At 43.6% G+C, this 144,179-nt stretch overlaps 1 pseudogene; it reads right to left on the reverse strand.

Moving 5' to 3' along the window:
• Positions 1 to 84,602: 84,602 nt before the first annotated feature.
• Positions 84,603 to 84,720, reverse strand: LOC124616997 (annotated as a pseudogene).
• Positions 84,721 to 144,179: the final 59,459 nt, after the last annotated feature.

Here is a 144,179-nt window from a genome sequence, read left to right on the forward strand (position 1 = left end):
CGCTGGACTGACTGACTTACACTGAGGATAAGAGAAAATTTGAGCACCTGCATCCTGTATGTATGGCATCATCTTATGCCGCCGCTACAACAGTTCTGGCACCATCAGATAAACAAACCCCAGTCACCTCTCAGAGCCAGAAAACTAAACCTGCCCCATTGATGTTTGGGGGGGGGGGGGCGGCGGAAATTCCCTCCCTGTTGCTCCTGCACCACCTACTTCAGGTACAACACTCCCCCCACTCCCCCCAACCATCTCTAGGAAGGGGTCCCTTGGGTCACTCCCCTCCCAGGTGTCTGCTAGTGAGAAAGATGACAAAAGATGACACTTTCCAGTGGCTGAAGAGATCAAAGGCAGCTGGTCATAGGGCTTCACGCTCATCCACAGTCCTGGAGAGTGAGCCAGTGGAGTCCTCCCAGCAGGGGAAACCCAAGGAGCAGCGTGAGAAATCCAAAAAGAAGACGGGGTGGAGACAATGGCGTCCACTGAGGACCTAGATCTCGCCAGACCCTCGGACACAATGGATACAGACTTATCAGGCAAAAAGTCGGTGGCAGCAGGTGACCCTGAGGCGTGAACTGCTAGCTCCACGCTGCTGCAGCTCTACAGAGCCCTTGTTCAATCCCGCATTGACTATGGGAGTGTGATTTATGGTTCGGTGGCGCCCTGAGCATTGCGTTTGCTCGACCCATTGCACCACTGCGGAGTTCGATTAGCGACAGGAGCTTTTGGGACGAGTCTGGTGACAGGCGTACTGGTGGAGGCTGGAGTCCCTCTATTGAAGATCAGACTTGCACAACTGCTCGCCAGTTAGGTTGCACATATTCATAGCACACCTGAACATTCTAATTACCGTCTTCTTTTCCCAACCATGGCAGTTCACCTCCTGCGTAGGCGTTCCAGGTCAGGGCTAACGATTGCGGTTCGCGTGCGATCGCTTCTATCTGAATTGGAGTCCTTCCCTCTCCTCGAGGTCCATCATGTACACCTCTGTGGTGTAACTGTAGGCCGAAGCTTCGCCTGGACCTTCGTTAACCCTGCGGCTCTCCGCTGCCACGTCCTCTCGATACTTGAAGTGTTCCGGGGCTGTGAAGCGTTTTACACCGACGGCTCGATGGCTGATGGTCACGTCGGCTTCGCGTACATGGAGGACATATTGAACAATACTCCTTGCCCGATGGCTGCAGTGTTTTCACGGCAGAGCTGGTGGCTATATCTGATGCTCTCGAGCACATTCATTCATGCTCTGGGCAGTCGTTTCTTCAGTTTACTGACTCCTTGAGCAGCCTACAAGCTACAAACAGTGCTACCCTCGCCATCCTTTTGTGACGTCCATCCAGGAGTCCATCTATGCCCTGGACCCTTCCCGTCGTTCAGTGGTGTTTGTGTGGACTCCAGGACATGTCGGCGTCCCAGGCAACGAACTTGCCGACAGGCTGGCGAAACAGGCTATGCGGAAACCGCTTCTGGAGATGTGCATCTCTGGACCTGACCTGCGTTCTGACTTAGGCCGCAGAGTTTTTCGGCTTTGGGAGACGGAATGGCATAACAGTACACACAACAAACTGCATGTCGTTAAGGAGACTTGGAATGTGTGGAAGTCTTCCATGCGGGCCTCTCGCAGGGACTATGTGGTTCTCTGCCGGCTCCGCGTTGACCACGCTTGGGCGACCCACGGCTACCCCCTTTGCCATGAAGACCTGCCTCAGTGTCGGTGCAGCGCCCGGTTGACAGTGTCCCATATCCTGGTGCACTGTCCCACTTTGACTGCCCAGCGACGAAATCTTGGGTTACCGGACTCGTTTCCGCTCATTTTATATGACAACGCCTCGTTTGCTTATTTAGTTTTACGTTTTATTCGTGAGGGTGGGTTTTATCACTTGATCTAAGTTTTAGCGCATGTCCTTTGTCCCTCTGTGCCTAGTACTTTAAGGGTGGAGGTTTTAATGTGTTGCACAGTGGCTGGCTTTCCTTTTTTATTTTCGTGGTCGGCCAGCCACTGTAATCTGTTTTCTTGATTTACTCTCTTCTGTTTCTAGCGTATCTGTTGTTTTCTGGTCCTCTTTTGTTCCTTGTAGTGTTCGTTGACTTTACTTCGTTCTTGTGGTTTTTCCTTTCTTTTCGTTTTGTGTTGTATGTCTCGTCTTTTTTAGTCTCACACTAGTGGCATTGTTTTATTAGGAACAAGGAACCGATGACCTCATAGTTTGGTCCATCCCCCCCTCCCCCTTTTAAACCAACCAAGCAACCAACCAACAGCCAGTTGAAGGTGGACCCACAGTGTAGTGTGGTACGAAGCGGGTGCATATCGACATTTTTTACTCATCTGTGCCTCCATTTCCCACAACGTCTGGTGAACTGTAACGCCGCATTGCAACATCAGGCAATGCGATGAATTCAGATGCGCTCTTGAAACGATCGTTATCTGCGTTTATATTCCTTAACCCGTCTTTCGGTGTGTGGCGGAGGGCACTTTGTGTACCACTGTCACCCCTCCCTCCATTTCCTGTTCCAGTCTTGAATGATGCACTGCAAGAGCTGTTTAGCTTGAATCTCTCTAAATTTACCTACATTGTCTTTTCGCTAAATACACTTAGAAGGAATCAATATGTTGACTAACCCTTGCTGGAAAGTCCCTCGCGGGATTTTAAACGTGAAGCGCTACTCATCTCTCGTTGCGTCTACCATTGGTTGAGCATCTGTCATACTCTCGCTTACTGAACTAATAAAACGCGCTGCTCTTCTTCAGATCTTCTCTCTTTCCTCTATTTGTCTATTCAGATACGGGTCCCAGATTGACAACCGATATTGAAGTATCTATCGAACTAGTATTTTGTAAGGTACGCCCTCCATGGGTGGACTACACTTCCTGAGGGCCTTCCAGTGAATGTCAGTGTGAGACACGGTTTTTCTGTGATTAGTTTTACGTGGTCATTTCACTTCAACCTCCTTGTGTCCCCATATATTCAGATATTTGATTGATATAACTGCAATCGTATAACTACATGGAAGTAGTTGTTTCCCACTATTTAAGTGCACTACGTTAAATTTATTTACATCGAGATCAGCTGACAGACCCCGTATCGACCCTCTACAGGTCCTCCTGCACTCCGCTCCACGTCCCTATCACTGCGACTTCCTGTGTACAACAGCACCATCGGTGAATAGGCTTTTGGAACTTCCGACGTCATCCACAACGTACGTTATTGTGAAAAGCAGCTTTACTACAATTCTCGCTTGGGTTACACCCCAACTAACTTTTATTTCTGAAGATTAATCTCCATTAAAAATTACGTTCCGTGTTCAATTTGCGAGGAATTCTCCAATCCAGTCGCAAAGATCATCTTCATACGCACGCAGCTTATTTTTCGGTGCCAGTGATGAACTGTATGTGACGAGTTTGACTGCATAAACGTTGATCCTAATTGTAATGATAAGGACCCCGAGGTTGTTTTGCATGCATATACCATTCTAAAATAGAATGGTTTGTTTGAAAATAAGAACTCCGTAGTCCTATGTTTAACTTTAAATTTTAACTGTCAAGTCGTACATTGTATATCATATCAGTCGTGTTACAAGCATCTATGTCTATGTGGGTACTCTGCAAGTCACACCTAAATGCCTAACAAAGGCATAATGTTAACCTAGCAGATATATAGCTTCTGAAGTAAAATTTAAAATATAATAAGCGAGGATGATGACACAGAGGTTCACAAAATTTATCCACATGCGACAGGACAGCGATGTACATCCCAGTCCGCCCATCCAGACTTGGGCTATTGATTTCCCAAATCGTAAAGGCAGTTGTCGAAATGATTCCCACGAAAGGCCACGGCAGATTTCTTTCCTCATGTCACCCGTCTCCGGCATTCTTTATGTCGACAGGACGTTAAACTCCAAGCTTCCTTCCTGTCCTTATGTCAGCAGTTATTAACACGTTAAAAGCTTTTAACAGCTGTGGCTCACAGACGTGTCACGTTCATTGCGCTGAGATGAATATTTCACCAGGAGCATTGCACGGTGTGGAGAGGGCAGGAGTAAATGTTCGTAGCTATTTGTGTTTGGACGCATAGCCAGTATCTTCAGGCTCCAGGAGGCTCCATTTGTACAGGTAATTCGGTGCATCTCTCCATCCGAGAAGTGGCTTGTTCCTTGAATACTGCTTCATTGCCTAACAACTATGATTGGTGAAGCAGGTGTTGTTCAGGGGCAGACAGCTTACTCCAAGTACGAGTGATGCCCAGAAAGTAATGCTCCGCATTTTTTTTTCTCTCGGCCAAAAAGAATGCTACGAATGCGAAACGTTAACATGTATTATTTGAAGTCTCCTGGGTAAGCGCACAAGGTTTTCGTCACTTCCGACGGATAGCGTAGCTGCAGAACAGTTTCAAAATGGCGTCTGTAGGTGATGTACGTTACAAGCAATGTGCCGTCATTGAATTTCTCACTGCAGAGAAAGAAACCATGGAGAATATTCACAAACGTTTCTACAATGTCTATGGAGCATCTGCTGTCGACAGAAGTACAGTTAGTCACTGGGCACTGAAGGTGAGGTCATCAGAAGGCGCTTAGGCGGAGCTCCACGATTTGCAGAGGTCGGGGAGAAAACACCTGACATGTTGCAGCGGGCTGACGTTGCAGCGAGCTGACGTTGTCATTTGCGAGGACAGACGCATTACGACTCGGCAGTTGGCGCTGCATATGTCAATCAGCAAAGGGAGCTTGGATCCTATTTTCTGCTCTCTTGGATGTTCAAAAGTGTGTGCAAGATGAGTCCGACGATGTCTAACGGTGGATCACAAATCGCACGGAAAAACATGTCTTCTTTTGTTGCAACGTTTTGAAGCTGAGGGGGGAGGCCTTCTTGTCCTAGACTGTGACAGGTGATGAAATCTCCGATCACCCGAAAAAAAAGACAGCTAATGGAATGGCGTCGCTCCCACTCCCCACAGAAGAAAAATTTCAAAGCAACTGCTTCCGCCGGTAAGGTCATTATCGCCGTTTCCTGGGACTGTGAAGATGTGATTATCATTGATATGATGCGAAGAGGCGGTACCATAAATTCTGAAGCATATGCCAACACAGTAACAAAACTCGAGACGCGCTTCCGACGACTTCAGTGACATACCAACCCAGGAGATGTTTTGCCGCAACACTATTACGCTTGGACCCCATACAACTCTTGAAAACTGCTGAACACATCGCAAAACAGGGTTGTACAGTGTTACCTCATCCACACTACAGCCCTGACCTAGCCCCCTCGGACTTCACTTGTTTGGGCCATTAAAGGATGCCATTTGTGGAAGACATTTTGAGGAAGATGAGGTGATTCACACAGTTGAAACGTCCCCTTAGAAAAATTATACATGACTGTGCTTAAACTGACACGCAATATTTTTTTGCGCAGCGCCATCTGACTTTCAATAATCCCTGCAAAAGAATGGCCCTGACTAACATTAACCTATACCTTTCATGAATTCTTACCACACAACAATCTTCGTTACTCGAACTACTGCAATACAGCGAGCGCAACTACTGCCAGCTAAATAAAAGATTCAAACTACGGAAGGCACTAACTACTGATAGGCATAGATAGCAAATTAAAGATTTTAATAGAGTACAAACAATGTATTTACCTTAAAAGTGTTGAAAAATCATAATATACATAGCAGTTCATGACATCCATTCTTACAAATGTACTGTTTCTGATAGACACACGTCCAGATCATCCGCTCTCAAAATTCCGCCATTTCTCTGCCCAACACAACAATAGCAAACAACAATGAAGACCAGCCACAGACTGCACACAGCACAGCCAGTGATTTTCATACGGGGCGCTACGTGGCGTTACCAATAGAAACCTAAACAGCCTGCTTACACAGTGAATCACTGGCCCCGCCCAAAGGACAAGGATTGGTGCCGACAGGGCATCCACGCCCTTGTTTCGCACTGGAGGAAGGTCGTAGAACGGGATGGATATAACATAGAAAAATAGGGTGTGCAGGTAAAACACTACTATTTCGTGTGTGTAATTCTCATTATGTTCAATGAAAAATTGTTGAAGACAAAAATGCGGTGCATTACCTTCTGGTCAACCCCCGTAGTATACCAAAGTGCGTACGAGTCTAATGGGCCTATTGTTCTTGTTATATAAGCAAGCCGGTCGTTTTGTCTACCCTCCTTAGTAAACAACCGGCCAGTTGTATTTTTAAGATACATAAACATAATTTATGACCCTAATATGGACAAATCGGTCATACATACTCTTATGTTATATTTAAATAAGTGCTGATTTGATCATGTATAAATGGTTTTTGAAAGCCTGCGACTGTAGAAACAATAGGTTTGTTTTTAAATAAATAAATCTTCTGCGGCCAGCCACGATTTTTCTTTATTTTACTTTCCGCGCGACGCGTTTCGAGAAATAATTCCCATTTTCAAGTGCGTTTTTTGTGTGTATTAAGCCATTTCTTTTGATGTTGTCAGTGTATATGTGTGTGTGTGTGTGTGTGTGTGTGTGTGTGTGTGTGTGTGTGTGTGAGTGTGTCTGCTTCATTTAGTTGACTTTTACTGTAATGCATAAGAAACATGCGATTTGTTTTTTAGTTGGGTATCAATTCTTTTTGTGAAGTTGTGTTGTCTTCAGTCTTGAGACTGGTTTGATGCAGCTCTCCATGCTACTCTGTCCTGTGCAAGCTTCTTCATCTCCCAGTACTTACTGCAACCTACATCCTTCTGAATCTGCTTAGTGTATTCATCTCTTGGTCTCCCTCTACAATTTTTACCCTCCACGCTGCCCTCCAATGCTAAATTTGTGATCCCTTGATGCCTCAAAACATGTCCTACCAACCGATCCCTTCTTCTTGTCAAGTTGTGCCACAAACTCCTCTTCTCCCCAATTCTATTCAATACCTCCTCATTAGTTATGTGATCTACCCATCTAATCTTCAGCATTCTTCTGTAGCACCACATTTCGAAAGCTTCTATTGTCTTCTTGTCCAAACTATTTATCGCCCGTGTTCCACTTCCATACATGGCTGCACTCCATACAAATACTTTCAGAAACGACTTCCTGACACTTAAATCTATACTCGATGTTAACAAATTTCTCTTCTTCAGAAACGCTTTCCTTGCCATTGCCAGTCTACATTTTATATCCTCTCTACTTCGACCATCATCAGTTATTTTGCTCCCCAAATAGCAAAACTCCTTTACTACTTTAAGTGTCTCATTTCCTAATCTAATTCCCTCAGCATCACCCGATTTAATTCGACTACATTCCATTATCCTCGTTTTGCTTTTGTTGTTCATCTTATATCCTCCTTTCAAGACACTGTCCATTCCGTTCAACAGCTCTTCCAAGTCCTTTGCTGTCTCTGACAGAATTACAATGTCATCGGCGAACCTCAACGTTTTTATTTCTTCTCCATGGACTTTAATGCCTACTCCGAATTTTTCTTTTGTTTCCTTTACTGCTTGCTCCATATACAGATTGAATAACATCGGGAAGAGGCTACAACCCTGTCTCACTCCCTTCCCAACCACTGCTTCCCTTTCATGTCCCTCGACCGTTTAACAGCCATCTGGTTTCTGTACAAATTGTAAATAGCTTTTAGCTCCCTGTATTTGACCCCTGCAACCTTTAGATTTGAAAGAGAGTATTCCAGTCAACATTGTCAAAAGCTTTCTCTAAGTCTAGAAATGCCAGAAATGTAGGTTTGCCTTTCTTTAATCTATTTTCTAAGATAAGTCGTAGGGTCAGTATTGCCTCATGGGTTGCAGTATTTCTACTGAATCCAAACTGATCTTCCCCGACGTCGGCTTCTACTAGTTTTTCCATTCGTCTGTAAAGAATTCGCGTTAGTATTTTGCAGCTATGGCTTATTAAACTGATAGTTGGGTAATTTTCACATCTGTCAACACCTGCTTTCTTTGGAATTGTAATTATTATATTCTTCTTGACGTCTGAGAGTATTTCGCCTGTCTCATACATCTTGCTCACCAGATGGTAAAGTTTTGTCAGGACTGGCTCTCCCAAGGCCGTCAGTAGTTCCAATGGAATGTTGTCTACTCCGGGGGCCTTGTTTCGACTGAGGTCTTTCAGTGCTCTGTCAAACTCTTCACGCAGTATCGTATCTCCCATTTCATCTTCATCTACATCCTCTTCCATTTCCATAATATTGTCCTCAAGTACATCACCCTTGTATAGACCCTCTATATACTCCTTCCACCTTTCTGCTTTCCCTTCTTTGCTTAGAACTGGGTTTCCATCTGAGCTCTCGATGTTCATACAAGTGGTTCTCTTATCTCTGAAGTTCCCTTTAATTTTCCTGTAGGCAGTATCTATCTCACCCCTAGTGACATAAGCCTCTACATCCTTACATTTGTCCTCTAGCCATCCCTGCTTAGCCATTCTACACTTCCTGTTGATCTTATTTTTGAGACGTTTGTATTCCTTTTTGCCTGCTTCATTTACTGCATTTTTATATTTTCTCCTTTCATCAATTAAATTCAATATTTCTTCTGTTACCCAAGGATTTCTACTAGCCCTCGTCGTTTTACCTACTTGATCCTCTGCTGCTTTCACTACTTCATCACTCAGAGCTACCCATTCTTCTTCTACGGTATTTCTTTCCTCCATTCCTGTCAATTGTTCCCTTATGCTCTCCCTGAAACACTCTACAACCTCTGGTTTAGTCAGTTTATCAAGGTCCCATCTCCTTAAATTCCCACCTTTTTGCAGTTTCTTCAGTTTTAATCTACAGTTCATAAGCAGTAGATTGTGGTCAGAGTCCACATCTGCCCTTGGAAATGTGTTACAATTTAAAACCTGTTTCCTAAATCTCTGTCTTACCATTATATAATCTATCTGATACCTTCTAGTATCTCCAGGATTCTTCCATGTATACAACCTTCTTTTATGATTCTTGAACCAAGTGTTAGCTATGATTAAGTTGGGCTCTGTGCAAAAGTCTACCAGGTGGCTTTCTCTTTCATTTCTTAGCCCTAATCCATATTCACCTACTACGTTTCCTTCTCTCCCTTTTCCTACTGACGAATTCCAGTCACCCATGACTATTAAATTTTCGTCTCCCTTCACCACCTGAATAATTTCTTTTATCTCATCATACATTTCATCAATTTCTTCATCATCTGCAGAGCTAGTTGGCATATAAACTTGTACTACTTTAGTAGGCATGGGCTTCATGTCTATCTTGGCCACAATAATGCGTTCACTATGCTGTTGGTAGTAGCTTACCCGCACTCTGATTTCTTTATTCATTATTAAACCTACTCCTGCATTACCCCTATTTAATTTTGTATTTATAACCCTGTATTCAAGTGACCAAAAGTCTTGTTCCTCCTGCCACCGAACTTCACTAATTCCCGCTATATCTAACTTCAACGTATCCATTTCCCTTTTTAAATTTTCTAACCTACCTGCCCGATTAAGGGATCTGACATTCCACGCTCCGATTCGTAGAACGCCAGTTTTCTTTCTCCTGATAACGACGTCCTCTTGAGTAGTCCCCGCCCGGAGATCCGAATGGGGGACTATTTTACCTCCGGAATATTTTACCGAAGAGGACACCATCATCATTTAACCATACAGTAAAGTTGCATGCCCTCGGGAAAAATTACGGCTGTAGTTTCCCCTTGCTTTCAGCCGTTCGCAGTACCAGCACAGTAAGGCCGTTTTGGTTAGTGTTGCAAGGCCAGATCAGCCAATCATCCAGACTGTTGCCCTGCAACTACTGAAAAGGCTGCTGCCCCTCTTCAGGAACCACAAGTTTGTCTGGCCTCTCAACAGATACCCCTCCGTTGTGGTTGCACCTACGGTACGGCCATCTGTATCGCTGAGGCACGCAAGCCTCCCCACCATCGGCAAGGTCCGTGGTTCATGGGGGTAGGTTTGTGAAGTTAGTGGCTAAAATTTAGAAGAATTTGTACTTAGAGTTTTCTAATGGTCCATTTGTGCAGAGTCTCACGCACACTTAACATCACACACAACTTGTTGTACACTTTACACATCGAAAATATCTTACATAAACAAAACAGTTACAAAGATCTTCTTACAGGTAGTCCACAGATATAACATTATAGGTCTCCACAGATTAAGATATGCTTTTGTACAGAGGTTATTTATCTTAACAATTTGGCACATACGTTACTTATACTGATTTTACAATTGTGCTTATTTCAATGTTTTACTATTTTTAGTTAAGTGTATTATCGAAGCATTTGAAGAAATTCACTGATTCACTTTCAAGTTTTTCATTTAATATTTTATCTTCATATTTTCTGTAATGTGAATATATCTCCATTTCTTCAGCAAATCCATTTTATGTCCTTTATTTAGTCGGTGGAGTCTTGTAGTTATTAAGTCGTTTCCCCACCCACTTCGAAATAGTTTTGGCTTATCCCACCACTTACTGCGGTTTGGTAACCACCTTCACGACATGGACTCGTCATTCGTACTATGCAGACTGGTCGAACACATTGTTTAAAACTCGCTGCAACTTACAAATTACAGGTATTGAAATATTAAAGGCAATTTGCCACAAACACAGCAGAAGGCATCAGACGCCAGGAATGGCTGTAAATAAGGTTTTAAGGGTTACTGCTAAAATACAAATTCCAAAGTAGAATTTGAAGGCAAATGACCAGAATCACGGCTGAAGGCCTTACACGCCAGGAACGGCAATAATATAAAAAAATTAGAAACCTGTAGTAAAACAGCAAGTACAATAGCAAAGGTTAATTTAAAAAACAAGCAACTGATCACCAAACGCGTAAAATAAGATGATGGTAAACTTTGTAACACAACCCTTAGTATCCATTGAACACTACACTGCTAGATTTATTACAGAAGGCTAACAGAACTTTTAACTAGATATATATTACCTTTAATATAGGCATTACAAGGTATTGTAATAAATAAGACAATAATAAAACACAAGGACCAGTACATAAGTTCCTTAAAGGGTATTGAGGCAGATTATACCCGCAGAAGGCGTGGGCTGAAGGAGCGTTACACTGAACTACTGGCCATCAGACCTCCTTTTAGAACACACGTCTTACAAGAACCAAGGAGCCACGGTCGGTGCTCCAGGAATCGACCTCTGAGATGGTCCGGCAACAAACACTTTCGCGAACGATGAGATAGGCAGCCAAGGGTTGCATTCACTTCACAAGATGGTAACTCAGACTAGTGGCAGCAGTGTAACGAATGACTAATGATAATCTTGCTGAAGCTACCTGACGTCCGATAAACCAAATGCAACGATGGAACAATACACCAAAGCTGGAACCAGCGGTCTGCACAATGTCCCCAGAATACTGTGTTTACAGCGCCCGGTATGAGAAAGGAACCACTACCACCAGATAAGAAGAATCACCAACCGGCCTACAATCATGAAAGCTGTCAAAACTACACGCCTCACCGGACAGCAGCGGCAAGGCTAGGAAACGTACACTACCCCCAGGGCAGGTAACTGTGGCGTTAGCGGGAAGAAAAATTACCGCTGGTTGAACTTAAATTGTAACAAGTTGAACGCAGTATATAGTAATAAGAAGTCGAGGAAAGCTGATCAGATCCGCCTTACCCAAGCACTTCATTCGCTGCTCTTCGCCTCGGCGACACTACGAGCAGCAACACGAACTCAAGTCACCGGAGAATTGCGAGATATCACAATGGTGGAGCTTTCTCTACTTGAATTGAAATGCACCCATCTTAAAGCTTGCTGGATCCGGTTTACGACGAAGTCGTGCACCCTCGTGACCACAGCCCTTGCATCCGGCAGTCCATAATACGTGCCGCCAGCGGTCCTGGCGTTTTCTGGTTCTGTGCGGACCTGGCTCCTCCTGAGTCCCCAACCGAATTGGCCCATTCACACGGCCCGGAAAAACGATGACGTCGCCACAAAGATAGGGCGCCACTAGCAGACAGGCAACGCTAGCGAAACCGAGTGGCGCCAGTCAACACGAGAAGAAGACAAACAACCGCAACCATGCCAACTAAACAATACCGTCTGGCATCCAACAAAGGGCGGAAACCTACAAACAGCACCAACGTGAGCCGTAGCACAGCTCAACCGTCACATTCGAATGTAAGTATTATTAATCCAACGATCTATATCACTGCTCATTATTATTCATAAGGTGTCTTCTCATTTATTATTATTATTATTATTATTATTATTATTTCTTTCTTGCCTCGGACGTTATGTCTGGTTAAAAATGGAAGGTGACGCGGACCTTGATCAAGCGTGACTTCCTTTTAACTGTACGGTATATGTTACATTGCATTTAGGAACTTTCGGGTAACTGAACAAATGTCAATAATTACAGATTTCTGTAGTTGTATATATAAGTTCGGATGGAGCCGTATTGCATTGATGTACTGGTGGATATTGTGTGGTATGACTCGTGTAGTTGATAGTATAATTGGTATAATGTCAACTTTATCCTGATGCCACATGTCCTTGACTTCCTCAGCCAGTTGGATGTATTTTTCAATTTTTTCTCCAGTTTTCTTGTGTATATTTGTTGTATTGGGTATGGATATTTCGATTAGTTGTGTTAATTTCTTCTTTTTATTGGTGACTATGATGTCAGGTTTGTTATGTGGTGTTGTTTTATCTGTTATCATGGTTCTATTCCAGTATAATTTGTATTCATCGTTCTCCAGTACATTTTGTGGTGCATACTTGTATGTGGGAACATGTTGTTTTATAAGTTTATGTTGTAAGGCAAGCTGTTGATATATTATTTTTGCTACATTGTCATGTCTTCTGGGGTATTCTGTATTTGCTAGTATTGTACATCCACTTGTGATGTGATCTACTGTTTCTATTTGTTGTTTGCAAAGTCTGCATTTATCTGTTGTGGTATTGGGATCTTTAATAATATGCTTGCTGTAGTATCTGGTGTTTATTGTTTGATCCTGTATTGCAATCATGAATCCTTCCGTCTCACTGTATATATTGCCTTTTCTTAGCCATGTGTTGGATGCGTCTTGATCGATGTGTGGCTGTGTTAGATGATACGGGTGCTTGCCATGTAGTGTTTTCTTTTTCCAATTTACTTTCTTTGTATGTGTTGATGTTATGTGATCTAAAGGATTGTAGAAGTGGTTATGAAATTGCAGTGGTGTAGCCGATGTATTTATATGAGTGATTGCTTTGTGTATTTTGCTAGTTTCTGCTCGTTCTAGAAAGAATTTTCTTAAAATGTCTACCTGTCCATAATGTAGGTTTTTTTTATGTCGATAAATCCCCTTCCTCCTTCCTTCCTGCTTAATGTGAATCTTTCTGTTGCTGAATGTATGTGATGTATTCTATATTTGTGGCATTGTGATCGTGTAAGTGTATTGAGTGCTTCTAGGTCTGTGTTACTCCATTTCACTACTCCAAATGAGTAGGTCAATATTGGTATAGCATAAGTATTTATAGCTTTTGTCTTGTTTCTTGCTGTCAGTTCTGTTTTCAGTATTTTTGTTAGTCTTTGTCTATATTTTTCTTTTAGTTCTTCTATAATATTTGTATTATCTATTCCTATTTTTTGTCTGTATCCTAGATATTTATAGGCATCTGTTTTTTCCATCGCTTCTATGCAGTCGCTGTGGTTATCCAATATGTATTCTTCCTGTTTAGTGTGTTTTCCCTTGAATATGCTATTTTTCTTACATTTGTCTGTTCCAAAAGCCATATTTATATCATTGCTGAATACTTCTGTTATCTTTAGTAATTGGTTGAGTTGTTGATTTGTTGCTGCCAGTAGTTTTAGATCATCCATGTATAGCAAAGGTGTGATTTGTGTGGGTATGTTGCAGTAATATTGGAGCCATAATTTGTATTATTTAGCATGTTGGATAGTGGGCCCAGAGCAAGGCAGAACCAGAAAGTACTTAATGAGTCTCCTTGGTATATTCCACGCTTAATCTGTATTGGCTGTGATGTGATATTATTTGAATTTGTTTGGATATTAAGTGTGGTTTTTCAATTTTTCATTACTATGTTTAGGAACTGTATCAGTTTAGGATCTACGTTGTATGTTTCCAGTATTTGTAGTAAGCATGAGTGGGGTACACTATCAAAAGCTTTTTGGTAATCAATGTATGCATAGTGTAGCGACCTTTGTTTAGTTTTAGCTTGATATGTCACCTCTGCATCTATTATCAGTTGCTCTTTACATCCTCGTGCTCCTTTGCAACAGCCTTTTTGTTCTTCATTTATAATTTTGTTCTGTGTTGTATGTGTCATTAATTTCTGTGTAATGACTGAAGTTAATATTTTGTATATTGTTGGTAGGCATGTTATGGGCGATATTTTGCTGGGTTTGCTGTGTCTGCTTGATCTTTAGGTTTCAGATAAGTTATTCCATGTGCAAGTGTATCAGGGAATGTGTATGGGTCTGCAATGTAACTGTTAAATAATTCAGTTAGATGTGCATGTGTCGAGGTGAACTTCTTTAGCCAGAAATTTGCTATTTTATCTTTTCCAGGGGCTTTCAAATTTTGAGTAGAATTAATTGCTTGGGTGACTTCATGTTGCAAAATTATCACTTCAGGCATTTGTGGTATCATCTTGTATGTATCTGTTTCTGCTTGTATCCACCGTGTATGCCTGTTATGCTGTACCGGGTTTGACCATATGTTGCTCCAGAAGTGTTCCATGTCTGTTATGTTCGGTGGATTGTCTATTTTAATGTGTGTGTTATCTATTGTCTGGTAAAATTTCTTTTGGTTTGTGTTGAATGTTTGGTTTTGTTTCCTTCTATTTTCACTTTCTTTGTATCTTCTAAGTCGTTTGGCCAATGCTTGTAATTTCTTCTTCTTTTCATCTAATTGCTCTATCACTTCTTGTTGTGAGATTTTACCTAACCTTTTTCGTTTTTTTTCTGACATTTCATTTCTTATAAATTGTGTTAGCTGTCCGATGTCCTTTCTCAGTTTTTCTATTCTGATCTGTAGCCTGTGTTGCCATGCTGGTTTTGTGGGTTTCTTCCGTGTGTTGGTTGGTTCTGATCTCTGCCTAGTGTGTATATTTAGTGTAGTGAGTGCTCCTATATAAACCAGTAGTTGTAACTCTTCCATAGCTGTGTTTTCATTTATTTTGTTATGTATGATTGTGTTGATAGTTTTTATTGTTGTTTCGACTTGTGGGTTATTTGCCGGTCTATGCAAGAACGGTCTAATGTCTGTATTGTGTCTTTGTATTCTATATATGTCAGCTGAAATTTTTCTTCTATATCTAACGTGTGTCACTTCGTGTTCTATTTGTGCTTGTTCTGGTGGCTGTCTTAAGATTTCGTTTTCCTCTGATTGTTTAATTGGTGCGTGTTGTTCTTTGTTTGTTTGCTCTGGGATGTTTGAGTCCATTACTGTATTTTCTTCTTCTGATTGCACATTATTTTGTTCCAGTATTTGTTGTACTTGTTGTTTGACGTTTCCTAATTCTGACTGGGGTATCCTGTTATTTTTTATTACTACGCGGATCTGATCAGCTAGTCGTTGTTCTGTTAAAAATTTTAATTCTGGGTATCTGGTAATAAATGTTGTGTATACTTGTGATCTGTATCCAGTTGTGTTGGTTCCTAGGTTTGTTGCTTGGTAATAACAGAACATGAGGTGTCGATTAACTTCATCTGACCATCTCATCCTCTGTCTTTGTTTTCCTTCTAGGGTGGTTGCAGGAAGCATAGCCTGCAAAACACCTCTATTTGGATTTAAATCATTTTCCAGTTGGCTAGCAGTGTCGTTACCATTGTGGGCGGGCATAAGGTTCAAGCGTCGTCCCCGACCATGACGGCGCTTGTCTGAGGCATCTTTAGTTCTGTCCTGAACCAACTAATCACACTAAAACGGGGGTTAGCCCTATTAGTGGTTTGTTCTTTTCGTCGCCTTTTACGACTGGCAGAACATACCGGAGGCCTATTCTTTTCCCGGGCCTCCACGGGGATTATTATTATTATTATTATTATTATTTCTCCTACAGTGCAACGATCCCTGATAACGCTGTCGAACAACAACTGTTCCATTGCCACCGCCACCACACAGTAGCGCACCAACAGCTTACCTGGTGTATCGCTCAGAAACATCAGCAGGAAACACAAGAACTGTTTCTGGATTCTGAATTCCAGCTATCGTCGTCGTCGTCGGTGCCATATGTCTGTAATATGGAATTTAAACTTGTTGTTAAAGGCCTGACCTCTAATCATGAGTTCAAAGCAGACTATGATTGGTATGTCTTATCTCAGAATTCTGCCAAAATAACTGTTCAACGCTCAAACGTCTTAGGTGTTACTGGAATGCCGTACAGCATCTACTGGGGACTAGTCAAGAACAGTGAAAATATGCCTTAGTGAGAACACCGCACAGTGCAATCACTTTCAGGAATGAACGTAGAGAAACTTAACGTGTCCTACCTCAACCAACCAGTATGTGCTGTGTATGAACGTCTCGGGTGGTGGGAGTCATGTATTTTAAAACTTAACCACTACGTTGAAACCGTGATTAAAGGAAATGCCTACAATAACACATTTAATAATACGTTTAGGGTGTACGTTACAGAGAATAACATTACTTTAACAGTTGAGCTATAACACAGTACAGCTTGTTGAGTAGTGTTGACAGTCATAACGGAAATTCAAAGTCCGGGAACAGATCTCGTATATCCTGCTGCTGTTGCTGCTCCGATATATCAGGTAGAGTGCTGCTGCTCTGGTGGTGATTTAGACAAAGGAAATTCAAAGTCTGGGATCAGTTGCTGCTCCATTGCATCATCAGCGCCACGTTACACTGTGGGAGGAACAACAATAGATGAAAAGACACATAATGAATAATAATGACCAATGATAGAGATCGATGGTTTAAGAATTCTTGCATTGGAATGACATTCTTCTTCTCTTCCTGTTATTCTGTATGTGGGCGATGGCTGATCTCTACTGCTGCTTCTGAAGCTTCATGGTAGTCACAGACACACAGGGCACGAACGACGATTCCTTCTTGTGATGATGTCTACCATATCCCGAGGAATGTTGCGGGTAAATCTCAACTATTTTGGAGTGAAAGGGAAGTCGTATTAGTAATTAAGCCCACCCAACTGGACTAGAAGAGTGGTGGAGGAGGCAAGTGGCCTTTTTTTGGATCACAAATTATGTCCAATTAGATCAGACTAAGAGCGTCTGGTCACGAATCAGACATAAGCTTAGATAACTTGAAAGCACAAGTGAGCAATTCGTTTAAATAAGGAGGCTAAGACAAGTGGCCGGTTTGTTTACATAAGGAGAACAAGAAGACAATTGGGCTCGTGCCCGCTCTGTTATATCGCCACTCCCTCCCTTGCAAGCTGCCTCATGCACTCTAATTGTTGGAGAGACGGTACAACTTAGGTTAACTTCTCGAAATTTGGATTGATAATGGGCGACCAGTTATCAATCTGCAGCTCCGTCTGAAAGAACAGTAGCTTATTTTAGTGGCCCCCAGTAATATAGTTAGTGCAGGAACACAGTTCCATAGCAAGAGTCTTATCAGTTGGTTGGTTCCCCAAGTCGTGATAGTTAATAAGTACGTTGATATCATCTTTGGCATTTGCCTTGACTTGCCTTGCCTAAACAGCTCTCGAGATAATTTTAATATCGGGACCGCGTCTTAATATATTCCGTTTGCCGCGAACCCTCATTCTTAAACACATTTGCACATTTATATGGGCTTACCGGAAATATTGCAACATACCAGTGTATCTAGACAAAGACCTATTAGGGACGATATTAAGTACAGTGCTACTGAACACCACCCTCGTCACCATTTTGCTGAGAAACCCAATCTGTCATACCTCTATGTAAAATTCGCTACTAGTTTCCGTTTTCTGTTAATTGATTGACATTCTACGTCAAAATAATTCAATAGAAACTACGTGGATTAATAAAACGTAACAAAATCTAGTTACCCACGACACAGGATGGACATGACATAAAACAGAACAAAACTGAAATATATCACATTTACGCACTCATTCCTATATAGCAAACAGCACATGTAACTTCAGCTATTGCAACAGAATTCTGTCTCCTGCACTATGTTACTGTGCGGGTGCTGAAGACCTTGCTGTTGTGCGCCCAGAAAAACCACCTACTATTACTCTGTGTCCTGCAGGGTTCCTACAGCTGTCGCTGCGTCCCGCATATCTGTCGCCATCGATTTCTTTCTTTCCATGTTTTCTCGTCTTCTTCTGCTTCTTCTTATTTTCTCCTCTTTTGCTCATGGCCGTCTATATTCCATCCATCCAGGCATTCTTCGTTCTCCTCTCCCTCCACTTCCTCCCACTCCCTGAAGATGCTACATCAATATCTGTTTTTGGCCACCTGCCATCTGTATTCGCATTGTGTACTCATACCAGACGAGCCGCTGTTCTTCTATTTTGTCTGTGATGCTTTTTTGAGTCTGGCTCATTTCCCTAATCGTTGCATTTGTTACATGGTCTCTACAAGATATTCTACACGATCTTTTGAGGTAGTAAATTTCCATAACTCTTACTTCGTCTTAATTTCTTTTCAGTAACCTCCCAGTACTCGAAAATCCATTTCCACAACTCTTTTTTTTTATTTTTTGCAGTAAGCTCCCAGTATTCGAAATCACAAGTCGCTATAGGCCCTACAAAACTTCCGTAGAGTACGTTCTTTACGTTACAACGTATCATAGAAGACCTTAACAGGAAATTAACTTCTAGACTCCTGCTTTCCCGTGGGCTATACGTTGCTATATTTCTCAATTACTTGTTCCGTCGTCCGCTATGACGGTATCCAAATATGTAACTTTTTAGTATCCAAATATTTAACTTTTTACACGCCGTGGTGTGTTGGCCATCTGTTGTTTTTCCTATATTTTCACTACTCGATAGGTATTCAGTCTTTCGAAAATTTAATTTCAATCCCCACTGGTCAGTACTACCTGATAACGTCCGAAGAACAAGGTGTACCAATATTGATCCTTTGTTATCTGAATGCTCATTTTTACACATTTGCTGCTTCACAGGTCTAAGGCTTTTTGGGTGTCTATTTTAAACAGTGCAGGAGATAAGCAGCTTGCAACAGAACTCAATATGAAAATACTTCGCATGAGCTTTAGTTAACAGTTGTCCATTGTCCATTGTATAGTGTGGCAGTTATCTGTTTTACCAAAAATGAGTAAATAAAAGCCTGCATAATGGTTGCGCAAAACTGAGAAGTTTATTTTGAAATGAGATGGAACAAAAATTAATCTGACTGAATTTGTTCATCTTGCCGAAAAATCTCCCCCACCCCCCTCCCTTTTTTTGAAGTCTTGCAAACAGCGGGCACAGTATGACAGCAGAGTTTAAACACGCAAAAATTAAGTTCAGGGCACTGTATTTCGTGTCTCTTAAACGTTAGGGATACCTTACAATATCAGGAAATGGAGAAAGTGTCTCAACTATTTCCAGAATAAAAAAAAAAAAATTTATACGAATCTTGTAACTGTCGAGATTGTAAACAGTATACAACATTAAATTTGACAATTATTTTCGGTTGTTTACACAATCATCATCAGACCACTCTCGGTAAAAACATTGTCAACGTATACGATGCGGTCTAATTTTACTGTGTATGTCGACACAGTGTTTTCACCGTGACTGATCTCAGGATGGTTGTGTGAATAATCGGAAACAGTTATCAAATTTTAGTATGTTGTTTGCGATGTACAAAATTGAAATGTTTTATATGATTTTTTAAAATTTTTCTTTTAAAAGTTCTAAGAAGACCGTCTGAAGCGATATCACCTCGGCCGTAGAGAAAATGTTAGCAGCCGTCACCTCTCGTAAATAGGAATAGGGTGACTCGTGGGTATTCATCTCATTCAGTCTTGTTTCTGAAGGGTACTTCAGTTAAGGCAAACCATTGCGGGCGGAACTTGCACCATCCGCAGCTAAATTCTCCCAATGGCACACGTCTATTTTGCGCAGGCTTATACTGCCGTTCTCCACATTTGACAACAAAACCATAACTAACGACGCACACCTAACAGTTATATTGACATTGTTTATGTATGGAATGGGTGTTTCGGATTACAGACTAGTTGATAAACGTTTAAACTATGTACTCGCATACAGCCAGTAAGTATTCATCGCCGGCCGCGGTGGCCGTGCGGTTCTGGCGCTGCAGTCCGGAACCGCGGGACTGCTACGGTCGCAGGTTCGAATCCTGCCTCGGGCATGGATGTGTGTGATGTCCTTAGGTTAGTTAGGTTTAAGTAGTTCTAAGTTCTAGGGGACTTATGACCTAATATGTTGAGTCCCATAGCGCTCTTAGCCATTTGAACCATTTGAGGTATCCATCGAATACCGATATCTAATACCATATTTCACATAGCTTTATGAAAGGTGGTAAAGCTGGCAGTAGCTTATGTAGGTGTCTGATGCCATCTTGGGAATAATTTCTCCTCGTGTCAGTATTGGCCAGTGGCTGTTGTTGTTGTTAATACAGACCAAACTAGGCACCGTCTTTTCAGGTCCTTCATCTGGACGGAGGAAACCGTATCATCACGGAGAGCTCATCGAGAAATCCGGACGTGTATATTGTCCTGATGGACGGACAGGTTCCCTCAATAACCATTGCGGCTCTGGGCATTGCTGCTGCTGTCGACGCTGCTTCGCAGACGACTACGACTTGTCCCAAGGCAGAATCTGGCATTATCACTGAACGAACTTTGTGTCAGTCATAGATCCCATTGTTCCTTTCGCTACTCACTGCTGGGTGAGGTGAAGAGAGGCGCGGTGAGGCGACCACGCTCTTCCTCGTAGCCCAGCTTCCAGCAGACAATGCCTCATCGTCTCGGCTGAAATTCAGTGGGCAGCGTCAGTCCTTATTTTCTGTGCGTTTGATCCCCAGCTGTCTGACCAGAACGAATAACAGGAACACGTTCCTTGCTCCTCCAGAAAAAAATTCGGTATATATGACCTAGTAGATAGGGTCGGAAATTCCATGCGGCTTTTCGCGGATGGTGCTGTAGTATACAGAGAAGTTGCAGCATTAGAAAATTGCAGCGAAATGCAGGAAGGTATGCAGCGGATAGGCACTTGGTGCAGGGAGTGGCAACTGACCCTTAACATAGACAAATGTATTGTATTGCGAATACATAGACAGAAGGATCTTTTATTGTATGATTATTTGATAGCGCAACAAACACTTCTGTAAAATATCTAGGAGTATGCGTACGGAACGATTTGAAGTGGAATGATCATATAAAATTAATTGTTGGTAAGGCAGGTACCAGGTTGAGATTCATTGGGAGAGTCCTTAGAAAATGTAGTCCATCAACAAAGGAGGTGGCTTACAAAACACTCGTTCGACCTATACTTGAGTATTGCTCATCAGTGTGGGATCCGTACCAGATCGGTCTGACGGAGGAGATAGAGAAGATCCAAAGAAGAGCGGCGGGCGCGTTTCGTCACAGGGTTATTTGGTAACCGTGATAGCGTTACGGAGATGTTTAGCAAACTCAAGTGGCAGACTCTGCAAGAGAGGCGCTCTGCATCGCGGTGTAGCTTGCTCGCCAGGTTTCGAGAGGGTGCGTTTCTGGATGAGGTATCGAATATATTGCTTCCCCCTACTTATACCTCCCGGGGAGGTCACGAATGTAAAATTAGAGAGATTAGAGCGCGCACGGAGGCTTTCCGGCAGTCGTTCTTCCCGCGAACCATACGCAACTGGAACAGGAAATGGAGGTAATGCAGTGGCACATAAAGTGACCTCCTCCACAAACCTTTGGGTTGCTTGCGGAGTATAAATGTAGATGTAGACTGGAAAACCCTCCGGAATAACACTTCAGTGGAAGTAATCTCCCGATTGTCTACGATACTAAAGCATCGATATCCATTTAATTGTAACTGTGTCCGTTGACGCAGTCCAAGCAACGATCTCTAACTGAGATCGCAAAATTTTCTTGACATCTCTTTAGAAAACCTTTTAAATTAGCAGTCTGCAAGTTCCTCGGATGTAGTGTGGGGGTAGACACACATGACTTCGTGTACACGACTTCCCTTCCTTGGAGTAAATGAAGTCCGTGGATCAGGAAAAGCATCCTGCTACAGAAAATCCTGTGTGACGGTCATATATGGCCTGTTCCGCAGGCTGGAAAACACTGAAGAAAATATGATCAAGGAGTAAGTTTAGGTGCGATATTCAAGGCAAGGAATGTTAAGGTGAAACTGGAATATGTCGTCAATATCTGGTAAGTCGTAATAGCGCCTATTAAAAGCTCACAAGTAAAAATGTTCCGCATTATGAAATATTACTGTATCTCATTACTACCTAGCAGAACACCCCGGAGAGCATTAAAGATAAACACCAGGCCTAATTGTTCAATTGTAAAGTGACCTGTTTCCAAATTGCATACAAAAATAACCACTATTTCAGTATACATATAATTCGAAAACGATGCTTTGCTGATTAACATTGTTCTTATGTGAGAAACAATATAAATGTAAAAATAATACTGTAACTAATCGAAAGAAATAGAGCATATGGTCAGGATGTACCAGTAAACTTATCATTATAAAATTAATACAACAAATTAAATAGAACATATAAATAAAGCACATTAATTGAATTTCCGATATATGTTAGCACTAAAATTCATGCACCAGTTGATTTGTTATAAACAAATTTAGAAATGTAATTGTTACCTGTAACATAAGTAGTCATAAAATGTTACATTAACTCGTAACTATGTTGAAAATAGGTTCACCTTGTTCAGCACTGAGATTGTAAATGTTTAGCAATGTGTATCTCATATTAGGTTTAACTTTTAATTGTGATTTTACATAAAATTGTAATTTTCATTGTAGGTAATTAACAAAAGTACAAATAGAGGTTACGCAGTCGCCTTGGGGTACTCGTTTTTTGGCTAGGGTTGCGAGCAAATGTATTGTAGGCTCACTCGTTTGTTAATTGTTGTGAACTCTGTGTCGTTTGATGTCAACTTTGGGTACATGCGATGTAACCTGTATAGTTCACCAGGCTCGGACACCAGAGCTCTGGGAAGATATTGGTATTAAAACTGCACAGCGACGAGACATGAATCCAGGAATTTTACAAAACACCGAGAACTAAACAACTCTAAATGTTGGTAGAACTGACGTGAAAACAACAGCGCATACTGGGCGTTTCACTCAAAACATTTGCAACGCGGAGGTGGGAAAATATAAACATCTCAATCACTAGCTTAGAGGTTAGTTAAGGTAAACTACTTGTTTCATGTTTTCTGTTTTTATAGTTACCACATTTGGACCACGGGATCAACCACGCCGTTGTGTACACAGATAGTTCGTCAAACAACAGATACTGAAGAGTTGCATGTGATCAGAAACTTCATGTACTAATTTATCTTCCGGAAGGCAGTCTTACTTATTACTTCATAAATTCTGGAGAAAGTATATTCTACTTAGGAGGGTTAATGTTTCATGAAATTTGAGGGGACAAAAGATGTTACCTGCAGGATATTTGCTATGATGTGCATGTTGAGATGAATATGGAAATACCGGTACAACATGTTACAATAATCGCACTTAACACTAAACTTCCTGCAAAATAATTTAGCGTTTAGTCGCAGCAGCGCAGGTCATTCGGTGTCGTCTACTTACTTCAGATTGTCGAGAAGGCCTTTCCGCTCACAAATGAGAGAAGAACGAGTTATAAATGGGGCAGAAAACTGAAGTAATGACGAATAAATCTTGAAATCTATCCTGTATACACCACGTTAAAATGTAAGCTGATTTTGTTGTTTTCAATAAACTATATGTTTATAATGTCTAGCATATTTACTTTTATGTAACTAATGCGTGATTACTGGTCGTTATTAAAGGGAATGATTATTGTTGTTATGGCGTCATGAAATGTGGATGGTGGATAAAAATATGTTGATTGTGCCAGTTCGCTTATAAGCAGCTCATAAATATTTCACAGAAATTTCGTCGCTTCTTACTACGTAACACGTATTTCTATTGCTTCGATACGAACCGAGAGTTACAGCACCCTTTAAATATCGTAAAAACACTCACCATGATGTGTCTCATCACCATGAAATTCCGTCTCAAGTGAATCATTAGCGTTATTTATACGACAATGGACTGTTTTGCAAATTATATGACAGATAAAAACTATTCGAAATCTACGGAAATAATAAGAGAAAATGATCAGCAAAAGAATGTTCGCGAGAAAGTTAGTTTACGGCCTATATGGAGGTGATTCTGCGACAAAAAATGTGTGTAACAAAAAGTGCAAAAAGTGCTTCACAGGCGTTTTCGGTATGTAACTCTGAAGGGTACACAATTCCAAGACTGCGTTTATCTTAGTCACTTACTTCCTCGAAGAGATACAGAAAAAATATTTAAGTACTTGCTCCCCTAATTATGATCTCAGGCAATTCACTATTACCGTTTTACTTATTGTTCGTCGCTTTCGTCTTTGTTTCGCTTACCTTAAAGCCAAGTTTATCGCTAACATTTACCGTCGATTCTATTCTTTGAATACTTATGTACGTTAGTTCAGAATAGCTACGTCGTATGAGGCCCTCGCCATTTCTAGCTGTTCTCCCTGTCTATTCATTCCTCTTATTTGACACGAAAGTTAAATAAAATTTCTCCTAATATGCAGCACATCCTTGCGCCCTTCTTAGCAAGAGTTTGTCTTTAATGATTCAGTTTTGTTAACTTTACTCGACGTTTGTAAGTGTAGTAAATTATTCATCACGCTGTGTACTTCAGTCCCACATTGATACGAATCACGACGTACGATTCCACTTCGCACTTCATACGCTTTTCTTTAAGTCAACAAATATTAAGCCGATACTCTATTCTTTAATCTTATTTTATTATTCAGATGTACTTTTTAAAAGTACGCGGGTGTACTGAAAAGTAAAGTTTCCCAATTTTTTTATGTGGAAACTCTTAAAGCGAAGGTTATCTACATTGTATATGTTTGTTCTTCATTTCTACATATGTGCAACCCTCTGCCGCTGGAGGGCACAAGCGCTGCCACATCTGCAACGATTACGACGCTGTGAGTTCACTGCCATGTATCATCCCCCGTACAGTCCCGACTTGGTCCCATCCGATTTTCGGCTGGTTCGGAAACTTAAAGAATACATTCCATGACTTCACTCAGATAGTGACGATTCGGTGCAAGCAGAAGTGAGATTGGAGCCCCGTTAGCGAAGTCAAACAATTCACAGTGACGGTATCAACAACGTAGTCTCTCGTTGGGAGAAATGTGTTCGTCGACAGGATGTCTTACGTTGAGAAATAAATATGCAGACATGATTGACGAAGCTGGAGAATTTTTGTTTTATTTAAACAGCTTTGAGTTTCCGCAGCAAAAATTCGGAGCTATTACTTATCAACACGTCCTTGTATAAAACATCTCTTCTACTCTCGACAGGTGTGATTCAATTGCCTGATTTATTTACTGTTTCCTTTGCATGTATTACGATAAGTTTTACTGTATGCGCCGTCAGTTTTTCTTAAAACTGTTTCTCAGATTACTTAAAGTATCTTTTACCCATTCTGGAAAGAAAGTAAAGTTTCAGACTTAATATTTGATCGACAATTAGGTCATTAAATACGGAGCACGTATTGGGCTTGGTAAGGAAAGGTGAGGAAAGCGACCGTTTCTCATTCATAGTAACCATCCCGCAATTTGCATCAGGTGATCAAGGGAAATCACGTTATACCTAAATACTGATGGCCGTAAACTGATTTGAACCGCGGTTCTCCGGAATCCCAGCCCAATGCGTCAGCCACACCTCCGCCCCCGTCAGTCTTGGGTGTCACGATGTTGCTTCTCTGCAGTGCGTGTTTATCTCAGGCTCGAGTTGAGTTTTATTTCATGAGAATCTCCTTGTGCAGAAGTATTTGTAGTACCTATGTAACAAGCACGTCGCAGTCGTTAACGGATGAAATACTAATTTGTATTTGATTTTGGAGAACGGTGAAGCAATTAGTAGTTACATATGGTGCTAGCTTTAGTGTCAAGAATTCATTTGAAGGTTTACTGTCGAAGTAAATAAACATTCATTAAAAAGATACAATATTTCATCAGATAGAATTAGCCACTTTCTGTATTGTTCTAACCCATTATACGGTTAAATACAGTATAAAAGCTAGCAGGATAGAAAGAAGCGAAACTCAAATAACGGTAACTGCATGTTCTAAAAGTAAATGTAATCACGTCCTTGTGTCCCACAACATTGTGTGTGGAACGTAGTAACACCACCACTACGATGTGAGCAGAGAGGTATCCAGGGCAGCCCCTTGCGATGAGCAAGGACGTCTCTCCCCTGGTACGACGGCGGCCTGTTTACAGACGACGCTTGTTTGTCGCGGTACGTAATCACTTGTTTGTGGAACGTGACTCCTCGGTAGCAGCCCCGCCCACTCCGTTCCGAAGCAATCACACGCACCGGCAAATTTTTCAGGAGAAAGATTAAAACTAATGGCAAAAGTATTTGTAACGTAATTTGTAATTTAATCGGGCTTATGAGGGTACAAATGCGCAAGAAGCTTCGTGATCTTCGAGGAAATACTGAGGAGGTGAAATTCGAGGAAGGAGAAGCCTGTGAATATTCCACAGCATTGCATAAAAAAAAAAATCACCACCCTTATCTGAAGTGGTAATAGTCTTTCATGACATCGCAAATACAGCCGGCCAACTTCTCCGAAGTCGGATAAATACTGTGCAGGCTATCATGCGGCATGTAGTACATTCTGTACCACAACTATTCAATTATTTCTCTTCCTTTTACCCCACTCTCGCGAATGAAAACTATTGATACTGCTCTCTGAACATCCGAATGTCGCAGGCTTTATCGTCGCGGTCAAAAATGGTTGAAATGGCTCTGAGCACTATGGGACTTAACATATATGGTCATCAGTCCCCTAAAACTTAGAACTACTTAGACCTAACTAACCTAAGGACATCACACAACACTCAGTCATTACGAGGCAGAGAAAATCCCTGACCCAGCCGGGAATCGAACCCGGGAACCCGGGCGTGGGAAGCGAGAACGCTACCGCACGACCACGAGCTGCGGACTATCGTCGCGGTCATTACGCGATATACGAATTACAGAAAGTAATCGTTTTCATGATCCGTGATAGAATATTTTGAGAGTAAAGATGTACGCTCTGCACAGCACGTTTCTTGTAGCGTCTCGCTTTGTAGTAGCATTTTTGTGACTCACTCGCATTTTTGTGACTCACTCGTCTGTGACGCTGTAATCAGTGATTTTTTAAGCTCTCTCTCTCTCTCTCTCTCTCTCTCTCTCTCTCTCTCTCTCTCTCTCTCTCTCTCTCTCTCTCTCCCCCCCCCCCTCTCTCTCTCTCTCTCTCTCCCTCTCTCTCTCTCTCTCTCTCTCCCCCCCCCCTCTCTCTCTCTCTCTCTCCCCCCCCCCTCTCCCCCTCCCCTCTCTCTCTCTCTCTCTCTCTCTCTCTCTCTCTCTCTCTCTCTCTCTCTCCCCCCTCTCCCCCCCCCCCCCCCTCTCTCTCTCTCTCTCTCTCTCTCTCTCTCTCTCTCTCTCTCTCTCTCTCCCCCCCCTCCTTCCCCTCTCCTCACCCCTCACCTCACCTCTCCCCCTTTCCCCATCCTCCCCTCCCCCTAACTGGTACGAGTCCGGAGTGATTACCTGTACACAAATATTGATGTAACGATGGATTTGAGTATTCCTTCGTGAGGGAATAGACTTCCTTAAAAGTCTTACGATAAATTTGTCCGGCATCAACCTTGATCACGACAACGATCGCGTGGTCGTTCCAAGTTAAACCGCTCTTACGTAATGGTTGCATCTCATTCCAGTGTTTGCTTGCGTACATCAGTTGATACTTGGCGTATATGTCGGCCTACGGTCATTATTTTACATTTATTTATGTTGGAAGTCAGTTGACAGTTCTCGTATCTAGCACAGCATTCTGAAATAAGCTAGGTGATGCCTTCTTTGAAAAGAACTGCATTAAGGGGCATATATACATCCCATACCCACAGTGTTAAATTTGCATTATTGATAACCCATTACCTCAAAACCTTTGACAGAGAGAGATCTGAAAATTTGGGGAAGTGTAGTTTCACCACTTTTCTGAGTTACCGGCCAAGAATCATAACATACAGACAACTAACTAGTTATCATTTTTTAAAATTTATGTTCAGTTTTTTAAATCCAGTTTTGCTTGTGTATATAAAAAACCATTGTAGTAGAAATGTTTTGGTAGCTCCGCAGCAGCAGTATACTAACAGGTAACACAGTGTGAAATTAAGCGTACTTATCTGTAAGAGTTCCTGAGATAAACGGTCAAATACTAAAAAAAAGTCTTTTTCAGAAAGTGAAGTTTAAACGTTTCATTTGATATTGACTGGTATATGGAGGCATGCCAGGTGCTAGAAAAGCCAGGCCCATAATCAGCATTATCTAGATCCTGTTCTCGATAATCCTGCAAACCTAAAAGCTGCTTACTTTTACTGTCTCTTGCTTTTCCTCTGCTGCTCACTGGGCTTTCATGGTTCTAAGTCGATCCGCCCACTGCAATGCTTGATATCATTCTAAGGGCCAAAAGACTGCAAGCCTTGCAGTGGGTGGATCGACTTCGATCGCCTCTTTCTTCAGAATTCATTGAGCAGTTATTGCACACCTCCTTCCGCTTAATTCAGTGCCGATTGCTTAGCAAACAGCAAGGATTCGATTGCTTTTTGAGTTTGCTACGCAACTCTCAGATTTCTCGGAAATTTACGAAAATAAATCTCTCACAACATCTACTGTAATAAACTTTAAATATCTATAAATTTATATAGTGTGGCAGATACCTGCAGGACAAATTTAAATAAACTGAAAACGCAATTCTTTTTGACGGTGTGTGCTTTTCTGCTTGATAAAAATGTGGCACATTTCTAGACTTTTCTTTGATTCGTGTTTCCGTTGACTGCTGTACTGGAGAAATGGTTACAAAAAAAACTGAGTAAATGTATCATCTTCATGACGAGAAACAAAGCTTTGAAATTCCTACCAGCCTTAATCCTGCACTGCAATCTCTGCATCTTGTAGCGTTCCTTGTCCCCCGTCGCCACAAAAATGCTACCGATGGAGACTCGTAACACCTTTCCACGCTCCGAATAACATCTGGCGGGATACAGTCCCTACTAATAAGCTCCGCACTGTCAAGGAGACTACGGCTTCATTGCGATTCTCCTCCTGATCCTCCAGAAATGAATCCACCGTCCTGTGTCGCTCCTGCATCCGTTATAACCCATAGTTTCGTTTTAGATAATGGACCACAAACAGTACCTCAAATCCTGGTGGAACGAACACCTCTTCCTCGCTCATCACGCCAATCATGGTCTTCAGAATTCCTTGCCTGACGGATGACATACAGACTGAAACTTCCTGGCAGGTTAAAACTATGTGCCGGACCGAGACTCGAACTCGGGACCTTTGCCTTTCGCAGGCAAGTGCTCCACCATCTGAGCTACCAAAGCACGACTCACGCCCCATCGTCACAGCTTTGCTTCTACCAATACCTCGTCTCCTATCGGCACACAGTTTTAATCTGCCAGGAAGTTTCATATCAGCGCACACTCCCATGTAGAATGAAAATCTCATTCTGGTGACATACAGACTGTTTAACTAGTTCTTCGTTTCCTCCAAAAAATTGGTTTTCATTCTCAGATATATCGCTTTAAACTGTTTCGGTGGCTGGAGTGCTGGGGTAGCGGTGTCTCCTCCGCTAGCCGCCTTGTTCATCGTTCTTTTACTGTTTGAACTGCTTTTTTCTACCGCACCATATTTTACATTTTTACGAATAACACTCTTATAAAAACAGGGACTTAAGAAATCCTTTTCCTTGGTGCTAGTCATGGCTGCTGTCGAAAGAACAGCTAAACAGGTCTTTATGCTTCCTCCTCCTCCTAGAGAGTGGGTGCAGTTCCCATCTTTGATTATAATGGATCACAAGTGGGACGGCAGTGGGAGGAACAGAGAGAGCCGCGGGGACACCCACCTACTGACCTCATTACTTCTCTCACCTTATTTTCCTCCTGTCGTTCCAGTTGATGTTCATGGTGTTTTTAGCATTCTCACTTTTGCTATTTCGTATCTCCCGCAGAGAAGGCAACGTTTATTTCGTTACTGACATTGTTGGGCGTCAGATATGGATGCAGTCTCTCGCCCTCGTATGAATCTTAGTAGAGCCCTCGTTCGCTCTCTGATTTACGTACAGCACCGAACCATATTATTTTTCCTCTCTTTAAATCATTCGTCATCTCCAGCACCACTAGGCCCCTATTTCTTCCAGTTCCTGTATTCTACGTTATCACAAACTACGACAGTTTGACAGAATTCTTGCCTGATTCCAGTAACGTCAGTTGGAGTATCTTTTGGCCGAAGGCTTCATGAAGTCGCTGTTCAATGCCAGCCAACAAGCCAACTAGAGCTTTACTTTGACTTTTTACCATTTTATTACGAATACTGCCTCCATTAATGGCTGAGAACCACTGTTTACAACTAGTGTGTAGTTTCTGTTCAAAATCAGGGCAGGACATTGGAACTAAAAGCAAATTGTGGATCATAAAATGAAAAACAGGGTGCTTGTGAGGGTATAGTGCACTGAAGAAACAGGGATTTAGGTGTCTTCCAATCAATCCTCATGAACTTCGCTGCAGAACTGCACGCCAAGCGCTTGAATATGTTCTATGGCATTTTAACCTTAGTCATACTTCGGCGTGTTCACCACTGAAGTGTCAAGTGGTAGGTTAATTCTGTCTGTGCTGGACTTCGCGAATGAAAAAAACGTTACCTTGTGAGCACTGATAGCTTTTGGAGCACAACGTACGAGCCATTTAGATTTGTGTTTTTATTTTGTCTTTGTTTTTCTAAACTGGCGTCTGGACAGTGTTCACCAGCCCGGATAGCCGTGCGTGTTAAAGCTCCGACCCTGGACCGAATTCGGCTGGCCAGCCTGGATGTAGTTCAAAAATGGTTCAAATGGCTCTGAGCACTATGGGACTTAACATCTATGGTCATCAGTCCCCTAGAACTTAGAACTACTTAAACCTAACTAACCTAAGGACATCACAAACATCAATGCCCGACGCAGGATTCGAACCTGCGACCGTAGTGGTCGCGTGGTTCCAGACTGAAGCGCCTAGAACCGCTCGGCCACATCGGTCGGCCACCTGGATGTAGTTTCCAGGCAGTTTCCCCCACATCTGAATAGCTGAATACAGTGTTGATAACCAAGTCCCTCGTCAGTTGACAATTAGCAAAGATTTAGAAAACGTTCGCACTCTTTCAGATGGATAACTCTACACACCAACATTTGGAATACATACATTCCGTCCCCAGGGGTAACGGGGCGGTGATAGTAGGCCATCCGGTCACCTCTTAAACTAACCGTGCCATGTCCAACACACTTTATGCTGACCCTGCGTAGAAGCAGGACAAAGGTAGGAGGAGGAGGAGGAGGAGGAGGCGTTCGGGCATAATTCATCAGAATAGTTCTCAATAAATGTAGCTGAAATTCAGTAGTTCCTACAAAGTAAAAATAAATGCGATCAGCCGGCCGTGGTGGCCGAGCGGTTCTAGGCGCTACAGCCTGGAACCGCGAGACCACTACGGTCGCAGGTTCGAATCCTCCCTCGGGCATGGATGTGTTTGTTGTCCTTAGGTTAGTTAGGTTTAAGTAGTTCTAAGTTCTAGGGGACTGATGACCTCAGATCTTAAGTCCCATAGTGCTCAGAGCCAGTAGTAAATGCAATCAGAGGTCACTGCACAATTCTCTCAGGGCAATACGTTCGGTATAGTGTTAAGACAACGACGTACCGCAACGGCAAATTCTAAAACCAGACATATGTCTGAGGCGGCCATCTCTCTACCGAGTAGTGACACGCACGGAGTCCGCAGATGTTTGCTGTGTTTGGGGTGGCAGATAGTAGTACAATTATCGAATCTTCATGGTACCGATCAAGCTACGAAGGATAGTCACGAAGCTTTAGTTATCACAGACAAGAAATAAGGTTAAGTGATGAATATTTTGTATGTTTGCGGGTGCATATCTGCGGACCCGGTACACATTGACATCCTCGTGATGTAGTACCGCAGCAAGCCGGCATAGGCGCTATAACAAAATGTCGCAACTTGTCTGGATGTCGTTAGTGCGTCACACAATTTTGTTGTGGGTCCTCTAGCGCAGAGCTACGGCTCTGACGGTAGTGTGGCGCAGCTTTTGTTGTGTACCAGATCCGCAGACATGTATCAGCAGACTTAACGTTATTTTTCCTCGGTCATCATTAAAGCTTTATTACTACCCTTTATACTTTTTCTTGTCCGCTGATATGATTTAAATCACGTACAAAAATTTTCGCGGCTGGACATCAAAGGCGCTTTGGTGCTAGTCGCTGCCAGGTACATAGTTGCTAGGGGTACCGTACGGGCGAGAAGACAGTACCCGAATGTATTACTAGAAGGCGAAAAGCAATCTGGGTATTACTGTAAACTGAGAAAAGACTTATTGTATTAGTAACAATTATTATAGAAGATAACGATTAGAATTTTAGAAATGAACTTTTTAGTTTTAAAAAATTAAAAAGTTGAACTAATACAATAAGTCCGGAAATAATGTTTTTTTCCTCGGTGGACGATTAAAAACATAGTTAAAAGCCGAGCGGTCTTAGGCACCTTGTCACGGTTCGCGCGGCTGCCCCCGACGGAGGTTCGAGTCCTCCCTCGGGCATGGGTGTGTGTGTGTGTGTGTGTGTGTGTGTGTGTGTGTGTTGCCCTTAGCGTAAGTTAGTTTAACTTCGATGAAGTAGTGTGTAAGCCTAGGAACCGATGATCTCAGCAGTTTGGTCCCACAACACAGTGCCACAAATTTCAATTTTCGTAGTTAAAACTCATATATATATATACAAGGAGTCCGGAAATGTTTTTCCCTCGGCGAATCATTGAAAACATAGTTGAAGCTCATTTATAGTTCCAAAAAAAATATTTCCTTTATTCAGCGTTGCCCAACAAGCCACCATCAGGAAGACCATTTACTTTTATTATCGAATTAGCACAACACACAGAAAATCCACCCACGGCAAAAGCGTTTATATCAGAAAATGCTATTCGACCATACTGATAACCCATCACCTCCCCTATTGAATTTCCGAAGCCGACAGTACCTACTTGAGTTTCTTTGATTTCACGACAATGTGACATTAACGATTCGGTACGCCCTCAATGTACTACATGAAACGTATTTTACCCAAATAGATTAGTCTCACTGTTTTTACTGGAAATGAATTGTGCAGTGTGTACTTACTGCTGAGACGAAGGATTATCACGCTTTCCTGCACCACTTACCCGGAGAGGGTCATGGACCTCGTAAGTCAGCAGACTAAGACCTGAGCTCCACGCTGTCGGGCCTCTGGAGGCCTCGCGAAGTTTCCCAACTTGAGGCAGCGGCCGCTGTGCGACGGTAGGACGGGCCCCCCGGGGTCCCAGCCGCCGGGCCTCGTCTCTGAGAGAGGTCAGACATCTCTGGCGTCCAGCACATTCAGTGAGTGAGCAGGTACTGAGGAAGAGGACGCAGGGATCGCCTGCAGGCCCACATACAAAGATCGTTGCGAATGGGCGTACAGATGCACCGCCACATGTCTCGTACTACTTCATTTCTTCATAGTTTGATTTCAACACTATAAACGTCTCGGGTGTTGACGTGCCGGTTCATCTGTACAGCAGTAACCACAGCCCCGATTCTTCAAAGAATTGATCTCCCATCAATAAAATAGTTTCAAACGTCTGATTACTTTCCAGATGAGTTAACGTGTTAATCTAGTTTTTCACGCACCTTAGTGTTCATGACGACATATCTCATACGCTGTGTGTCATATAGTGATACAATTTTGAAGGTACGTTCAGTGTTCTATGTGGATGTTATCTGCAAAACGTGTTGCGAATAGAAGAAGTAGTAAATTAAAACCTCATGCCAGATGACTAGGTTATAGTGCATGAATGGGGAATAGTAGTAAGCGATAAACTTTCTCCCTTCATTATTTTTGGTGTTTGGCGCTTGTCAGGAAGAATAGACTTGTAAAAGATGTGGAATTAAGAGTACAGTTTGTTGCAAGTCGCTAAGTGCTCTAATTATCAAACACTTGGTAATCTACGCGCTGTGAGTTATGCTGCCTCAAGACACGTGTACAGTTTCTACATCTACGTCATTACTCTGCTATTCCCAATAAAGTGCCTGGCAGAGGGTTCAGTGAACCACCTTCAAGCTGTTTCTCTACCGTTTCACTCTCGAACGGGGCGCGGGAAAAAACGAGCACTTAAATTTTTCTATGTGAGCCCTCATGTGTGTTAATTTATTGTGATGATCATTTCTCCCTACGTAGGTTCGTGCCAACAGAATGTTTTCGCACTCGGAGGAGAAAATTGGTGGTTTAAATTTCATGAGAACATCCCGTCCCAACGAAAAACGCCTTTCTTTTAATGATTGCCATTCCAACTAACGCATCATGACTCTGTGGCACTATCCTCCCCTATTTCGCGATAATACAAAACGAACCGCCCTTCTTTGAACTTTTTCAATGTCATCCGTCAGTCCCACCTGATACGGATCTCACACCCCACAGCAGTACTCCAGAACAATACTCCAGAATAGGGCGGACAAGCGTGGTGTAAGCAGTCTCTTTAGTAGACTCATTGCACCTTCTAAATGTTCTGCCAATGAATCAGAGCCTTTGGTTTGCACTACCCACAACATTATTTATGTGATCATTCCAGTTTAGGTTACTTGTAATTGTAATCCCTAAGTATGTAGTTGAATTTACTGCCTTCAGATTTGTGTGACTTACCGCTTAATCGAAATTTAGCGGATTTCTTTTAGTACTCATGTGAATAGCTTCACACTTTTCTTTATTCTGGGTCAATTGCCACTACATATATCTCACCTAAATCATTTTGCAATTCGTTTTGGTCATACATGACAGTAGATAACAGCATCATCTGCAAACAATCTAATAGGGCTACTCAGATTATCTCCTATGGCGTTAATACAGATCAGGAAGGATAGAGGGTCCATAACATTTCCTTGGGAAACGCCGGATATCACTTTTGTTTTACTCGATGACATTGCGTCCATTACTACGAACTGTGACCTTTCTGACAGGAAATCAAGAATCCAGTTGCACAGCTGAGGCGATATTCCATAGGCACGCAGTTTGGTTAGAAGACGCTAGTGAGAACAGTGTCGAAAGCCTTGTGGAAATCTAAAAAAATGGATCAGTTTGACATCCCCTGTCGAAAGCATTCATTACTTCATGAGTATAAAGAGATAGTTGTGTTTAGCAAGAACGATATTTTCTGAATCCGATCTGACTATTTGTCAACAAATGCTTTTTTACGAGGTACTTCATAATGTTCGAACACAGTATATATTCCAAACCCCCACTGCAAATCGACGTTAGTGATATGGGCCTTTAATGCAATGGATTACTCCTACTTCCCTTTTTGGGTATTTTTCATTCTTTAGATACGGATCTTTCTGTGAGCGAGCGGTTGTATGTAATTGCTAAATATGGAGCTATTGTACCAGCATACTCTGAAAGGAACCTGACTGGTACACGATCTGGACCGGAGGCCTTGCCTTTATTAAGTGATTTAAGCCGCTTTGCTACACCGAGGATATCTACTTCTATGTTTTGGCAGTTGTTCTTGATTGGAATTCAGGAGTTTCGGAAAACCGTGTTTAATAACACTGTTTTAGTGGTACTGCCATCAGTGACTTCACCGTTGTTATCGCGCAGTGAAGGCATTAACTGCGTCTTGCCGCTGGTGTGCTTTATGTATGAACAGAATCTCTATGCGTTCTCTGCCATATTCCGAAACAGAGTTTCGCTGTGGAATACTTGACTGTCTTAAACATAAGATTATACTACTGAATGAGTAGTGTGTGACAGCATTTTAAATGCTGAAAATCAAATTATGTGGAATACTGAAAATGAAATGTTTTATTCCCCCGGAAGCCGTTGTTTATTTTTATTTACTTTGTTTATTTTTATTTACTTTGTTTATTTGTTAGGTAATCTGTAAATGGGATTAGTGACCGGTTCAGTCGTTTAATACTGTTGATTAGTAACACAGCGCCACAGCGCGATAGCAAACCGTCAGAGCCGTTCGTAGTCTAGAACAACTACACACATTTTTGTGTGAACTAATTAAATATCACATACATTGGTATGGTAAGCAGGACAGTTCCGCACTGATCAAAAAGTGATGCAGCTTATCGTTATTGCTTTTCATTTCTGACTTCGCAGATGCTCTGAAGATAGTGAAAGGAAATTCCAGAACGGCAATAAAACAGCACGGGGAACAGATACCCGTGATAAAGCTGGCAGACGACGTAGCCCCCCGAAAAGAGTGCTCAGCATACTTGGCACAGAAAGTAGCTTAACGACTAACTTAGAAAACACGAAGATGTTGAAGAAAGTAACCTGTTGTTTTTACGCCGAAATCGGTGTCTGCGTATTAGTGGAAAATGTGAAATAATTAATGGAGGAAAATTATACGGTATGGGCGAATCAAGGAAGATATGCATCTGAGTGAGTTAGAGTCTCGGCCTGGCACACAGTTGTAACCTGCCAGGAAGATTGGTATCAGCGCACACTCCGCTGCGGAGTGGAAATTTCATTCTGGAATCATTCTAGTGAGTTCATACTCATTGTTAATTTTTATGAATAATTCTGTTCAGATTTCATAATGCATTTTCATTTATTATAAAGTTTTTCTTACTGTCCTGGCAGTATATTTCTTAAATTTCGTGCGTGTTTTTCTATTCAAGAGGTGTAATCTCTAGGTTTGTGACAGTAAGTGTAAGTCTGTACCGCAGAGGTCGCTCATTTTTTTAAGGCAAGTGTCCTCTTCAGCCTAGTAAGCCAGGCAATCAGGTTTCAGCTGTCAACAATGTAAGCACAAATTCAGGAATTCTGTAGCACAGTTTTCATGGCTTCTGAAGAGGCAGCTACACAGCTTTTTAAGGCATCCATTGCTGACACATCATGTGGATAGCTAATTGCATACATAGGTTCTATGTGCTTTTATAGTTTCCTTTTTCAGTTAGTCTATGTGCGGACGCAGGAGGAGTCTGCCACAGTTCGCCGGCCGCTGTGGCTGAGCGGTTCTAGGCGCTTCAGTCCGGGACCGCGCTGCTGCTGCTACGGTCGCTGGTTCGAATCCTGCCTCGGCCATGGATGTGTGTGATGTCCTTAGGTTAGTTAGGTTTAAGTAGTTCTAAGTGTAGGGGACTGATGACCTAAGATGGTAAGTCCAATAGTGCTTAGCGCCATTTGAACCATTTGTGGCCACAGTTCGCGAACAGCTGAATCGATTTGTCTCGCCAGAGACGGGGAGGAGTCTTGCCTGCGGCTGTCGAGCGTGCATGGTGAAGTCACCTGCAAGTTATTGCAGCAGCGACACAGGTCGCAAGGGTTCTGTGGTCATTCGCAGTTGATACAGGCGGAAGAGGTGCAGGCTGCTGCCGTCGCGTGCGGAGTCAACGCGGAGCTCCTAATTTGCAGCATCGTTCCCAGAGTCGACCGGCGTCCTTTGGTTTGGAGGAGTGTGGAGAAAGCCAAAGGCTTCGTCGACTTTGTGACAGCCACCACCACCACCACCACCACCACCACCACCACAACAACAACAACAACAACAACAACAACAACAACGGGACAGACCTGGAATGTTGTAAACGATTTTTCCGATTACTACGGGGGAGTTCAGTTAGACTACCACTACTGTGATGTACGTTAGCAATGAGCTGCGCCTCGTCCCTGTAGAAGTGATGGGAATGTTGCTCGTGTTGCCGCCGTGGCATTGTTTTGGCGCCGTCCCGGCGGCTGGCGCGCTCCCAGCAGCAGCTGGCAAGGCGGGAGGCGGCGGCCGCCTGTGACGCACGGCGCGCGCTATTACGGCGAGGGCCTAACCGCTGCGGACAAGGCGCGCACCGCTCTCTGCCGTCTCTCGCTACTACATTAAGAAGCTTAATAGATACACGGCCTACTTCCCGTCATGTGTCAAAACACATCACACTACACATCGACACAGCACCACACTCTCAAGAGGGCAGAGACCGCAGCTCGTGGTCTAGTGGCTGGCCTTGCTGCGTCTGGATGACGGGGCCCCGGGTTCGATTCCCGGCCGGGTTGGGATTATCTCTGCCCGGGGACTAGGTGTTTGTGTTACCCTCATTATTTCATCATCATTAGTGACAGTGGCTAGATTGGACTGTGAAAAAAACTGGACTGTGTAAAAATGACTTTGTACGGGCGCTGATGGCCGCGCAGTTGAGCGCCCCACAAACCAATCATCAACACCAAGAGGGCAGAGGCTTATTTGGGTAAAGATCTACTTGATATTATAGCTGATCGTAAAAGGAAAGTTGGATAAATTTTAAGATTGTGTGAAATGTCCGTAAAAATTAAGGAGTTTCTAATGTGTTATCAAAATAGCTGGCTCACCCCTGTTTTTTGTAAGTCATCAGCTACGTTTTTTTAAGTAGCTTGTTGTATTATACGTGACCAAAAACAGTTTTAGAAAGATTAGCGACGAGCGATGTTACGAAATACATAAGGGGTGACAGAAAAAAGGTCCTCTCAGTGTCCGCTGACACTGTTGTTGTCTGTAAGAAGGTATCGTCGCTGTATGATACTAGAACAACATAAACTTCTCAGACCTTGGCAGACTGGTGTAGGTTACGTTTCTGGATGCTTAAACGACCTCCATCAAAACATTGCATTCGCTGTGGAACTAGAACACAGTGGTGTCTTCTTTTCTTGGATATCCTAATGAGGTGAAAGGCTGTTGATACCATACCACATGTAGTTAGTAGGAAGACGGTCTCCGACAAACGAGCTGTCCATCATCCATCTCAGAGGCATAGATACTCTGCTAATCGCCCTGATCAGTATCAGTAGGCCGCGCGTCATCTGCGTCAACGAAAGTACCCCAGTAGAACCGCGACACCCGAACAAAGTGTTCCGTCGAAATTGGTGCAATGAAGCCAAAATTAGAAGTGTGGCCAAGAATAAATGCAACAAAACCCCAAGAAGAAGAAGGAAGGAGAAGAAGAAGAAGAAGAAGAAGAAGCAGAGAAGCGTCTGTTTCCTTCGGAACGTGGAGCCACTCTCAGCCAAGATTGCGAGGCTGCTTGGATAATGTGACATGAAGACCTACTTTCCGTCGCTGCCAAAGAGAATAAATGTTTGTGGCCCTGCAAAGAACCCAACTGAGACTTTACTTACTACCCCTTGCGAATGTGACCGCCAATACATGGGGCAAACGCAGCGCTCCGAGGAATACATCAGGTGAATATCGCTGGGATGCAAACGGAAACCATCGTTGACATAGCACTGCCTAACTGAAGCACATGCGTTTGAGAACACTAAGTTGCTATGCCTAGTCAGCGGTTATTGGAAAAACGTAACGTAATCTTTAGAAATAAAAGTCCATTAGACTGTAGTCTGTAGAGGCAAAGGTCTTCAGAAAAGTTCGTCGTGAAACAATGCGTTAACGGGACTACGCCGAGAGCTGACGACGGGGAATATGTACCTCTGCCGTGTGCCATGTTACTCGGAATTTTCCCGAACGGGGTTCAGTGTCCGAGGCGCGAGCGTTGCCTTGTGCAAACAGCTGCTTCTGCTAGGTTTTCCGAGTCGTCAGTTTATTCGCTGCTGGCGCTGTAGATACGACATTGGCCCTTGAATTTGGCATGTTCCGACCCAGAACCGACTCTTCCTTTAGTACAGGATTCCAGCTTTACCCTAAACACTGCAGGGATAAATATGTATTTTACCATCAAACGTTTTTACCGAGCCATGGAAAACCTTTAATAAAAGTCATATGTGCTTCTAGATCTCCCTTGGATTCATGTGTGGAGAAGTGTTGTTTAGAAATCCTCAACTGCTAATGTGTTTCATGGCTTTTGCGTCTTACATGATTCACCGTTACAGTTTATAGTTACAACGTCGTCGTACTTCCAAATTGCGTAATCGACGCTACTCTAGTTTCTATTTGTGTACTGAATTCCGTTGCACACAATGTAAGTCAATAACGTGGGACGTCACACTAAAAGAAAGAATCTCAACAATTTAGATTCTCGTTACAAATTTCGTGCACTGTGTCAGTTCGGACTCGAACCGAAATTTGTACCACCCACTATGGCGGTTGAATTATTGTATCACGTCTCAAAGGAGGGCGGAGGCTTTTCTGAATTATTCAGGGCGCTATAGCACGCCCTGTGCGTGAGGTATCGGCCCGGCGGGCTCTCAGTTAACAGGTCTGCCTCGCCGTGCCGGCGCCTTGACAGCCAAGTTTGGCTGCGCTTCCTTGTTAGCGAGGCGGGACGGCTGTAATGCGATACGGCGCTCCCCGCGGAACCGGCAAAGTATGCGAGCGGAGGTGGCGGTGGCGGCGGCGGCGGCAGCCACCAGCTAGCAGCCACCCAGCTGCTCCCAGCCACCTACCTTGTTAGCGCGCTCCTGGCGGCGGCTGCTACCAGGGCCGCGCCTGCGACTCCCTAATTAGGCTACCCTCGACACGGACATGTTATGCGGGCTAGCCTCCCGGCCTCACTGCGCGCTAATTCTGGGGTGTTGCTGACCGCGCGAGCTGATTGACCAACCCGTGCATCTGCTGCAGTTGCATTTACATTTTACAGCGCGCAAATCTCTGTAAATGCCACATACGACAGAATTCATGACACCTACTTGGGGGAAACACTCTTGGAAAACATAGATTCCGTTTCCAAAACGTTGTCCAGAGAGGGCCCTAAAATAGCTGTCTGCTGCTAAAATAAAAATTTTCATTTAATTCAGAAAGTTTCCGAGTCACGAATTTCCTCAAATGGAAGTAGAATGAGGGTGCAACATAGGACGGTATAGGCTGTAGACATTCTAAGCACCTGTACTTTAAAAAAATTTCCGTTGTTTACCTACTTATCTGCACAGATAATTTGTCCACAGAAAAGATAATATGTGTATTAAATTTTCTATACGTGTTTAGTGTAGCGTTCATCTTTGCCTACTTAACCCAGAAAACTTGGGTTGTATTCGACAGTTGTTGTTCTACCTTTCATTGTTGTTGTTGTTGTTGTTGTTATTGTGGTCTTCAGTCCTGAGACTGGTTTGATGCAGCTCTCCATGCTACTTTATCCTGTGCAAGTTTCTTCATCTCCCAGTACCTACTGCAGCCTACATCCTTCTGAATCTGCTTAGTGTATTCATCTCTTGGTCTCCCTTTACGAATTTTACCCTCCACGCTGCCCTCCAATACTAAATTGGTGATCCCTCGATGTCTCAGAACATGTCCTACCAACCGATCCCTTCTTCTGGTCAAGTTGTGCCACAAGCTCCTCTTCTCCCCAATTCTATTCAATACCACCTCATTAGTTATGTGATCTACCCATCTAATCTTCAGAATTCTTCTGCAGCAGCACATTTCGAAAGCTTCTATTCTCTTCTTGTCCAAACTACACTCCTGGAAATGGAAAAAAGAACACATTGACACCGGTGTGTCAGACCCACCATACTTGCTCCGGACACTGCGAGAGGGCTATACAAGCAATGATCACACGCACGGCACAGCGGACACACCAGGAACCGCGGTGTTGGCCGTCGAATGGCGCTAGCTGCGCAGCATTTGTGCACCGCCGCCGTCAGTGTCAGCCAGTTTGCCGTGGCATACGGAGCTCCATCGCAGTCTTTATCACTGGTAGCATGCCGCGACAGCGTTGACGTGAACCGTATGTGCAGTTGACGAACTTTGAGCGAGGGCGTATAGTGGGCATGCGGGAGGCCGGGTGGACGTACCGCCGAATTGCTCAACACGTGGGGCGTGAGGTCTCCACAGTACATCGATGTTGTCGCCAGTGGTCGGCGGAAGGTGCATGTGCCCGTCGACCTGGGACCGGACCGCAGCGACGCACGGATGCACGCCAAGACCGTAGGATCCTACGCAGTGCCGTAGGGGACCGCACCGCCACTTCCCAGCAAATTAGGGACACTGTTGCTCCTGGGGTATCGGCGAGGACCATTCGCAACCGTCTCCATGAAGCTGGGCTACGGTCCCGCACACCGTTAGGCCGTCTTCCGCTCACGCCCCAACATCGTGCAGCCCGCCTCCAGTGGTGTCGCGACAGGCGTGAATGGAGGGACGAATGGAGACGTGTCGTCTTCAGCGATGAGAGTCGCTTCTGCCTTGGTGCCAATGATGGTCGTATGCGTGTTTGGCACCGTGCAGGTGAGCGCCACAATCAGGACTGCATACGACCGAGGCACACAGGGCCAACACCCGGCATCATGGTGTGGGGAGCGATCTCCTACACTGGCCGTACACCACTGGTGATCGTCGAGGGGACACTGAATAGTGCACGGTACATCCAAACCGTCATCGAACCCATCGTTCTACCATTCCTAGACCGGCAAGGGAACTTGCTGTTCCAACAGGACAATGCACGTCCGCATGTATCCCGTGCCACCCAACGTGCTCTAGAAGGTGTAAGTCAACTACCCTGGCCAGCAAGATCTCCGGATCTGTCCCCCATTGAGCATGTTTGGGACTGGATGAAGCGTCGTCTCACGCGGTCTGCACGTCCAGCACGAACGCTGGTCCAACTGAGGCGCCAGGTGGAAATGGCATGGCAAGCCGATCCACAGGACTGCATCCAGCATCTCTACGATCGTCTCCATGGGAGAATAGCAGCCTGCATTGCTGCGAAAGGTGGATATACACTGTACTAGTGCCGACATTGTGCATGCTCTGTTGCCTGTGTCTATGTGCCTGTGGTTCTGTCAGTGTGATCATGTGATGTATCTGACCCCAGGAATGTGTCAATAAAGTTTCCCTTCCTGGGACAATGAATTCAAGGTGTTCTTATTTCAATTTCCAGGAGTGTATTTATCGTCCACGTTTCACTTCCATACATGGCTACACTCCATACAAATACTTTCAGAAACGACTTCCTCGCACTTAAATCTGTACTCGATGTTAACGAATTTCTCCCTCAGAAACGCTTTCCTTGCCATTGCCAGTCCACCTTTCATAAGGAAATGAATAAGAAGAATGCCTTTTGTATCCCTGGACTACCAGCTTCTAAACATAGCACAGTGTTTTACGATAACGAGGTCAGCATCCCCGCAAAGACATCGTTTAAATTTTGTGATTGTTACAATTTCGCTTAGATTATACTAACATATTACGACGGATGCAGCATGTCTCTTACCGATGTTAGTTGCCATGCTGTGAAGAACTGCAGCTCCAGAAGGGAAGTTATTTACTAGCCGGCCGGTACTGGAAGCATTTATGATCTTAGATGAGTTGGAATCAGAGTTGGTGCAGGTATGTGAACGATTTGATGACAGTGTATTTTTTTCCGACAACACAACGTTATCACGTGTCGAATAGTTTTGAGTGTTTTAGAGAGAAAGAAATGCCACTTCCGAGCTGCATAGCTATAGAAGATATTGGAAAGGAATTTGCGTAGTAAAGGAGGAAATTTTTGACTGTGAGTTACTTAAAAACGATATTGAGAAAGGGGTGGAATGAAATTAAAGTAGAATACTTTTACAGTGTAATTCAATCAATAGCAGTGAGAATATATTCGATGATAAAGCGGGGTGGATGTTGAATAAAATACTAGATACTGTGTGAAACATTCCTTGTATATATATTTTTTAAGTTTACTCCGGACACTGCAATAATGTCATCAGAATTTCTTCCGATGAAATAGGGTGTTTTTTTTTGCTTTCACGGCCGGCTGTGACATGACGAGTGTGAACACACTTGTATATTTTAACAAGAGCGTGGATAACGGGTTCATACCATGTTTAGAGTACGAGTAAATGACTGTAACTGTATTTGTTACATAAAAATCTTCGTCTACAATGATCAACTGATTCCAGCGTCTGTGGCCGTTATCAGGTGATTAGTGTGCACAGTTACATTACAAAAAAACCGCATAAAATCCAAATTATTTTCGCAACAGTGCAGAAATGTGTTGGCTGTTGGCACGTAATATGATACTAATTTTGAAGTAAAAAAAAATGTATTTTTCGTGTCAACGAGATATCCATACAGGTGCTGCCGAGGTGGCGACCAGGCCGCAACTCCGTCTCACATTCAGTCCATTTCGTATCGGACTGCAGAACTGCTCCAACGTATGAAAGCCATGTGACGAGCTGCAGAAGCGAGCAGCTAATAACATACTGCTCTCTGTTCTTTATGAGCGCTACCTTGGCGCTACCAACATTTGGAGAGAGCTACCATTTATGAAGAGCTCTTGGTTCCCCAGCCACGTGGCAGTGTTGAAATAACAAGACATTTCGCGTGTATGACGCTCATCACCTTCTGGCGAAGTGGCACGGATGTTTCGATATTTATATGTGAGGGCAACCTCCACCTTTCTGATCCTAGTGCACCCGGTATAGTTTGCATCGGTGGGGTCGGGGGGGTGTCGCAGAAGCTGAGTTCGAATTTCTGTGTGGCCGAAATTTGTTCGCCTTCCGTGTTGTGCTGGCCACTGCTGAGCGTATTTTCGGCGTATTTCTGAAGGTTCCTTTGCGTTTCACCGATAGCCACTGGCTCGGCAAATCAACTTCGTCTTTACAAAATTACGTATGTGCCTGAATGAAAACCCGTCCCAGCTGAGTATGTCATTGGCACGGCAGTGTTATGTTGCCCGCCGGGCGTGAGCCATCGCCGAGAAACTGACAACGTCCTACTGATGCACTTTTAGACGGCACAGCTGGGCTTAGGCGTACCAGACCACGCTGCCTCTGCTGGTCAGCTAACCGCAGACCACAGCCTGGCCGCCCACCGAACAGTTTTCCGAGTTTGACTCTGGCCGACGCCTTCGTCTGCCGCGAAGCTACGAGACGCCTCTGGCTGCGCCTTGCTTCAGCAGATTGGCGACCAGTGCTCCGGTCGTTGCCGCCGAGGAGTCAGCATCCGCCGTTTAGGCACTGAACGGGTAATCATCCGCCGCCCAGGTTTGTACGATCACCGCAGTCCTTTTGCTACGTCTTATGCACGGCGCTGGAGTATTATGGCGCAATGCCAGGCCGCGCTCGGAACCTGAGAACGCACTGGCAACTGTTTAAGCCTAAGAGAATAATAAGGAATTCTTATATTCACCGAAGTACTCCGGAATAATGTCACGCGTTTGAAATTTGCAAAACAAGAGGATACATGTAGGAGGAATGCCACAGGAGGTCATTCAGACGAAGGTGAATGGACATCTCTAAAGGGGCAATCGTGATTGCTCAATAGACAAACATTAATGTAAGGAAGAAACATTGGGTGACAGAAGAAATACTTCAGTTGATCGACGAAAGAAGCTAGTACAAAAATATTCAGGGAAACACTGTAATATAAATCACTTAGGATTTAAAAAGGAAGTGCTGGGCATCCAAGGCGAAAAGGTTGCAGAATAAATGCGAAGAAATGGAAAAAGAAACGGAGGATTGACTCAACATTTACAGTGCGCATCGAGAGCGTAATGTCCACATACCTGTTATCAATATAAACCCGTCCAGGCAATAGTAGCGCTGCCTGATAAGGAATGACTGGCAGGCAGCAGCACCCACGGCTCATGTAGTATCAGTGATCGTGCTGTCTGTATGTAGAATGGGGAGGGCGCGCGATCTGTCTGAATTTGACGGAGTGCAGATTGTGATGGCCCGGAGGCTCGGCACGAGAATTTCGGAAACTGGAATGACTTCTCAGGTGTTCCACGAGTGCTGTGATGGGTGTCTTTAACACGCAGCGCACGCAAGGTGAAACCACGTCCAGACGTTGTGGGGTTGGTGTCGCACGTCGCAGGCTGGGCATACTGGTATAACAGGACAGGCGGCGTTGTGGTGGAACTAACGTCAGACTTTAATGCTGGACAGACTACAAATGTTTCTCAGCACACAGGGCACCGATTACTCTTAACGATGGGCCTCCGCAGCCGATGACTCTTGCTTGTGCCATTGTTAACACCCCGATATTCGGCAACTACCACTGAAATGGGCATGTGACATTCGGTACTGGACGTTGGCACAGTGGCAGAACGTTGCGTGATCCGATGAATTCCATTACCTTCTTCATCTTGACAGTGGGAGGGTGCGAATCTATCGTCTTCCAGGGGAACAACTTCTTGACACCAGTACCGCGGGAAGGAGACAAGCTGGCGGCGGCTCCATTATGCTCTGGGGAACATTCACGTGGGCATCCATGGGTCCAGTGGAGCTCGTGCAAGACACTATCACGGCCAAGGACTATAGTACATTCGTTGCCGACCACTTGCACCCATTCATGACGATCATGTTTCCCGACGGCAAAGGCACTTTGCAACAAGGTAATGCTCTGTCACAAGGACAGGAACGTGACGACGTAGTTCAAGGAAAACAGTGGCGAGTTCCAATTGATGTGGTGTCACCCCAACGCGCCACATCTGAACCTGATTGACACATTTGGGATGTGGATGAACGTGCCGTCAGAGCTCATACCCCCTCTCCCCGGAATTTACGGGAATTTGGTGTCCTGTGTGTGCAGATGAAGTGCCAAATCCCTCCAGTGACTTGCTAAGGTCTTATTGGTTCCATACTGAATCAAGCGTCGCCGCTGTCACCCGTGCCAAAGGTGAACATACCGGCTATTAGGTCGGTGGTCATAATGTTCTGGCTAATGAGTGCAGAAAAGTCAAAGCACCCTTCGGTGAAATTAACGGCAAGGATGGCAACATTAAGAATCCAATGGGAGAGGAGAGAGCGAATAGTTGGAACGAGCGCATTCATGGCCTCTTCGAGAGGGTGGAGCTGTCTGATAGAAGAAGAAATTGCAGCCGATGTGGAAGAGAGAGTGCCGCAGATTACTAGAGTCAGCATTTAAAAGAGCTTTGGACGACTTAAGATCAAATAAGGCAGAAGGTACAGATAACATTCGATCGAAGTTTCTGAAATCATTTCCGGGAGTGGCAACAGAATGACTATTCGCGTTGGTGTGTAAAATGTATGAGACTGGCGAGAACTATCAGACTAACGGAAAAATCATTATTCATAAATTCCAAGGATATCAAGAGACGACAAATGTAAGAATTATCGCACAGTCAGATTAACATTTGATGCATCCAACTTACTGACAGTAATAATATAGCGAAGTTTGGGAAAGAAAATTGAAGATGTGTTAGAGCACGATGAGTTTGGCTTCAGGAAAGATAAAGGCAAAAGACATGCAGTTGTGACGTTGCTGTTGCTAAGGAAAGGAAGACTAAAGAAAAATCGAGACACTATCATTGGATTTGTCGACCTGGAAAATTTGTTCGACAGTGTAAAATGGTGGAAGACGTCCGAAATTCTAAGAAAAATTGGAGTAAGCTATAGTGAGAGACGGGTAATAAGCAATATGTACTAGAACCAAGAAGGAACAATAATACCGGAAGACCGAGAGATAAGTGCTTGGATTAAAAAGGTTGTAACACAAGGGCGTTGTTTCTCGCCCTACTATTCGATCAGTGCATCGAAGATGCAATGATGGAAGTAAACGAAATGTTTAAGAATGGGGTTAAAATTGAGAATGAAAGGATACCAACGATAAGAATCGCTGATGACATTGCTACCCTAACTGAAGGTGAAGAAGAATTACAGGATGTGTTAAACGGAATAAACAGCGTATTGAGGACAGAATATGGACTGAGGGTAAACCGAAGAAAGACGAAAGTAATGAGAAGTAGCAGGAATGAGAATAGTGAGGGACATAATATCAGATTTGGGTATCACGAAGTAGATGAAACTAAGAATTTTTGCTACCTTGGGAGCAAAATAACCCATGACGGACGAACCAAAGAGAACATAAAAAGCAGACTAGTACAAGCAAAGACAGTGTTTCTGACCAAGAGAAGTCTGCTGGTATCAAACACAGATCTTAATTTGAGGAGGAAATTTCTGAAAATGTACGTTTTCAGTGCAGCATTTTATGGTAGTGAATAATGGACAGTGGAGAAACCTGGACAGAAAGAAATCGAAGTGTTCCAGATGTGGTGCTTTTGAAGAAATCGGCTCTAAGAGACATAGTTTGTGATATTTTGACCTTGAAATTATCGGAATATTTGACGTGGAAAAACGTAGTGAATTTTGATTATTTTAGACTCAAAAGATCCCATTTCTCTACTGAAATTACCGAACTGACCTCTATGAGCACTTGATTTCATAGTCAAAAGTATATGTAGTACTTTGTAAATAGCGGAACAGGCTGTGTTGTGATCAGTTCTAACTACGAAAAAAAAAAATACATTCGGTCCTGAATATGCTGTGTTATCAATATCTATAGACTGTGAAAATAATGCTCGTTGTCAGACAGCTGTCAAATTTTTTAGTTGCCAGAGTTTCCGTTGCTTGCATCAATAGCGAGCGAGAAGGCTTGCTACTATTGGTCAGTTCTCGAAAACCACTGGTGGACGCCATACATCACGCAAACTACTGCACGTCGCAGCAAAACACGTAAATGTGCCTGATAAAAACACTCCACACCTAGCGCACTCCTGCAGGAAAAGTGACATAAGTCAAGAAACGGCAATTTTTAGTTTTTCGCAGAAGATTGAATGCGATGTACCTCAACGTGCACGAAAAATATAATGGAATTTGCTGCCAATAATAATACCTGAAATTTAAAGTAAGCTTGTACTAATTCTCATTATAAGCATTATGGAATTAATCCTTTAAGTCGAGTTGTTACTGTTCTTGCCTGAGTACGATGTAAAAAAGCACACTCTTCCAAAAGGCAAATAAAAACATATGCAATAACAGCTACAATAACATAAAACAGAATGACGAAGGTGGTTAAGAGCAATGACTACTTGTAATGGTAGAATCAACAATGTCAACACTGATTGCGAAAACTCTTCACCGAAACTACAATTATTTGTAGAAAGAGCAGTAGTGGCCAAAAGTTCATTACAAAAAGAAAAGAAAACTACAACAGAAGCTGGTAAGCTACATTTAAAGTCTTTAGTAAGCGGCTAAGAGAGCAAGAGCTTTGCGTTGAGTTTGTCCATGATCGGTCCGTCGAGCGTCGACGATGGTTAGTCGGTGACAGCGTAATTGAAGCAGCGCACTTAGTAATATCGGATAATATTTTCCTCCTTTGATGACAAAATGTCCGAACGTAATTGTTCAAGTGTAGATCTAAGGTCGTTTGTGTACGACTACAACGTTCTTGACATACACGATTCTGTTTTTAACACCCCATACAGCTGAACACAGTTAAAAAGGGTTTAAAATTCATTTAACTCGCTGATCGTGAAGCTACAAGTCGGTCACTTTATGTCATGCCTGTCACAGTCACGTACACAAAATTCTAGCGAGTCAGTTTTACACAAAGAAAACCAGTTTAAATGTTTCCCCAGCGACATTTAACGTTTGTAGCGCGCAAATAAAATAAGGTTCTTAATGTACATTAGCTGGTACAACTCGGACAGGTGCAAGCTGTTTCGTTCTAATGACGTCAATTATCGACTACCCGCGGGTGCATTGCCACTGCTGTTTCTAGCACTCTGCGAAGCTGGCAATATTCAAACAGTCTAACATTTTCTTTCACATCGTTCGAATTAACATCTAGTTCAAATCATACGCGAAACATAAGAACTCCGCAGTAAATTTTGCGCGACGTTCCAGTAGCGCGTTACACATCATACACATACTGATACACACTCTGGTCGACTGCAGCTGTCGATATCGCTCTCGAATAACTGTTCGTATATTACATTTAGTAATCACAAGCATTCAATACCCAGTCAACTCTTAAATCCACTGAATAAACAACTGATTCACGCTCATAGCGAACAATCAACTTCTGTTTAATCCGCTTAATCATGCCACTGGCATGAACAATAATGCGAGGTCTGTATCACAATACACACCGCCACAAACCCACTTGCCATAAATAAAAACAGACAGTATCCAATGTTTCACCAATAACCTGCAGTTAAATCAGTTAAAATGACCCTGAGTTTAAATTTTGCATGTGGTCCAAGCAGCAGACTTTATCATTTCTCTGAGGAAGTACGATGTTCTCAAACTCGCAGTACATATCGACCACTAGTTGCAACACAAATGGCCGGAATCTTCCCGCCCCCCCCCCCCCCTCACCAACCATGCATTCGTCGCTACTTGTTCCTCATTTAAGAGAGAAATGTGCTTTAATCAGAACATGCGTGCATGAAACCGTGTGACTTAAGTGAATGTGGATAGTCTGTCGTTGCGCTGCTGTGTTTGACCCTTCACACACAAGGAGAGGCACCCGTAAGGCCTTTACGAAACATGTGCGATTCCATTCACACCTGTCTCCTCACTGGACGTCTCTACTTCCGTGTGGGGCAAGCGCAGTCGCGCAGCAACTAGCCATAAACCACACAGGTGCAAACGCGCCTTAAGCGTGATTGTACGAATCTGGAGCACCTGCCATCTGCCGACAGTAAATAAAATTAACACGCGAATATCTTAATACGGACTGTGTAAAGAACAATATGTAAAATAAATGGCGATCGTAAGTGTAAATTACAGTGCATACCCTAAGAAGGCGTCCCTGCTAGGCTTTTTATTTAGTGTGATCCACTGCAACACATTTTAAAATGTGTCTAATTTTTGTAACTAACTCAAATTTTGCTCGCCGTCCAACCGTGAAGGAGGTGAACGACAGAAGCAGACTGTTGAAGAAGGAAATATATCAAAATGGTTCTTGTTTTGATTATATTTAACTGAAAATCACAGACCCACGTAAGGAGCACTAACAAGGGCACCTCCCCATCGCACCCCTCTCAGATTTAGTTATAAGTTGGCACAGTGGATAGGCCTTGAAAAACTGAACACAGATCAATCGAGAAAACAGGGAGAAGTTGTGTGGAACTATGAAAAAAATAAGCAAAATATACAAACTGAGTAGTCCGTGATCAAGATAGGCAACATCAATGATAGTATGAGCTCAGGAGCGCCGTTGTCCCGTGGTTAGCGTGAGCAGCTGCGGAACGAGAGGTCCTTGGTTCAAATCTTCCCTCGAGTGAGAAGTTTTCTTTCTTTATTTTCGCAAAGTTATGATCTGTCCGTTCGTTCATTGACGTCTCTGTCCACTGTAATAAGTTTAGTGTCTGTGTTTTGCGACCGCACCGCAAAACTGTGCGATTAGTAGACGAAAGAACGTGCCTCTCCAATGGGAACCGAAAACATTTGATCGCAAGGTCATACGTCAACCGATTCCTCTACAGGAAAACACGTCTGATATATTCTATACGACACTGGTGACGGGCATGTGCGTCACGTGACAGGAATATGTTGTCGACCCACCTAACTTGTACACTTAGCGAATGGGTAAAAAGATTGTTCTACCTTGCCCGATTTAGGTTTTCTTTTGGATGTGATAATCACTCCCAAAAAAGTGATGAAAACATAAGAGTTTGCCACATAAACTGCAACAAATGAATGCAACAGTTTCACAGTCGCACAGTTTTCCCTGTGTTCTGTCATATGTTTTTAACGTTTCCAAATTTTTCCTCGTGTACACCGTCAAATCCTGCATATGTTCAAGCAAATCTGAACATGTCCTGGAATTTTGGAGAGCGAAGTTGATTATGTGTGAGCGCCTGAACTTTGATAATTGTCTGAAAATAAAAAATTAAACTTATCACTCGAGGGATGACTTGAACCAAGGACCTTTCGTTCCGCAGCTGCTCACGCTAACCACGGGACCACGGCGCTCCTTAGCTCATATAGTCCTTGATGTGGCATATCTTGCACATGGTCTACTCAGTTTGTATATTTTGCTTATTTTATTCATAGTTCCACACAACTTCTTCCTGTTTTCTCGATTGATCTGTGTTCAGTTTTTCAAGGCCTATCCACTGTGCCAACTTATAACTAAATCTGAGGGGGGTGCGATGGGGAGGTTCCCTTGTAAGTTAATTCACATCTCTACATCTATATGAATCCCCTATCAAGTTTACAATAACCTGCTATTCCTTACTAGCTGTCAGCAGTTACATTTGTGGCATTAAAAATAATCGTTTGAGTGATAAATTTTCGAACGGTTTGCTGTACTAAGTCCATGTCTCCACAATGATTTATTTGGCATGTGGGCGAGGTTATGTGGGACAAATAATAATCTAGGATAGGCAGCCGCCCCTTCGACCCTATTTTCCGCCACCTCTTATTGCATCTTATTGCATACACTTCAGTGCTCTGGCCCAGGGTAGCTCATTTCATTCGGCAAAAACGTTACAGATACCTAGAACAGAAACTCTCAAATTTTGAGCATAATATAATAGATCAGATATCGACACCACACTATGTTAAATCTGCTCAACTGTTTTTGAACAGTTACACCAAAGACGTGATAGTATTTTAGAGAGCTGCGTTGCAAAATGGGACTTCAAGAAGAGAGAGACTGAACAGAGAAAGAGAATAATGGTCGCAGTGGAGTGCGCCGAGTGCGAGAGAAACCCCCAGACCATTAGTGGCGTCATGTGAGATGAAAAGTCGCACTCGTTATTCATCGTCAGGATCCGTGCGGTCTCACTGCGTGCTGCGCTCTCCGCCTTCAAAGGTCGCCGACTTTTGGCCAAGTTCTTAAAAACCTCAAGAAGTCACACTTTTCGGTGAGAGCTAATAGCGAAAGTTTTTTTTCTCCTTTCCTTTTTTTGATGGGTGCGGTTAGCAGCTCAGGAATCAATCCCTGATTCATAGAGTGAAGAGAGTGGCTGCCACAAATAAATGGTACGGATTTTCGTATTTAAGGAGAATTGACGCAAAAGAGGTGACGAACACATTAGGATCTCGTATAAGCGAAATTGAGAGTGTGACCTCATTTAATTATTTGCATGTACCATGTATCATAAATGTAACCTCTCACATTGGAACAAATTAGTTTTACGTTTATAACAGTTACTCTCAGTGAAATATGCGACATGTTGACCATTACATTTACATGATTCCCTAAAGCAAAGTTTTTTTACACAGCTATCGTGCTTACGTATGTCCAGACCGCGCCCCCCCCCCCCCCCTCCTCTCTCTCTCTCTCTCTCTCTCTCTCTCTCTCTCTCTCTCTCTCTCTGTGTGTGTGTGTGTGTGTGTGTGTGTGTGTGTGTGTGTGTGCGTGTGTGTGTGTGTGTGTGTAGGTGAGCACGCGACACACACACACAAACACAGAGAGACAGACAGATAGAGAGAGAGAGAGAGAGAGAGAGAGAGAGAGAGAGAGAGAGAGAGAGAGAGAGAGAGAATTGTACCCATTAAAAAAGACCTTCGTCGCTATGGAGTCCTGTAGATGGTGTAGAACTGGTACGAGCTGCCTTCAATAAGCAATACTAAACTTTTTTTTTCTCGGCCAGTTTCGGTGGTATGCGTTGTGGGAGACGGTAGAATATTTCCGCTTCAGCCACCGATATGTGGCGGCGCTATGCGTAACCTTCGGTATGGTGTCTGAAACGGAGGTGCGTTCCAAGTAGAAAGCTATTATTAAGTTTCTTTTGGCGGAGAATGCCTATTGACAGCGCTTGCAGAATGTCTGCGGTGACCTGGCACTGAACAAAAGCAGAATGAGTTGTTGGGCAATGCTTCTGCCGTCGTAGAAACAAGGTCGCGGCGCAAACCAATCCGATCCAAAGCGATCGCAGTGAAACACCTCGCTGCTCAATCGGGCGTCTCTGTTGGTAATGCTGACGCACTCGTCCACCATTTGGGATACTCAGAGGTGTGTGCCTGCTGATTTCTTCACCGCCTACCAGAAGACCATAAAGAACAATTCCAACTGTTTGGCGCAGCGCTCCACGGAAAGTAGTACATGGGCGACTGGGAGTTTATTAATGAGTTCGAGTCTCGGTCGGGCACACAGTTTTAATCTGCCAGGAAGTTTCGTATCAGCACACACTCCGCTGCAGAGTGAAAATCTCATTCTGGAATGCAGCAAGATGTTGGCTTTGGGATAGACTAGTAAAGTGGTAGCATGCGGGCATAAAGGTTCTTCCAGTAAGGTGGCGTAAAGCCGTCACATTGAACGGAGATTAAATTGAAAAATAGGATCTTCTACATCTGCATCTACATCCATACTCTGCAAGCCACCTGACGGTGTGTGGCGGAGGGTATCCTGAGTACTTCTATCGGTTCTCCCTTCTGTTCCAGTCTCGTATTGTTCGTGGAAAGAAGGATTGTCGGTATGCTTCTGTGTGGGCTCTCTCTGATTTTATCCTCATGGTCTCTTCGCGAGATATACGTAGGAGGGAGCAAGATACTGCTTGACTCCTCGGTGAAGGTATGTTCTCGAAACTTCAACAAAAGCCCGTACCGAGCTACTGAGAGGGAGGAGGAGGAGATCAGTGTTTAACGTCCCGTCGACAACGAGGTCATTAGAGAGGGAGCGCAAGCTCGGGTGAGGGAAGGATGGGGAAGGAAATCGGCCGTGCCCTTTCAAAGGAACCATTCCGGCATTTGCCTGAAGCGATTTTAGGGAAATCACGGAAAACCTAAATCAGGATGGCCGGAGACGGGATTGAACCGTCGTCCTCCCGAATGTGAGTCCAGTATGCTAACCACTGCGCCACCCCGCTCGGTCGAGCTACTGAGCCTCTCTCCTGCAGAGTCTTCCCCTGGAGTTTATCTATCATCTCCGTAACGCTTTCGCGGTTACTAAATGATCCTGTAACGAAGCGCGCTGCTCTCCGTTGGATCTTCTCTCTCTCTTCTATCAACCCTATCTGGTACGGATCCCACACTGCTGAGCAGTATTCAAGCAGTGGGCGAACAAGGGTACTGTAACCTACTTCCTTTGTTTTCGGATTGCATTTCCTTATGATTCTTCCAATGAATCTTAGTCTGGCATCTGCTTTACCGACGATCAACTTTATATGATCATTCCATTTTAAATCACTCCTAATGCGTACTGCCAGATAATTTATGGAATTAACTGCTTCCAGTTGCTGACCTGCTATTTTGTAGTTAAATGATAAGGGATCTATCTTTCTATGTATTCACAGCACATTACACTTGTCTACATTGAGATTCAATTGCCATTCCCTGCACCATGCGTCAATTCGCTGCAGATCCTCCTGTATTTCAGTACAATTATCCATTGTTACAACCTCTCGATACACCACAGCATCATCTGCAAAAAGCCACAGTGAACTTCCAATGTCATCCACCAGGTCATTTATGTATATTGTGAATAGCAACGGTCCTATGACACTCCCCTGCGGCACACCTGAAGTCACCCTTCCTTCGGAAGACTTCTCTCCATTGAGAATGACATGCTGCGTTCTGTTATCTAGGAACTCCTCCATCCAATCACACAATTGGTCTGATAGTCCATATGCTCTTACTTTGTTCTTTAAACGACTGTGGGGAACTGTATCGAACGCCTTGCGGAAGTCAAGAAACACGGCATCTACCTGGGAACCCGTGTCTATGGCCCTCTGAGTCTCGTGGACGAATAGCCCGAGCTGGGTTTCACACGACCGTCTTTTTCGAAACCCATGCTGATTCCTCCAGAGTAGATTTCTAGTCTCCAGAAAAGTCATTATACTCGAACATAATACGTGTTCCAAAATTCTACAACTGATTGACGTTAGAGATATAGGTCTATAGTTCTGCACATCTGTTCGACGTCCCTTCTTGAAAACGGGGATGACCTGTGCCCTTTTCCAATCCTTTGGAACGCTACGCTCTTCTAGAGACCTACGGTACACCGCTGCAAGAAGGTGGGCAAGTTCCTTCGCGTACTCTGTGTAAAATCGAACTGGTATCCCATCAGGTCCAGCGGCCTTTCCTCTTTTGAGCGATTTTAATTGTTTCTGTATCCCTCTGTCGTCTATTTCGATATCTACCATTTTGTCATCTGTGCGACAATCTAGAGAAGGAACAACAGTGCAGTCTTCCTCTGTGAAACAGCTTTGGAACAAGACATCAAGTATTTCGGCCTTTAGTTTGTCATCCTCTGTTTCAGTACCATTTTGGTCACAGTGTGTCTGGACATTTTGTTTTGATCCACCTACCGCTTTGACATAAGACCAAAATTTCTTAGGATTTTCTGCCAAGTCAGTACATGGAACTTTACTTTCGAATTCATTGAACGCCTCTCGCGGTGAGAGACGGTGAGAAGTAACCTGTTAGTGAATTCCATTTAACATTCGTTCTAAATAGAAAAGTATTCAGCTGAAAGAGACTTAACCTGTGACCAGTTCATAATTTTGCAGTGAACTACATTTACAATTCTATGTCAGTTACGAAAATGTTTGAAAAGTAATACTGAACCTATGTCCAATTTATGATTGTTCAGTGAATATTAATAGTAATGTTATAAAGACCATTCAGTTTGAATAAGCCCTGAAAGTAATAGTGTGTAGTGTTATAAGGTTACATTTATGCAAATAGTTTGGTCTGATCTGGTAGCTCCGACCTTAACGTGAAGATACTGTATTCAGGTGCCAGAGTTCATTGCAGCCGCGTGTGGCAAAGTATAGGTTGTATTTGTCTGTTAAAGTTACTCATACTTATTTTCTTGAACAAGAATGTCAATGATTCTCTTGCCTAATTAGGCTGGCGATCGTTTTCTTTACTCTTTGAACTGTGTAGATTGGTAAAATATTGTTTTTTTACTGTTTAAATATTTACGTCTTTCTGACTTTCACTTCCGATAAGCCACCTCCGTTAGGTACAACACGTTCAACATAACAAAATTGCTCTCAGAAGCTAACACTGCTCTATTGCTTTATACCATAATTGCTTTAACAAGATGGTTTAGTTTCACGACCTGCCTCCAACTTTAAGGTTATGGTATAGCATTAGCGGACGGAAGTGTTGAACAGGAGTATTTGTTCTGTTGGGGCATAGTACGCAATAAACCAACTTTAGTATTTTATTGCACATGCTACGTAAATCCGTTTAGCAGTGTTATAAGTGCACGGACGGCCCAGTTCGTTTAACCCGCGACGTGTGGAGGCTGTAGTTGAGGCTGAAGGCGATTTTGTGACACTTTTGGGGTGTTCTTTGTACCGCGTCTTGGGCTCATTCATTCATCTTGACGTTATTATGAACCAGAATGTTGATTACTATATTCTAGGTGACCAGATGTTACCTTTCTTCTAAACGTGAGTATGCTGTGAACAGCTCCGTCTTCAAAGTGAAACGTCCCCTTTTTGAAGAATTATACAAGACTGTGCTTTAACTGACACACAATATTTTTTAGCGCAACGCAATCTGACTTTCAATAATCCCTACAAAAGAATGGCCCTGTCTAATATTAACCTATACGTTTCACAAATCACTTACCTCACAAAAATCTTGGTTACTCGAACTACTGCAATACAGCGACCGCCACTACTGCCAGCTAAATAAAAGATTCAAACTAAGGAAGGCACTAACTACTGATAGGCATAGTTAGCAAATGAAAGATTTTAATAGAGAACAAACATTGTATTTACCTTAATAGTCATATTATATGTAGCAGTTCATGACAGTCTTACAAATTTCAAAACTCCGCCATCTCTCTCCCCACATTCATCACTGCTGGCGGCTCACCTCCAACTGCGCAACGCTACGCGCTGTTAACATCCAGCTGCCGCTGCCCAACACTACAATGGCAGACAACAATGCAAACTAGCCACAGACTGCACACAGCACAGCCAGTGATTTTCATACAGAGCGCTACGTAACGTTGCCAATAAGAAAACATAAACAGCCTACTTACAAAAGATAACAGCTATTTTCACAGGGGTGTTCGCATACGATTTTACTTTGACGATGATTCAAGTGCCGTATCGTATCCCCAATGGCCCACTAAATCTCCAGGTGTTAATTCCATAGCAAATGTGTGGAATTATTTGGAACAGCGGGTGGAATGTGGCAGCTAACGTGTTCGCGATTCGGATTCTCTACGACATCTAATCAACGGTGAGTCGCTTCAGCTAGATATACGGGAAGGAACTTCCGATCTGAGGCCATTATCAAGGCCAGTGGTGGTGTTATGCGGCATTAGCGTGGCGTCACACGAAGATGACTGATTTATGTCCGGACGTTAGGTGACGTCTGCTAATCGGTGGGGGGGGGGGGGGGCATTTAAGAGGGCAGGGCAATGAATATCTCGTGCCACCTTTTAAATCCACAGGATATACCTCATTATAAAATGGAATATATTAAAGTGCCAACCAGTCTTCATGACCCCTCTGAAACGAGCGCATCACACATGTCCATGCCCGGAATTCCCTTATTGAAACCTGTGCGGCACAAGTGTCAGATTTCGTATGGTGAGTTCTCTCTCTTGCGCCGGTCGAAATCACTGCGTGCCAGTTCAAAATAAATTTGTATCAAAACTTCTACAATGGGTATGTTAAGCGGCATGTCGAGAAGTCGAAACGCACGTGCGAGCAGGAATTTAATCGCTTGTGGAAGGAAGCTAAGCCGAAGTTCTCCGACGAGAATTCTCTAGTTGTTTTTGTTGTTGTTGTTGTTGTTGTTGTTGCTGACGTTGTTGTCGTTGTCCACGTTGTTGTCGTTGTCGTCTTCAATCCAGAGACTGGTTTGATGCAGGTCTTCATTCTACTCTATCGTATGCAAGCTAGCTTCACCTCCAAGCAACTGCTGCAACCTACATCCTTCTGAATCTGCTTAGTGTATTCATCTCATGGTTCCCCCCTACGATTTTTACCCTCCACGCTGCCCTCCAGTACTAAATTGGTGATCCCTTGATGCCTCAGAACATGCCCTATCAACCGATCCCTTCTTCTGGTCATGTTGTGCCACAAACTCCTCCCCAATTCTATTCAGTACCTCCTCATTGGTTACGTGATCTATACATCTAATCTTCAGCATTCGTCTGTAGCACCACATTTAAAAAGCCTCTATTCTCTTCTTTTCTAAACTATTTACCGTCCATGTTTCATTTCCATACATGGCTACATTCCATACAAATACTTTCAGAAGAGACTTCCTGAAGCTTACATCTACACTCGATGTTAACAAACTTCTCTCCTTCATAAACTATTTCCTTGCCATCCCCACTCTACATTTTATATCCTCTCTAGTTCGACAATCATCAGTTATTTTGCTTACCAAATAGTTAAACTCATCTACTACTGTAAGTGTCTCACTTCCTAATCTAATTCCCTCAGCATCACTTGATTTAATTCGACTACATTCCATTGTCGTCGTTTTGTTTTTGTTGATGTTCATCGTACATCCTCCTTTCAAGACACTGTCCATTCCGTTCAACTGCTCTTCCAGGTCCTTTGCTGTTCAAATGGTTCTGAGCACTATGGGACTTACCATCTTAGGTCATCAGTCCCCTAGAACTTAGAACTACTTAAACCTAACTAACCTAAGAACATCACACACATCCATGCCCGAGGCAGGATTCGAACCTGCGACCGTAGCAGTCGCACGGTTCCGGACTGAGCGCCTAGAACCGCGAGACCACCGTGGCCGGCCTCCTTTGCTGTCTCTGACAGAATTACAGTGTCATCGGCAAACCTCAAGATTTTTCTTTCTTCTCCCCGGATTTTAATTCCTACTCCAAATTTATCTTTTGTTTCCTTTACTGCTTGCTCAATATACAGATTGAATAACATTGGGGATAGGCTACAACCGTATCTCACTCCCTCCCCAACCACCGCTTCCCTTTTATGTCCCTCGACTCTTATAACTGCCGTCTGGTTTCTGTACAAATTCTAAATAGCATTTCGCTCCCTGTTTTTGACCCATGCCGCCTTCAGAATTTGAAATAGATTATTCCAGTCAACATAGTCAAAAGATTTCTCTAAGTTTTCAAATGCTAGAAACGTATGTTTGCCTTTCCTTAATCTATCTTCTAACTTAGCCTTAGGGTCAGTATTCCTCATGTGTTCCAACAATTCTACTGAATCCAAACTAATCCTCCCCGATTTCGGCTTCTACTAGTTTTCCATTCGTTTGTAAAGAATTCGTGTTAGTTTTTTGTGACCGTGACTTATTAAACTGATAGGTCAGTAAGTTTCACACCTGTCAACACCTTTATTTGGGATTGGAATTACTATCTTTTTCTTGACGTCTGAGGGAATTTCGCCTGTCTCATACATCTTGGTCACCAGATGGTAGAGTTTTGTTAGGACTGGCTCTCCTAAGGCTGTCAGTAGTTCTAATGGAATTTTGTCTACTCCCGGGGCCTTGTTTCCATTTGGGTCTTTCAGTTGCTCTGTCAAACTCTTCACACAGTATCATATCTCCCATTTCATCTTCCTCTACGTCCTCTTCCATTTCCATAATATTGCCCTCCCGTACATCACCCTTGTACAGATCCTCTGTGTGCTCATTCCAGCTTTCTGCTTTCCATTCTTTGCTTAAAACTGGTTTACCACCTGAACTCTTGATATTCATACAAGTGGTTCTTTTTTCTCCAAAGATCTCTTTAATTTTCTTGTAGCCAGTATCTATCTTACCCCTAGTGAGTTAAGCCTCTACATCGTTACATTTGTCCTCTAGCCATCCCTGCTTAGCCATTTTCCACTTCTGTCGATCTCTATTTTGAGTCGTTTGTATTCCTTTTTGCCTGCTTTATTTACTGCATTTTTTTTTCATTTCATCAATTAAATTCAATATGTCTTACGTTACCCAAGGATTTCTACTAGCCCTCGTCTTTTTACCTACTTGATCCTCTGCTGCCTTCACTATCTCTCAAGGCTACCCATTCTTCTTCTACTGTATTTCTTTCTATTATTCTTTTCAATCGTTCACTAATGCTCTTTCTGAAACTCCTATTTCTTATTCATTATTAAACCCACTCCTGCATTCTCCTAGTGATCACATAAATAAGGACATTCAAAAGATACGTAATCATACAGTAAAAGTAAGGTTCAGCCAATGTTATTTTTCGTCTGCAAAGTAAGTAAAGGTTGAATGACGTTTAATGTATATAACTTAATACACCGATAAAAGATCAATTCCTTAGGGACCCATCAAAACAGTTAATACTATTTTCGTGGAGCCGTAGTGTCTGTCTGTCCCGTCCAAATATTATCGAGGGTTGGCATGTTTCAAAAAGTGGTTGAAATGGCTCTGAGCACTATGGGACTTAAGATCTGAGGTCATCAGTCCCCTAGAATCTAACTAACCTAAGGTCATCACACACATCCATGCCCGAGGCAGGATTCGAATCTGCGACCGGAGCTGTCGCGCGGTTCCATACTGAAGCGCCTAGAACGGCTCGGCCACTCCGGCCGGCGCCCGAGGCAGGATTAGAACCTGCAACCGTAGCAGCAGCGCGTTTCCGGACTGAAGTGCCTAGAACCGCTCAGCCACAATGGCCGGCTTGGCATGTTTGAAAACAGGGTTTTCAATCACATGTTAAAAACACAATACATATTCTCAATTAAATGTAGTTTTAATAAAGTGAATTAATCAGTGTTTAAAACTAATTTTAAAATTATTTGTACGTACTTTCAATCTACTGCGGGTAAACCTCCCGCGAGGTGGTGCTGCTCCCAATTTTGAAGAAAATTCCTCACCTAATTAATGGACGTCCCCTTTGTGAATGAGACTGGCGAAATGTCATGTAGATGCCATTTTCATCTACAGTATCTGGTATTTCCGTAACTTCAGAACGTAAGATCCCGGACGTTTAAGAAGACATGTAACATACGACATAAAGTTCAGATTTTAATTAGTAAATGGATATGACGTAAAGTTTTTGATTATCACCTCGAAAAAATAAAGTTACGTGATTATTTTTTGGTTTGTATTTAATTACGAGTCTGCAATCCTGGTACACACCGACAGCCCCGCGCCGCAGCACCGTAGCAAGTTGGTAGGAGAGGCAAACAAAGTGGAGCAGGGTGCGGTAATTGATTTTTCAGCAGCAGCGGAAATGCTATGGGCTACTTCAGATGACTTCTTTAGCCGTGTGGAGCAGCCTGCCTCAGTTGCAGTAGGTCCACCGTTGCTGAAAATGAGTGTATGGGCCGCATCACATTGTTTTGGTTCGTGTGGCAGCATGCAGTGGTACTGTGGCGAGGGGGTTTCAGCATGGGCCACGACCGCAGACACGTACGCGCAAATAAACAACAAATTAATTACATAATATTCTATTCCATTTATTATTTGTAACAGCGTGACCTGGCCTCGTGCAGTAGAGAATTGCATTTATTGTGTTTTGTAGGGAAGCGAAAAAGTTGCTCTCAACGACTTGTAGGATCAATTTAAGTCTTGCAACGTCGCGGTTGTTGTGTACTGCACCTACAGAAATAATGTTCACTCACCTAGCGTTGAGTTGTTCTTCTGGAGTCCGGCCTTTACGCCTGCCCTGTTAAAAACGAATAATATGTCTGTATTGGAGAAGCCGTAGCGGAGTAAATAACGTTACACGAGTCTAAGGGGTACAAAAAAATGTTTTGTCAGCGTCAGGTTGTGTGTGTGTGTGTATGTGTGTGTGTGTGTGTGTGTGTGTGTGTGTGTGTGTTGTCAGCGTCAGGTTGTGTGTGTGTGTGTGTGTGTGTGTGTGTGTGTGTGTGTGTGTGTGTGTGTGTGAAAACTTCAATATGTTGTAACTTGTTTGATACAAAACACCAAATCTATGCTAATGTGAACTACAATTTTAGCACACTCACACGTAATCGCAGTCACTCATCGAAGCCAGTTTATAAAATTAAGTGAACCCGTTACCAAAAGGACCACCAAACTGATCGTCTGTGACAGAATCCATATTACGCTATACGATCACTTCGACTGTTTAGTTTGCGGCCACGGTTTTTATAACATGCCACACGGATTTTGGTTATTCAGAAGTTATAGTTTACATACACTACTGACCATTAAAATTACTACACCAAGAAGAAATGCAGATGATAAACGGGTATTCATTGGACAAATATATTATACTAGAACTGCGATGTGATTACATTTTCACACAGTTTGGGTGCATAGATCCTGAGAAATCAGTACCCAGAACAACCACCTTTGGCCGTAATAACGGCCATGATACGCCTGGGCATTGAGTCAAACAGAGCTTGGATGGCGTGTACAGGTACAGCTGCCCATGCAGCACAATACCACAGTTCATCAAGAGTAGTGACTGGCGTATTGTGACGAGCCAGTTGCTCGGCCACCATTGACCGGACGTCTTCAATTGGTGAGAGATCTGGAGAACGTGCTGGCCAGGGCGGCAGTCGAACATTTTCTGTATCCCGAAAGGCCCGTACAGGACCTGCAACATACGGGTTTCGCAGGGATCGAATGAAGGGTAGAGCCACAGGTCGTGACACATCTGAAATATAACGTCCACTGTTCAAAGTGCCGTCAATGCGAACAAGAGGTGACCGAGACGTGTAACCAATGGCACCCCAACCATCACGCCGGGTGTTAAGCCAGTATGGCAATGACAAATACACGCTTCCAATGTGCGTTCACCGTGATGTCGCCAAACACGGATGCGACCATCATGATGCTGTAACCAGAACCTGAATTCATCCGAAAAAATGTTTTGCCATTCGTGCACGCAGGTTCGTCGTTGAGTACATCATCGCAGGCGCTCCTGTCTGTGATGCAGCGTCAAGGGTAACCGCAGCCATGGTCTCCGAGCTCATAGTCTATACTGCTGCAAACGTCGTCGAACTGTTCGTCCACATGGTTGTTGTCTTACAAACGTCCCCATCTGTTGTCTCAGGGATCGAGACGTGTCTGCACGATCCGTTACATCCATGCGGATAAAATGCCTGTCATCTCGACTGCTAGTGATACGAGGCCGTTGGGATCCAGCACGGCGTTCCGTATTACCCTCCTGAACCCACCGATTCTATATTCTGCTAATAGTCATCGGATCTCGACCAACGCGAGCAGCAATGTCGCGATACGATAAACCGCAATCGCGATAGGCTACAATCCGACCTTTATTAGAGTCAGAAACGTGATGGTACGCATTTCTCCTCCTTACACGAGGCATCACAACAACGTTTCACCAGGCAACGCCGGTCAACTGCTGTTTATGTATGAGAAATCGGTTGGAAACTTTCCTTACGTCAACACGTTGCGGGTGTCGTCACCGGCGCCAACCTTGTGTGAATGCTCTGAAAAGCTATTCATTTGCATATCACACTATCTTCTTCCTGTCGGTCAAATTTCGCGTCTGTTTCACGTCATCTTCGTGGTGTAGCAATTTCAACTGCCAGTAGTGTATTAAAATCGGAATTTCACATGTTCGTTTTCCTCATACATTCGTATCCACTTGGCCGCACTCCATGGTCGAGTTTTAATCATTATTCTGCAACATCATCGCAGCTGTTTAGGGCTCCTTACATCCGATTCCGTACATGATGATGGCTGAGCTCCGAATACACTCTTTAGATTCCACAAAGCAATTCCTTAACCTACGAAATACGCGCGAACGTGCTGTCCTCTGACTGGCCGTTTCACACAATAGCCAACACGATATTAATATTAGACTGCGAGATCTTGTGGCTTTTACACGTGACCGGTCACAACTTAATAGCTTTTAAGAAGGATTTACTAAATGAAAAAATTTAGGAAGTCTAGAAATATCAAAGTAACTCCCTCTTTAAATTAAAGAATTACCGTAAAATGTTTCTTGTTTTCCCAGTCTCATAAACTGGCTAACTGTACCTTACAAAATTACCCTGAGAGTATAATTCACTTTCTCTGTACAATAACAGATCTCAAGATCTCACACTGACATATACTCACTTAACTGACGTTGCAGTATTCGTTTAATATCTTACATTTTATTGATATCTTCAGACACATTAATAAACAATTTGGAAATAATCAATGACAGTCGTAGTAATCACAATAACGACAGTTTTGCTTCCAAAATGTTTTAACTATCTGATAATTTCATAGTCCGTAAGAAGCTGACATCTCTCGTAGCTAACATGAGCGTGATATGAAGCGCTACGTCTCAGTCTTAGAGGCTATTTAATCGAGTATTCATTTCAATTTTTTAAAAATAAGTTATTCGCCTTTGCTGACAGTACACCCGTTGTTAAGCTAATCGATTTTTGATGCTTGTGTTAAAGAAGTTTCTAGAGGTTTAAATTGCAAAGGTAAATTCTGTAAGTGTTTACCTGTCAGCGGTGATCGCCCAGTTCTATAATTTTGCATCTTTATATGTATGCAATTAGCCGGGCTTATTTGTTTTGCAGATGGTATTCAGAACTTACCAGGTTTCCGTGCCTTAGACTTCTGGGGCTGAAGACATCTTAAGTTTGGCTATTGGGAGTATATAACCGCAGTTTCTTTAAGCTGTGGCTGTGTAAGTCTACTGGCGAAAGCTCTGAGAAGTAGAACATCCAGTTACGTTTTTGGTGATTTCTTTCATGTTTGCTGGAACGTGGTTCTGCAGTGTGGCGGTATACGTTCTCAGTCGATGTTCCAGGTATCTCTGCTGATCTTCCCGGTCTGCACTGAGGGCTGCCGTCTCTGCTTCGATTTAGTTCAGATAGAGAACTGTGAACAGACAAGAGCTTCAGTGTTTTCCACAGCTCTCAATCCGTTTTCATGCTCTTCTGCGTTTCACTTGCCGTTAGCAGCCGCTTGTCTTACGTTTCGTTTCCCGTATACGCGATTAGATCGCTCGATGCGAAGTAAATGTGTGTGGATACGAGCGAGACGAGAAAGACGCTGCACTCTGCCGTCATAAAGACTGCACCTGCTGTAATAACCTGCCTGTGTTGGATCGATACCTGTTCAAACAGGCAGCTTCCAATTAACGTCGTGTGCGCTGGAGGCCCCTCTCCAATTATCGTGATGACGCTGAGGTCCATCAGAGGACAGGCAACAGTGGGCCGGTCAAACGTACGCGCCTCTGTGTGTGTGTGTGTGTGTGTGTGTGTGTGTGTGTGTGTGTGTGTGGGGGGGGGGGGGGGGGGGGGGTCGTGCGCGCACGTTCACACCTTCCCCTCCGGCGGACGTCGCTGGCGCCACGACACCGCTAATGTGATTGTCTCTCGTCTCCTCCGGTCCCAGCCCAGGTTACCGCGTGTGTGGGCGGTTAGGAGGTGGAGGGAGAAGTAGGGGGTGTGGGGCACGAGGTTTGCTGTGAAGCCGCAGCAAATGCCCGGCACCTCCCGGCTGAGGTCTCCGCTCATCGGACTAGAGGTACGGGGCGTCCGGGCAGCTTCGCTTGCACTTCAAGGGAAGTCGCAAAACGGCAGTAATAAATCGCAACAGAAAGGTACATTTTTTCCATGTTAAAGCTTCAAAATTTCAGCGAATACGTTATAGCTCTCAAAGCTTTCTGGAAGTGTAAGAATGTGGGGCTTCTCTTGAACAAAACTTGAAGAGGAAAGACGTAAAAACAGAACATAAAAAGACGAGAAATGAAACTATGGCAGCATTAAATATATTTTGAAAAGCGCTTCGGACTTCGTTACTTTGGCATAACGTGCCTGCACTGAGACGTTAGAATTTTCTCCTATACTGTTGGAGACATACCAACAAAATTTACGATGACTGATTTACAGTGTGCATTTCTGTAGAAATTTTTTGGTACCTTTGAAATTATTACGTCGAAATTTTCTGTTGCATACATTTTAGTAATCTGAAACCACTATTCAAAGACTGTAGTACGCTAAGTTCCACTATATTTGAGAAACTGTGCCTCACAGCTTCATAGGTTTTGAAATACAGACATGCTCATGAGTTATAACTATTATTAACATTTCTTTTACTTTGCATTTTCGAATAATAGTATCCCAATGAAAAAAGACTTTAGCCGCCCCCCCCCCCCCCTTGCAGTGGAAAATTCACTTAGTCAGATAATATTGTGTTAACCGTTTGACTTGTATTAAGGATAACTCGTACCTGCTCTCAGTTGCATGCTTTCGTTAAAGTCTTGCACTGCACATACACGTGCTGCTGCACGGGGTAACCGCGCGATCTTAGGCTTCTTGTCGCGGTTCGCGCGGCTGCCCCCCCAACCCACCCCCACCCACCCTGGTCGGACGTTCGAGTCCTCCCTCAGGCATGGGTGGGTGTGGGTGTGTTGTCCTTAGTGTAAGTTAGGTAAGTTAGATTAATTAGTAAGTCTAGGGACCGATGACCTTAGCAGTTTGGTCCCATAGTCCTTACCACAAATTTCCATACACGTGCGTCGGCGTCCTTACTGGGTGCTAAAAATATTTGTTTCTGAATTATTCATTTTACCAATTTTTTATTAGAAACGAAAACAATAAATGAACTGTGTTTGCAGTGTTATCGAAAAAAATTTCATTTCCGCGTAATCGTAAAAACACCTTTCACAATATGAAACATTCGTAAAAAGACATAGGCATAATGTACAAATGTATAGGTATAGCCGGCCGTGGTGACCGAGCGGTTGTAGGCGCTACAGTCTGGAGCCGCGCGAACGCTACGTTCGCAGGTTCGAAACCTGCCTCGGGCATGGATGTGTGTGATGTTCTTAGGTTAGTTAGGTTTAAGTAGTTCTAACTTCTAGGAGATTGATGACCTGAGATGTTAAGTCCAGTTAAGTCTCATAGTGCTCAGAGCCATTTGAACCATTTTTTGTATAGGTATAGTATCGAATTCAAGAAATGTGATCCAGAACAGTTTCTGTACGCTGAACGCAGCCGTATAGCGTGTTTACAACGCGATTTTGAAAACACATCTGTCGCAACACCTGCTCATTGCTCTGTAGGTGGCTATTGGGTCAGCCTACAGCAACTTGCGCTTCGCAGTTGAAAGCTGTCGAAACCGCTTCCAAATGTCAGGGCTTTCCGTAATTTGGCTTGACTGTTTACAATAAATGTTCTTGGTAGTTAAGAATAAATTTACTGAAACTCCATGGATGATACGGCCATTTTTCACATATCTGCGTGTTTATGACGTCATATCTCTTGAACTATGTTTAGTTCAATGATCTATTTGTGTAGGTACCTTCAGCGGGTGTGTGAATACTGCCTGTAAAATATATTGTGAGTACAGTTAGTAGCACAGAAGTAATACCTTTAAACGGCGTGAATGAGTCAGCAGTTTTTCACCCATCTCTTTATGACGTCATATCTACTGAAGTATGTTAGGTAGGCGATTCTTAGCCCCATAGCGATTGTTGCCTGACAGTAAGGAAGTTTCCTCCAAGTATGGTTGAAAACGGTCCAGTGGTTTATGAGGAAATATGGAACACGCGCTCGCGTGCGCGTACACACACACACACTCTCTCTCTCTCTCTCTCTCTCTCTCTAGTATTACAAAAACTTTTAATAGAGCATGTTCTAAATAAACAAAACAAGTATCAAAATAAACAAAATAAGTATCAGTTGTACCTACAGTGTAATATTACTTATTTGCAAACAAAACACAACCATACAAAATTAACATTGTGCGTCAAAATACTGACTACGAACAGGTAATTTGTTGGCACTGCAAAACACACTGTTCTTCTGTTTCAAAATCACATGAATGGCCTTGTTCCTTCACATCTCTAATTACACTGGAGCACGTGCGCTATTACTAGCGCTAGAGGTTAGAAACAGATTCTGTCCACTACATTCCGGTGTCTGATGATATACCCCATCTATCCCTGATAATCAACAATATTAATCCGCTAGCATAAAATACTGCGGGGTGTAACACAGCAACAACTAGTTTCAACTTCACTTCAATCTACATTTACTGAACACTAACGTGTTGTTTCATCCTGCATGCGCTGTAGATGGACAACTATACGCCACGTCTCTTCTAACCTTCGCACTAGATCGTGAGACCGTGTTCCCTGGTCGCGCTGAATAAGCCCCGTTCCATTGAGGCTGCGCTGGTAGGGCGGGACGGCCTAATAACTAAAGCCGTCTTCATTCCAAAAGGAATAATACATACATATATATGAAATTGGTACATAGGTCAGTACCTCACCAGTACCCCCGCCGGAGTGGAGGCTTACAGTGTGCGACACACCTCAAATGTATATATTACAAGGAAACATAAACTAAAGAAATTAACAAAACAAGACACATCGGGCGCTGTGCCGTCATTCGCTCAAAGACTCTGAACGACGCACAGCACGACGTCAGCATCCTGAACGAGGTGGTGGAGAACTCCCGCACCTTGAAGCCCAGCCTCAGGAAGTCTCTTGCAAACTGTGGGGAACATGCTCCCCTCCAATTCAGAGCGGCTGGTCAATATGTGACGCTCTGGACGTCAGGACGCAGGTCGAGGACGGCACGCCTGATGGGCGTCGTGTTGTACTTGGCCACTTTCTGCTGGTGACACCAGTGGAGCCGAAGGTGGTCGCCGACTATCTGGGCGTCGACTGTGCGGTCCTGGCCGTCTTTGACCGCGACGATGTCAAGCTGCGGAGTCCTTCCGGTGTTCGAAGGTGGGGCTCCACCGAGACGTCTAAGCCACTTTGCGCGAGTCCACGAGCGAGGTACTTCGCAACAGCGTCATGATGCTTCACGCGCGACCCGTGCGTTTGTCCGCAAGCCTGGATGACGCGGAAGGTGGTCTCGACGGCCCTGCATCCCGCGCCGTGTCGATCGTCAGCTGCGTGCCCGCGACTGCGTCGCACCGTGGAGGACGAGGCGTTGATGCGGGCGCGGGTGGCACTGACGAAGTCGCGCCTAGAGACGAGAACACTAGTGTTGGCGACCCATTGGTGCTGCCCCCGGATGGCGGCAGACTCGGAGAGGGCTGCGCCGTCGAAGGCGACGTGCAGGCGACCCGCCCACATGACCCCGAACTGCTCTGACGCCATAAGGACATGGCCTTCCCACGTCAAGTGCCGCGCCGTGACCTCGCGCTGTACCTGGCGCAGGCCAGCGTCGTCCGCAGCTGGCCCCATCTTCTGCAGCGTCAGGAGTCGGACCCGCCGTAGGGTGGGGCCCATCCAGTGGGCAGATGGAATGCCGAGGCCCCGTGGGCTACAGGAGGACGGAAGTAACCCAATGGGGTGTCTGCTGGGAGGCGGAACCATCTACTGACAGCTGCTCGTAACCCGATGCCTGTGGCGTTCAGGGCACCGATACCGGTGCAACTGAGGGACAGCCCGTGATACAGGCCCAGCAGCAGCACGTGGACTAGGGCGTACAGGCGCTGTTGCTGTTGCTGTTTCTGTTTCAGGGGAGCCCAGGTGATGATGTCCAACTGCTCTTGCAGGTGGCGACGAGGATGAAACAGGCACCGAGAAACGCAGCTCGAGGGAGCAGAATGTCTCACCCACGTGTAGGGGTGGCATGGTGGCGTTGCCGGATTTGAACGTGATGGAGTCGTCCACCTTCACCTTCTTCTCGCGGCTGGAGGCCACTAAGGCGAGGGTGAAACACTTTCGCGCGTTGATGTGCAGCCCCAGATGGGCGGCGGCTGTCGTAGTTGCGTCGATGACGAACTGCAGGCCCCTCTTCGTCGATACAAACAGCAGGACATCATCAGCGAAGGCCGCAGCGTTGACCCTGCGACCTAAAATCTGGGCTCCTACGTGGGAAAGCAGGGTGTTCAGCGTAATATCTATGGCCATGTTGAAAAAGAGAGGAGGGAGACGGTCCCCTTGACGGATGCCCCTTCACAGCTGCACGGCCATGCTCACGCCTCCGCCGCCGTTGCCGCCGCCCACTATCACAGTAGTGTTGCCTCTGAAGCAGCTCTCAACGTAGCAAATTTGGTTAGAAGACCATGCACTTTTCGCACGGAGCTTAGGGCAGCATGGTCTAGCAGGTCGAACGCCTTAGACACGTCGAGAGATGCAACAAAGACAGATCGGCTGGAGCGGACTGCGTCGACGAGAACCTGGTGCAACATGTTCGTGTTTTCCAGCATCCCATCTCGAGGGATGAAGGCCCGCTGACGTTCGTCCACATCACACAGACACATCAGGTGTAAGCCAGAACCTGACGGCAGGTCCTCGCCAGCACTGAGCATACGGTGTTGGGACGAAAGCCAGTGGGGGATGCTTGTGCAGCCATTTTGGGTAGTAAGGTGGTCCGGGCATGTAGGAGGCAAGGAGGGAGTGCTCGCGCAAGGAGGAGGAGATTCATGATCTTCACCACCACATCACGCGGCAGGCGTCGTAGCTTAGCAGGAGTTACGCCGCCTGGGCCTGGTGCAGAGCTCCTGGGCGGCAAGGAATTGGCGACCTCTTGTACTGTGACTGGCCTCCACAAGTACAGACTGCGAATATGGCAGCAGGCGGTCACTGATGGCGCCAGCAGTGGGCGGGGGTTGCTGTTGGAAGAGGTTGGCCCAGAAGTTATGCAGACTGGGAATGTCAGGTGGCGGCTGTAGCAGGGTGTCATCCTTCAGACCCCGCACGCAACGCCCCTGGGACTGCCAGAAGGCCTGCTGGGTGCGCGCGAACTCCCACCGGCGCCACTAAGATGGCGTGTACGGCATGGAACTGTGAATTACCCCTTCCTTGGAGCCAACAGCAGCATGGGCAGCCCACAGCATGCCCAAGATGGTGGCGGGTTGTGTCCCAGACCCCAAACTGATGATGCAGTTCAGGGCCGAGAAGCACTGCGCGGACGCGGGAGGCCCCGCGAGGTGCTCCCAGACGGCCGCGTCGACACCGGTCTCTGACGGCAGCGTCCCTGGTGGTGTCATGCTGTCCTCTCCCCTGTCGGTGGCGGTGATCTCGCTGGCCCGAGGCTTGACGCCGGTTCCTCCTCGTCCCTCTCCCGCAAGACGACCAGAAACTCCTGCACAGGCTGGCAGTGCACAGGCTTCCGTCTCTGGCACTTGATGGCGTCGAGTGTCCTGTCGGGAAAGACACGGAGGAGCTTCTGGTTGGCGAAGAAGGACCGACAGTCCCTCCCATGTAAGAGATTGGCCTCCACCTGGGCGAGCGAGAGGGCCGCCTCCTCAGTCCACCTCACATGTTTCCAGTCAGTGTTGACACCCAGGCTGGCTGCCACCTGGTGGTGTAGGCGGCGGTGGACCGCCAGGCCGGACTTAGTAGTGAAGGTGTGGGCACATTCAGGGCATTCGTATGCTGTGAGTCATACAGGACCCTCAGCAAGGTCGGTTGGCAGGGTAGGCGTTGGGGTAACTGGCTTGGCACCTCCAGCGAGAGGGCCAATTCCCCTGTTTTCTCTGTTACTGCCCCAGCTAGAAAAGGGTATAATGCGAGGGAGGGCTGGTAACCCCCGCTCCACCCCCACCCACCACCCCCCGCTAAGCCCCCAGTGCAGTCTTACACTCGGCGAGATTAGCTGTCCCACTTGAAGGGGGGAAGACTGCAGGTGAGGAGAGGCTAAGAGGGCTAGGCCCATGTATTGCACATCACTCACCCTGTAACTACAACCCAAAGAATGAGCTTCACAGCAGTGGCCCAGCCACGAGAAGACTGAGGTTCGGGATCCAAAGTCCAGCCATAGACGAGTCACTGCTGATCAGCTAGATAAGTGGACAGCCTCACGGCTATGACGTCCAAGTTTGAGCTACTGGCGGGGCGTTTACATCGTTAAGGGCCACCATCTCTTGTTGTTCTTACAGTCAACCATTCCCTGGTGGCCTTCTTTTAATCACACAGCATTTGGGTCCGCTGTCTTCTCCATGCAATTCTCATGAATTGCCGATGAATGTACACGCCTGATGTTACCGTTTTGCATACTAAGTCCCTTTTCACAAAAGGGCTTACGGCAAACTTCTATCATATGTCGTTATTCCCCGAACCCTACGTCCCTCTCTCACCCAACACTAATGGTAGTACCACAGGTTCTGTAGTTAATGAATGCTTTTGCTGGATTGCATTCAGCACGTCCTGTGCAGAATACTTCTGCTCTTTGATATTGTATGCCCTGCGTAAACTGCCGTCATATTCATAACTGACGGTTGCCTTTATGAGAGTAGCATAACCAGATCCTGGTTTTCGGTTGATATCATGGAATACCATCAGGTCAGGGACATATCCGTTGGAATTTCTCGAAGTGTAGGCGGGGGCTTCGATGACGTTATAGCCCTTGGTGGTGAGAGCAGTTTTGACCGTCGGTGTGACCTTTTTATGGCGATCGATCAGGTCAAAGTGTGTCAATGGACACCTTTGCGGAATATGCTGCAAAGTTTCTCACCTATTTCGACAAGGCCCTCCCGCTCTACAGTTTGTATTGGGGCCTCTGATGTACAGAGAAGGCCGATAGGCAGATGGATTGCGCCAGCACATTCTCTGCCGCTCCAAAACGCGGATGGGTCATTAATCCACTGACTGCTGGAAGTCTCTAGCCGACTGTGCTGCAGGCCCCTTCCTAACGCTGTCGAATGAAGGAATTTCCGCCAAAAACCCGCTACACCTTCTACTGTAGGAGGCGCCTGTATAGTGTGCGTCTTCACTATGTTTCTCAAGCCCGCCACCAACATTACCGCTGTACCCGTTCCCATAATTGCTGCTATTTGTCTGCCCGCACTAGCCAATAGATTTTCTAGGCGTCTTAGGTGGGACGAGCCCACTAGCAGCTGCACCGATGGCACACCAAGCCCTCCATCCCTCAAAATGGTTCAAATGGCTCTGAGCACTATGGGACTTAACTGCTGGGTCATCAGTCCCCTAGAACTTAGAACTACTTAAACCTAACTAACCTAAGCACATCACACACATCCATGCCCGAGGCAGGATTCGAACCTGCGCCCGTAGCGGCCGCGCGGTTCCAGACTGTAGCGCCTAGAACCGCTCGGCCACTCGGGCCGGCCTCCATCCCTCTGCTTGGCATCAAAGAAAGGAATGGGTGTGGTTTTTGGCAAGTGGAGTATCTGCTTCAGGAGCCCTCTAATCATTAGGCCTACATACTTTAACTTCTTTTTTGTTATGTTACGATTCTGCAACGAGTGCAGCAACCTGGGCACAAGATACGGATGCAGCACATTCAGTTTCTGCCAAGGCTTCAATGGTTCTTCGTAAGCCTCTCCAGTAACCCAGGAAATCTCGTAACAGATGCTTTGATTGCACGGTCGCCGTAGTGGTATCCTAGGTATTGTAGTTAAGAGAGTCATACTGACTCCAGCCAAGGCGCCTCGCGGAGCAGCCGTGGTTTATCCTTCCCAGTGACGTCACGGCAGGCGAGGCCCGTGGCTGGAGCGATAACTGAGAGGCTGCCCGCTGCTCCGCACAGTGGCGACCGGGGGTTGCTGCGGGAAGCGCCGGCAGCTGCCACCGTGCACTCAAAACATTCAGTCGCAGCAGCGCTCGCACGCCCTGTTCTGCGAACTTACAAAATATGTCACTCCGTTTCCTCGAATTAGCAAAATCGCAAAACCCGATACCTGTAAATACCTACGTAAGTTGTTTCTTCACTTTAGATGTGTATCTCCACACTTTTGGAGATGATATTGTTTTCTTCCACCGAGTCTATCCTGTTATTGCAGATCTTCGCAGGTTTTGGATTAACTGCCCTCTACTCAGAGGGTTGGCTGTACATGCTGACGGCTTAGATGACCGTAAAGAATCTCTTCTCAGACTTGTGTCGATACTGAACTCTCGGCAGGGATGGTTTCTGCTCTCGTTCGACATCTCAAGATTTCGAAGGAAACCTTGACATCGCTGTGAGGCACGAGCATCCATAAGAAACTACACTATAAACTGTAATGCTGCTGGTTTCACTGCATTAAAGGACTGTGCGCCTTTGTATAAAGATGTCAATGTCTAATTCCTCAGTGCTGCCCTTTGTGTATCATATCGCACTAATGTATAATACGCATCAGCAACTACACGGCTTAAAAATTTCCTAAAAACCTTGAGCGAACTTGGGGAAGAATTAATCTTACGGACACTGTCTTTGAAAAGCGGGTGTTACGTAATTTTATTTGTTGTGGTGTTTTATGTTGTGCTGGAATATTATTTGGATAAGTGTTGGTTTGTACTGTTGGCTTTCAAGTGATGTATTGTTAGCCGGCCGTTGTGGCCGAGCGGTTCTAGGCGCTTCGGTCTGGAACCGTGCGACCGCTACGGTTGCAGGATCCTGCCTCGGGCATGGATGTGTGTGAAGTCCTTAGGTCAGTTAGGTTTAAGTAGTTCTAAGTTTTAGAGGACTGATGACCTCAGATGTTGAGTCCCATAGTGCTCAGAGCTGTTTGAACTGTAATCTAAACTCCTCTTTTGCGTAATATGTTTAGTGACGAATTCTAGCTAAAGCGCTGTTAACGCTATTTAACTGCGAATTCTTGACTCTGTAAGAATTGCCATGTGATTGCAGGTTCGTTCTCCACGTCTCCAGCGTCTCTCCAAATGCACGTCGACGCAGATATCTGCAACTCTCTAGGTTTTATGAGAATGTAATTGCAGAAGAATTATTAATTTAGAGTCTGATCTATTGATCAGCCGAGATGAGCTCTTTATTTCCTCCGATACAATATGTTTATAGAGCTGTTGTCTCAAGTTAACCTTAACGAGAACAATAGTGTGGAGAACAATAGTCAGAATAATTAACATTCCAGATAAAAATGTAAGTTATATATAAATCAGAGACGATAGTATTGTTCGTATCTCTCTCCAAAATTACAGCGTCTTTGATTCCTACATACATCGCACACTGTCTAACAGTCAATTCACTAATAAAATTGTTCATATTAAATTGTGACATTACACGAGCACGAATTCTGTAGCCTGGCACATCATTCTAAGAATGCAACGGGACAAAATCGTTACTTGTTACTGAGGGCACAATTTCATGTATGATCATACTTTTAACAGCTATAGATCGAGAACATCCACCCCCCCCCCCCCCCCACACACACACACAAACTGAATGACATAAAATTATTGTATATTAATAATTTTTACTTATGGACCACAGATACTTCAATAGTTACACTCATAAGTTTGGCAATAACATTGGATCTTTGGCAAAAACATTTGAAAGTCGGTAACAGAAACCAAAACATTGCTTTAAAACAAGCGTTCAGTGCATAGTGTTGTGGAATGGGGAAAGAAACCGCAAATTGGCGTTCATAAGAAGAACAACAACACCAAAAATGCAACAGGAGCGTAATATGTAGGAAATTGTCCACGCAACCTGTAAGTACAGTTCAAAACATTGCTTCTTAATAGGAAATACCAACCACCAGAACTGTTTATAACCTATAGGCACAATGACAAAAATGTAAATAAAATAGCTAACATATGTACATTTTCCAGGCCACTGATGATGCCTTGCAGAAAATAAAGGCGAAACGCGTATGGCACTAAAATTGTGTTTTGTTCGGTTGCTGTCAGACGGTCCATAAGTAAAAATTATTAATATACCGTAACATTACACGCAACTGAGGAAGACAGGACTATAAAAGTTGAATGACATAAAATATGCAAAACATTCTCGGTTTTCTTGCCGTATCAATTCGGGATAAAATCTCGAGCTATCGACGATAGCCTCCATCGTCAGGAGCAGCTCCTCCTGACGATGACGATGGAGGCTATTGTCGATAGCTCGAGATTTTATCCCGAATTGATACGGCAAGAAAACCGAGAATGTTTCACATATCAGTGTCGTCGCGAAAGAGTGCGTTCTCTCGTATTGAATGACATAAAACTGAAACACCAGAAGGGGAGCAAGAAAAGAAATGAAACTTAATGGGTTGAGAAGGAAATTGCTGCTATTTCAGTGGTTATAATATCGAATCAAATTTACAAAGAACTCGATTGAATGAGCCCACTTACAGAATGACGCTGCACTCCAGCTGGACTAGATTCAGATACACGAATGACGGCGGTTCACGCATGTCGTGGCACAGATGGGTACTGCACTGTTGGCGATTCCAAACGTCAGCTGCGGTAGGCGCATGCGCGTCCTTTCCGCTTGAAGAAAGCTTATATCCTGCAAATTGTCGCTCTCTTGCTTACGCAGAGTTTATCACTTACCACAACCATCATCGATGACAACTCGTAACGAATTGAATAGAAATTCACTAAACAACTCGGCACGATCATGTTTAATGCTTGCATTAGCTACGGCATTCACGTTCGTGACTCGAATTATAATTCTGTTGAGAAGGGTAGCATAAATTCGTTCTATTCTCTCTTGAGGCAAACTGGCCCACAACTGTTGTAACTAGTCGTTAATATTGTAGTGGCCACTTCTGCCCCCGAATGTAGCGGGAAGAGACAGAAGGCGCCGTATTAAGACTCTTCTGAGCTTTCCAAGTGATTTATTGTTTCCAACTACAGTGCCCCTGTTCCTCTCGATCTGCGTCACTGGGTCCCGCAATGTTGAGGATACCACTTCGCTGCCTGCGAAACGGCTTGGCGCAGAATGGCTGCCTCCTGACCCGTGCAAGCACTGCTGTGTATTGGCCATGTGTGGCAGCAGAGTTGCGTCATCGTCAGGGGATGCCGGCAGTTGACTCAGCGGTCTGCGTCCCTGTCAACTCAGCGCCACTCGGTGGGGGGCCACAGGCAGCCAGCTGCGTGCTTCTCGCCGGCGTTTCTAAGATCTCAGCGACAACAAGCGCCCACGATCCAGAGTCCGAATCTGCGGCCCTTGCCTCAGGATGCCTCTGGCATGTGTTGGAAGCCAGGACGACTGCCCACGTTAGCGAACCGTGGATTGGCCCGCCACTGGCTGGCTATGGACCCCACGTTGGCCTCGGAGGGTCGAACCAGTGACCCACCATGGACTGTAACGCTGGCGCCCCACCTGCTGCTGCGTGTAGCTGGTGGTGTGACAGGCCCCGCTGTCCAGGAGAGCTGCCACACTCGAATGAATCTCTTTAGAGACCCACACCTATTTATATGTGGCTGTGCACCTCTGTTTTGTCATACGCACTGCTTTGTGTCACATTCTCATAACACGCTAGGTTGGCCAATGGGCCACTTCTGCCTGTGATTTGCAACATGCAAAACTGCTACGTATACTCTTTCAGCAATTTGACAGCCCTCTGGCCTCTATTCTACTTCTGAACTGTTGGTATGCGTAACTCACTGCAATCCGACCCTCACCTGGCTGTAACTTCTGCTCAGAATATTGCACAAAACTAACTTTCCCTATCCTAAACGGTGGTGACGCTACAATATTCTGCATATCGCCTTAGGCTCGGAGTTACATCTGATCTGGTCTCTGATATGTTGTGCCACTGACATCTAGCCACAGGGTACCTGAACATCGCGTAGGCTGCTCAGACATCTATGGACAAATATGTCCTGTTGAAAAACGGCACCATGATAACATCGAATTCGAGGTAACAATGAGGCTGCACGATGTCTGTGAAGTATGGTTCTGACTTCACAGTTTGGTTAAAGCCGTGACCTGAAGTAATACTGCCATGGCTCCCCACACCAAGACGCCAGGAGTAGCACCGCTTTCCCTCTCCGAAACATTGAAAGAATGGGACCTCTCGCCCAGTTCGCCACTGTGTTCGCCGACGATGATCGTCCAGGGTAGTGCAGTGCGGCGATTCATTTCTGAATATAGTGCGATGCCACTCATGAGCAGTCCATGGTTCCTGGTCACGGCAGCCGTTTGCGTTGCTATGCTGGTGGCAACCTACATGTATGTTGGTAATTCCCTAGCCTGGTTGCTGCAGACCTCCGACTAATGGTGCGGGATGGTACAGAATACTGCAGGGACTCAATTATTTGTTCTTCAATGGCAGATGCAGATGTGAAGGGGTACGATGTGATTGATGCACAGCGCGGCGATCCTGCCCTGTGGCTGCCACACGTGGTCTGCTGAAACCTTGACGACGGGTTGCCTGCCTGTGGTCCACCGTCGGGTCACACCCTAAAGCCCTAATCCGAATACTGCACGTTTCGACCAGCCGCCCAAATGGAGACCCACAGTAAGACCCCCTTTCAACTCTACCAGTTGCTGATAATGGTGTCTCAGATGAATACGCGGCATCTTTGTGTCCTTCAGTGATTGCTCAACATCTTGTAACACAAAGACAGCGAAACAATAACGAAGTGAAAATAAACAGTGGAATGTGATGTGCACTGCACATTATTAATCCTCTTTATCATCAAAACGGTTGTCTTCAAGGTCTATATAAGCCTACGCACAGTGCGTACTACATACTGCTGCAAATTGGCATGCAGACTTCAGCTTCCACAAATTACATCAGCCGGCACTGAACTTCACCGTTTTGGTTACAAGAAGATAACAAGGACTCTATGAAATTAAAGTCCTAAGTCTGCTCTTCATTTGCACCCTGTACCTACACTGATTATCTGGAGGTGTTTTAGTTCCCTGGCGTCTTCTATAGACGTCTCGTGGATGCCATTTGTAGATACTGATTCCACCATTGGATTCTTCTTCTCAACAGTTCGCGAGTTCGTTGCTCCCTACACTGAATGCTGCAAGGAAAAACAGCGTTGCAAAATGAAATTCCGAATTATGACTCGGCCGAAATAAAAGAACGGATATTGACTCAGGATGCCACAAATGCCTCTCCAGATTTATTCAGACAGTGCCGTAAACGGCTCGCGGACGCACAGAGCGAATAAAAGTTAATTTTGCACTTTGAAATATTTTTCTGAACACCGTAAATAAGTCTCATTGCACGCAACATGCTTTAATGTCTTCCGGTGATACCAAACGATACATTTCAGCGCCACTCAATGTTCTATTACTTACAACAGACGTCTTTACACCTTCAGTCCCGATCGCGACTCCTGCAGACGCTTAACCACCGTTTCGCGCCTGTCTCCTCCTTCTCGCTTCTGATTGGCCCATCTCAACGTTTAATGAAAGTTGACCTTACTTAAAACATCCAACTTTTGTTAGAAAAATTATTGAAGTTCATGAAATCATTAAATGATTATTCTCAGTACAAGTAAAAGCACCGGTGTGGTTGGAAGTTAAAATTTAATAATGACATGCAAAAGCAAATTGTGACCGATATGCGGCTTTGCGCCCCGTCCAAACGGTTACCCTCCACTGCTCCGAAATAGGTGGCGTCTCGTACGTTCCGTGTTCCCACACTACGTGACCATCGGGCGTCACGTGGTGTGAAGTCAGGTATCGACTACCGGCTACTGATGCGGCTTCGTTATATGCACCGCAGCCTATACTGTAATGTAGGAATAAAAGCGGGGCGCAGTGTGACACAAATGGCACAATCTGACGCTCTTCACGGCCGTTGAATACCCTACCAGGCCTGGTAACAATACTAGACACGAATAATACTAATGCGCTATAGTGGCTGTCCTACATGTCAGAGAACTGTAACTCATTTAACCTTTAACTACATTCGTGGCGTAATTTATTACACCAGGTGCCACCCTTTTCTTTACATTTCCGTTACTACTAAACATTGCCACTCCGCTTCTATGTAAACCTTATATCGGATGTGCACAGACGCGTGCTAACCAGTGACCATTGTTTCCGTAGGTACTTAGCAGTCGGAGTCGAAATCTACCCAATGAAGGTATAAAAGGTACTTTCCTTATTTGCCATCACGAATTGTTTTTCATTGTTTTAGACGGAAGGAGGGACGTCTGAAAGACGATCGAATTTTGGAGTTATTGTTACTGAAGACTGATGGCGCACTGGATACACCAGATCATTTTCTAGATATAGCGGAGTTTAGTAACAATGAAACAGAAAATCTGTTCATCAGACTGAAATAGCGGACACTGAAGACTCAGAAGAAGGGAATGTTTGCGAAGAAAACCAAGAAATAGGAAAACAGTCTGACTTTTTTATGAAATACCCGTTATAAATAAGATTAGCTAAAGGGTGCATCAATATCAGTGGAACGAATTCTAAAAAAATTTTTTTTGAGGTTTTAGGACTGAATGGACGAAGTTCCTTCCAAAAATTTTGAAGATGGTATGGCCGACGAATTTGCGTTGCAAGTCGAAGCAGGAACGGTTCACCTAAATAAATCGAAGGTGTGACGATGCCTCATATGTCCATGGCTTAAAAACACACAGATTAAAAGAGAACATAGTCTAAAGTCAGAAATACATGTGCAAAATGCATTCCGTTGACGAATAGATGTGTCTTGATTGTGTGAACGAAAATAAGTGCTTAGCTGATCTGTTCATTTACTTTCTGCCGTTTATTTAATTGGAAGACATTGTTTATTTTTTTCTTTATAATTTACTTAATTGGTCATTAACTCAAAACGTGTTTCTGAACGTTGTTGAAGTGCATTTCATTTGCTTTTAAGTTAATTCCAAAAACTCTGTTTAAGAGGCCAAAGATATTGTAAGAGCCTTAATTCTTGGTGATAATGTTTCTTTCTTAATAACAATTAATTTTTCATAAACATGAGCTTTTCTTTTATTGATTCCTTAACAGCACTTCAGAGAAACGCAGAGGTAGCCGGCCGCGGTGGTCTAGCGGTTCTAGGCGCGCAGTCCAGAACCGCGCGACTGCTACGGTCGCAGGTTCGAATCCTGCCTCGGGCATGGATGTGTGTGATGCCCTTAGGTTAGTTAGGTTTAAGTAGTTCTAAGTTCTAGGGGACTGATGACCACAGTAGTTAAGTCCCATAGTGCTCAGAGCCATTTGAACCATTTTTTTTGGAACGCAGAGGTAAATAACTTTCAGATGGTTTTTGTTTTGGGTTCGAAAGCTACCCCACATAGCTACTAACGGCAGTCTAACTAGAGAGTGTAGTCAAGAATTATTATTCCCAGCCGATGGTGTGTACATGGACAATCGCGTCGTCATCCCACCGCATCATATTTTTGTCAGAGTACATACAGCCATATTGGAGGAAATGTGTTGGCAGAAGTGTGGTATTGGAAGTAAAGCCTTCCTATTCCATTACATACTACTTAAGCGTTTGCCAAAGACTAAGAGTCTCTTTCCGTTAACTCATGTTAGGTACCCAGTTTTTGTGAGAGGACTAAAATATCAACGTTCAATTGTTTCCATAAGTCGTATAATGTCAATAAATATTCACTTCTACAATGCTCCATGAAGTAAACCCTGTCGATCAGGCCTGACAAAAATAGGTTGTATGACCTGTATCCTGCCAGCAGTCTACAATTTCTATGGACTTGTTTATCTCAGTTGTTTGCATCAGATATTTCCTATTTTTGCCATTATACAGAGTATTCGCTTCTCACCCACAATTACACACATGAATTTTCCGTAGGAACGTCTTCATAGTGTTTTGCGCTCTTACTGAGTGGTGTCACTATCAGAATAAATGATGGGTATTAGTAGTTCACGTCTGTCGATGTATTTATGAGACATCAAAGGCGTGCATAATATGTTACTTTATATGTACCTACACTGAAGAGACAAAGGAATTTGTACATCTGCCTAATATCGTGTAGGACCCCCGTGAACACGCAGAAGTGCCGCAACACGACGTGGCATGGAGGGAATTGACACCATGAATCCTGCATGTCTGTCCATAAATCCGTAAGAGTACGACGGGATGGAATTCTCAACAGCACGTTGAAATATATCCCAGATATGCTGAACAATGTTCATGTCTGGGGAGTTTGGCGGCCAGCGGAAGGGGGTAAACTCGGAAGAGTGTTTCTGGAGCCACTCTGTAGCAATTCTGGACGTGTGGGGCGTCACATTGTCTTGCTGGAATCGCCTAAGTCCGTCGGAATGCACAATGGATATGAATGGATGCAGGTGATCAGACAGGATGCTTACGTACATGTCACCTGTCAGTCGTATGTAGACATATCGGGTGTCTCATATCGCTCCAACTGCACGCTCCGGACCATTACAGAGCCTCAATCAGCTTGAACAGTCGTCTGCTGAACTGCAGGGTCCATGGATTCAGGAGGTTGTCTCCATACCCATAGACGTCCATGCGCTCGATACAATTTAAAACGAGACTCGTTCGACCAGGCCACATGTTTCCACTCATCAACAGTCCAATGTCGGCGCACGAGTGGCCTACGGCTCCGAAAGCCAATATCGATGATGTATCGTTGAATGGTTCGCACGCTGACACTTGTTGTTGGCCCAGCACTGAAATCTACTGCAATTTGCGGAATGATTGCACTTCTGTGAAGCTGAACGATTCAGACGTCGTTGGTTCCGTTCTTGCAGGATCTTTTTCCGGCCGCAGCGATGTCGGAGATTTGATGCTTTGCCGGATTCCTGATATTCACGCTACGCTTGTGTTATGGTCACACGGGAAAACCTCCACTTCACCGCTACCTCGAAGATGCTGTGACCCATCGCTCGTGCGCCGACTGTAACATCACGTTCAAACTCACTTAACTCTTGATAACCTGCCATTGTAGCAGCAGTAACCGATGTAACAACTCCGCCATACACTTGTCTTACATAGGCATTGCCGGCCGCAGCGCCGTATTCTGCCTGTTTACATATCTGTATCTGAATACGCATGCCTATACCAGTTTCTTAGGCGCTTCAATGTAGATTGTAATAACAATTTATGTGCCTTAGGCAGTTATTTAAATAACAGGAACGCCTGCGCCTCATCCGCTAAGATAACAACACGAGAACGTACGACTCACCATTAATTCTACAGTAATTTGTCCACAGTTTTCGTGAGAAAAAGTAGATCGCTTCACAGTTAATTTGTAATTCTGGCTGAGGTTTGAAAATTTCCCATTTCTATTACTAAGCAGTTACTGGCGACATGGAAGTTGAGGGGCAGCCACATGGTGATGTATTTCATAATCGTAGAAAAGGTGTTCTCAAAATGTTGTGTCTGCAATTGTTAGCGGTCGGCTAATATTTTAGCTTGTGCGGTTGCCCACTTTCTTTCGTTATGTCTGTTCGCAGCTAGAATGCACGCTCCCGTTGAGTGACAGTAATCGTTCACTTGTGTTTCAGTTCTGAACCTAATTAGTTGAGACACAACTGTTGGTAAAGAATGCAAAAAAATACCAAAAACACGTTATTGGAGTACTGTCAGTTTTCCGTATACGTTTGTAACTTTCCGTCGCAGCATAGCAGACGGAGTCCCGATACACTGCACGCATAAGACGTTGATAACTACACAGACGAAGTGCAGATTATCAGTCGCTAACAAGTACTCTTAAAGACTTCGGTACAGCTGATCGTCGGAAAATAAATAGTCTGTTGCTGAGGCTCCTGCATGACTTCATACAGAGCATTACACTCCCGTAACGTTTTTAGCAAGGGATTGCTAGAACTGATAATGTTGTGTAGGAGATTTTTAGACTTTTAGATTTTTTTAAATATGTGTTTCCATTTTCATCAGTTACAGTCAGCCATTTTGTACATATTGCTTGCCAAGTGTAAATTAGTTTTATTTCGTTCCGTAACGCTTTCGAAACACTCTTCAGGAAATAAGAACTGATATCTTGATTACGGTTGAATTTAGGACGCTTCGTTTGTAGAAGCATGTGTGTCCAAGAATCTTATAATAAAAGTGAACGTTATTAAGAAAGGAAATACGTGATATTGATTTTCAGAGAAAGAAGTTTCCCTGTATTTACCTCTTATTTTTTGTTGAAGTGGAGGCATTTATAACATCGCTGTTAAGATAAAACAGAAAAGTACGCAAGCAGGTAAAAAATGTCATAAGACTGCTAGTAGATGATGCGGTAAGTTAATACCGATATGGATGGGCATGTGGTCAGCACACCGCTCTCCCGACCGTATGTCAGTTTCCGAGGCCGGAGACGCTATCTCTCAATCAAGTAGCTGTTCAATTTGCTTCACAAGCGCTGAGTGCACCCTGTTTGCCAACAGCGCTCGGCAGACCGGATGGTCAGCCATCCGAGTGCTAGCCCAGCCCGACAGCGCTTAACTTCGGTGATCTGACGGGAACCGGTGTTGCCACTGCGGCAAGGCCGTTGGCATAACGATTTACCTGATGAATTTAAATAGATCATCTCACAACATCGTCGGGTTCTTTCATCAGAGCATACGTCTTTTCCATAGAATACGCGGTATACCCGTGGCCGTTTCATGCAGGTGCGATGAAATGTGTGGATTTCGATATTATTGACGATAGTAGGTGTATTTCTTCAGGTATGCCTTCATCTTCGATGCTAGAGATATCATGTCCATAGCACATGACCATAACTATGGTACAGATAACTAATAACAATTGAAATCCTGCTCCCAAATTAAAAAAAAAATAATAATAATTTTCGTGTGGCTCAACGGCCTGATGCCATCCTTAGAATTGTACATCTCCACTTCATCTACGAGCGTGTCGCAAGTAACGCTACTGGTGAAAGGGGGCCTGGAATCCAGCGTGGAATGTCGACCACTGGAAAATATTCACATCACTGAGAGGTGCAGACTAGGTTGAAGGTAAGTCTCGAGATGTGCTGCTTCACCACTAAACCACCAGCCCCCACCGTGTGCAGCACGACTGATACGTCAGTGAGCTCCACTGAGGGGTGACAAACCAGATCGTGATAAACTGCACGGAATGAATAATCTTTATGTAGCAGAATGTTACTGTCTGGCCAGAATCGCGTACGAAATACGGATCATTTCGAATTGCATTTTTTTCTAGTCCTAAAGATTGAGAAATACATGGCTGGATGAGCGATCATCACGCACTCGATCGGTACTCAATGACGATGGCGGCTGTCCAGCCTTATAGATCACGGCATTAAAACGTGTTACATGTTCCACATACCAGGTGACTGCCACTGAACCTCGATGTATAGAAAGCAGCGTCCTGACTGACTGGCTCATCATCGGCCAGCGCAAACTGCTGAGGACGGAAACGTGAAATTTGGAGAAAGTGGGATCTTATGCTGTAGGCATCGCTCAGTAAGCGATTTTCCGAAATTCCATCCCTGAGGGGATGAAATAGGTTATGCGGTGTGTTTTTGAAAATATGTCGCTATTAAAGCAATTTCAAAGACAGAACAACGAAAATTGCTGTCTAGTTTCTGGTTCAGAAACAAAGAAATACGTGTTTTACAATTTTAGAAATTTAATGCCTAAGGGGGTGACACAGGGGAAGAAAGTTTTTATGGAAATATTTCATTAGAAAGATATTTTCGAAGCTAAATCTATGAAAATTTTTATTTGGCTTCTCGGTAGGAAATAAAAAGTAATACGCTTCAGTGTGTTTGGTTATTTAGACCCTGAGGGGGCGAAACAGAGGACGAAAACTGTTATGAAAATATTTCATTATGAAAGCACTTTAAGCTAAATCTAAACAAAATTGTGTGTGGCTTTTCGGCTAAAAGAAAGACTTAGTTCAGTTAAAAAAAAGACTTATTTCAGTGGTTTCGAAAATACAACCTCTATGGGGGTGAAATTAGGTATGAAAATCTTCATGAAAATATTTCGTTATATTAAAATGTTGTTAAAGGTAGATCTGTGAAAATTTGTATTTAATTTCTAAAGAGATATGGGTTAGGGGATGAAAGTTTATGTGGAAATATCACCGTAAAAACTCAAAAGGCATGATTAACAAAAGCCTCTGACTCTAGCTGCCAGAATCGCTTTTTGATCACAATTACTTCCGGAGAAGACTATGCTCCTAAGGCCTTAATTAGCGTATGAAGTTACGATGATGTTTCAGTCTGTGAAAAACATATAATTTCGATTAAATGTGAACAAAAATCTATGCCGACCAGTGAAGCAGCGGTCGCAACGCAAGGGATCACGGAACAGGACATCCATTTAATTTGCCTGAACGCTTATTCACAGTTACGCGTACACTCAATATAACGGTCATAAGAAAGTCGATGTCACGTTGCGATTTAGTTATTTGAAGATGTAACTTCAATGTCTTTGCTAATTGCTGTGGAAGCTCCGTGTTGCTTTCTTGTAGCAAACGATTTATTAATTTTGTTTGGCAAGCTGTAAAGCTTTTTTCCCGTCAAATATCGTTCAGTATGTGAGTGGACCTGGTAATAAAGCGCCGATATAAAGTGAACTGTGGACAGCGGCGGCCAGTGCGTCCGTCGCAGCGGCAGATGGCGGTGCCCGCTCCCCGCTGTTCTGCGCTCGTTGAGATGTGCACTGAGCGGACAGGTTTAATTTCCGCCTGCGACAGGGATACACATCTGGCCTGATACAGATCTCATTGTCACGGGTCTCGAGCTTCCTCATCAAACCGCCCTGTCAAATCAGCAGAATCGCTATCGTTCTTTATTTCCAATATCTAACGACGAGCAATGCCGTCTGACAGAACAGTGTATACTGATGTGTGAGATAGTATCACACACGTTCGCAGCCTCATTCAGGTTAACAAAAACTACAGCCAACTCTTGTTCCTTCAGGAAGTCTGTAAACAGTCTTAATCCTTGTCTGTCGTGGACTCGGTGATAGCAAAGTTTGTACTGCCTTATATATATATATATATATATATATATATATATATATATATATATATATATATTAAAAACTCTTGACTGTTTATTCAATATAAATACAGAAAACTGCGACCAGTTTCTTGAAACGGTTAAACCGGTTTTCGAACCTTTTCAGGTTCATCTTCAGATAGTGCACAGGAGGTTACATGAGTCTTTCGTAGCGTAATCCTGGGTGCTGGCTATGTGACAAGAATATGGAATATACTTTAATGTGTGGCCTTGAATACTGTTTATATGGCGAGTGGATCAAAAATCGTAGACAACATTCCATTGGAACTACTGATGGCCCTGGGAGAGCCAGTCCTGACAAAACTCTACCATCTGGTGAGCAAGATGTATGAAACAGGCGAAATACCCTCAGACTTCAAGAAGAATATAATAATTCCAATCCCAAAGAAAGCAGGTGTTGACAGATGTGAAAATTACCGAACTATCAGTTTAATAAGTCACAGCTGCAAAATACTATCACGAATTCTTTACAGACGAATGGAAAAACTAGTAGAAGCCAACCTCGGGGAAGATCAGTTTGGATTCCGTAGAAACACTGGAACACGTGAGGCAATACTGACCTTATCTTAGAAGAAAGATTAAAGAAAGGCAAACCTACGTTTCTAGCATTTGTAGACTTAGAGAAAGCTTTTGACAATGTTGACTTGAATACTCTCTTTCAAATTCTAAAGGTGGCAGGGGTAAAATACAGGGAGCGAAAGGCTATTTACAACTGGTACAGAAACCAGATGGCAGTTATAAGAGTCGAGGGACATGAAAAGGGAAGCAGTGGTTGGGAAGGGAGTAAGACAGGGTTGTAGCCTCTCCCCGATGTTGTTCAATCTGTATACTGAGCAAGCAGTAAAGGAAACAAAAGAAAAATTCGGAGTAGGTATTAAAATCCATGGAGAAGAAATAAAAACTTTGAGGTTCGCCGATGACATTGTAATTCTGTCAGAGACAGCAAAGGACCTGGAAGAGCTGTTGAATGAAATGGACAGTGTCTTGAAAGGAGGATATAAGATGAACATCAACAAAAGCAAAACGAGGATAATGGAATGTAGTCGAATTAAATCGGGTGATGCTGAGGGAATTAGATTAGGAAATGATACACTTAAAGTAGTAAAGGAGTTTTGCTATTTGGGGAGCAAAATAACTGATGATGGTCGAAGTAGAGAGGATATAAAATGTAGACTGGCAATGGCAAGGAAATCGTTTCTGAAGAAGAGAAATTTGTTAACATCGGGTATAGATTTAAGTGTCAGGAAGTCATTTCTGAAGGTATTTGTGTGGAGTGTAGCCATGTATGGAAGTGAAACATGGACGATAAATAGTTTGGACAAGAAGAGAATAGAAGCTTTCGAAATGTGGTGCTACAGAAGAATGCTGAAGATTAGATGGGTAAATCACATAACTAATGAGGAGGTATTGAATAGGATTGGGGAGAAGTTTGTGGCACAACTTGACCAGAAGAAGGGATCGGTTGGTAGGACATGTTCTGAGGCATCAAGGGATCACCAATTTAGTACTGGAGGGCAGCGTGGAGGGTAAAAATCGTAGAGGGAGACCAAGAGATGAATACACTAAGTAGATTCAGAAGGATGTAGGTTGCAGTAGGTAGTGGGAGATAAAGAAGCTTGCACGGGATAGAGTAGCATGGAGAGCTGCATCAAACCAGTCTCAGGACTGAAGACCACAACAACTATATAATGTGTGTGTGTGTGTGTGTGTGTAAAAAATTAATGCGAATATTACTTCAGTATGACTATCTCCCTATGGATATATTTTATGCAGAATTTGTTTCTACGTGGTTTGACCGCCGTTTCTAAAGACTTTCTGTATTTGTAAGATGAAAATCATTCTATATGCTACTTTTGACAACCAAAGTATTCTGACATAAATGCTGACTCTTTGTTAGAAATCTGAAAGTTATGGTTCACTAGTATCTTAAAATTCTCACCGCTCAGCGAAAAAAATTCAGTAATACAAAAATAGACGAATTACTTAAAACGATCAATATGGCGCGCTGGTGAAACACTGGACTCTCATTCGGCAAGAATGAGGTTTAAAATCCTGTTCGGATATTCAGATTTATCTACTCGTGATTTCACGTAAATTCTTAAGAGGACACGACTCATTTCCTTCTCTATCCTTCCCAATCCGCATGTGTGTTCGTTATGTAATAACCTCGCCGTTGGCATGTTCAAACTGGAAAAATTGTGATCGAGAGTCGAACAACTCTTAAAAGTATTTACTTAACAGAACAGGAGTGCTGCTTGTAAGCAACCGTCTACAAAACGTTAAAATGGATCAGATAAGACAACACTAACATTTGTCCTTAAAACAACGGTCAGTTTCCTTTCCGGACTGAATTTTGATGCAGAAAGCTTTACTGTAGGTTTCACAACTCCTGCTTACATGGACTAATGCCGAAGGAGGCGTAAAAGAAACGTAGCAATGAATTCCACCTGATTGTTTCGGACCGTTAGCAAACGAGCCTAAAAGCTCCCCAAAATTTATATTATCGATCAGCTCAAAAATATCCTTCTAAAGTGTGAATCGCGGTTCTAACGTGGACAAAAATAATTCTTCGAACTTTTTTATATTAAATCTGTCATATCACAGAAACGGTTAAATCCCTTACAGACATCCTTACTAAAAACTTTTTAACATCGTAGTCTTTACTGTCTTGTTGAAAATACTACAGCTACAGAATTATCTTTAAAAACGATAAAAATTCTTTGTAACCAGTAACTAAAAGGTTGCTGAACATTTCTGTTTTAATACAGTTTTGTCACTAACTGAGTAGGGTTATATTTAAAGATACAGACTTGTCACCTAACATCTATTATGGCAATAGAAATGGAAATTTGGTTGTAGTAAAGCCGTGCCTTCGAATGCCAGTTTTCAATAAACTGTCTATCAGATGGACAGGAAACTTTTCTGTTCCATTTTGAAGCAGTCTGCAGCGATAAATCAGCACCTAGTCATCATACATATTACTTCCTTTTCTTTGGCTTCGTGTAACCAGTTTTCGAACAAAGTAGTTTCTTATGTACTAAGATTATTTCACGACGTTGCAGTACATTTGGCATTATCGAGCATAAAATGTGAAATATAAACAGGACTGCACATTTTGGTTCTGATACAGTGATTTAATTAAACAAGATGTGAATAGTGTGAAGGTGGCGTCGGTATCCAAAGTTGTAAGTTGTACTGATTTCGAAACTGGAGAAGAGTGCAACGAGATCATAGTTTATGATTGCAATTTTGGCTATTTGTGATTGTTTGGGATATACCTAAATCAGAAACGGGATGCTAGCATCCCTCGATGTGAAAAACGTGAACAATAATTTCCCTATAATAGAAACACTTGAAACTATTAGACGTATCCTGCTAACCCATAATGAGTACAGCAGAATGTAAAGAACTAACAGAACTTTAACAGTTCATTTCAAAATGTAGCTTCCTTTCTTTTTCTTTAAGTGACAAATTATATTATCAAAACATTGTGATGGAATAGGTTGGTATTTTAGTAGATATATTTTTGAACTATATAGAAATTAAATTTTTTCTGAAGTTTAAATAGCTAAAAGAAAAAGGTATTAAGGTATTATGAACGTTACTTCAGCGATATTTTTTAACTGATCGAAGGTGAAACTATTAAGGTTAACGCATTTCGAAGCAATAGGCACCAAGGTATCGCAGTAGCTCAGTGGCGGATACATATGAGAGGAGGAGGGGGGGGGGGGGGTCGCGGAGAGATGTTTTAGAAAATTTAATATTATGCGTCGTTTGCAAGTTAACAATGGACTAAAACTTACAGTAAAACATGGGTTGAGAAGTGCGTACGACAAATTCGGGGCCTCTGGGATGTCAGTGGCGACCACAAAGTTTCCGTTTTAGGGCATTGTTGCAGCGTATATGCAAAGTAGCGGGTATATAAACACCGACATGGCTTAGTGAGGCATTCGTGTGTTTTCAGAGTGAGTGCGCTAAATACAGAAACGTGAACAAAGTGGCGTTATTACCAAATCGCCTAAACAGAATCAACGTGTTGTTGCTTTTTCCTCGGCTTCCACAGTACAAACACCGGTAGACATGCATCGGAGAACGAAGAATGCGCATGGAGCAGCAACCTGGTGAAAATCACTGTTGAGGAATGTTGCCCCAAGTTCTGCTCTGGTCACGATTCGACCGCGTTGTTGGACCTGGGAGGCCAGCATCGACTGGGAGACTCAAGTGGCAGACACTCCAGTGCTCGTCCTATAGGCCTGATCTCTCTACATGCGAATATCACTCCTTCGGTCCCCTAAAAAACGTGTTGAAGGGTTGACGATTCCTGGCGGACGAGGAAGTGTATCAGCCAGTTATGGACTTCATCACACAGGACGACATGGTATTTCACCAAACGGATATTTTCAGTCTGGGCGTCTGTGGTTGATTGCCTCAGTGGTCATGGCAATTTTGCCTGATTGGCATACCGATTCTGAACTGTAAAGCCCTCAAATGGAAACTTTTTATCGCCCCTTATAGGATTGGTTCAAATGGCTCTGAGCACTATGCGACTTAACATCTGAGGTCATCAGTCGCCTAGAACTTAGAACTAATTAAACCTAACTAACCTAAGGACACCACACACATCCATGTCCGAGGCAGGATTCGAACCTGCCACCGTAGCGGTCGCCCGGTTCCAGACTGTGGCGCCTAGAACTGCACAGTCACTTCGGCCGGCTCCCTATAGGATTGACAGCAATAACTGTGATAAGTGCTACACCGGCGAACAGGCCTATCTTTTGATATGGGGTTTAAGGAACATTTATCACCATGAAATATAACTGAAATTTGGTTGCATTAAGCAGATATAGGCTATACTATAGGGAACATTGAGAATAGGTCGTGTTCTCAATTTGCTGGAGGTGCTTGAATTTTTTTGTAAACGAGAAGCAAGCGACAGCAAGAAGCTCAGTGGACGAAGCGATGTTGTGCGCAGTACCTACATTGCTCTACTTGACTACATCCTGCTTTAATCGTCTAACGCCTGTCTCGATGTGTGTGTCTTTTATGATCATCAGCCAGAACAGATCGCGTTGGATCTATGCATTATTTTGTTATGATGCTCGTGTCGCTGTCTTGTTCGATTGCCTCTTCTCTGTTTTTACTATGTATTTCATTGGCTGCGTGATCCCATTAATTACCTGGTACAGTTGTTTGTGATTCACCTGCAGGTTACGTTCGCCTGTGCCGCAATTAGACGGCTACGCCAACAGTGGGCACTAATGAGCCTACTCGCGCTAGTGTCAAGTTTTATCTGTGTGGTCTCTTTCTTTAGTTACGTTGTTAGCTCCTTGAGCTTGATACTTGGGAATATTATTAATGTATTTTTAAAATGATAGCATTAGTATTTCGAAATGGCTTATCATCACATAGCTGTTCACGTTTGATCATTTCAGAATACAGTGTCCATCAAAAAGAATCATCCGATTTGGCACGTCTATATTTCTGAAACTAACAAATGTGTACAACGAATTTTCTTATTTATATATACACATATATTTTTTTTTATGAACGAGAAACTTAATTGTTTTCATACCTTTTCAAAGGTGTTCAATACACAACGTATGTCAGTGCGTTACTCAAATTGTTTCTAACTGTAGAGAGCATTGTTGCGTTACAGCTTCCACAGCTGGTGTTACGCGATGCCTCACTTCATTCATTGTTGTTGGTAACAGAGGCACATAAACAGAGTCTTCTATAAACCCTCACAACAAATAATCACGTACAGCCAGGTCCCATTGAAGGGCAGTAATGTAAGGCTGAATCATTTGTTCCAGTGCGTCCGAACCATCGTTCAGTAGTCCTTTAATTTAAAAATACCCGCGCTTCCAGATGACACTGTGGCGGTGCCCCATCTTGTTGATACATGAAGTCGTTCAAATCAGTCTCCAACTGTGGGAAAAGGAAGTTTTCAAGCATATCGAAGTATGTACTTCATGTAATAGAGTTCGTGGCAAAGAAAAATGGTCCATAAACCTCTTCCCGTGAAACTACACAAAACACACAAAATTTTGGAGAGTCCCTCTCGTGTTGTACAACTTACATTTGGTTGTTCCGTATCCCATATTCTCACATCGGGGTCATGTTGAACTGTCGAGCTGCACTGCGGACTCCTTGTGAAAGTATGGCGGATGCTCTCGACGTCTGTCAGACATTCAGGGACGGCCCGGCGATTTGCCTTTACACAGGCAACTTGTTTTTCTGAATTGTTCAAATGGCTCTGAGCACTATGGGACTTCACATCTGTGGTCATCAGTCCCCTAGAACTTAGAACTACTTAAACCTAACTAACCTAAGGACATCAGGCACATCCATGCCCGAGGCAGGATTCGAACCTGCGACCGTAGCGGTCGTGCGGTTCCGGACTGAGCGCCTAGAACCGCACGGCCACACTGGCCGGCAATGAATTGTTCATGCCACCGTGTAACGCTCTGTGCTGTAGGAGGATCCACACCATACCTAGTACGAAAGTCACGCTGAACAATTGTTACTGACTCGCATTGCGCAAAACATAGAACACACAACATTTTCTATTGTCCGGACACGAGTTTTACTAGATCTGAAGTGGGCACACACTGATGCTACCTACCGAAAGTTTGCTCTTCGGAACAGTACGGTATGTTGTTTACGCACACATCTCAAAAACATAATAGTTATATCTTTTTAAATCGGATGATTCTTTTTTATACACTCTGTATAATTTCATTTGCGTTGTTAAAGTACTTCATTTTATTGCTTTAAACTTATAACCGCTTGTAATTCCAGAACAGTTCTTTCCCATTGTACGTTTTTATTCAATTTCATATTTGAATAACTGTGTATTAAGCAATATGTTTGCAGCAGCGACCGCTTAAACAGCTTACGATCTAAACATATTGTCTATGGTAACTGTAATACAGTCTGCTGTGGGCAGTATCTCCGTTCACATGACGACTCTGTCGGAAGTGTGACCTAGATCGCACCAGTCTTAGTTGTGTCGCATGCCTAGCTAATTTTGTTTGTACCTCTTGACATTGTCACTCTGGTTCCATTGTATTACATCGTGGTTTAAACAGATGTGACATCAATAGTCTGAGGATAGTCCTTGTGATCATGGATTGTAGTAAAAGAAACATCAGTACTCGTTCCTTACACTAAACTGTTTGATAAAAAGAATGCGGATTCTGATTGGTCGACATTACTATGGGGTGTGTCCACCCTTCGCTTTCACGAGGGCTTGAACAGTGTAGGGAACACTTTCAATGAGGAATGTATGTGGCAGAATGGCAGCCCAATCTTCCTCGGTAGCCTAAACGAGGGACGGTTGTGCTGGTGGATGTTGGAGACTGGAGCAAAGTCGACGTTCCAACTCATCCCACAGGCGATCCGTTCGGTCCAGGTCGGGAGTCTGGGCAGGCCTGTCCGTTTCAAAACGTTGTTCTCCACAAATCATTGTCTCACAGATGCTGCTTCACAAACCACGGTGCATTGTCATGGTGACACAACCAATTATGATCTCAAGACTGTTCCGTATGGAGTTCACACTGTTGTAATGGGCGTTCATACCCTTTCACATTTAGCGATTTCTTAAGCGCAATAAGAGACAACACCCTAAGCACGAAACACCCCCTCCCCCAGGCCGTAACACCGCCTCCTTCATACTTGGTACTACTCATGATGACGGGTAGCCGTTCACTAAACCCAGCTCAACCATCGGGTGCCAAAGGATTCATTATTGCAAATCACTCATTTCCAGTCATTCACTGCCTGTGGTTTCCCTCGTTACACTCCATCAAGTGTCGCTCAGCACTGACCACAGAAACGTTTGGCTCGCCCAGTGTCCCCCGCTCTTTTCTGCTCCCTATGCTCAGTCACTGCGCTATCCGGGTTCTTGGTGCCACTTCAGAACTCAAGCTGATTTCATGAGACATTCTACAACTAGCCCTATCCACCCCACCCCCCTACCCCTACCCCTACCCCTACCCTTATTGTAAATGTTCCTCCTTACTAGGCTGTTAATTTCTGTGACTTTAAATTCAATTAAGAAGATAAAATGTTGCTGAAGGATCGAAACGTCATATTGCCAGCACGGGAAGAAAACATATAGCTGTAAAAATTAGAGAATGGTATTGAATCTCACACTGATCTTGAGGCATAAAATATTTCTGCAACAGATTATTTCGTTACTCATACGTGTTTTCCTACAGGCCCAGAAAGCAGTAAACTTTGTGGCAAAAACAATTAACTGAAAATAGTTTACATATTAATAATAATAATAATAATAATAATAAATGTTCTGCCAGTCGTAAAAGGCGACGTAAAGAACAAACCACTAACAGGGCTAACCCCCCTTTTAGTGTGATTAGTTGGTTCAGGACAGAACTAAAGAAGCCTCGGACAAGCGCCGTCATGGTCGGGGACGACGCTTGAACCCTATGCCCGCCCACAATGGTAACGACACTGCTAGCCAACTGGAATATGATTCAAATCAAAATAGAGGTGTTTTGCAGGATATGCTTCCTGCAACCACCCTAGAAGGAAAACAAAGACAGAGGATGAGATGGTCAAATGAAGTTAATCGATACCTCATGTTCTGTTATTACCAAGCAACAAACCTAGGAGCCAACACAACTGGATACAGATCACAAGTATACACAACATTTATTACCAGATACCCAGAATTAAAATTTTTAACAGAACAACGACTACCTGATCAGATCCGTGTAATAATCAAAAATAACAGGATACCCCAGTCAGAACTAGAAAACATCAAACAAGAAGTACAACAAATACTGGAACAAAATAATGTGCAATCAGAAGAAGAAAATACAGTAATGGACTCAAACATCCCAGAGCAAACAAACAAAGAACAACACGCATCAGTTAAACAATCAGAGGAAAACGAAATCTTAAGACAGCCACCAGAACAACAACAATAGAACACGAAGTGACACACATGTTAGATATAGAAGAAAAGTTTCAGCTGACATATATAGAATACAAAGACACAAATACATTAGACCATTCTTGCATAGACCGCCAAATAACCCACAAGTCGAAACAACAATAAAAACTATCAACACAATCATACACAACAAAATAAATGAAACACAACTATGGAAGAGTTATAGCTACTGGTTTATAGAGGAGCACTCACTACACTAAATATACACACTAGGCAGAGATCAGAACCAACCAACACACAGAAGAAACCCACAAAACCAGCATGGCAACACAGGCTACAGATCAGAATAGAAAAACTGAGAAAAGACATCGGACAGCTAACACAATTTATAAGAAATGAAATGTCAGGAAAAAAAAAAACGAAAAAGGTTAGGTAAAATCTCACAACAAGAAGTGATAGAGCAATTAGATGAAAAGAAGCAGAAATTACAAGCATTGGCCAAACGACTTAGAAGATACAAAAAAAGTGAAAATAGAAGGAAACAAAACCAAACATTCAACACAAACCAAAAGAAATTTTACCAGACAATAGATAACACACACATTAAAATAGACAATCCACCAAACATAACAGACATGGAACACTTCTGGAGCAACATGTGGTCAAACCCGGTACAACATAACAGGCATGCACGGTGGATACAAGCAGAAACGGACACATACAAGATGATACCACAAATGCCTGAAGTGATAATTTTGCAACATGAAGTCACCCAAGCAATTAGTTCTACTCATAACTGGAAAGCCCCTGGAAAAGATAAAATATCAAATTTCTGGCTAAAGAAATTCACCTCAACATATTCACATCTAACTAAATTATTTAACAGTTACATTGCAGACCCATACACATTCCCTGATACACTTGCACATCGAATAACTTATCTGAAACCTAAAGATCAAGCAGACACAGCAAACCCAGCTAAATATCACCCCATAACATGCCTACCAACAATATACAAAATATTAACTTCAGTCATTACACAGAAATTAATGACACATACAACACAGAACAAAATTATAAATGAAGAACAAAAAGGCTGTTGCAAAGGAGCACGAGGATGTAAAGAGCAACTGATAATAGATGCAGAGGTGACATATCAAGCTAAAACTAAACAAAGGTCTCTACACTATGCATACATTGATTACCAAAAAGCTTTTGATAGTGTACCCCACTCATGGTTACTACTGATATTGGAAATATACAAAGTAGATCCTAAATTGATACAGTTCCTAAACATAGTAATGAAAAATTGGAAAACCACACTTAATATCCAAACAAATTCAAATAATATCACATCACAGCCAATACAGATTAAGCGTGGAAGATATCAAGGAGACTCATTAAGTCCTTTCTGGTTCTGCCTTGCTCTGAACCAACTATCCAACATGCTAAATAATACAAATTATGGATACAATATTACTGGAACATACACACACAAAATCACACATCTGCTATACATGGATGATCTAAAACTACTGGCAGCAACAAATCAACAACTCAACCAATTACTAAAGATAACAGAAGTATTCAGCAATGATATAAATATGGCTTTTGGAACAGACAAATGTAAGAAAAATAGCATAGTCAAGGGAAAACACACTAAACAAGAAGATTACATATTGGATAACCACAGCGACTGCATAGAAGCGATGGAAAAAACAGATGCCTATAAATATCTAGGATACAGACAAAAAATAGGAATAGATAATACAAATATTAAAGAAGAACTAAAAGAAAAATATAGACAAAGACTAACAAAAATACTGAAAACAGAATTGACAGCAAGATACAAGACAAAAACTATAAATACTTATGCTATACCAATATTGACCTACTCATTTGGAGTAGTGAAATGGAGTAACACAGACCTAGAAGCACTCAATACACTTACACGATCACAATGCCACAAATATAGAATACATCACATACATTCAGCAACTGAAAGATTCACATTAAGCAGAAAGGAAGGAGGAAGGGGATTTATCGACATAAAAAACCTACTTTATGGACAAGTAGACAATTTAAGAAAATTCTTTATAGAACGAGCAGAAACTAGCAAAATACACAAGGCAATCACTCATATAAATACATCGGCTACACCACTGCAATTTCATAACCACTTCTACAACCCTTTAGATCACATAACATCAACAGATACGAAGAAAGTAAATTGGAAAAGAAAAACACTACATGGCAAGCACCCGTATCATCTAACACAGCCACACATCGATCAAGATGCATCCAACACATGGCTAAGAAAAGGCAATATGTACAGTGAGACAGAAGGATTCATGATTGCAATACAGGATCAAACAATAAACACCAGATATTACAGCAAGTATATTATTAAAGATCCCAATACCACAACAGATAAATGCAGACTTTGCAAAAAACAAATAGAAACAGTAGATCACATCGCAAGTGGATGTACAATACTAGCAAATACAGAATACCCCAGAAGACATGACAATGTAGCAAAAATAATACATCAACAGCTTGCCTTACAACATAAACTTATAAAACAACATGTTCCCATATACAAGTATGCCCCACAAAATGTACTGGTGAACGATGAATACAAATTATACTGGAACAGAACCATTATAACAGATAAAACGAGACCACATAACAAACCTGACATCATACTCACCAATAAAAAGAAGAAATTAACACAACTAATCGAAATATCCATACCCAATAAAACAAATATACAAAAGAAAACAGGAGAAAAAATTGAAAAATACATCCAACTGGCTGAGGAAGTTAAGGACATGTGGCATCAGGATAAAGTTGACATTATACCAATTATACTATCAACTACAGCAGTCATACCATACAATATCCACCAGTACATCAATGCAATACAGCTACATCCAAACTTATATATACAACTACAGAAATCTGTAATTATTGATACATGTTCAATTATCCGAAAGTTCCTAAATGCAATATAACACATACCTTACAGTTAAAAGGAAGTGACGCTTGATCAAGGTCCGCGTCACTTTCCATTTTTAACCAGACTTAACGTCTGAGAAAGTATAGAATTATTATTATTATTATTATTATTATTATTATTATTATAGGTCTTGTTAATTATAGACTGCACAACGACTTGTGAATGTAGAAATGCAAATACGAGGGCACACAATGGTCGCGTCAACAAATTGTCTGCTTTCAACTAATTTTAAAAACTGAAAAAGTATACAAAAGATTTTACTTCTACAGACGTTCAGGGTTGAGCATTCAACTATTAAAAGAAAGTCGTAAATGGCTTAAAGATGTTATTTCGATAAAATTCGTCGTACAGTGGGTGATACAACCTTCTAGTAGCAGGGATCGAACAAGACGACCACTACTAACGGTTCTCTCAATTTTTAACAAAAGAAAATCGAAATTTTCACGTATAATTTCGACGTCACAATTCCTCAGAGGTGTAGTCTTATAGCTAGTATCTTTGCAACCCAACGATTTATTACGCCATCCATCAGTACATGAGGTATGCCTGATCTTGGTTAGCTGTGCTTGTTTCTTCGCGTTTTCACTCCACAGTCACATCACCAACAGTCAATTTGGGCAACTTTTCAAATAAGTGAATACATTAAATGTAATCACAGTTGCGAATATGAATAATCATCATAACATATGGTTGTGGACATCCCATAACGGAATGACGATAAATAAAATTAGTGCCAGACTGGGATTCGAACACGGATTTCCCGCTTATCGTCGAGCCGTCGCCTTACCATTTGGCTACGAGAGCACGACTCACGGCCAGACGCAAGAAATTTTACCTCCTATTTCCGAAAAACACAGATTCTGCAACATACCGAATTTTTAAAACTCTGTCTTGAATAACGGATTGAAAGAGTTCAATCTTTCTTCGTCAACACATCAGCTCCGGTACGCCACTGACCTGTAGGCTTCCATCTACTCAACATCACTTTTTTTTAACGCTCGTTCCCTTCAAATGCAGCAAACAAATTGCCGGACAGTATTCGACTACGTCAGTGGGCTGTGGAATATTGTTTTCGCTCGTCTTGTGGTATTCTGTGGTACTGTAGAGTAGGTATTTCCTTGTGTACCGCGGCTCCGATACTACCCGGTAGCATGCTTTAAATGTGAGAAGATGTATTTTAATGCACCTGTGTAGGAAACACAATCCTGTACTGTTTGAAAGCAGTATTATTGGTATGCTGCTTCACGCAGTCACATCCATTAAACTTAACTTCGGAGATCATCAGTCGCCTATGACTTAGAACTAATTAAACCTAACTAACCTAAGGACATCACACACATCCATGCCCGAGGCAGGATTCGAACCTGCCAACGTAGCGGTCGCTCGGTTCCAGACTGTAGCGCCTAGAACCGCACGGCCACTCCGGCCGGCAAATGTGTAGGTGTAACCTCATGTAGGGAGCCGACTGGTCGACTTCGGTTTAATGGGAAAATTGTAGGAAAGTGTAGCTGACAAGGAATTGTGAATGTCAAATGGTTCAAAAGGCTCTGAGCACTATGGGACTTAACAGCTGTGGTCATCAGTCCTCTAGAACTTAGAACTACTTAAGCCTAACTAACCTAAGGACATCACACATATCCATGCCCGAGGCAGGATTCGAACCTGCGACCGTAGCAGTCGCACGGTTCCGGACTGCGCGCCTAGAACCGCGAGACCACCGCGGCCGGCTAAGTGTGAATGTCGCCTGCCTCATAGATGAAGCATTTTCCTATCGAGTGAAGGAGGTCTGTAAAGGAGACCGTATTCAGAACACTAATGAGAACCATTCAGAGGCGTGCTGTTAGATTTTGTTACTGGTAGATTCCATCAACACGTGAATGTTGGGGAAATCCTCCGCGAAGTCATATCAGACTCACTGGAAAGAACAACACATTCTATTTGAAACACTATTGAGAATGCTTAGAGAACACGATTTGTGACAGGCTGCAGAACGATCCCGCTGCGATCGAAGACCACTGAAGGTATATTAGGGCTCCTACGGAAGCATACAGACAGTCGTTTTTCCCTCGTTCCGTTTTCGAGAGGAACAGGAAAGAAAGCGAATGATTAGCAGTGGTACGATGTAGCCTCTGCCATGCACCGTAAGGTGGCTTTTCTGAATACAATTGTTTTCAACGTTGTGAATTAAACGTCCTCTGTTTCCTACATTAAACTTCGTGTGTGTCTGTGTTGTAATCCTGAACAATGCAAGTGGTTTAGTTACGAAACTCTATCTGATAAAATACGTCGCCAGACTATCTGAAAGTGTGTAACTGTACACCTATATTGCAATTAGCTTCTACCAAATTAATTAGAAAACCAAACTGTAAGCCAAATTAGCTGTATTGCTCAGTATTGCGAAAAGTACGACGTTGAACTACATGACTCATAGTTTCAAGACACAAGACTAACAGAATGAACATTATACATTACGTTACAAATAGAATATTTATAGAACTAATAGTTCGAATGTTTCTGTTAAAATTGCCTGTAAATTTACGTGCACGAAAAAAACTATCTGCACACAACGTGAGATCAGAAATGAACATTACCTAAATTGACTGTGACAACAATATCGAAATGCAAACCTGACTGTATGTTCTCACTGTGATGTAACTGGTCCTAACAGATTTTCGGCATCAGGAACTGGGTACTGCTCGAAGTGATGAGCACAAAGAGTGCAGCGCAGCAGCAGACAAGCAACAGGACAGAAACGGAGCCTTGCGCAGTGCAGTGCTGGGGCATGCAACTAGGCTAACCACACAGACCTTCAGTCCTCTACACTGTGTTCCACTCAACGCAATTGAGAAAAAACTAAGCTCTAAAATACTGCATTATGAACACTGAAAACTCATTCTTCTTGTGAGAAATATTACTCTGCCATGAAATCAATTACTGGAATTGTGCCGGCCGGTGTGGCTGTGCGGATCTAGGCGCTTCAGTCTGGAACCGCGTGACCGCTACGGTCGCAGGTTCGAATCCTACCTCGGGCATGGATGTGTGTGATGTCTTTCGGTTAGTTAGGTTTAAGTAGTTCTAAGTCCTAGGGGACTGATGACCACAGATGTAAAGTCCCATAGTGCTCAGAGCCATTTGAACCATTTTTTACTGGAATGGTGAAAGACTGGTAAATATGTAACTTCTTAGTGCAAGCCACGGGAACTGGTAACCTTCCTTTATCACATCTGAAAAATGCGATGGTGCCTAACGGTTACTGCTCGAGTTGTTGCTCTTCCAACCAGCGTCCCATAAGAGCAAACCAGTTGTGTCTTTACCTGATCAGACTGGATGCTTAAGTACGTGTCATCTGTCAGAGTCGTATCTAGACATACTAGAGGTCCCATATCACCCCAACTGCTCGCGCTCCACGCCATTACAGAGCCTCCACCAGCTTGAACGGTTACCTGCTGACATGCAGAGTCCATGGTTTCATGAGGTTGTCTCCATACGTGCACCGCTCGATACTATTTGAAACGAAACTCTTCCGACTAGCCAAATGTTTCCAGTCATCAACAGTCCAATGTCACTGCTGACGGACCAAGATGAGGCTTAAAGCTTTGTGTCGTGCAGTCATCAAAGGTACACGAGTGGGCCCTCGGCTCCGAAAGCCAATGGTTCGCACGCTGACACTTGCTGATGGCCCAGCGCTGAAAACAATTTGCGGAAGGGTGCACTTCTGTCACGTTGAATGACCCTCTTCAGTCGTCGTTGGTCCCGTTCTTGCAGGATCTTTTTCCGGCTGCAACGATGTCGGAGATTTGATGTTTTACCGGATTCCTGATCTTCACGGTACACTCGTGAAACGATCGTACGGGAAAATCCCCATTCCATGGCTACCTCGGAGATGCTGTGTCCCATCGGTCGTGCGCCCACTATAACACCACGTTCAAACTCACTTAAATCTTGATAACCTTTCATTGTAGCAGCAGTAGCCGATCTAACAAGTGCTCCAGACGCTTATTGTCTTATATCGGCATTGCCAACCGGAGCGCTTTATTCTGTCTGTTTACATATCTCTGTATTTGAATAAGCATGCCTATACCAGTTTCTGTGGCGCTTTGGTGTATATTTAGATATGTAGCTCTTGAAATAAACAAACAAAAATTACGTAACTTTATTTTTTCTAAGTGACAGTTAATAATTTCTGGCGACCTCTCGCAGTTGATGACGAAATACTCGCAAAACGTCGTGCCCATGAATTCGTTGTCGAACAGTTTTTCCTGCAGCGTTGAACATGGACGTCTTTCCTCCTGCGTTCTCAGTTGACCTCGCGCCCGATTCGGCAGTTGAAGCTGTCACCGCTCGTGGACGTGAATGGGGTTGCAGCGCGGCACGCTGGACTAGGTCTGGCAGGGCAGTAAAAGCTGGCGTTATCGCGCGCAGCCGGGCCGTTAGGCTGAGTCACGGCGCGGCCGTCTTCTCTCAGGAGCGGCCCGGCGGCCTCCGGGCCGATAAGCGGAGGCGCATCGCTCAGCCGGCTGCTGCATTTGCACTTCAACCAGGGCCGAGGCGTGTCTCACACAGGACGTTAGTGGGTCTTTATAGCCGACCGTCGAAGTGTGTGCCTAGCACAACTCCGTCTGGTTGAAACGAGAAGGAAAATAAAATATCGAATATCACTGTCCTACCTTTTGGCTACCGCATTAACTCGCTATGGGTCATATTGAAATAAGCGTTGACAGAAATCAAAATAAGTTCATGTTCTTGTGTCCCAATCATATATTTTAAGTCGTCATACTGTAGACTGTATTCATGCTGTCCATTTGTTTCCACCTTGCTCATCCGCTCGTAACCACTGCACGAAAGAACCTATCAGGAGAACAATGCCTACCTAAAAAATTTAAAAAAAAACTGTTGTTCGATTGGTTCTGTCTTCAGTCTTTCCCTGTCTTGCACTGTCAGCACTGCCTATAATACTCAACATCATTTACAATCTGCTTTTGTATGATCTAGTCTTTATCTACCCCTCCATTTTCGCCACTGCAGCTCCTTCCAGCGCTAAGTTTGCTATTCGTGGATGATATACCACGCGTCCGTCTGTGCACTTAATTTTCAGCTTTCTTCGATAGCATCTCATTTCAGATGCTTACAGTTTGTTCTTCTCTCCTGGATTTCCGACGGTCCGCGTTTCGTTACCATACAGTCCTCCGCTCCACAAGCACTCCACAGTCACGTATCTGTATCCGTTGTTTCGTTGACAAAAGCTGCGGCTGTCTGCTTCTGTTAATTGTCTTACTACTGCCACTGCTATGTCGTAATCAACGTCTTTATCCTCCTGTTACTCAGCATCACCTTCAGCTTTTGCCTTATCGTCAAACCAGGTTTAGTGTACGTTGCCAAAATGTGATCTATATTTACCCGCCTAGGTCATGTGCGATTCATATAGTGAACTGTCAAGTACAGATGAAGTAGCCTGTCCATGATTCTCGGCAGGGCTAAAGTAAGGCCTTTCTCCCTTTATAGCGTTTATAGACGCAAATAGATATTTGCATTACTGGCCATTAAAATTGCTGCACCAAGAAGAAATGCAGATGATAAACGGGTATTCATTGGACAAATATATTATACTAGAACTGACATGTGATTACATTTTCACGCATTTTGGGTGCATAGATCCTGAGAAATCACTACCCAGAACAACCACCTATGGCCGTAATAACGGCCTTGATACGCCTGGGCATTGAGTCAAACAGAGCATGGATGGCGTGTATAGGTACAGCTGCCATGCAGCTTCAACACGATACCCCTGTTCATCAAGAGTAGGGACTGGCGTATTGTGACGAGCCAGTTGCTCGGCCACCATCTACCGGACGTTTTCAGTTGGTGAGAGATTTGGAGAATGTGCTGGCCAGGGCAGCAGTCGAACATTTTCTGTATCCAGAAAAGCCCGTACAGGACCTGCAACATGCGGTCGTGCATTATCCTGCTGAAACGTAGGGTTTCGCAGGGATCGAATTGAGGGTAGAGCCACAGGTCATAACACATCTGAAATGTAACGTCCACTGTTCAAAGTGCCGTCAATGCAAAGAAGAGGTGACCGAGACGTGTAACCAGTGGCACCCCAAACCATCACGCCGGGTGATACGCCAGTATGGCGATGACGAATACACGCTTCCAATGTGCGTTCACCGCGATGTCGCCAAACACGTATGCGACCATCATGATGCTGTAAACAGAATCTGGATTCATCCGAAAATATGACGTTTTGACATTCGTGCACCCAGGTTCGTCGTTGAGTACACCATCGCAGGTTCTCCTGTCTGTGGTGCAGCGTCAAGGGTAACCGCAGCCATGGTCTCCGAGCTGATAGCTCACGCTGCTGCGAACGTCGTCGAACAGTTCGTGCAGATGTTGTTGTCTTGCAAACGTCCCAATCTGTTGACTCAGGGATCGAGACGTGGCTGCACGATCCGTTACAGCCATGCGGATACGATGCCTGTCTTCTCGATTGCTAGTGATACGAGGCCGTTGGGATCCAGCACGGCGTTCCGTAGTACCCTCCTGAACCCATCGATTCCATATTCTGGTAACAGTCATTGGATCTCGACCAACGCGAGCAGCAATGTCGCGATACGATAAACCGCAATCGCGATAGGCTACAATCCGACCTTTATCAGAGTCAGAAACGTGATGGTACGCATTTCTCCTCCTTACACGAGGCGTCACAACAACGTTTCATCAGGCAACGCCGGTCATCTGCTGTTTGTGTATGAGAAATCGGTTGGAAACTTTCCTCATGTCAGCACGTTGTATGTGTCGCCACCGGCGCCAGCCTTGTGTGAATGCTCTGAAAAGCTAATCATTTTCATATCACAGCATCTTCTTCCTGTCGGTTAAATTTCGCGTCTGTAGCACGTCACTTTTGTGGTGTAGATATTTTAATGGCCAGTAGTGTACATACACCAAAACTAGGGAGGTTGTATTTTTCAATTTTTTAAGGGGCTACCGAAAAACTGTTTATTTTTTGAACTGAAATGGCAAAATTTCATGGGTTACTTCTGCTTTTTATAATATAAAAATGTCTTAATGTATATAGGGGCTTCAGAATGTGACGCATGTAACCGCACGCCAAGACTATTGTGCAATGAGAGTGGCGCATTGTCAGAATAGAATAAATGTTTCGGATATTCTGCAGATAATTCTGCTGTGGCTCACGTAACTGGTGCATTATAGTGTGCGATTGAAACGGCATTACAGCTGGAACTCCACATTTGAAGCACGCGGGACAATACGATTCTTGTACGCTAGAGGTCTAAATTACGCACAGGTTAATCGTAAAATTCTGTCGATACATGGGGAGCAAATACAATGTCCCGTGTCGCCGCAGTGAAATGATGCCAGGAATATGTCCGAGGCTTCAGAGATTGTGAAGTTCAAATATTGCATCTTGCGATTTCTGTCCTTACTGCGATCTAAAAGAACGCCCGGGGGAAGAGTTCTTCCAACGATTAGGATGTTCACACCACGGTTTTCCAGTGTCCCCGTGCCGAAGAAGCGGACACCTGACCTGCGTCTGGGAACTGAACATTGCTAGAACGATCCGATCGTTGACAACAGAGACTAGGTGAATGTTCAAAAATAGTCTCTTGTATCTGTGCCACCTTGAAGTGTAGCGCAGCGTTCAATAAAAATTACTTTACACACCATAATAATGTGTAATTTACTTTACAAAGTCCCCTCGTGCTTCCTAAAATATAGGTAGGAAACTAAATAAGTAGGAGCTACATGTAACTGGAGTATTTGTTTTCTCATTCTTCCTTCGAAAAAGTAACTTTATCCCAATTATTTTAAGCTTAATGGCCAACAGTAGGCTTCTCTAGTGGCTTCTATTACTTGTAAGCTCTTGTAGTATAACTGCAGTCATGGACTGTGCGGCTGGTTCCGGCGGAGGTTCGAGTCCTCCCTCGGGCACGGGTGTGTGTGTTTGTCCTTAGGATAATTTAGATTAAGTAGTGTGTAAGCTTAGGGACTGATGACCTTAGCGGTTAAGTCCCATAAGATTTCACACACATTTTTTTCTTGTAGCCTATTGAATATCAAATAGATTTTATGCATAATTTACTGATACAAAATTGTACTTCCTATTCCCTTGCAATCAAAGGATAGCTATAAATTTAAACCTATTACTTCATGGCGTATAAACACGATAAGTTATGAAGAGACCTGTATCAAAAGCCTGTAATCGATGCGATGGCCGACTGTGATGTTTTGGTTGAGTTTCGCCGGTGGTGTAGCACAGTAACAAAGGTGACAGCCTACAAAAAGCCAGTGTCAGCCGCTCTTGGGTACTGCTCGAGAGTTTGGGATCCTCTACAGGTCGGAATAAATGCGGATGTCAAAGCGGTTTAGAGGCGTCCTGATAAATTTCGATCACTACAAGAGTGTAAGGAAATGCTTCCTGAGCTTCTGTGGGTATCCTAGGAGGGAAGAAGGCGATCTGTTTTCCAACGGCTATTAAAGAAGTATAAAGAAACAGCATATGCGACGACTATCTAGCATATTTCGTTTTCTGTTTGAGTAATTGCCAATCTTAGTCTTAATATTTGTAGACAGATAAACATCTAACACTGACCTCAAAGAAACAGCTGAAAACGAGTAAGTTCCTGGCCTTAACGGAATTTTTATTGAGTTGCCCCTTTATTTCGGATTCAGCCATTTTCCTAAGTCGTATTTATCAAACATTCCTCGCGCAGATGATTTCACTGCGTGAAATGAGTTATTACCGAAGCTAATATTCCAAGGCGGAGAAACAGAGTTGATTCATGCTTACTAGGAACAACTAACGTATGACGACCCACTTTTTCAGTTGCTTTCTTTTACATCAGTAAGGTTTAACGATTTACAGATATCAAAGGCGCTGCTGATATTTGTGATGCTTATCTCGTAATGTAAAGCGGCAGTACGTATGTATGATGGTTTGGGCATTAACAGGAAAGCACTCAAGTTGTCGTACTAGCTTGACGAAAATTACTTCAGCGCCTGGCCTTACTTCAACATTCTTGCGTAGCGGCGTCGAAGGTGCCTGGTAGCGACGACCCCCTCACGGCGGTGAGATTAGAAATACACTTGTCAGGGCAACGAGTAAGACACCCTCACCTCAGGCGTGCGGGCTTTCTTGTGAGAGCAAGAGCAAATCAAATCACACTCAGGTTGCATTTAGTGGATCCTAGTTTGACCTTCGGGCCACCGGGGCAAGACGGGTTGACCCGTGTGATGACGGCTCCAGCGGACTTCGGTAGAGCAACGATGCTTTTCCAGGCTACACAGCGGCAGCCCATCCACTCGATGCCTCTTACGTGCTGGGCGACCGTTATTTACACGATGCAGGGCCGGGCGAGTTGATATGCGGATGCTCCAGGCGTCAAACAGCGTCCTGCATTTTTGTAACACCACTGGTTATCGACAAAGTGGTTGTATCAAGGTACCGACGGTGGCCGTGAAAAAGAAACGCTGTACCAGCTGATTACTGCAGCCGTGGCCTGCTCCGGCTAGCGCCTCCGGACTCAACTCACGACTACACACAATCGTCATCAGGGAGAGTCCGCGTTTGTTGCTTACATAAAACTGTCCATTTTCAATCTCTAGATCGCTGCCCGTTTCGGAGATTTGTTTCAGTTACAAACGACCTCGGAAATGAATGACAGTGAACTTTCGGTTCCGTTTTCAACAGATTACTATGTAACTGTAACAAATATCTGAAGACAAGAAGTTGAACCTAAACTAGTCATGTGGACAAAAAGGAAAGTGTTCTGGAAACTGAAATTTGACTGTCATAAATTTTACAGAACAACTTTCCTCTGCAGACTTGTTATTGCAATTGAATGAAGGATTGGCCAGGATATTACAGACACCTGTATAATGGCATGATGGTCTACCTTTGTCATATAAAACTGTTAAACGTCCCTGATCCAAATCTGTGTTGTTTTATCGCAGATATACACACAGTTTCAGATATTCCTTTACAATTTTGGAATTCCTGTAGATGGCGCGCAGGTATTTCAACGGTCTGTATCGACAGACGATACGAATCTCAGATATATTCGATGTAATTCATTTCATATCAATTTTAGGGCTACGACAAACTGAACTTCACAAAGATTCTGCTTTCCTCCTCTTCCCTCGTCCTCCCCCTCCTCTTGTTTCCTCCCAACTCCTCCTCCTCTTTATTCTCCCCCTCTTACTTCTCCCCCTTTCCCTATTTGTCTCCCTCCCCTGCACCCCTCTAATCTCTCTCCCCTACACCTCTCTCTCTCTCTCTCTCTCTCTCTCTCTCTCTCTCTCTCTCTCTCTCTCTCTCTCTCTCTCTTCCCTCCCTCCCTCTCCCTCCATCATCCACTCCTCACTCCCTCAACACTTTCCTTTACCCCTTACTCTTCTCCCTTTCTTTCTTGTCTCACCTCTCCACTCCTGTCCCATGCCTCCCTTTTGTCTCCTCCTCCTCCTCTGCTTCACCACCTCCTCTGCTTCACCACCTCCTCTGCTTCACCACCTCCTCTGCTTCACCACCTCCTCTGCTTCACCACCTCCTCTGCTTCACCACCTCCTCTGCTTCACCACCTCCTCTGCTTCACCACCTCCTCTGCTTCACCACCTCCACTGCTTCACCACCTCCACTGCTTCACCTCCTCCACTGCTTCACCTCCTCCACTGCTTCACCTCCTCCTCTGCTTCACCTCCTCCTCTGCTTCACCTCCTCCTCTGCTTCACCTCCTCCTCCTCCTCTGCTTCACCTCCTCCTCCTCCTCTGCTTCACCTCCTCCTCCTCCTCTGCTTCACCTCCTCCTCCTCCTCTGCTTCACCTCCTCCTCCTCCTCTGCTTCACCTCCTCCTCCTCCTCCTCTGCTTCACCTCCTCCTCCTCCTCCTCCTCTGCTTCACCTCCTCCTCCTCCTCCTCTGCTTCACCTCCTCCTCCTCCTCCTCTGCTTCACCTCCTCCTCCTCCTCCTCTGCTTCACCTCCTCCTCCTCCTCCTCCTCTGCTTCACCTCCTCCTCCTCCTCCTCTGCTTCACCTCCTCCTCCTCCTCTGCTTCACCTCCTCCTCCTCCTCTGCTTCACCTCCTCCTCCTCCTCCTCCTCCTCTGCTTCACCTCCTCCTCCTCCTCCTCTGCTTCACCTCCTCCTCCTCCTCCTCCTCCTCCTCACCTCCTCCTCCTCTTCCTCTGCTTCACCTCCTCCTCCTCCTCCTTCTCCTCCTCTGCTTCACCTCCTCCTCCTCCTCCTCCTTCTCCTCCTCTGCTTCACCTCCTCCTCCTCCTCCTCCTCCTCCTCCTCTGCTTCACCTCCTCCTCCTCCTCCTCCTCCTCCTCCTCCTCCTCCTCCTCCTCCTCTGCTTCACCTCCTCCTCCTCCTCCTCCTCCTCCTCCTCCTCCTTCACCTCCTCCTCCTTCTCCTTCACCTCCTCCTCCTGCTCCTTCTCTTCATTTTCTCTTTCTGCTCCCCCTCTCCCCCTCTGTCTCTTTAATGGTTTTTCTTTAACAACACTCCTTGCTCCCTTCACTTTTCTCCTTACTCCCCTACGTTATTTGATTCCGTCCTTCTATACTTCTGTCCATTGCAATTGTGTGTGTGTGTGTGTGTGTGTGTGTGTGTGTGTGTCTGCGCACGCGCGCGCGTACGAGAGAGAGAGAGAGAGAGAGAGAGAGAGAGAGAGAGAGAGAGAGAGAGACACGCGGCTCGGGAGGCCAGAGGAGGAGTGCTTTTCCGCTCTAACTGAATCCTCTCTTGTTTCTGCGGAGGTCGCAGCGCTGCGCTGCGATAGGTCAGGGGTCAAGTGTCGGCGGATGGCAGCCACCAGCAGCAGCCACCTGCCGGCTCTCCGTTGATTAATACTCCCACCCCCCTCCCGCCCCTCACCGCATCACGCCTGCCACGGCATGGCCCACCTCGCGAACGGAACAGAGCCTACTGGTGATCGCGCTGCTGCTGTTCGGAGGGGGACCAACGGTGGAGGTCACCTGTGTGCTGTACCGTTCGGCAAACTGTAACTCTGCCTTAACAAAAAGTTAATTGTAATATTTCTTTCTCGGAGGTCCGGTTCAAATGGCTCTGAGCACTATGGGACTTAACATCTATGGTCATCAGTCCCCTAGAACTTAGAACTACTTAAACCTAACTAACCTAAGGACAGCACACAACACCCAGCCATCACGAGGCAGAGAAAATCCCTGACCCCGCCGGGAATCGAACCTCGGAGGTCCGGGGTCGTCAAATTTTTCTCCATATTGTGTACCATTAAAAATCTTAACAAGGCTGTTAGGATCAACTGGCTGCCCTGTCGGAAATCCAATTCTGCATTATCTGCGTACCACTTTTTTCCCAGGCCACAGAGGTACATTGTTGAAATCGTTACAATTGTCCCTCACCCAATCACTGTACACAAGTATCCTTCTGTTATTTGTTAATGGAAAGCGAAAGATGATCAGCAAAGGCTTGAAACATAAAATCTGTTTCTGCGTGGGAAATTTATTCTTAGAAACAAAGGCAATGATCGGAAGTACAGTGTGGTAGGAGCATTTGTGGTCACTTGCCGAACGCAGGTACACTGCACCCGCAATATTTGTGTTTGAGTTACTGACGAGATGGGTCTAACTGGTAGATGTTGTAGACAGGCAACAACATCGTCACGGAGCGCACTTCCAGTGATTAACTGAATTCAAAGTTGTCATTGTAGGTCGGAAAGAGGGCGGTTCTACCGATAATAATTGCTGTTTTAGAGTTGCAGGAATCAGTAAGTTAAAATGTGCGGTAGCTTTAGTTTGTAACACAATGACCGAAGATTACAAGATAAGTCAAGTATGGTGGAACTAACTACTCAATTACTGAAATATAGGCCTATGCAAATTACAACAACATTATGTGCACTTGCATCTCTTTAACCAATATATGCGTGACTTACTCCCAATTTCAAGAGTGTCATCGAAGAATGGTACAGGGTCAACAAGTTTGCAACCGTAATAATAACGGAAAGTTTTTTTGACTGTTTCATTTCTACTCACAGAAACGCTTACGGAAGCCAGTGACTCAAAAGTGACAGAATCTCGTAACAAAACTACACACGGCACCACAGTTACGAAAACGAAAGGAACATTAGCATTTATGTAAGTTGTACTTTAGCATATGTTACAAAATGTAGGGAGTTATCAAATCAGACAGATCACCTTTTTTGTTTTCTGCAGTGACAGGTTGGGATTTGTATGACGGAGATGATTTTTGGTGGGTTGCTTTGCTTTCCCTCTTGCAAAAGAATAATGGACTTACAAGGAGCAGATTTATACCGTGTGTCTTTTTAGGACAACTGTCTAACAGTACTGGGAAACAATAATTTATCCATGATGTTGAAGGCTGAGCTTCGTGGTCGTGGATTAAATGTTTTGTCGAAATATAGCGAAGTGGCTGGCTATTGCACATTAAATAATCTTTGGTAAATCTTAACCACTTCTTTTTGCACTGTAGAAATGGATGTCCAACATATTTAGTTTTCCACATTGACAAACCATTTATCGGCAGGCCTGAATATTGGAAAAATTTGCTTTTTTCGTCTCTGTAGGTTTTCTTTCATGCTCTTGTTTTTCAGCTAGCTGCATCCAATTATTTGGGCTACTTTCCTCTTTCATCTTCGTTTTCTGAACATGATAAACAAGATGTAACACATGAGCCTGACGTAGCTCTACGAATTTGTAGTTCCTTAATATTAACATACGCAATGCAGCCTTCCTCCCCCTCTCAGTGCATCAGTTTTACAGAGTTTAACTTCACATCCTTCATCATTTAATTCACTCATCATATTAGCGGTATGTCTGACCAGCGATGCATTAACCAAAGATTAATTACGTCGAATGTCCAAAGCTGGTATTCATAAAATTTCGCAGAACGTGCGAGGATATGGCAGACACTGCTACACGTAAAAAGCTGACGTAGTTATTTTGTCATTGACTGCTGCAACTTTTGTATCTCTTGACTTTGAAGTTTGTGAATCATCCGCCATTACGTGGTGTTCACTAGTATCCTTAATTACTTTCCTCTCTTCTGGAACTAAAATACTGATCTTTATTTCATCGCAGATGTGTCAAGTGTCAGTGGAAGGATATTTTTAGTGCAATACTTAAGTCTCGGGTGAGTCTCTCATACACTTCACGACCTATAGGCTTGCTGCTTTTGAACCGTGCCCTAATCCGCGTAATTCGTACAAGAGGATGGGATGATGACAAATAACTTTCTTCCGAATGCCTCTTTTTCACACTCCGGTGGAGACAACAGACTCGCCTTTTCGTTGCATCCGTCAGAAAGCACACTTGGTGGTGGATGACATACCCTGAGTGGACTTCACTTATTTGATGAACAGAACCTGCTGCATTTGTCGCTGTTGACTGTTTTCGAAGAAGGGTAGGAAACTTAAAACTCCTCGTTCTTTCTGTCTTTCTTTCTTTCTTTCTTTCTTTCTAAGTCCTTTTGAGACGTGGTGATTAGGAAGCTAAGTCGCATTCCCCAGTGTTCTTAAAATATAACGCGGCGTTGTTCACAATTAAATCATTCTCTGCATCGCAGTCTGCAGTCTCCCAGTGACTTACATTCCTTCACAACCGTGTACTCGCCAGCATTTGTGTGCAATACTGAACGCCTACATTAATGCTGAAGGCCAAATGTCAGTCGCTGTTCTCGGTCTTTTTGTCGGTCAAATTAGTGAAAAAATTTGCGCTTTCGATGACGCCTACATGCATTTCTTCAAGAGTATCAGACAGTGGTGACTGTTTCTGTGGCGGCATTGCTGCTACCAAGAGCCAGCCTGTAATGTCAACCTGTGTCAATTGCTGACGTCGCACTGTCAGACATCATGTCAACGTCAGTGACGGAGGCACGCCAGCGGTGCCACTGTTCTCGTTGGAACGTAGACAAGCCTACGGGTTTCCCTGTACTCCATCAGGGTCGACATCCGACCTCTACGCACCACGAAGGCCACAGCCGATGTCCCTGTTAAGCTTATTGTAGCGTATTCTTACCTATCAGTAAACCTGCTCTCCATACTTTAAACAATCGAACTCCCATGCGTAAATACCACACCTCCCGAGCTGTGTATTGTGCAATAACATAATTTATAGGTACGTTCGTACGTATTTGGGGGTACTGTCCGAAAAATGTGAAGCGAATAGAGCTAGTAGGCTCTCCCGATACTTTAAACAATCGAACTCCCATGCGTAAATACCACACCTCCCGAGCTGTGTATTGTGCAATAACATAATTTATAGGTACGTTCGTACGTATTTGGGGGTACTGTCCGAAAAATGTGAAGCGAATAGAGCTAGTAGTAAAGTAGTAGAGTTAGTAGTAAAGAATTAGTAAATTTTTACTTTCACCATCTTTTGGCGGTAGGGGAGGGAGGGAATCAGAGAGAAAAAATTTCAGAAGGATTTGAAATTATCTGTAAATCTTGTTGCCGATCGGTAAGTGCTCTAATTCTTGAACACTGGATGAATAAAGTCACGGTAATTTGCGCGCCATGTGTTACATTGCCCCTAAAACAAACACAATTTCTAACTGTAATACTTTATTAATTGTTTTAAAAATACAGCTCTTAATGTAGAGTAACGTTTTCCATTTCTGCATTTGGGCTGTAACTGTACGAAATATTCAAAAAACCAAATTTTTATTTCCCATGGAAGCCGTTAGAGAGGCAGCATACAACTACTCCGCGTCAGCCGCTCGTGACGTTCAGGGTGTGTCACAGTTCATGTTACACACTTCTAGAAGGGACATAGTAGATCAAGTTTCACATAGGAACCCATATCCGGAAACGTCATGCAACGACACTACGGAGCGTCAAAGTGGTAGGCGCAGGCACTTGTAGATTTATGTATATACCGGGTGATTCCATCATGACGTTACAAACTTACAGGGATGATGGAGAAGGATAAATTTATCGATTTGAGACAAGGTTCCCTGTACTGGAAACGAGCGAGTCGAAAGTTGTAAGCGAAAACCATTGTGACACCTCAGACAGTGGAATAGATGTACTGGTAATGTTATTGCTAAGATTGTCTGATAGACAACTTTCAGATGTGGTAGTATAGATCAAATCAAGAAAAAGATGTAAGGTAAAGGCGGGCTGTAAAATGGATACCTGAGGAGGTACTGTGCAACGTATTTCCTCTACACAAGTTCTCATATCTCTTAAAGCCTGCATTTTAGAGCTCACGTTGACTTCACATTTTTTTCTTGTTTTGGTCCATACTACCTCTTCTGAAAGTTGCCTACTCTAAAATCTTACAAGGGAACCTCCCCATCGCACCCCCCTCAGATTTAGTTATAAGTTGGCACAGTGGATAGGCCTTGAAAAACTGAACACAGATTAATTGAGAAAACAGGAAGAAGTTGTGTGGAACTGTGAAAAAATAAGCAAAATATACAAACTGAGTAGTTTATGGGAAGATATGCAACATCAAGGAGACTGGTAACGCAGGAGCGCCGTGGTCTCGTGGTAACGTTAGCAGCTGCCAAACGAAAGGTCCTTGGTTCAAATCTTCCGTCGAGTGAAAAAGTTTAATTTTTTATTTTCAGTTTATGTGACGAAACTCTTATGTTTTCATCACTTTTTTGGGAGTGATTATCACATCCACAAGAAAACCTAAATCGGGCAAGGTAGAAGAATCTTTTTACCCATTCGCCAAGTGTACAAGTTAGGTGGGTCGACAACATATTCCTGTCATGTGACGCACATGCCGTTACTGGTGTCGTATAGAATGTATCAGATGTGTTTTCCTGTGGAGGAATCGGTTGACCTATGACCTTGCGATCAAATGTTTTCGGTTCCCATTGGAGAGGCACGTCCTTTCGTCTACTAATCGCACGGTTTTGCGATGCGGTCGCAAAACACAGACACTAAACTTATTACAGTGAACAGAGACGTCAATGAACGAACGGACAGATAATAACTATGCAAAAATAAAGAAAGTAAAATTTTCACTCGAGGGAAGACTTGAACAAAGGACCTCTCATTCTGCAGCTGCTCACGCTACCACGGGACCACGGCGCTCCTGAGCTCACTTTGTCCTTGATGTTGCTAATGTGTCCATGGACTACTCAGTTTGTATATTTTGCTTATTTTTTCACAGTTCCACACAACTTCTTCCTGTTTTCTCAATTGATCTGTGTTCAGTTTATCGAGGCCTATCCACTGTGCCAACTTATAACTAAATCTGAGGGGGGTGCGATGGGGAGGTTCCCTTGCTAGCAACAACAGTACCAATATATGTGTTCTACTGTCAGGCGTACCACAACAGTTTTCAACTATAGATTCGTTCGTTTCCAGTACAGAGACCCTCACCTCAAATTGATAGATTTATTCTTCTCCATCATCCTTCAAAGTCTGTAACATCATCACGGAATCATCCTACACACACACATATCAAAAAAAGTTTTGCATCACCTTGGTTCCGAGAGTTCCGGAACATATACAGAAAACTGGAATAGAGATAAACATAAATTTCACCCCTCTTTATTGTTGATGAAAACCACGCATTCCATGTTGTACCACCATAACCCTCAGAGGTGATGGTCCAGGTTGCTTTACACACCGGTAGCTATAACACCCACTAGCACGTCCTCTTACATTGATGCATGCCTCTATTCGTCGTGGCATGCTATCCACAAGTTCATAAAGGCACTGTTGGTCCAGATTGTCACACTCCTCAACGGCGATTCCGTGTAGATCCCTCAGTGTGGTTGGTGGGTCACGTCGTCCATAAACAGCTCTTTTCAATCTATCCCAGGCATGTTCGATAGAGTTCACGTCTGGAAAACATGCTGGTCACTCTAGTAGAGGGATGTCGTCGTCATGAAGGAAGTCATTCACAAAACGTGCACGATGGAGGCTTGAATTGTCTTCCATGAAAACGAATGCCTCACCAATATGCTGCCGATAATATTGCACCATTGGTCAGAGGATGGCATTCACGTATCGTACAGCCGTTGCGGCACCTTCCATGACCGCCAGCTGCGTACGTCGGCCCCACATAATGTCACTCCAAAACAGCAGGAAACCTTCACCTTGCTGCACTCGCTGGACAGTATATCTAAGGCATTCAGCCTGACGGTGTTGCTTCCAAACACGTCTCCGACGATTGCCTGGTTGAAGGCATATACGAAACTCATTGGTGAAGAGAACGTGAAGCCAATCCTGAGTGGTCCACTGGGCATGTTGTTGGCTCCAGCTGTACTGCGCCGAATGGTGTCGTGGTTGCAAAGATGGACCTCGTCATTTACGACAGGAGTGAAGTTGCGCATCATGCAGCCTATTGCTCACAGTTTGAGTCGTAACAAGATCTCCTGTGGCTGCACGAAAAGCATTACTCAACATGGTGGCGTTGCTGTCAAGGTTGCTCCGAGCTATAATCCGTAGGTAGTGGTTTCGACTGCAGAGTAGCCCCTGGGCGGCCTGAGCGAGGCATGTCATCGACAGTTCCTGTCTCTCTGTATCTTCTCCATGTCCGAACATCATCTCTGTGGTTCACTCCGAGACGCCTGGACACTTTCCTTGTTGAGAGCCCTTCCTGGCACAAAGTAACAACGTGGACGCGATCGAACAGCGGCCTTGACCGTCTAGGCATGGTTGAACTACAGGCAACACTAGCCGTGTACCTCCTTCCTGGTGGAATGACTGGAACTAATCGGCTATCGGACCCCCTCCGTCTAATAGGCGCTACTCATGGATGGTTGTTTACATCTTTGGGCGGGTTTAGTGACATCTCTAAATAGTCAAAGGGACTGTGTCTGTGATACAATGTTCACAGTCAACGTCTGTCTTCCGGAGTTCTGGGAACCGGGTTGATGCACAACTTTTTTTGATGTGTGTACATACATTTACAGGCGCCGGCTCCTAAAACTTTGATGCTCTGTAGCGTCGTTGGATGACGTTTTCGGACAAGGGTTCCTATGTGAAACGTCGTCTTCTAAGCCCCATTACAACCTTCTAGAAGGAGGTAACATAAATTGAGAAACACCTTGCAGATACGACGTCGTTGATTAATGCATTTCAGCAGGTGGCACTATATGTTATTTTTCATCAAATTCCATTTCATACATATTCGTGAGACTGTATTCAGCAACTGAGATTTTTCTAAAGCTAGTTTTAATGTGGCATTTGGACTAACCAATAAAATTGCTCGTCTACTGACGAGGAGGTTATGAATTCAAAGGACTCTTGTATCACGAAGTTCCTTAGTTGGCGGAGCATCTCTTTTATATTCTAGGATGGTCGGGAAGTAGGTCTTATGTAGAATTGCGACTACCTGTTTAACCAGATGACAGACCCACAGAAAGAAAGGGACGCTTTAGGTGCAGCTTTCCGTGATTGTTGAGTATCTTCGTGCTTTTGTTTTATAAGGAGCGTTAACTCGATGACTCCCTACCCATATATTTTTCGGGATCATTTGTTTCTGATGGATAATCTCGCAATCAAAATGGTGATTGTCTGTCGCTCTGCGGTGTACAGAATACCAGAATCGCCCATCCGATTTATGTTAAACTAAAACGCATAAAATCGTAGCTTTCCCTTTCTCTCCTCTCTTCGCCTGGATAGAAAGATCGCATGCTAGTCCATACCAGAACACACAACGAAAACGTAGATCTATAGGCGCAGCCATTTCGTAATTGAGCTGTAACAGAAATCAATTATCGACCTAACCAAGTTAACAGGCTTGTAACCTGATAAGCAAGTTGAGTGGTCTCGTTAATCTTTCACATGAGCAGAGTGACACCGTTTGTACGGTGTGTGTGTGTGTGTGTGTGTGTGTGTGTGTGTGTGTGTGTGTGTGTGTGTGTGTAGGCTTCATTTAATATCGTCCTTGCAGCGAGCAATTGAGTGCTGCTTGTTTGTCGGCGCCAATATCGTTGCTTGCCATCTTGTCGAAGTACAGAATCGATCGTTCTGATCGCTTACCCTCTTCCTCCCCCTTCATGACACTATATGATCAAAAAGTGTTCTATCACGTCCAGTTATTTAATATCAGACGGCATCCTATCGTTTTCGTTGTTGTTTATTGTGACTGTCTATACGTAAAACACACTTAACTGTAGAAACAACGTGTGAAAAAATTTTCGTGCCTGTATATTATAACTATGTGTCTTTAATGTCAGTGCGAGAATTTTCACTTCCACTGTCCCACACATACGAAACAAAGTGCGCATTCTACAATAAAAGCTGCCTGGGCACCGACAACGAAAAACTGTGGTATTCTATCGTTAGTAGCGTTTTTCCCTGAATGAGGCCTCATTACCATTTCATTGTTTGATAATTGTTAAGTCATTTTCAGTAATTTGTGAATGAACACGACTGTTTAAAATTAATATAATTAAAGCGTAGCATCGAAATTCAAGTTCAGTGTAGAAGAACCATCATTACTGGAAGGAACTTGTTTCAACTCTTTTTAAGGAATCAATGCTTTCCCTTCCGATAACATTTGCCGCACGTCACGTGATGTTCGTGATTAATTTATGGAAGTTCTCATTAAAAATGTTTAACAGAACCTTCGCATTGTATATACATTTAATATAATACAGGGTGATTATAATTAACCTTTCAAACAGCTATAGAAATAACTCCATTGGTGAGAATGACTTGAAATAGCAACAGAATATTATCGGAGAAGTGGAAAAACATATGGCAGAAGAAAAATAAAAAGTTACCAAATGTAGCAATATAAGGCGATGTAAGCGTCATAATTTGATAGTGGTCGACTACAAAAGACAAATGAATCATACAACAATGCCTAAGGTGTACGTTTGACGTTGAACTATACTACTAAGTGTGCATAGGTGTACAGGTGTGATACTGTTACTGACCACGGCAAGGTCATATCACATCGGATGGGAAAAATCGGTTTTTATTTGTCCTGAGGCCAAAGACCGCATAAAAAGCATCAATCAGAATCAAATCTTATTATTAATTTGCGTGGGTCTGGCACAAAACATGTTCAATATGCTATCCACCGTTTTCTGCAACAAGTTGAAATCGAGAAACACCATGTTCCACAACTGATCGAAGTGTTTCCAGGGTCACGTTCAGAATGTGTTGCGCAATGCGTGCCTTCAGTGCAGCTAAGTTTGCAGTCGGAACATTGAACACGACATCTTTCAGACAGCCCCACAGACAGAAGTCACACGGATTAAGATCAGGTGATCGGGACGGCCAGACTGTAAGGAAATTGGGGCTGATAATTCTAGCATTTACGAAATGGCGCTTCAGCAGCTGCTTAACTGGATTTGCAATGTGCGGAGGTGCGCCATCTTGCATAAAAATGATCCCATTCACAAATCCACGCTGAGCTGGAATGACATGGTTGCGCAAAAGACGCTCATGGCGCTTATCTGTGAAGTTACAGGTAACAGGACCGGAAGCACCTGTCTCTTCGAAAAAATATGGCCATATGGTAAATGATGCTTTAAACCCGTAGCAGACAGTGACCTTTTCCGGATGAAGTGGTACTGGTTAATTTGCGTGTGGATTTTCCGTTGCCCTTATGCGACAAATCTTTGTATTGGCATATCCTGTCAGATGGAAGTGAGCTATGTCTGTCCACAAATTCTTCCAAGGCCAGTCATTGTCCATTTCCATGCGAGCAATAAATTCGAAAGCAAAGGTCTCTCTTGCTGGCAGGTCAACAGGAAGCACATGTGTAATTTTGAATGGATAGCAAAGACGGATGTTTCGTTTTATTTTTACGCACCGTGATCACGGGTATGTCCAATGTTCGGGCAATTCTCTGTGCACTACACGTTTGCACACCACCAGTAGTCTCCTCCTGCATAGGTGTGACCACTGCTTCCATTGACGTCGTTTTCTCCCTCTACCAGGTTGCACCCAAAAGAACCCGTCTTTTCGAATTTCCGAATCATTTTCTCCAGACCCATGGCAGTCATCGTACCAACGCATTTTTTTCAAACCTTTCAGTGTCCGGAACTTGTAATACAGGTTTAGAAACAGAGCGCGATCATACATTGAGACAGACAGTCATGGCGAAAGTCGCAGATGCGAAAGGAGGAAAAGCCGTTTACTAGGCGTGTTTATACAAAATTCAATGGGTCGTGCGCATGACAGGTGTTTTCATTTACGTATTCTGACATATAGAGTGCCATCTATTGATCAACTTTCACACTATTTTTTTCTTATGCTACACGTTTTCGCCCTTCTCCAATAATATTCCGTTCCAATTTGACGTCATTCTGACCAGTGGTGTTATTTCTACAGCGTTTTGAAAGTTTAATTTCCATTATAATCACCCTTTATATTAATATTTTCCTATTTCGTTATTATTTTTCTTGAAAATTATGTGTGGGAATTACTCATGTTGTACTGTACAAATATACGATTTCGGAACCAGAAATATGTATTACATGGGTAGCAGCATTCACAGTAAAATAAAAGTTTTGGTAGCAGAAGTGAGTGGTTATTGAGAACGAGCGGAATACAGTAAATCTGCATAGTGAATGGTTTTCCAGTTTTAGGATGAAACCGTGATGTGATGCAGCGCTTTGTACCCTAAGGTCCGTGAATGGATGCAGTGCTAATGAATTAATTCGTTATCCGTGCTTCTGCGATAGAAACGTTATTTCGACAGTACAAATGCCCGTGAGACTATCGGGGTAGGAAAGAGTAGGTGCACTTACTGAATGCGTTACAACTGTCAACACTTTCTGGTACGGAAGGAGGGCTGTGAGGGGGAATCAACCAGCCAGAACTACCGCCTCGCTCCATCGCCCCGTTCCCTCCATGGCAGACCACACCCCTTTCTCCTCACTCCACTCCAGACAGCGCCCTCTGAATTTTAGCGCTTTGTATCCGATCGTTACGCTTTATGGTGCAGAAAGCTGGATAACGACGGGCCAAGTGCTTTAAGTTGCGAATTATGGTTACGGTGGAAAGTTCTCTTCACGGTACTGTAGATCGGTTGCGGATCGGAGGCGTGGCGAGGAACATAGCAGAGAAAATGTGTCTTTGAAGAACTGAATTGAGGTGAAATGTGAACACATGTTCGAGGGATTGCTGAGTTTTACATTTCTGGTCGAAGCGAGTAAATGGAAGCAACTATAAAACGTTCTATATTTTGTCCGCAACAGAAATGTGTGTAACCGTGCCCTGCCAAGTCAGTGAGCAATAAATACTGTCTGCAGCCGTAAAAATATATTTTTATTGCACGGTAATACATTTCTAAGGACTCTAAGCTACAATGGAACGAGCAAGAGAAGCACTGCTCGCGGGGTTTGAAAGCGTAGTACGACAGTAACGTCCAGAAGTCTGGTACTAATTCTGTCAACAGTGACAGAAGGAGAATTATACACATTTAGAATCTTGCGTACTGAGAGGGTGTACGTTCAAAGAGTCGGATAACATACTGCTTCTAATCACGCATGTCACGCCAGATGCTCACGACGACTAAATCAGAGAAACGGGACCTCTTACGGAGGTTTATCGACACGCAACATTAATTCCACACGCCATTCGCGAGCGGAGAATGAAAGGGGTGGTGTGGGAAATCAAAGAGGTGCTCTCCTCGCACGTCGTAATGTTCTTTGCGTAGTATATACACCGAAGCGCCAAAGAAACTGGTATAGGCATGCGTATTCACATACAGAAATATGTAATCAGGCAGAATACCGCAATGCGGCCGGCAACGCCTGTATAAGACAAGTATCTGACGCAGTTGTTAGATGGTTTACTGCTGCTACAATGGCAGGTTATCAAGATTCGAGTGAGTCTGAAGGTGGTGCTATAGTCGGTGCACGAGCAATGCGACACAGCGTCGACGGGGTGGCAATGAAATTGGGGATTTTCCCGTACGACCATTTCACGATTGTACCGTGAATATCAGGAATCCGGTAAAACATCAAATCTGTGACATCGCTGCCGCCGGGAAAACATCCTGCAAAAACGGGACCAACGACTACTGAAAAGAACCGTTCAACATGACAAAAGTGTAAACTTTCCGCAAATTGCTGCAGATTTCGATTGTGGGCCATCAAGCCATCAATAAGTGTCAGCGTGCGAAACATTCCACGAAACATCGATATGGGCTTTCGGAGCCGAAGGCCCAGTCGTATCCTTGACGACTAGCCTTGGCTCGTCAACACTGGCAATGGACTATTGATGACTGGAAACATGTTGCCTGGTTGGACAAGTCTCTTTTCAAATTGTATCGAGCGGATGGACGTATACGGGTATGGAGACCACCTCATGAATCCATGGACCCTGCATGTCTGCAGGGGACTGTTGAAGCTGATGGAGCCTCTGTGATGGTGTGGGGCGTGTGCAGTTTGAGTGATGAGGGACCCCAGGTACCTCTAGATACGACTATGAGAGGTGACACGTACATAAGCGTCCTGTCTGATCACCTGCATCCATTCATATCTTTTGTGCATTCCGGCGGACTTGGGCAATTCCAGCAGGACAATGTGGCACCCCAAACGTCCAAAATTGCTACAGAGTGGCTCCAGGAACACTTTTCTGTGTTTAAACACAGGCTGGCCACCAAACTCCTCAGACATGAACACAATGAGTATATCTGGGATGCCTTGCAACATGCTTTTCAGAAGAGATCTCCACACCCCCGTAATGTCAAGGATTTGTGGACAGCCCTGCAAGACTCATGGTGTCAGTTCCCTCCAACACTACTTCAGAGATTATTCGAGTCCATGCCACGTCATGTTGCGGCGCTTCTGCGTGCTCGCGGGGACCCTACACGACGTTAGGCAGGTGTAGACCCTACACAATGTTTGGGAGGTGTACCAGTTTCTTTGACTCTTCAGCGTATGTAGATACAGGTTAATAGAGAAGAATTCTCTGTGTGACATTTCGTTCGAAAAAATATCTTCTGCATCGCACAAAGACTTAAACGTCATTCCTTGCGACGTTACAGTTCCGTTGCAGTACGTAGTTTCATTTTACAATCATAGTGACAAACGCACAAGACAAATGTCTTCTTACGGACTGCACTGATGAAAAATCTACATCTACATGGATACTCTGCAGAGGGTTCATCGAACCACCTTCACAATTCACTATTATTCCAATCTTGTACAGTGCACGGAAAGAATGAACACCTATATCTTTCCGTACGAGCTCTTATTTCCCTTATTTTATCGTGGTCAACAAAATATTTTCGCATTCGGAGGAGAAAGTTGGTGATTGGAATTTCGTGATACGATTCCGTCGCAACGAAACACGCCTCTCTTTTAATGATGCCCAGCCCAAATCCTGTATCATTTCTGTGACACTCACTCCCATATTTCGGGATAATACAAAACGTGCTGCCTTTCTTTGAACTTGTTCGATGTACTCCGTCAGTCCTATCTGGTAAGGATCCCATACCGCGCAGCAGTATTCTAAAAGAGGATGGACAAGCGTAGTATAGGCAGTCTCCTTAGTAGGTCTGTTGCATTTTCCAAGTGTCCTGCCAATAAAAAGCAGTCTTTGGTTACCTTCCCCACAGCATTTTCTGTGTGTTCCTTTCAATTTACGCTGCGGTCGCAGGTTCGAATCCTGCCTCGGGCATGGATGTGTGTGATGTCCTTAGGTTAGTTAGGTTTAATTAGTTCTAAGTTCTAGGCGACTGATGACCTCAGAAGTTAAGTCGCATAGTGCTCAGAGCCATGTTGAACTTTCCAATTTAAGTTGTTCGTAATTCTAATACCTAGGTATTAAGTTGAATTTACGGCTTTGTTTTCTAAACCCACGTTGCATATCGACGTTAACGATATGGGCCTGTAATTTAGTGGACTACTCCTACTTCCCTTCTTGAATATTGGTGTGACCTGTGCAACTTTTCAGTCTTTGGGTAAGGATCTTTCGTCGAGCGAACGGTTGTATATGATTGTCCAGTATGGAGCTAATGCATCAGCATACTCCGAAAGGAAGCTAATTGGTATACAGTCTGGACCAGAAGACTTGCTTTTATTAAGTGATTTAAAATGTACTAATTTACGGTATCAAAGATTGTTGCACCCTATGATCTCAAGCTCCCCGCCGGTTTTTACTCTCAATGGGAAATAAGGGTTTCTAAGATTCAGTACAGAGGTTTCATCTCAATAGTTTTCGGGAGAGAAAGTCTTAGACACAAGTTCGTAGAGCTATTGAAGGGATCTTGCTGCCAAAATCACAAGGTACATTGAAAGTTAACCCTATTGGGGACTGTGTAAATGATTGAGAATGTTGGCATAACCTCAGTGTTCTAACATTTATGTTTTCTTTAAAACAGACATAAATCATGCTAAACAAGTTATTGATTGAATATGTAAACCACTAACAGGTGATTAAAGACTACACTGGACAAGGATCCTTAGTGGCAGAGACAGTATAACTAGTGCAGTGAGTCAAGTACTCTGGCCCTAAAAATGTGGATAACGCAATCTGAATTGACCAGACGCTGAGCAGACTTTGATTGATCAAATCTAATGTAGTTACTCTATATAGGCGCAGCTGAGAGTAAGTGTCGCTTGAGATCTGTATGCCCTGACAATGCCGGAGTGGCAGTACGTTACCCTGTTTGCTTCATGTGGCGATGTAACTTGAAGCTGGCGAGATGTGTGCGGCGGCGGTGAGACGTTGAGGCAGCAACTGTGAATCGATCGCGGCTACGAAAGAAATGCAAAAATCTTACTATCCAGCGATCAGGCAGATGGATCGCAATTTACTCTCTACAAGAGCCCTGAAATCATGGTAGATTTCCGTTTGTGACACACCCGTTCTCTGGTCGTACAGAGGTCCAACTTGGCTCGCTTATATGACAGAGTGCACAAGGATACCAAGCGTCAAGAATCGTAAACCGAAAACGACTAAGTGTGCCCTCGGCAGACTAGTAGTCTGAGACGTTTAAAGTCACACTGTCAGTATAGTAAGAACACCATAGGCTCCCTAAGTCTAAACCACCTGCACGTGAAGTCAGTCACTGGACAGGTCCCAAGTACCAACCACAACTGCCAAAGCTTCGACCAGAAGGTGCTTCCAGACTAAAGTAGAGGAGCTAAGTCTCCGCTTCCACATGACAGTACAGACTCATGTCGAACCAGAGCAAGAGTTAAGAAACCTGCATCTCTGGAAGAAAACGAAACTGTCAATTACTGGCCTTTTTAAGTTTTTGCAGAGGGGGAAGAGACGATTTTCCCACGGCAACAAGCAAACAGATACAATCTTAAACAACTTTATCTAAATTGCTTGTGCCTTGGAGCTTTTTAGTGCTGGCTACGAAGTTTAATAAAGATTCTATCTCCAAACGTTTCTCAGACGCCAGATTTTTCTTACACAACGGAGGGGGAGGGGGCCGGGGGGGGGGGGGGGCGGGGCGCGAGGGTTCACTGGCTTATGTGCACTTTTGGCGAACCCAAAAACTTGTGAATTTTTATTACACATGGCTCTGGACGCAATTCCCAGTTTATGGCTTCACTGCATAGACGTGTTCCTTCAGACTGTCACCCCCAGCCCAGACTTCTGCTGGCTCCCTTGCAGGTAGCTCGGCATTGTCCTACTGGATACCTGTCTCAACAAGGGGCTGCCCTGTCTACCCTCTATGGCTGTGGGCCCGTTGGGTAAGATTTACTAATGGATGGGCTCGCCACCAATTGCTTTCAACTCCCAACATGCCGTTTGTACGAGTTAAGAACCATAAAAATACCTCATGCTTTTAGTGCCGTACCAAGCTCCATCAACATCTGCTCAGGCCGTTAACTATCTAGAGTCTCACTCAAGGTGCTTCCGGTTGTAATAAAATCTTAAATAATTTTCTGTATGCAGAAAATAGGTGAGAGAGTAACTCCTCCTCTCTCAACATTCTGTGTCAAGAACACTTCATGGGCATAAACACTCATGTTACTAATAATTACGTTGATAAGTCTGTTATTGTTATTTTATGCAAATTGCTGTCTAGATCGCGTAAGTATTTTCAATTATTAAGATCACAACCTGGAGCTTGTAAAGAAGACTCTTCAGATAGCTTAATAATACGAGTACTTATTGGTGGTCTGTCTGTAGTTGTGGTTCGCCTCTGTCAAAAAGATCACTTCATGTCCGACACATTAAATTTCATTCTATGTTACGCCGGACTACACCAGATGGAGCATTGTCACAGTTGCCGTCGTCGTCTTCAGTCCAAAGACTTGTTTGATGCAGCTCTCCATGCTACTCTTCCTGGGTGTCTTCACCTCTGAATAACTACTGCGTCCTACAGTCATTTGAGCCTGTTTACTAAATTCATGTGTTGGTTGCCCACTACAGTTCTACTTCGTCGCTCTCCCACAAACATATACAAACACGTACACATTCTTTAGTACGAAACTGATGATTGATTGTTGTCTCCGAACATGTCCTGTCATCTGATCCTACCTTTTAGACACGCTGTGCCACAAATTTCTTTTGCCCCAGATTCTATTCAGTCTGTCCTCATTTGTTACGTGACCCGCTCACCTACTCTTCAGCATTCTTCAGCGGCAATTTCAAAAGTTTCTAGTCTGTTCTTGTCTGAACTGCTTTTCATCCATTTTTTTCACTTCTGCACAGGGATACACTCCATACATATAGTTTCAGAAAAGACTTCCTAACATTTAAATGTGTATTTGATGTTGACAGATACTTCCCTTAGAGAAATACATTTCTCTCTATTGCCAGTCTTCATTTCATATAGTCTCTACTTCGGCCATGGTCAGTTATTTTGCTGCCAAAATGGCAAAACTCGTCTACTACTTTTACTGTCTCATTTACTGATTTGATCTTCTCTTTATTATTTGACTTAATTCGACTACCTGCCATTCCCTTCGTTTTATTTTTGTTGCGGTTCATATTTATGTCCTCCTTTCAAGACACTGTCCGTTCCGTTCAAGTGCACTTTCAAGTCCTTTGCTATCTCCAACAGAAAGACAATGTCATCGACATATCATAGTTTTTTATTTCTTCTCCCCGAACTTTAATTCCTACTCCAGATACTCCATTGGTTACCTTTACTGCTTGCTCAGTGTACAAACTAAATAACATTGGGATTAGGCTGCAACACTGTCTCACTCCCCTCTCAACTATTGCTTCCTTTCTATATCCCTCGACTCATAACTGCCGTCTGATTTCAGCCCAAGTTGTCAATAACCTACGGCTTCCTGTATTTTACTCACTGCTACCTTCAAAAATCTAAAGTGTATACTCCTTTCTACATTTTCAAAAGTTTTCTCAAAATCTACAAATGCTATAAAAGTAGGTTTACCTTTCCTTAACCCATTTCCTAAGAGAAGATGTGGGGTTAGTATTGACTCGCGTGTTACTTTATTTCTATGGAACGCAAACTGATCTGTCCCAAGGTCTTGAATCACTATTCTTATTCTTCTGTAAATAATACGTGTATTTATTTTTCGCCCATGACTTATTAAACTGATTATTCTGTGGCGTTCACACTTGTCAGCACCTGCTTTCTTTGGAATTGGAGTTACTATATTCTTCTTGAAGTCTGAAGTTATTTGACCTGTTTCATAATTCTTGCACACCAAGTGGAACATTTTTATCTTCACTGATTGTCCCAAGTATATCAATGGATCAGGGAGAATGTCGTCTACCTTTTTTCAACTGAGATCTTTACTGCTCTGTCAAATTTTTCTTGCAGTTCTATACGTCCCCCCTCATTTTCAAGTACTTCCTCTTTCCTTCCTACAATAATGAATTCAAGGTCTTTCCCGTTGTATAGCTCCTCCATAATTATATTACTTCGATCTTTCAGCCTTCCTTTTTTTGCCACATGACCTCGTTATATTCACACAGCGCCTTCTTTTTCTCCAAAAATCCTAATTTTGCTGTAGGCGGAACCACCTTTCTGCGTAGTTACACTTGCTTTTACAGGATTGTATTTCTCCCCTCCGCATTCCTGCTGAGCCATTTTGTATTTCCTGTGAATCTAATATTTTAGACGTTTGTATTCCCATACGCCCCTTCATTGCCACAGTTTTATATTTTCTCCTTTCGTCACTTAAATTCAACATCTCCTGTGATATCCAAGGATTTCTACTAGGGCTTGTCTATTACCTTTATTATTGCCTGCTTCCTTCACTTCTTCATCGCTCAAAGCTATCCATTCATCTTTTACTGTACTCCTTTCCCTTGTTTCAGTCAGTTCATGACTAATGCGCCCTCTGAAACTCAACAACCTCCGGTTCTTTCAGCTTATCCAAATCCCATCTCTTCAATTTTCTACCGTCTTGCAATTTCTGTCTTATGTAAGCAATCCGAGACCTATAGGGTGTGGAAAAATATCCGCTATCAGTCACAATAAACGGTTATTTATTTGTCACACGACCGGTTTCGGGCTTGCGCCCATCCTCAGGTGTTTATACATTCATGTACATGTTTATGCTGTTGGAGATCAATAAAGATGAAGCACCATTATTACAGTTATGCTGTGGTGATAGTTTTCCACTTAGTTACATAACTGTAATAATGGTGCTTCATCTTTATTGATCTCCAACAGTATAAACATGTACATGAATGTATAAACACCTGAGGATGGGCGCAAGCCCGAAACCGGTCGTGTGACAAATAAATAACCTTTTATTGTGACTCGTAGCGGATATTTTTCTACACCCTATAAAGGAACAGTCACGGAGTTCGACAGCATCCACTATGGAAACCTTCCGGTGTGTCTCGATCTCCTCTACGTATACAGACTTAAAAAGTATACAGTCTTAAAATAATTATTAGTGATGATTGAATTATGCTCTGGGTGATACTCTATCGGGGGTGAGGTGATACATTTTTCATTCTAGTCCTTATTCCCCTACTGTTTTTCCTTATTTTGGAACACTGTGTCTGTATATTTATTATTATCATTATTATTATTATTGTTGTTATTCTTTCCTGTCTCAGACGTTATGTCTGGTTAAAAATGGAAAGTGACGCGGACCTTGATCAAGCGTGACTTCCTTTTAACTGTACAGTATATGTTACATTGCATTTAGGAACTTTCGGGTAATTGAACATGTATCAATAATTACAGATTTCTGTAGTTGTATATATATATGTTTGGATGTAGCTGTATTGCGTTGATGTACTGGTGGATATTGTGTGGTATGACTCCTGTAGTTGATAGTATAATTGGTATAATGTCAACTTTATCCTGATGCCACATGTCCTTCACTTCCTCAGGCAGTTGGATGTATTTTTCAATTTTTTTCTCCTGTTTTCTTCTGTATATTTGTTGTATTGGGTATGGATATTGCGATTAGTTATGTTAATTTCTTCTTTTTATTGATGTTGTTATTATTTGATGACTGTTTAAAATATTGTTACAGAAATCAGTTCTCGATATTTTAGATCATGTAGTGCTACAACGGCAAGGCAGCGTATTTCTTCCTAAAACAATTCCCTTTCAGGTTTCAAATTCAATCATCCATGTTATTCAAAGCAAAAGAGGTATATTTTATCAGTACTGTTTTATTCTCACATTTGCTTAACGTGGTTCCTTGGTTGAGTCAGTATGTGTCCGATGGGGCTGAATCCTTTGATAATACGGAAAATTCTAAGTCTACGCTAAGCTTTAAGTTGTCCTATAACTGACCACCTGCTGTAATGAACGACAGACCTCTCTAGACGTGGATAAAGGCAAGATAATGCCTAAAACACAGAGAAAGAACGGTATTGTATGTCATTACAAGATTAATGGTGAAAATGTAGAGATTGTTACATGGTATAAGTATTCATAGGGAATACTAAGAAGCGACATGATAGAAGCGATCAGGTAATATCATTGTCCCGGAAGACGATAGAAGACAAATTTGCCGGAAGGGTTCCGGGAAAATGCGGTACGCTGTGAAGGCAGTAGCATACACAACGCCAGTATGATCAATTCTACGTTCTTGTTCCAGTATTTCATGCCCTGATCAAGAAAGCAAGAAAACTGATGTCGAACGAATAGAAGCGCTTATAGTCGTAATATCGCACACGGAAGTGTAACAGATTTGTGGGAGACACACTGAGTGACGGGCTGTGTCGTTCCACGGATTTTCACAAGCGCTCCGCATCGGGTCTGGATGAAGGGGGAGCGGGGTGGCGGCGAAACCACTCGAGTTCTAGTGGGAATGGCTGAGTTCTCTGGTATAATTCCGGCAGAGAAAAAGTGCAAAGATTAGGAGTAATACATTCTTGCGAAACCAGGAATAAACACATAATGGTCACTTCGTCTCAGTCTTCCTCCATTACGCATCCAAAGTCTACAAGATAGCACACTGTAAACTAAGTGTGTCAGTTCTTTCTTCGCTAGAGTCGTACGGAAAGTAGTCGTCATAATTAAAAGGAAAAGTAAGAGAGTATTGCATAGGTTCTTGTACGATGAATGGAATACTCTAATTTCAGTAATAAAATAAACAGATAAATACGTACACAGTCTCAAGCATAGGTTGCTACTGCAGACTGGGACTAATTACCTCTAAAAAAAATTCCAGTTTATGATGGACTGTGTTTCGCAGGAACTGCTACTTGTAAATGAGATATCGAAAATCGCCTTACCTGCGCAGTGTACAAAAGACCGCCCAGTCATTTAAACGCGCCTGTCTTTGCACAACAGCTGTTACTGTCCCCCACTGTGAAGTTTTAACCTCATTGCTTAATGACTGAATAAATTTCTTCATGGAAGGAAAAAAATTAAATACTATGTCGCTTTAGAAGTACCCGAAACACTCAGGACATGGCAGCACGTGTCAGAACTGTTGGCAGCTTCGAGTAGAATCTGTACCTACCGGCACTGGCGCTCGAAAAGAACGTTACACTTATTAGAATAGCATTGGTATGATGTGAACTCGCGACACAGGCGTTAAGTGACAGCTTGAGGGTGTCTCGATACAGAGTTTATTTTTGCAGAGCTCTCTACGCATGCGCAAACAATCCAAAGAGAGTGAAGGGTATGTTCATTGTTTACTTGGCCATTAGGGATTCGGTCGATATTGTGTGCTTCTTGGGAGCGGACCGCCCGTTCTGTGTGCGAGAATTTTATGAAAACGGTGATTCTCCGACTGTAGCACGGAAGAAATTTTGCAGTGATCGTGGATTGCATAATGTATATAATGCTCTAAAGTGTTCACCTTATCCGGAAATGGATCAAAACGTTTGAGGAGACCAGTTCAACATGGCCAAAAGGAAATCGGGGCGATGAGGGTCATCAAGAAAGGGCAAATCCGTGGAGATTGTAAATCGGTCTATTCTTGACGATTTTAACATCTCCATTCCATTCGTAAGCGTGCAAGTTCTTTAAGTCGCTGCACCGAACTCGGCAAAAAAGACTGTAGACCGCACCTTTACAAAATCCAATTGGTACGAGAATGTCAGGATACCAGACATATGGCGCTGTTCGTTAATGATGTGACTGATTGCCCTCCGTTTAGTAACATCTTGTTTCTTGACAAGGCTCGTTTTCACCTGAACGGTCACATCAGTAAGCAAAGTTGCCGCTACTGGTGCGCAACAAATCCTAAACAGAAACATGAGAAACCCCGTCATTTGCCAGAAGTTACTGTACGGGCTGCGATGTCGGTTCGAGGAATAATTGGCCCGTAATATTTTCGAGGGCGAAGACGGTCTTGCAGTTACAATAAATTCGAAACCTTACGTGACAAAGTGAAATGACTTTTGATGCCTGAGTTGCAAAACTTTCCTAGTTGTAACCAAAGAACGTAGTTGTAGCAAGACGGAGTCTCAGCACAAAGGTCCAATTCGTCTATAAAACGAGTTTGCGAAATTTTCCCTGGAAACATTGATGTCGAGGAGGGGTGACATAAATCGGCCCCCACACAGTCCATATTTGAGCCCCATGGATTTTTCTTACGGGGATATGCCGAAACTAAGTGTTTGTCAATAATCCGACTTCTCTGGAGGAACTCAAAATTTCCGTAGCGAAGTGGCAGCTATACCAATGTATACCTGTCGAGACGTCATGCAAAATTTTCTTCATCGCTTAAATAAGCTGGATTGCATTGAAATTACACTATTTTTAAGAAGTAGTTTCTTAAACTGTATATTTCAATAATAAATTTAAAGTTTGTAGATTTAGACCTCTGTTTCATTTTGACACATCAAGTGTAAACTTTCATTTGAGATACCCTGTAGATTGTGGTATGTTACGCTGGGTCAGCAGATGCTTTGTGTAAGAAACAGAAATTACATTTTGCAACTACTACGTTAATTTTATTCTGAAAACAGTTTTTAAGGTAAAAATTGATGTTTACTTGTTCACCGAGCATCTTCAAGGTCAAAACATTGTAGATCCATTTTCAGTTAACACATTTCGTATTTGGTTTTTATTAGTCCGCAGCTCGTGGTCGTGCGGTAGCGTTCTCGCTTCCCGCGCCCGGGTTCCCGGGTTCGATTCCCGGCGGGGTTAAGGATTTTCTGTGCCTCGTGATGACTGGGTGTTGTGTGCTGTCCCTAGGTTAGTTAGGTTTGAGTAGTTCTAAGTTCTAGGGGACTGATGACCATAGTTGTTAAGTCCGATAGTGCTCGGAGCCATTTGATTTGGTTTTTATTATTAGCGTGTTTACCAACCTATTACACTAAAATGAATTTTCTACGTTTAAAATGAAGCTACGTTATATTAAAACAGTTTTATTAACTAACTGCAAAGAATATTCTGCTCGAAAAAAATATTTTATAATTGATTTGTTTGTTTGCAGGTACATATCTGCGACCCTGGCACACATGATAGAACTTCGCGCTTAATAGTAACGTAACGAATTGCTAGAGGAGGCTGAACAAAACGACGCAGTTTATCGTTAATCTTGATTAGCGAGCGATAATTCTTTAGCCGTCTGGCCGTAACGTTTTCGCAGTTGCCGAAAACAAATCAATGCACGATATTCAGCTTCATAAATTGACTGCGACCCTTTTCCCCTTTATCGGTCTGCTATGGCAGTGTGACGCGGGGATTTGAATGTGTGCCAGGACCGCAGATGTGTACCGCAAACAAACAAATAAATTACTTTCTTAACTTTTTCTTTTTTTTGTAGGGGATTATTAAAACTTTACGACTACCCCTCGTGTGTATAGAAGCTGCATGGACGAATTTCTTACATGAAAGTAATGACAACACACTGTAATCCCTGACACAGTCCTCGTTAAAGCCTGTGCTATGGTAAGTGAGCGGGATTCACCTTATGAGAAAGGATTTTCGTATAGTTATCGATTGCGTGTACCTGAATGGTGGCAAATAACACTTACATCCACTTTGTAATAACAATGATGGCCTGCCATCCACCTTTTACCGCTCCCTTACAGACAGGGTATTCACCCGAGGTTTTGCATTCTACATATCCTAACATATTGCCTGCGTATGGACCAGACGCACAGTTACAATTTTAAACATCTTACAACAATCTCAACATTTGTTACATTTCAATAATATTACAATATTACTCGACATTTGACATCAACATTAATATTCACATTGAAACTTATTTACGGTTTTCTTAACACAATGGCGTGAAAGAAAAAAATTGAAATCAGAACATCAATTACATAAGTTTCTCGAAAAATTAGATGGAAAAAATTACTTATTTGTACAATAGTACAGCGTCGTTGTTGTAACAACATTCTAAGACAAAGGAAAGGAAAGGAGAAAGACGCGCCACGAACGAATTATCCAAACGGGATGGAAATCAGATGTGATGTACATGTACTGACACACAAATGATTACAATTTCAGAAAAAAAACTTGATGATTCCTTGAAGAGAAAGGGACTCACAAATTGAGCAAATCAATAACGCATTGGTTGACCTCTGCCTCTTACGCAAAGAGTCCCCCCCCCCCCCCCCCCCTCCTTCACTACACCCTAGAAAATGCACTGGCCTGGCCGCTCAGTGTGTCTTCATATTTGTACCCCTCCACACCAGAAATAAAAACTTCGAAAGTGATTTGGTTTACTAATAATTTTTAAATCTTTGTAGACAAATATGTTAAAGTCTCGTTCTGAAGAGCCGTATCTGTTTGGTCCACTGAGTTTGCAAATGGTGTCACGCAACGTAAATGAGATGGAATACAGCGGATACGTATTTCAGCGGAGACTCCGCGCCGGTCGTAAACCTTGGAATAGCCTGCGCGCTGTTGTCGAGTGACGCCAGCAATTGGTCAGATAATGAGCCAGCAGTGCGCAGCGTCTGTCGCGCGCTTTGCGGGGTTTCCGCAGAACGGCGCAGCGCGATGAGACGACAGCACTGGCCGTTGGCCGCCGGCTGTTCGCGGTCTGCCAAATTCGGGGCCGCGCGCCGCCGAGCCAGCGCCAACGTGGCGCACTGCAGCGGTCTGTTTGCCAGCGCGCTCTGCCCACTGTGCTTCGTTTGCACTGCCGTTGCTAGTTTGATGGACAAACTGTAGACCATTGTACGTCGGCATCCAAGCATAACAAGATATTCCAGCACCACTGTGGCATGTTGTCGGTAGTTGACAAGCATTATTGACTGATTACAGAGTGACATCTACATTTATATCGGCATTTTGTCATTCAGTGGGCAGAATTCTGTAACGAATAGAGGAAGCTGATTAAGATCGGGTGACTAATTTTTACATTTTGTGTTCTACATTTATGATTGACACTCGCATATGTTGTGTGAACTTACAACGGTACTTTGCGGGCAGGCGTGTCAATTACCATCGTATTAATTAAAATCGGGGAAGAATTAAAAAGGGGAAAGTAATACGAAACTTTAATAACTGCACAGTATTACTAAGAAGCAATATAATGAAAAGTAATAAAAAGCAAAGCAGCTTAGACCATGCGGGCAGAAAGATATAGGGGCGCGTTTGTTTTTTTTTTATACGTATAAAAGACCATTAACACATTATTGAGCTCTCTACCTTCAGTTATCGCGATCGGGCTAGTCGATGAAAAAGTGGTACGCGAATGCGAAATTCTTTAAGGAGATTATTTAAAGACTCTTCAAGCACGTTTAAAATACATTACGTGTGACGAAGTGATCAGAGACGTTTATTGTCGGGTGGAGTGAACATGAATCCGACGACATAATTCGAACTTTGTGTTAGCTGGGAAAAATACTCTTGGGAAACTGTTATGGTTGTGGAACCCACTAAAGTTGTGCGCAATGGAAAGCTATAGTTTACGTAATTCTGCATTTTATAAAATGGTGAAACGCGTGTGCGCGGAACATTAAGAGAATCTTATCCTTGGGCGGTTGCGGGGGTAACTGATACAAACAACGCGCTAGCATAAAAAATAGTTCGCTTATTAACTACCAGATATTAATTCACGGGGACCTAAAATATTAAAAAAGAAGTATAGGATCATCACCTACAATCCCGATTCATATTTCATATTTAATTAGTGAAAAGAGAAGTGTTAATAAACGAACTACATTTCAATTTTATCCACGAGTTTGGCTTCATTACGTAGTCTTGACTACATGATAAACAATATCTGTGGAAGGTGTATGCAACGTATCGTCATAATATTTAGCCAACCAATATTGTGGGACACCAAAGATGTAAATGCATGAAATTGTTCTTACAGCGGATGTATAATGTGTGAGTGCGACGAACTATATTGAGAAACTGAACATCCATTACGTACATGCATGTTTATCTGCGGAAATGGTCCTTGTCGGTACATCAGCATAGAGTTCGAATAGAATCGCTGGAACATTGCAAACCATTCAGATTAATCGAACATCTAAATACGCATAATGCTGGTATCACCAGGATGTGTTCTTTCTCCTCACCCACGTGGCAGTAATTGAATTAAGAGTCAGCCGGGAATAACATTTAAATCAATTGACGACCATTGAGATAGCGTCATGAAAAGTGAGTTGCAGGAAAAGTGAGTATAGTTAATTTATACGGGACACAATTACGTTGAAACTTAGACTGACGTCTAGTTAGATATTTGCCAGAAGGTCACGGACTAAGAATATCTGAGGAACTGTGTGCGCGAGAGAAAATAGCGTTCAGTATTAAACCCTATTACCCACCGAATAACCGATAATAGGATCTGTGGACTATACTCAGGGACGTTAAACTGGATATAAGAACGGAATTGGACACTTAGCTTTGTGAAAGTAAAAGTCTGAATGACTGTACCGAAATATAGTAATGAGCCATAGTCCTTGCCATTGTATAATTATACTATAATATCTTCGAGTGACGAACTATAAAAAGCACGGATGTTTTAGTTGCCGTAATTGCTGAGAGTAATTGTAGGATCAGCCCTCCTCCCTTTCACTATATACAAAACGCAACCATTGATGATCGGTTAATTATTATTAAATGTCGTTAAAAAACTAAAGTGATTTTCACAATAGCGTGTGTATTAGTCAACGACAGTCATAGGCAAGCTGCAAACTGTATCTCTGGATGACGGAAGGTACGATTATGAATTATTACGAAGCGTAAATTGTGACTTAAAAGCTACTTAACGTTTCATTTCCAACAGGACAGAAATAAAACAAAATCAGAAACAGTACGGATAAGTAGTAACGTCGGTAACAGGACGTTGAAATAATAACTAACATCCACAGACGTTATTAACAATCTCGACTTCGGTAACGCAGCAACAAATGAAGGGTGGTCGACTGTGCGAGAAGTCAACATTAATTATTATTATGAAAACCCGAAATTTAGTCACTATTACAATGGAGATGTTTGTGGCTGCTCCATCTGATGTGCAGATATAACGAGAAGTCCGGCATTTACAGTAGATAATATCATCAACATCTTACATCAGAGAAGTCGACGAGAGCCGATCGACGGAAGCCGGCTACAAAAGACTGCGTTGTGCGCAGAAATGTGCCACTGTAAGCAAATTAATGCGAAATCCAAAACGACTTGAAGAGCTACTAAAAGTGGAACGATCATATCATGTGAAAATAGAGCGCCTTTAAAATGGCGAAACAGGAAAGCGCAAACAATTACATATGATAATGTAAAATCGCGTATCGAACTTGGATAAAACGAACGATCGCTGCCTTCCGCCGGCAGTTGATTGCCAGGTACGACTCACAACCGACGCTAAGCTTCAACTCACCACATACAATCACCTCAGCAAGTACTCTGCTGAGAGAGAATGGATCAGCAACGAAAGAAAGATACATTTATAGAAGGTAACACTAGAATGAATCTGCTTGAAAACTTTCGAGTCAGAGATAGCTGATGTACATGGTTCGAGGCAATACATTTTACGTGTATAAGAAATATCTGAACACCGTTTTCTTTTGCATTCTTTACAGGTATACCTAAGAGTGCCTATGCTTTGTGCACTCTGCAGTTATTTTTAAGAATTTATAACCGTACATTCACTCTTTTCTGATTCTAGGTTGTTATCAACTTTGTTTCAGGTGAGTTCCAGCAGACCGTAAGTTACGCTGCATATTTATCAAGAACATCAGCTTGGTTAACATCCGGAGAAGTCAGAGTTCAGTATTCCGTTTTCCATTGCTTTGAATAACGCAATGTCAGCGGTAAGTCTCTTGTTTTTTGGCTTGGAATAACGCAACAGCAGCGGTAAGTACACGCGCAGTAGAGAGCTAACTGCCGTCAGCGGAATGCATTATCGCTTAAGATACTTACTGTCAATTAGTGAGGAAAGAACCGTGTCATTGGCACTGCAAGGGACGTGAAATACACTCCTGGAAATGGAAAAAAGAACACATTGACACCGGTGTGTCAGACCCACCATACTTGCTCCGGACACTGCGAGAGGGCTATACAAGGAATGATCACACGCACGGCACAGCGGACACACCAGGAACCGCGGTGTTGGCCGTCGAATGGCGCTAGCTGCGCAGCATTTGTGCACCGCCGCCGTCAGTGTCAGCCAGTTTGCCGTGGCATACGGAGCTCCATTGCAGTCTTTAATACTGGTAGCATGCCGCGACAGCGTGGACGTGAACCGTATGTGCAGTTGACGGACTTTGAGCGAGGGCGTATAGTGGGCATGCGGGAGGCCGGGTGGACGTACCGCCGAATTGCTCAACACGTGGGGCGTGAGGTCTCCACAGTACATCGATGTTGTCGCCAGTGGTCGGCGGAAGGTGCACGTGCCCGTCGACCTGGGACCGGACCGCAGCGACGCACGGATGCACGCCAAGACCGTAGGATCCTACGCAGTTCCGTAGGGGACCGCACCGCCACTTCCCAGCAAATTAGGGACACTGTTGCTCCTGGGGTATCGGCGAGGACCATTCGCAACCGTCTCCATGAAGCTGGGCTACGGTCCCGCACACCGTCTTCCGCTCACGCCCCAACATCGTGCAGCCCGCCTCCAGTGGTGTCGCGACAGGCGTGAATGGAGGGACGAATGGAGACGTGTCGTCTTCAGCGATAGGAGTCGCTTCTGCCTTGGTGCCAATGATGGTCGTAGCGTGTTTGGCGCCGTGCAGGTGAGCGCCACAATCAGGACTGCATACGACCCAGGCACACAGGGCCAACACCCGGCATCATGGTGTGGGGAGCGATCTCCTACACTGGCCGTACACCACTGGTGATCGTCGAGGGGACACTGAATAGTGCACGGTACATCCAAACCGTCATCGAACCCATCGTTCTACCATTCCTAGACCGGCAAGGGAACTTGCTGTTCCAACAGGACAATGCACGTCCGCATGTATCCCGTGCCACCCAACGTGCTCTAGAAGGTGTAAGTCAACTACCCTGGCCTGCAAGATCTCCGGATCTGTCCCCCCATTGAGCATGTTTGGGACTGGATGAAGCGTCGTCTCACGCGGTCTGCACGTCCAGCACGAACGCTGGTCCAACTGAGGCGCCAGGTGGAAATGGCATGGCAAGCCGTTCCACAGGACTACATCCAGCATCTCTACGATCGTCTCCATGGGAGAATAGCAGCCTGCATTGCTGCGAAAGGTGGATATACACTGTACTAGTGCCGACATTGTGCATGCTTTGTTGCCTGTGTCTATGTGCCTGTGGTTCTGTCAGTGTGATCATGTGATGTATCTGACCCCAGGAATGTGTCGATAAAGTTTCCCCTTCCTGGGACAATGAATTCACGATGTTCTTATTTCAATTTCCAGGAGTGTATTTCACCTGCTGTGTATGTTAAAATGTTGGTAGTTCGCCTGCAGCAGTGATCGCTTCATTTGCGTAGATACTTACGCTCCCAAATATTTCCATGCAGCGAGAAAATGCAAAAACTACTGCAAAGCCATTTGCTCCTTAGGTGATGACTCTTCGCCGCGACATCCATTCATATGTTTATATGTCAATAACGATGCAGATGACGGTTTGCTCAACTAACTGTCCTTCAATTCAAGCTTGGTCGCACATACTTGAAGCTTCTTTGTCTGCGCTTGTAAGAATTTCTTCGGCAGCAGACGTGTAACACCTGTTTTTCATGTAGCGTCCTGCCTGAATGTAGTACCACAGACGGAAGAAATGAACATCTCAGTAATTTCACAGGCAAGGGAGGTAGAAGCGGCATTATACAGCTCCAGATTACTAGACTACGTCATTTATGAAAACTTCTTCAGTGCCCAATCCGCGTCATCTTTGACTATAAAAATGGAGCTTTCGAAGATATTCCGCATTCTCAGTGACAGGAGCTGGCGGCTGGGATAGATGTGGCTTGCTTATAGTAATAGTATGGCAAAGTGAGGATAATGGACAGTGATCAGAGAGCAGCCCCTCATATTTCCTCACCTTCCCCCACCCCCCACTGGGTCCCCAGAATTACGACACACCAGAAATTCCCAAATTTTTAATTTTTTTCTTCGTGAACGCACTGATTTTTGTCCTCGGCTCCACCAAGCTGAGATCCCAATAAGACGAAGCGTAAGATATTCGTATCTTCAAAGGATATCGTACGTACTTTAGTAAGACTACGTTCTGCCATCCATGCTTTTCTAAGATTCTGAAAATATGAAGTCTATTTTCAGCATAACGCTAGGGCAGAGCGCAGTTTCTCTGGCCTGTGTATTCACATGGCATTCCTCGTCAGTGAACGTCAAAATGCCGATATAAATATAGATATCACTTTGCATGTCAGCTACCGTCAACATGTCACAATGGTACAGAAATACCTTTTTATGCTTGAAGGCCAACGTACAATATGCAGATACCTTCAAGCAAAGGCATTGTTTTGCTGGAAGTATATATTTAATTCCATGCTTCCGACCAAACACTCTTTTAATGGTATATTTACTTATTACGAGTCATTTTACTTGAGGTTGTTCAGCAGTGAGGAGTATATGCAGATATAATTTGACGCATTTTGAAATATTAGTGGCAACTGCAAGTAATTTTGACACGGCTGCTTTAGGTATTGAAAGAATATCAATTGTTGACACACGAAAACCTGTACCAGACTGGGATTCGAAACCAGATTTTCTACTTATCGCTAGTGGTCACTCTGACCATCTCGGCTATCCGTGCACGCTTCCAAGACCGACCTAAACCTTCATATGCCACAGTGTCTACTGCCCCTGCTACTCGCAGCTTTACCTGGATTCGTACAACATGTTTAATGAGACAACATGGTCAACGTTTCGACGTCTCGACTTGCTATGGATTCATTTGGGGCTTACTGTATCTCTTTGATCACATCAACGAATGAATTTGAATTGTGAATATCATGAATGGAAAGTCAGACTTTTAGCACTGGTAGCATGACAACGAAAAAAGACGAGCCAACGACATTCCTTTCATTGAGCGGAACCACGTCAGACAAAATAGGACAGACCAGTGTTGCGACCACAGACGAAAATTAAACAAATATAAGGCGTCTCAATATAGGGTTAGTTATCGTCAAGCCCCAAGTAACAGCCTAATGCTGTCGCTATTGAGATGTAGTAATTGTTCAGTCGCAAAACCATCTCGATAAGTCAGTGAGTACTGCCAGTAGGAGTTATCGTAGAACAATAATTGTAATAAATCTGAAACAGCAGAGTAAACTGTTTGTCGGTTGGAATATGTCTATCTCCCATCCGTGTTGTTTGGTTGTGGCTTGTGTGCGGAGGTATCGTAGCTCTTCGATACTGTAACATCGCCTGCGAAGAGCTCGCTTCCGCAACTTAGGGCGCCGAATATCTATCAGGCTTCGGCACAAGCTGTTCCTAATTAGACAGCAGAAATCACCGCTCCTCGCCTTTCAGTCAATAACAGCACATAATTCTGCTTCCGACTGAGTTGTTTCTGTTTGTACCACAAACAGCTAAAACTGTAAGATTACGTTTGTGACAGTCCCATCTTTCTTGTCTCCGACTTCCTCCTTTCATAATCATTTTACGATGAACTTGTTCACTACTGATATTAGAATGCTCCAGTAACCGCATTGGCCGCTATCCATTTAAGCGTGCTACAGTCGTAGTAATGCAATGGTACATGCACGTGACTTCATAGTGGCGACTGTTGCCGTGTGTCAGCTTTGGCGCGCCACACTGTTCCAACCAATGCTGCGTACTGCGCTTCCATCCAGGCAGCGTCAGTCACCTGGGATTTCTGATCACTACCAGTCGGCGGAGTAGATACACGAAGAAGACTGAGCGGCAGCTGTCTCTTTAAAGTGGCAGCGGCGTAAAGAGTTTAGTCATAAGTAACAATTTCTCTCTCTCTCTCTCTCTCTCTCTCTCTCTCTCTCTCTCACACACACACACACACACACACACACACACACACACTTAGGCACTCATAAGCTGAAGAAATAGTTTGGTCTTCCCAAAGGACATTGCGTCGAACTGAACACGTGATGCTTCATGGTAGAAAACTTTACTGATAATTTAAATGAAGCACACACATTTAGTTGCGCTATTTAACTGACTCTATTATGAATTAAATGTTTGTATAATGGTCCTTTAGTTTTTTTCTCTACTAATTGTAACAAAGTAAGTCAGATAACGTGCTTCACATTAACTAGTTCTGGACCGTTAAATTCTTACCTTTTCTGTTCCTGAACATTATCCCAAAACTTCATAAATCCAGTAATTAAACTGCGGTGCTCGTTTTGTTTATACTTCTCTTTTTCATCCGTACGTAAGCAACAGTCACCAAATTTTCCGTGATAAAGTTGTTACTGTTTCCATGTCTAACAACCCTATTACAACAAAGGTCAAAATTTTAATAACGATTGTGGTGTTGCTCACGCTGCTAAATACTGCATTTTCGGGCAACATCAGTCATATTATGTGGCAGGTGTCATTAGAGCACAGTTAATAGTCATTTCATGTAATAATGAAAAAACTAGGCACTCATCTTTTTGTGTTTCCCACGCTGGTCTCGTATTATCATGGCTCAATCGTTGAAAATCTAAGTGATTATGATTCCAAGCTCGGATGCAAAGAGGCCTAGATTTTATTCTGCTATATTCAAAAGTTTTGTAGATGCGCTTAACAAACCATTCTTGAAGATTACACTTTTGCTGGACAATGGCTATGTAAAAAAAATAATCAGCACTCCGAAATTAAGTTACACTTCCTTTTAATTGCTTTTATTGCAATATGACGTGACACACTAACTTCACTTCACAATACAAAACATACTTGAAAACATCTTCCTCACAGTCACTGTTAAAGTTCACATTTTATAAGCTGACTACGTTAAGCGTCTTTCCAACATGACGTCCAAGACTTGACCTTCTCAAGGTCCGACTCTCTAACAACTCAACACCTTAACAACTAACTAACAATCGCTTACGCGCCCAAAAATCAGAGTTACAAGTACGTCAAAGATCATAGTGACAAAAGAAAGAATACACATAAGAATAATATCATTGCAATATAAACATATCGATGTATCTAAAGTGAAATCAAATCTGAATGTTGTCTCAGAAATATGTTAAGTAGTTAACAGAAATACAGTAGAATATTACTGGTATCGAGAGGTTCAGGTGAGGTACCATAATGGTTACGTAATTCAAGTACCATTACACATGTCGGCCATTACCATCGTATTCCTTAGTTCAGAATTGCTAATAAATTCACCAGAATTGAACGCCCGCTGCCTAGAAATTAATATAGAGGCCCAAATATTAATGA

The sequence above is a fragment of the Schistocerca americana genome, chromosome 5 (genome assembly GCF_021461395.2).
Source record: "Schistocerca americana isolate TAMUIC-IGC-003095 chromosome 5, iqSchAmer2.1, whole genome shotgun sequence".
NCBI lineage: Eukaryota > Metazoa > Arthropoda > Insecta > Orthoptera > Acrididae > Schistocerca > Schistocerca americana.